The sequence below is a fragment of the Phyllobates terribilis genome, unplaced genomic scaffold (genome assembly GCF_046119375.1).
Source record: "Phyllobates terribilis strain yellow unplaced genomic scaffold, ASM4611937v1 Scaffold_5__5_contigs__length_657084704, whole genome shotgun sequence".
NCBI classification, from domain to species: Eukaryota; Metazoa; Chordata; class Amphibia; order Anura; family Dendrobatidae; genus Phyllobates; species Phyllobates terribilis.
In genome coordinates this window covers 152,310,436-152,454,614 of record NW_027362765.1, presented here as the reverse complement: position 1 = coordinate 152,454,614, position 144,179 = coordinate 152,310,436, and the positions used below count along the sequence as shown (strand labels likewise).

The window sequence follows — 144,179 nt, the reverse complement described above, 5'->3', positions numbered from 1 at the left end:
GGAGCTCTGTATGTAGTGTATAGTGTACAGGTAATACAGGGATCACCGGTGACATTATACACAAGAGCTCTGTATATAGTGTCAGTGTACAGGTAATACAGTGATCACCAGTGACACTATACACAGGTGCTCTGTATATATTGTATAATGTACATGTGGCACCCCTGAGGGTTCAGTCGCCACAGAGGTACTGCACCTCACCCAGAGGTGTGGTGCCTCCCTTCACTCAGGTAAGGAGGGAGTGCTGCACGGAACCCCAACACCTACATCCAACACAACACTACCCCAGGCCAGCAGGAGGGGCAAGACGCAATGTAGTTTTCTGTTGAGCCCTGTCCCTGGCTGGGGTGGGGGGAACCCAAAGTTAGGGGGAACCAGTAGTGGTTGTGGGTGGAGGAAGTAGTTTATGGGAGCACTCATACAGTAGATATATAAAAAGGTAGACATCTTAATAACACAGAGAGAGTTGGAGTAGGGACAGTTCAGAGGAACAGTCTGGGAGCAGAGTCTCTGTAGGAGCTCTGCTCCACTACAAGGGCCTAGGACAGAGGCCCAGGAGGGTAGCAGGGGAGTACGGCGAGTGCAGGCGGTACCCGTACACCCCGAACCTGCCAAGTGTCAGGAGGACCTAGGCCGCAAGAAGGGGACCGGCCCCTGGCCCAGTCGTGCAGCTTCAAGCCTCGACTGGAAAAACCGGAGGCTTCTGACTTCTATAGCCAGGAGCCGAACTTCCACTTCAATCCAAGTAAGGTCGAGCAGGTCTGTGCAACTCCGACGGACAGGGGGGACCTAGCAGCACCCGAACAGGATTCACAGTGGGAAGCGCAGGACAGGAGGGAGTAAAGACCCAGCGTGAAGTCGGTCTAGAGAGGTACATAAGAAAGTGGGGTTCTGCCAGGCACTCCCAAACTGCCTGAGGAAGGACTGAGCCCCTGCCCGGTGAACGCAGTGTGACGTGGGAGGCTTGCACCAGTACAGTGCACCTGTGGACTGTCTAAGAACTGTGAGTAAATCTTGGATGACTGCACTGAGTTGCCTCCATTCCTTTCTTTCGCCGGTGCCATTTCCCTCCCCGCACTACAACGCCCAGCGCACCTCCATTTATCTACGCTGCCCTGAGGCCTGCTCCACCTGTGGGGAGCCGTTCCATCTCAAGCTGCCCTAACACCTGCCTCAGAGGACTGTCGCAGCGCTGGTGATCCTCACCAGACACCACAGGTGGCGTCACGACAAATCCCCTATAAATATCCCCCTTTTTGCACTGACCGCCCTGGGTAACGGACCGGGCCAGCCACCGTGATGTTCTCCCCCTAAAGCAGCCATAAGGCCCGGCTGCCGAGTACCCCACGGCCCAAGGGGCGAGTCATACAGGTAATACAGGGATCACCAGTGACATTATACACAGGTGCTCTGTATATATCGTATAATGTACAGGTAATACAGGGATCACATTATACCCAGAAGCTCTGTATATAGTATATAGTGTATAGTTTAAATGTACAGGTAACACACTGATTCACTAATGACGTCTCTAGCTGAAGTCCTTCATCTTCACTTTTCTTCTTCATCCAGCGCAGACCGCCTCACTTTTTCCAGCTAGGACTCGTCTCTGCATAAAATAACACACAGTTATCTAGAGCACCGCTTCTAGAGCACATTCCCCACTCTTTCCCCAACTTCTACATTACGCAGCTAAATACAGTCATGCACCCATCATTAATATATAATTAGTTATTATGCAATCCACCATTCCAAATATAAATTGCAATTCCCCACTGTGCTTCCAATAGCTATAAATAGCCACTTTCCCCACCCATTAAATATATAAATTAATTAGCACTTGTACTCGTTCCCTCAATTCATTACCAGTCATACTCCTGCATACTCAACGCCCCCAACTCTGTACCTCCCGCTCCCCCGATTCATTATATTTACATGCCCTCCTCCACCCCAATTCATTATGACATGTCCTCTCTCCCACCCCCACGCTCTATTCATTATCAACTGCTCTCCTCCACCCTCAATACAGCATCATTTACTCTCTCCCACACTCAATTTATCATTATTTGCTGCCCTCCACCACCAGTTCATCATCATTTGTGCTGTCCCTCACCCTCCATTCATCATTTACTGTCCCCCATCTCCCAGTCTCAATATATCATTATTTACTCCCTCCACCCTCAATACATAATTATTTGCTCCCCCACCCTCAATTCATCATTAGTTACTCTTCTTCACCCACCCCACCATCAAGTCATTATTTGCTCTCCCCAACTTCAGTTCATCATTTGCTCTCCCCATCCCCCACCCTCAATTCATCATTTGCTGTCCCCCACCCCAATTCATCATTATTTGCACTCCCCCACCTCAATACATCATCATTCACTGTCCCCCGTCCCACACCCTCAATTCATCATTTGCTATCCCCCCAACCCATTTAATTTATTTTATTAATACAAAAAAATGTTTTTCATATCTACCTCTCATATGATCCCCTGTAGGCACAGCTCCACTCTGGTATCTGGCGAGTGGCGCGTACATGCCGGCGTGTACGCGCTGTCACCAGCACATTACAGAAGAGGCGGAGGGGCTCGCCTGGAGCTGCGCAGCTGTTCAGTTTTGAAGGCCGTGGAGCTCCAGGAAAGCTCTCTACACAGAGATGTGTGCTGCCGATGGCGGCACGCAGGAGCACACTACTTCTTTATACCCTGGGGCCTGGTGAACAGAAGTAAAGAGGGGGGACCCAGACCCAGTCTGGGCCCCGCTTCTTTTGCTTCTGCTCATCCGGCACCATACACCAGTAAGGGCAGTAATGCCCTCATGGCGGCCCTGCTTGTAGATAAGCCACCGGCAGAGATGTCTGTTGGCAGCTTTCTCATAGACAAGGCAGGAGTTCAGCAGAATGAGCGCTCCTATGTGTGGGAGGGATGGCTGAGATGTTTGTCGGTGGTTTTCTCATAGAAAACGCAGAAGTTCAGCCGAACAAGCACTCCTATGTATGGTAGGGAAGATGGCTGAGATGGCTGTCGGCTGAACGATAAGCTGAAAACATTGTTTAACTGACAACCATCTAATGTGTATAATGGCTTTTAAGATACACCATCAATATCTAATTTTTTAGGGTCTCACTTCCAACGCTCCTGGTGATCAGCTCAATGAATGGATTACAGAATTTAATTTTTTATTTTTCATGCACTGCACTGCATATTTAGTTGTGACTGTGCCTGGTACTGCAGCTCAAAGAAGCTCAGTTCCATTCAAGTGAATAGGACTGATCTGCAATACAAGGCACAAATGTACATCACTGCACATGGTGCTATTCCTTTAGCTGATCAGCAAAAGAGCTGAGATACCCAATTCTATTAATCAGAAATCTGTAGCATGTCATATCTATGATTTTTCTGCCTGCCGTATGAACAGATAGTTCATTTGGTTTTATTCCTGCCATGGTGGTAGTTCAAAACATGTATGTTTATGGCAAAGTTAATGGTTAGTCGAGTGAGCATTTAGCCGTAAGTTACATTAAATCCATTACAAACTTTATGCTGCGACTATACAATTTTAACATAAAGTTGCTCTTTTGATGGGACACGTCCTAAACAAATATGCAATCTGCAGAGTGCCCTGTATAGATGAGACTCAAGGAAACAACACTCATTCTGAGGTTAGCGGGGAAGAGTTTCGATGTGGTCTTTTGTACATGGATGTGACCTAACGCTCAAAGCCAAATGTTCTGCTTATGGATCTAGAAGACCAATTAAGCTGATATGATGCATCTAGAAGAATTTTGGGTTGCCTTGAAGCCAGTTTTGTCCGCAGTTTTCCTACAGTATGACATTGAATGCTATACATACATAATCACAGGAGATCTGCCACATCTAACTTGGCCTAGTTTGACAAAAGCTAAAACATAATTTCACACTAGGTAATTAAACCAACTCTTAACCAACCTCTGACCACATTGATTGACCATGTTACTTGGCCTGAGACCCGAACACCAGAATCTAGTACATTTTGGCCATCTATATTTCCATAGATGAACAATGATCCTGCCGCTCAGCTGTGTTTCCGACATTTTCTTCATTGAAAGTATAGCGTGACGGATGACTACTGTCACGACTATCACCTCTGGGTCATCTTTCTGGACACCATCTAAACCAGTAACTCTCCCAGACCTTGCTTCAGGTCTGTTTTTCTGCAGATTTAGAAATGACCTCTATTAACCTCACCAGTGACAGCAGACATATTTTCTTTGCACTAATTAAGTTTGCACAAAGAGATTTCAGAAGACTTCATAATAGTTATCCGTTGTCATGATGAACAGATGTCCACTTACGTGAAAGATTCGTCCTCTATTCAGCAACTTGTGAGTTTGCAATTGTCAAACTACTGCCTGTATAATATAATTTTGCAATCTCTTCAGCTCCTCACATACCCAGAACTGTTTTTATAGAAAATGGGTCTTTAGGGTTTCACATAGGGCCCTTTAATTTAGGTGTCTAAGAATATAAAACTCAATTGTTACATATCAGTAAATGGCAAATAAGAGTTTCCATTCACATAATAGATTTTTCCATTTCCGTGAGATTATCGACTGTGCTTACATTAGGTAGCATTTATGTAGTTTAGCATGCGTCATTGTATTACTGGAAGAATTATAATAATATATATTTTTGTCCTAATAATGTTTATGGATGAGCCCCCGGCCTGTGACAAGTTGCTAACTGTTTGTCCTCATGCAGTACTCATTTAAGGTCACGGAGTAATACTAACATTTCCTTAGAGGTGAACTGTTGAAAAAGCCAATGCCCATTGGTCTCAAAAGATTATTGTCCAACTTTACCTTAGCCATACAGAAGATTGTTTGGAAACTACACAGCTCAAAAATATAACTCCAAGTTAATAACTCTTCTGTGAAATCTACCTGTCCATTTATGAAGCAAAACTGATTATGAATCAATTTCTCCTGCTGTTGTGCAAATGGAACAGACAACTGGTAGAAATGATAGGCAATTAGCAAGATACCCCCTATAAAGGAGTGGTTCTGCAGGTGGTGACCATAGACCATTTCTCTGTTCTCATCCTTTTTGGCTGTTGTTTTGGTCACTTTTTCATTTTGCCATTGCTCTCACACCTAGAGGTACAGTAGCATGAGGCGGTGTCTACAGTACAACCCACAGAAGTTGCTCAGGTAGTGCAGTTCATCCAGGATGGCACATCAATGCGAGCTGTGGCAAGAAGGGTAGCTGTGTCTGTCAGCACAGTGTCCAGAGCATGGAGCAGATACCAGGAGATGTGGAGGGAGCCATAGGAGGGCAACAACCCAGCAGCAGGACCGTTACCTCCTCCTTTGTGCAAGGAGGAACAGGTGGAGCACTGCCAGAGCCCTGCAAAATGACCTCCAGCAGGCCACAAATGTGCATGTGTCTGCACAAACGGTTAGAAACCGACTCCATGAGGGTGGTATGAGGGCCCGACGTCCACAGATGGGGGTTGTGCTCACAGCCCAACACCGTGCAGGACACTTTGCATTTGCCACAGAACACCAGGATTGGCAAAGTCGCCACTGGTGGTACCCTGTGCTCTTCACAGATGAAAGCAGGTTCTCACTGAGCACATGTGACAGACGTGACAGAGTCTGGAGACACCATGGAGAGTGATCTGCTGCTTGCAACATCCTTCAGCATGACCGGTTTGGCAGTGGGTCAGTAATGGTGTGGGGTGGCATTTCTTTGGAGGGCCGCACAGCCCTCCATGTGCTCACCAGAAGTTGCCTGACTGCCGTTACATACCGAGATGATATCCTCAGACCCCTTGTGAGACCATATGCTGGTGCAATTGGCCCTGGGTTCCTCCTAATGCAGGACAATGCCAGACCTCATGTGGCTGGAGTGTGTCAGCAGTTCCTGCAAGATGAAGGCATTGAAGCTATGGACTGGCCCGCCCGTCCCCCAGACCTCAATCCGATTGAGCATCATGTCTCGCTCCATCCACCAACGTCACGTTGCACCACAGACTGTCCAGAAGTTGGCGGATGCTTTAGTCCAGGTCTGGGAGGAGATCCCACAGGAGACCATCCGCAACCTCATCAGGAGCATGCCGAGGCGTTGTAGGGAGGTCATGCAGGCACGTGGAGGCCACACACAGTACTGAGCCTCATTTTGACTTGTTTTAAGGACATTACATCAAAGTTGGATCAACCTGTAGTGTGTTTTTCCACTTTAACTTTGGGGGTGACTCCAAATCCAGGCCTCCGTTGATTAATAAATTTGATTTCCATGATGATTTTTGTGTGATTTTGTTGTCAGCACATTCAACTTTGTACAAAACAAAGTATTCAATGAGAATATTTCATTCATTCAGATCTAGGATGTGTTATTTGAGTGTTCCCTTTATTTTTTTTGAGCAGAAATCTTCACCACAGGTAAGTTTGAACAGTCTTTTTCAGGCACGCAGTACCCGGTGGTTGCGGGCACGAAATCCTGCCGACTACGCCAAAAGTTGACGCACCCCTGGGCCTTCGTCGCGCGGCATCGCGCGCATGGGAGCTTACCCGGAGCCGGATCTGTTGAGGGTTGTAGTCTCGTGGCGGTGACCCGGTCCGTGCCCAGGGAGTCAAACTGAGCGGCGATGTATCAGCGGTAGATGATGGACGACTACGCCACCCGTTGAATGCAGCTATGGAGCTGCCGCTGCAGGGCAGACCGCTGAGGCCGGTGGAAGGATGGTGCAGCGTGGATGGTATAACCCCCAACGGGAGGGGTATGGCCTCAGGGCAGCCGACGTGGATGATGGGGGTAGCAGGAACCACTCAGAGACGATGCGGTGTAGTTCAGGATCTTTACTGGTGACAAAGATAGACCCTCCCGGAGTACTGGCCAGCGGTTGGGGCCTGGTCAGTCCTTGAGCAGATGGGATCTCCCCTGGCCAGGCGGAGTTGTAGGCCTCCCAAACTAACGATACTCCTCTGGCTACCTTGCTAGAAGCGAGTATAAGTGTTATGTTCTGCTACCAAAGCTAAGGAAAGAGAGGAGATCTGTCCCTACTATAAGACTCAGCTGAATCCCTACGATGTAACAGGGAACCTGATCCTGCGATCAGACCTGCTAAAGTCCTAATCTAGTCTGTACGAAGACCTATAGATGTGGGGAGGGAATCCCTACAAGTACTAAGGACTGGGAGGAATATGGGACACCTCCTAACAGAAATAGTAGCAGACAGACGAACAAACAAAATAGATAGAACATAGAGGTCCGTAGACCAAGCAAACTAACAGAGTTAGATACAGGGCACAGGCTAGCTAGAAAGTAGATATACAATGAAGTCCAGCAAAGCCAGAAGGGCGGAGCAGGATTAAATAGGCCAACAAGGTCATGTGACCAGCAAAGGAAAAAAAACCTAACAGCAAGGTTCTAACAGTACCCCCCCTTCTAAGAGGATCCTCCGGATCCCCTAGGACCAGGCTTATCAGGAAATCTCCTGTGAAACGCTCTGATAAGTCTGGACGCGGAAACATCATCTGACCTCACCCAAGAGTTATCCTCGGGTCCGAAACCTTTCCAGGCCACAAGATACTGCAAACTACCTCTATACCGTCTAGAGTCAAGGATGCGAGAAATTTCATATTCCCCGTCCTCCACCACCGGAGGAACAGAGGCAGAGGCGTCACCATCCGACACAACAGCTTTTTTTAACAGAGAGACATGAAAGACCGGATTAATTCTCCAGGAGGTAGGAACCTCCAACCTAACAGCAGATTGGTTGACAACCTGAAGCACCTTAAAGGGCCCTACAAACTTGGGACCCAATTTCTTAGAAGGAATCCTCAACCGCAGATTCCTAGAGGACAACCAAACCATGTCACCAACAGCGAACAAAACCTCCTGTCGTTTCCTATCAAAGTAGTCTTTAGATTTTCTGTTGGCCTCCTGAAGATTACCACGCACATCCGTCCAAACTCTTTCCAAATCACCGGAAAAATTCTCCTCCTCAGGCACGGCAGATCCCAACTTGGAGAACGACCCAAACGACGGATGTCTCCCAGAACAACAAAAAAAAGGCGAACAACCAGCAGAAGAAGATGTATGATTGTTCAGAGCAAATTCGGCAAGTGGCAGAAACTCAGACCACCCCTCTTGATTGTCTGCCACAAAACAACGCAAGAACTGCTCAACATCCTGGTTTTTCCTTTCTGTCTGGCCATTAGATTCAGGATGATATCCGGACGAAAACGACAAATGAATTCCCAACCTGTCACAAAAGGCACGCCAAAAACGAGCCACGAACTGAGGACCCCTATCAGAAACAATGTCAGTAGGAACGCCATGAAGTCTGACAATTTCCTTGACAAAGGCCTTAGCGAGAGTTTTAGCGCAGGGCAGTTTGACGAAGGGAACCAAGTGACACATCTTGCTAAAACGGTCCACGACCACCCAGATGACAGTAAAACCCTCAGAGGGGGGAAGGTCAGTTATAAAGTCCATAGCCAAATGTGTCCAAGGAGCACTGGGGACCTCCAAAGGACAAAGCAACCCCGCAGCAGGAGTATGTGAGGACTTAGATCTAGCACATATAGTACATTGGCGCACCCACTTAATGACTTCCTTCTGCCATCCAGGCCACCAAAAACTGCGACCCACCAGTCTCTTGGTCTCAGAGATTCCGGGATGACCTGCCAACCGAGATTCGTGACACTCAACAAACAAATCTCTCCTAAAGGTCTCAGGCACAAACAACCTCCCATGAGGAGTGTTAGATGGGGCATTCTCCTGAGCTTTAAGAATCTCATCTTCCAAAACGGAGTCTAAAGCAGCTATCACAACACCTTCTTGTAAAATGTTTTCCTCTTTCTCAGCACCGACTATGGGAGAAAAACTGCGAGACAAGGCATCCGCCTTAACATTCTTAGTACCAGGGATGTAAGTAACGGAGAAATTAAACCGCGAGAAAAACAGTGCCCACCTAGCCTGACGGGCATTCAGGCGCTTGGCAGCATCAAGATATATCAGATTTTTATGATCCGTAAGAACCTGAACGGGAAATTCCGCACCTTCCAAGAAGTGGCGCCAGTGTTCAAATGCGAGTTTAATAGCCAATAATTCCCGATTACCAATATCGTAATTCAGTTCAGTCTCCGAAAATTTTTTTGAAAAAAAGGCACAGGGATGTAATCCATCCCCGTTATCCTGAGACAATACAGCGCCAACCCCCACAGAGGAAGCATCAACCTCAACCAAAAACGGCCTAGTAACATCAGGCTGCATAAGGATGGGAGCAGAGGTGAACCTCTCCTTGAGATACACAAAAGCTTCAATGGCCTCAGAAGACCACTGAACCGCATCAGCACCTTTCCTGGTGAGATCAGTCAGAGGTTTGACAATACTAGAAACATTTTTTATGAATTTTCTGTAGTAATTGGCGAAACCCAAAAACCTCTGTGTCGATTTCAAACCAATAGGCCTAGGCCATTCCTGCACAGCCTGAACCTTAACCGGATCCATCTCAAAACCTTTGCTGGAGATAATGTAGCCCAAAAAACTAATTCTCTGTACAGCGAACTCACATTTCTCCAGCTTAGCAAAAAGCGAATTGTCCATTAATAACTGTAATACCTCACGCACGCTCCGCCAATGAGACTCCAGATCTGGCGAATAAATCAAAATGTCATCCAAATACACAACCACATTTTTACCGATCAAAGGTCTAAGGATGTCATTAATCAGATTCTGAAAAAATGCAGGAGCATTAGTAAGACCAAAAGGCATAACCAGATTCTCAAAATGACCCACAGGAGTGTTAAAAGCAGTCTTCCATTCATCACCCTCCTTCATGCGCAACAGATTGTATGCCCCCTTAAGGTCAATTTTAGAGAACCACTTGGCCCCCAATAACTGGTTAAACAGATCAGGAATCAATGGCAGTGGGTAAGGATTGCGTACCGTAATTTTGTTGATCTCACGAAAATCCAGACAAGGACGTAAACCGCCGTCCTTTTTTTTTACAAAAAAAAATCCAACCGCCACAGGAGACTTAGAGGGCCTAATGTGACCGGCGGCCAAACTTGTCTGTATGTATTCCTCCAAAGCCTTCCTCTCAGGAATAGTAAGGTTAAATAAACGACTTTTAGGAAGAGTCGCTCCAGGGACAAATTCAATAGAACAATCATAGTCTCTATGGGGAGGCAAAACCTGCGATTCCTTCTCAGAAAAAACTCTCCAAAAATCCTGAATAGGAACAGGCAATTCTCCCCTATCCAAAGCTGCAATACGCCCGTTACAACACTTGTCATAACATTTATGGCTCCAGGATTTAATTTCACTGGTAGACCAATCCAGTACAGGATTGTGAAATTTTAACCAGGGCAAACCCAATATTACTGGAGAAGGCAAGTTATTCAACACTACCAAATCCAATTTCTCATGGTGAACACCATTAATAGTGAGAGGAAATTCACTGACCTTGAGAGTAATATTCTTCAAAGGGGAACCATCCACAGAAACCACAGCAATGGGGGATGACAAAGGTTCAGGTTTTAAATTGAGTTTTTCCACGAATCCCCCATCAATTACATTCAGTGTAGACCCGCAATCAACAAACACCCGAAATTCCATTAATTTTTCCTGAGCAATCGTGGAAGCAGCTAAAAATATACCCTTGGAATTTAAACAGGCAATACGGGCGTGACTGACCATTTTTTTTTCTTTCTTCATACGAAGCTCACAGCCTTTAATCAAATGACCAGATTTTCCGCAATAGAAACACAAGCCTTGCGAAAAACGACGGTCTTTTTCTTGAGAGCGAGGTGCCACCGATCCAATCTCCATCGGTTCACCACTGTTAGTACACACATTATCATAACCAGAAACTGACATAGCAGAGGATTTGCTCTCATTAACCCTAGCACGCAGTCTTCTATCCACCCGTATAGCTAATTGCATAGCCTGTTGCAAATCCTCAGGTGTAGGATAAGCAATTAGCAGGTCTTTAACCCTTTCACTGAGCCCAGCAAGAAATAGACTTTTCAGAGCAGAATCGTTCCACCCTGTTTGAGTGGACCAACGACGAAAATGAGTACAATATTTTTCGACATTACCTGATCCTTGTTTTAAACGTCTCAACTCAGTCTCAGCTGATGCGACACGGTCAGGATCATCATATAATAGTCCTAAAGCAGAAAAAAAACTATCCACTGATCTGAAGCATGTATCACTAGGTTGCAAAGAAAAGGCCCACTCCTGAGGCTCTTTGCGCAAAAGTGACATTATGAACCCTACGCGCTGGGATTCATCCCCAGAGGACTTGGGTCTCAAACGAAAATACAATAAGCAAGCATTTTTAAATGAAAAAAATTCTCGATGTTCACCAAAAAATAAATCCGGCAAACATACCTTAGGCTCCAAGAAATATGCTCCAGGACAGTTACTCACGTGCTGACGGAGCTCGGCCACTTCCAGAGAGAGTCCCTGCAGGTGTTTAGCCAAATCCTGAACCGACACCATGATGGAACAAAAAAAAAAAAAAAAAAAATCTTTCCTTAGAGAATTTGCAGGCTGGACTTACTGTTATGTTCTGCTACCAAAGCTAAGGAAAGAGAGGAGATCTGTCCCTACTATAAGACTCAGCTGAATCCCTACGATGTAACAGGGAACCTGATCCTGCGATCAGACCTGCTAAAGTCCTAATCTAGTCTGTACGAAGACCTATAGATGTGGGGAGGGAATCCCTACAAGTACTAAGGACTGGGAGGAATATGGGACACCTCCTAACAGAAATAGTAGCAGACAGACGAACAAACAAAATAGATAGAACATAGAGGTCCGTAGACCAAGCAAACTAACAGAGTTAGATACAGGGCACAGGCTAGCTAGAAAGTAGATATACAATGAAGTCCAGCAAAGCCAGAAGGGCGGAGCAGGATTAAATAGGCCAACAAGGTCATGTGACCAGCAAAGGAAAAAAAACCTAACAGCAAGGTTCTAACAATAAGTAGCCCACGTCCCCAAGTGCACCGTGTGGTGCTCACCCGCATGGCCGGCGACTCGGGGCCTTCTAGTAGCTTCCGCTCCACGACGGCGGCGCTGGTCCCATGCGTGTGACCGTGCCTTCGGGTTTCTTGGCCAGAGGACCTGAAATCCCCTGCCTGACGGATTCTGCTGCTGGGTAGGAGTTAGTCCCCACAGCCTCGGACTCCGGGTCCGGTAAGAAATCTTCTCAGTCAGGGCGAGCTCTGCAGCTGCCAGCCCCTGACTCTTTGTAACACTGCTCCCACAGAGCTCCTGTTGTTTCTTCCTATGCTGCTTCTCTTCTCTACTTCTGGCATGGCCCAGGAGCTGGGCCCAGCCGGAGCCACAGCTCCCTGTCAGCCCTCCTGGCTGAACTCTCCCTCTCAACTCTCTAACCCTGCCTCAGCCCCAGGTTTATATAGGGGAAGTTCTTCCCCTCCCAGGACTGGGCAGGAGGTGTGGCATGCATAGGATTCCTGACCAAGAGACCTCCCACCTGCTCTCAGACATAACATTGCTGTTACTGTGGAAACCAGACCCCTGGGGTGCCACAGAAGTGCAGGGCAGGAGGGCGTAAGACCCAGCGTGAAGTCGGTCTAGAGAGGCACATAAAAAAGTGGGGTTCTGCCAGGTACACCCGAGCTGCCTAAGGAAGGACTGAACCCCTGCCCGGTGAACGCAGTGCGACGCGGGAGGCTTGCACCAGTACAGTGCACCTGTGGACTGTCTAAGAACTGTGAGTAAATCTTGGATGACTGCACTGAGCTGCCTCCGCTCCTTTATTTCGCTGGTGCCATTTCCCTCCCTGCACTACAATGCCCAGCGCACCTCCTCCATTTATCTACACTGCCCTCAGGCCTGCTCCACCTGTGGGGAGCCGTTTCATCTCAAGCTGCCCTATCTCCGGCCTCAGAGGACTGTTGCAGCGCTGGTGATCCTCACCAGACACCACAGGTGGCGTCACGAATAATCCCAAAAACCCCATATAAAAGTTTCCCCCCATTTCACTGACCGCCCTAGGTCACGGACCGGGCCAGCCACCGTGATACCCCCCGGCAACCAGAGGCCTGGCTGCCGAGTACCCCACGGCCCTGGGGGCGTGTCACTATCATTTTACAGCATACATCTGACGTGCCCCTGGGCCTGTGTCGCGCTGCGTTGCGCACGCGGGAGCTTACCCGGAGCCGGATCTCTTGAGGGTTGTAGTCTCGTGGCGGTGACCCGGTCCGTGCCCAGGGAGTCAAACTGAGCGGCGATGTATCAGCGGTAGATGTTGTACGACTACGCCACCCGTTGAATGCAGCTATGGAGCTGCCGCTGCAGGATAGTCCGCTGAGGCCGGTGGATGGATGGTGCAGCGTAGATGGTATAACCCCCAACGGGAGGGGTATGGCCTCAGGGCAGCAGATGTGGATGATGGGGGTAGCAGGAACCACTCGGAGACGGTACGGTGTAGTTCAGGGTCTTTACTGGTGACAACGATAGACCCTCCCGGAGTACTGGCTAGTGATTGGGGCCTGGTCAGTCCTTGAGCAGATGGGATCTCCCCTGGCCAGGCGGAGTTGTAGGCCTCCCAAACTGACTGTACTCTTCTGGCTACCTTGCTAGAAGCGGGTATAAGTAGCCCACGTCCCTGAGTGTACCGTGTGGTGCTCACCCGTATGGCCGGTGACTCGGGGCCTTCTAATGGCTTCCGCTCCACGATGGCGGTGCTGGTCCCACGCGTGTGACCGTGCCTTCGGGCTTCTTGGCCAGAGGACCTGAAATCCCCTGCCTGACGGATTCTGCTGCTGGGTAGGAGTTAGTCCCCACAGCCTCGGACTCCGGGTCCGGTAAGAAATCTTCTCAGTCAGGGCGAGCTCTGCAGCTGCCAGCCCCTGACTCGTAGTAATATTGCTCCCACTGAGCTTCTGCTGTTTCTACTCTCCTTGACTGACTAACCCTGCTTCAGCCCCGGGTTTATATAGGGGAAGTTCTTCCCCTCCCAAGACTGGGCAGGAGGTGTGGCATGCACAGGATCCCTGACCAAAGGACCTCCCACCTGCTCTCAGACATAACATTACATTACTGTGGAAACCAGACCCCTGGGGTGCCACATTCCCCCCTAGTAAAATTTAGTACTCCGGGACTAAACACATTTTTATAAACATAACAGAGTACAACCAAACATTATAATAAAGAGACACATAACAATGGTCACGGCGTGTCCGCAACCGGGTGCAGTCTTTGAGGGGAAGCAAGGTGTCCATTTCACCAAAACAGGGAGACGTAACCAGGTAGGGGTCTGTCCTACCCCGAGTCCTTAACAGTCTCTAGTCCATCCTGGGTTACGCTCCAACTATGTACAAGGATTCCCGGTAAATCCACCAAGGATTCCTAAAAATAACGCCGGAGAGTTCCACCTGTTGCCGTCGCATCAGTGCCCGGATCTCTTTCTGGAGCACCCGCTGCTCGCCGGAGCTGGCGTTCTTGGCAACCTGCTGTAGAAGGAAAATCACCTCTTGCCATATGTCCGGGTTGATTGCAGCGGCGGCAGATGGGTCGTCCGTCCTCGCTGTATCGGTCACTGGGTCTTCCTCTGGCCGGTGGGGTCCTCCTTGGTCGACGCCACGGGATGTCCTCCGGTCCGGATGCCAGCTGGATCTTCCCTGGGATGGAAGCCTGTAAAGACTGCACAGTTCGGGTTAATGCAGCAACGCTCTTAGCTAGCTCTTGGACCTGATGGTGTAGGTCTGGAGCCGGGTCATTGTCCAAAGCCTGCGCATCAGCTCCCACAGGCCCTGCCGACAAGGGCGCCGCCTCCTGGTGGTAAGTGATAGCAGGGCGCCTGTGGGTCACAACGCCACCCGGTGCCGGTTCTCGGAGCACCCGGATGGCTCTGTCCTTGAACTGTGCAAAGCCCAGATGGGGATCCTGTAAGGCCATTGCCCGCAACTGGGTTCGGTGGGTATTACAATACAGTCCCTCTATAAACTGTTCGGTCAACAGCCTGTCCTCGTTTCCCACTCCATCAGGGTCGGTCTGCTTAATGGCCCTCAGGGCCTCTTGTAGGTTTAGTGCATAGTCCCTTATACTCTCATGCGCTCGCTGCTTGCACCCATAGAATCTAAGCTTAATCTCGGCTGAGGTGCGGGTATCAAAGGTGTCCTTCAGCCGGGTTAGTATCCCTGCGACAGTCTTCCTCCCAGGTGGCCAGGATTTTACTTCCCTTTTGGCTGCCCCGGTTAGTTGGGCCACCAGGATGCTCACTTTTTGCTCTTCTGTGAGGGGGTACACCTGGAAGAGGCTATCCAGCTTTTCTCTAAAGTCATGCAGGGTATGTGACTCCCCTGAGTACTGGGGTAGCCAAGCTGCTCCCGGGATATAGGGCATGGTGAAGGGCATAACTGCAGCAGCGGTAGCGCTGGCGGGGGTTGAGGCAGTGAAGCTCTCCTCCGTATCTGACATCTTCCTCCCCCCTAGTGGACCGTGGCCTACCTTGCGATGATCCTCTTCCGTAGGCCGCGGCTCCGCAGTGGATCGTCAGGGTTGAGGACCTTCCGTCGCGCTCCTGTGACGTCGGCGTCTGCTGGGCTCCTTCCAGGACCTTACGCAACGTCCGGACGTGAGGCGGGGCTTCAGTTCTCGCGCGCTTTCGGAGTCCACGCCCCTCTTCTTCCCGCGCGGCGTCCTCAAGATGGCGTCCAATGGCGGGAAAACTCCACGGATGGCGGGAAGAAGGCAGAAGATGGCGCCGGATGGCGGGAAACTTCACCGATGGCGGGAAGAAGGCTGAAGATGGCGCCGGATGGCGGGAATCTTCACCACAGGTAAGTTTGAAAAGTCTCTTTTTCAGGCACGCAGTACCCGGTGGTTGCGGGCACGAAATCCTGCCGACTACGCCAAAGTTGACGCGCCCCTGGGCCTGTGTCGCGCTGCGTTGCGCACGCGGGAGCTTACCCGGAGCCGGATCTCTTGAGGGTTGTAGTCTCGTGGCGGTGACCCGGTCCGTGCCCAGGGAGTCAAACTGAGCGGCGATGTATCAGCGGTAGATGTTGTACGACTACGCCACCCGTTGAATGCAGCTATGGAGCTGCCGCTGCAGGACAGTCCGCTGAGGCCGGTGGATGGATGGTGCAGCGTAGATGGTATAACCCCCAACGGGAGGGGTATGGCCTCAGGGCAGCAGATGTGGATGATGGGGGTAGCAGGAACCACTCGGAGACGGTACGGTGTAGTTCAGGGTCTTTACTGGTGACAACGATAGACCCTCCCGGAGTACTGGCTAGTGATTGGGGCCTGGTCAGTCCTTGAGCAGATGGGATCTCCCCTGGCCAGGCGGAGTTGTAGGCCTCCCAAACTGACTGTACTCTTCTGGCTACCTTGCTAGAAGCGGGTATAAGTAGCCCACGTCCCTGAGTGTACCGTGTGGTGCTCACCCGTATGGCCGGTGACTCGGGGCCTTCTAATGGCTTCCGCTCCACGATGGCGGTGCTGGTCCCACGCGTGTGACCGTGCCTTCGGGCTTCTTGGCCAGAGGACCTGAAATCCCCTGCCTGACGGATTCTGCTGCTGGGTAGGAGTTAGTCCCCACAGCCTCGGACTCCAGGTCCGGTAAGAAATCTTCTCAGTCAGGGCGAGCTCTGCAGCTGCCAGCCCCTGACTCTTTGTAACACTGCTCCCACAGAGCTCCTGCTGTTTCTACTCTCCTTGACTGACTAACCCTGCTTCAGCCCCGGGTTTATATAGGGGAAGTTCTTCCCCTCCCAAGACTGGGCAGGAGGTGTGGCATGCACAGGATCCCTGACCAAAGGACCTCCCACCTGCTCTCAGACATAACATTACATTACTGTGGAAACCAGACCCCTGGGGTGCCACACATCTATCTATATAATTGTCTTATCCCGTCTGTCTGTCTGTCTGTCTTTCTGTCTGTCTGTCTGTCTGTCCTGGAAATCCCGGGTCCCTGATTGGTCCGGCCGCGGCCAATCAGCAACGTGGCATTTCAGAAAAACATGGCGGCCATTAGCGGCTCATGTGTGGCACGGAGGTCAGCGGCGATGCAGCCGGGAGATGCAGCCGGCTGCTCGCAGCATAAGTCCCCCGACCGCAGGCGCCGCTGACCTACATGCGGCTATCGTCGGAAGATCAGCGGCTACGGCCGCTTATCTCCCGAGGACAAGTGTGACGCCCCTCCCCTCCTCTCCCCTCCGTTCCTTTCCCCTCCTCTCCCCTCCTCTCCCCTCCCCTCTCCTCCCATCCCTCCCCCCGCTCGATCAGGACCCTGGCACCCGGAGTCATACTTACCCCTCCCTGTGCCTGCGCAGCAGCTCCTGTGTCTTCCGCTGCAGCTCTGTGAAGTCTCAGGTCAGAGGGCTCGGTCTTTACACCGCGCTCTCTCCTGACCGGTCACAGTGCACAGCGTGAAGATGCCGGCTACGCTGGAGTCCAGAGAAGCAGTGAGGTGAGTATTGGATTTTTTTTTGTATGGGGCCATAGGGGACCTGCATGGGGCACTATGGGGAGAGGTGACATCCTGCATGGGGTATTATATAGGGGGGATGTGACATCTTGCATGGGGCACTATAGTGGGATATGACTTCCTGCATGGGGCATTATATAGGGGGGATGTGACATCCTGCATGGGGTATTATATACGGGGGATGTGACATCCTGCATGGGGTATTATATGCATGGGGTATTATATATGGGGGATGTGACTTCCTGCATGGGGCATTATAAAGGAGGGTCGGGAGACATATGCTAGAATACCCGATGCGTTAGAATCGGGCCACCATCTAGTACTGTATAAATACCTCTGCAAATGTTGGGTGCATCCAGCATCATGTCCACAGGTAATGACTGATTAAAATCAAAGTCCTTTATTATTCCATGTTAAAATTAGAGATTAAAAACATCTTTGAAAAATATTGCAAAAAATATTCAAGCCCAATGTTTTTCTAGTTTATTGCAGAATCTTGTACATGCTGTTTATTCCTTAGTTGTAATTTGGCTAATTTACTGCCATTCTTAAAGCTGTTTTCACTCTGTATCTTTTATTTCCTTTTATCATATATGCTGTGTTAAATGGATCCACAGATTCATATTCATAGGACAAAAGGAAATTCACCTTTAGTTCAGCTTTATACATCAGCGTTTACATCTATTTGGCTGTATGAAATGCAGTGGCATCCAGTAAAGAAATTAATGGCACAATATACTTTTTTTCACAATGGAATCGTATGAGTATCAGATGTCATTTTTTGGCCGCTGAGGAAGCAGGATCCCCATGCTTAAGATACGAACATGGCCAAGTGTTAAATAGGTGATATCCCACCCCTTAAAGGCTATGTCTGTCAACAAAGTGTTGTCAGATTCCAGTAGCAACTGATAGAATTAAACCTTTTTGCTGTTATATACAGTGGAGAAAATAAGTATTTGATATACTGCCGATTTTGCATGTTTTCCCACCTACAAACAATGGAGAGATCTGTAATTATTATCGTAGATACATTTCAACTGTGAGAGACACAATCTTAAAAAAAATCACATCGCATGATTTTTACATAATTAATTAGCATTTTATTGCATGAAATAAATATTTGATACAATAGAAAAATAGAACTTAATATTTGGTACAGGAACTTTTGTTTGCAATTATAGGGGTCAGACATTTCCTGTAGTTCTTGACCAAGTTTGCACACGCTGCAGCAGGGATTTTGGCCCACTCCTCCATACAGATCTTCTCCAGATCTTTCAGGTTTCAGGGCTGTCGCTGGGCAACATTGAGTTTCAGCTCCCTCCAAATATTTTCTATTGGGTTCAGGTCTGGAGATTGGGTAGGCCACTCCAGGACCTTGAAATGATTCTTATGGAGCCACTCCTTAGTTGCTCTGGCTGTGTGTTTCGGGTTATTGCCATGCTGGAAGACCCAGCCATGACTCATCTTCAATGCTCTTACTGAGGGAAGGAGATTGTTGGGCAAAATTTCGTGATACATAACCCCATCCATCCTCCCTTCAATACGGTGCAGTCATCCAGTCCCCTTTTCAGAAAAGCACCTCCAAAGTATTATGTTTCCCCCACAATGCTTCACGGTTGGGATGGTGTTCTTGGGATTGTACTCATCCTTCTCCTTCCTCCAAACACGGTGAGTGGAGTTGATACCAAAACGTTTTATTTTGGTCTTATCTGACCACATGACCTTCTCCCATGCCTCCTCTGGATTATCCAGATGGTCACTGGTTAACTTCAAATGTGTCTGGACATGTGCTGGCGTGAGTTGGGGGACCTCCCATGCCCTGAAGGATTTTAATCCATGACGGCGTAGTGTGTTACTAATGGTAATGTAATTCCTGACCTTTCTCAGAATCATCCTTACACCACAAGGCGAGATCATGCATGGAGCCCCAGAAGATTGACAATCATCTTGTGTTTCTTCCATTTTCTAATAATAGTGCCAACAGTTGTTGCCTTCTCACCAAGCTGCTTGCCTATTGTCCTATAGCCCATTCCAGCTTTGTGACCAGCTTTGTGCAGGTCTACAATTTTGTCCCTGGAGTCATCAGACAGCTCTTTGGTCTTGGCCATGGTGGAGAGGTTAGAGTGTAATTGATTGAGTGTGTGGATTGGTGTCTTTTATACAGGTAAGGAGTTCAAACAGGTGCAATTAATACAGGTAATGAGTTCAGAGTAGAAGGGCTTCTTAAAGAAAAACTAACAGGCCTGTTTTAGTCAGAATTCTTGCTGGTTGGTAGGTGATCAAATACTTATTTCATGCAATAAAATGCAATTTAATTATTTAAAAATCATACAATGTGATTGTCAGGACTCAATTTCAGCAGCTGTTGTGCACCAGGCGGCAGCTCTTCCTCTGAGCTATTCAGCTCGCTGGACAGTTCCTGGCGAACCCAGATTCTAGTACCTATGTTGTTCCTGAGTGGCTCCACCTTTTGCTGTTCCTGATTGTTCCATCAGGAAATCACAGGATGAAGCCAACCTATATAAACCTGGCCTGGTACCTAATTCCTTGCCAGATTATTGTGCTCCCAGCCTTTAGTCAAGCGCTCACTTCACCTGCTGCCTCATACAAGATTATACTTCTGTTCCTGTGTACTGTATTCTGCTGGCTTTTGCTGACTACACAACCTGCTAAATCCATCAAGACTACAGTGGATACGGAAAGTATTCAGATCCCTTTACATTTTTCACTCTTTGTTTCATTCATTGCAGCCATTTGGTAAATTCTAAAAAGTTAATTTTTTTTCTCATTAAAGTACACTCTGCACCCCATCTTGACTAAAAAAAACCCAGAAATGTAGAAATTTTTGCAAATTTATTAAAAATGAAAAACTGAAATATCACATGATCATAAGTATTCAGACCCTTCGCTCAGTATTGAGTAGAAGCACCCTTTTGAGCTAGTACAGCCATGGGTCTTCTTGGGAATGATGCAACAAGTTTTTCACAGATGGATTTGGGGATCCTCTGCCATTCTTCTTTGCAGATCGTTTCTAGTTCCGTCAGGTTGGATGGTGAACGTTGGTGGACAGCCATTTTCAGGTCTCTCCAGAGATGCTCAATTGGGTTTAGGTCAGGGCTCTGGCTGGGCCAGTCAAGAATGGTCACAGAGTTGTTCTGAAGCCACTACTTTGTTATTTTAACTGTGTGCTTAGGGTCATTGTCTTGTTGGAAGGTGAACCTTCGGCCAAGTCTGAGGTCCAGAGCACTCTGGAAGAGATTTTCATCCAGGATATCTCTGTACTTGGCCAGATTCATGTTTCTTTCAATTGCAACCAGTCGTCCTGTCCCTGCAGCTGAAAAACAACCCCATAGCATGATGCTGCCACCACCATGTTTCACTATTGGGATTGTATCGAGCAGGTGATGAGCAGTGCCTGGTTTTCTCCACACATACCACTTAGAATTATCACCAAAAAGTTCTATCTTTGTCTCATCAGACCAGAGAATCTTATTTCTCATAGTCTGGGAGTCCGTCATGTGTTTTTGAGCAAACTCTATGAGAGCTTTCATATGTCGTGCACTGAGCAGAGGCTTCTGTCGGGCCACTCTGCCACAAAGGCCCAACTGGTGGAGGGCTGCAGTGATAGTTGACTTTGTGGAACTTTCTCCCATCTCCCTACTGCATCTCTGGAGCTCAGCCACAGTGATATTGGGTTCTTCTTTACCTCTCTCACCGAGTCTCTTCTCCCACAATTGCTCAGTTTGGCTGGACGGCCAAGACTAGGAAGACTTCTGGTGGTCCCAAACTTCTTCGATTTAAGGATTATGAGGTCCACTGTGCTCTTAGGAACCTTGAGTAATGTTGAAATTCTTTTGTAACCTTGTCCAGATCTGTGCCTTGCCACAATTCTGTCTCTGAGCTCCTTGGGCAGTTTCTTTGAGCTCATGATTCTCATTTGGTCTGACATGCACTGTGAGCTGTGAGGTCTTATGTAGACAGGTGTGTGCCTTTCCAAATCAGGTCCTATCAATTTAATTAAACACGGCTGAACTCCAATGAAGGAGTAGAACCATCTCAAGAAGGATCACAAGGAAATGGACAGCATGTGATTTAAATATGAGTGTCTGAGCAAAGGGTCTGAATACTTATGACCATGTGATTTATCAGTTTTTCTTTTTTAATAAATTTTCAGAAATTTCTACATTTCTGTTTTTTTTCAGTCAAGATGGGGTGCAGAGGGTACTTTAATGAGAAAAAAATGAACTTTTTATAATTTAGCAAATGGCTGCAATGAAACAAAGAGTGAAAAATTTAAAGGGATCTGAATATTTTCCGTACCCACTGTATACTGCTGTTCCTGTGTACCGACTTTTGGCTTTTTCTAATGATGCTACCTGCCATTGCTGCCCCTAGTTGTTGCAATATCACTACTCCAATCCAGGTCAGTTCCTAACAGTGATTTTCTGGTTTTTAATTTTAGATTCTGTCTCTCCCAGTTGAACAGTAAAAAAAAATTACAGACCTCTCCATTCTTTGTAGGTGGTAAAACTTGAAAAATCGGCAGTGTATCAAATACTTATATTCCTCACTGTAGTTTGCAACCCATGACCTATGTAAGATAACTAATGCAATGTATTTGCAAAGTCGAAGTTTTCAGGTAAATTTTGTTTAGTGTTGTAGCAATTATCAAACATAATTGTCCATCAGTTTACCTTGAATCAACTTTACGTCACTTTGATTAACTAACACAGTGGCCTTTTCAATCTATATATCACGTACCCCTTTCTATTTAATTAGGATAAAATTGGGGGTGGGTGGTTAAGGAGATTCAACACCTGAAAAAAGTTTTTTTTCGTGTGTGTATCTTTAGAAAGGGCAACTTGTCCTTTAGGTTTTATCCTGCTCAGATGGGGATATCATACAGTTGATGTCACCGTGATACTTTCCAATACATATTTTAGCAGCATGATGAAAGCTACTGAATAGAGAGGCCTTCGTGCAGATTTCTTTAGGCCTGATTGTCATCTGCAAGCCTGATACTAAGCCATGGGAATAGGGAACGTAAAAGCCTTATGTCCTGATGACATATGATGTTAGAGTACAAAAAAGAAAAAAACTTTCTCTTGCTGCTCTGAGGCAGCTATGCTCTGTCTGGCCTGGGCATGGTGCCAAGCAGACAGGAAAAAGCACAGGCAAGTTAACTAAATTGGTTGAGGACTGTAGGTGTAAATGAGTGTTCTTTCTTGTTTTTGTGCATTTTAGTCATCATGGTTTCCTTTTACTTTAGAGGGATATTTTATGGGCTGTATATCATGAATTAAATATTTTAGTAATATATGCCATCTTAGTCAGGCAGAAAAAGTGGTCCTGTGTTTTCCTCCCTATGTAATGGATAGACAACTGTTCTGTATCTACCATAGATTATAATGGAGAGTGATGGTCACCCATACTTGCCAACTATCCTTGACTGTCTATGTTGCTCCTGAAAAATAGAGGAAACCTCCCAGACGAGTTGGTAAATCTGGAAGCTCCTGGAAGGTAGAGGTTGACCATCCTTTTTCATTGTCTTGACATTGAGCCCTGGCGTCCAGAGACACATTCAGAGAGCAGAAAAGGGTCGTAGGTAGATTGATATGGGCATTGTTCCCAATTCTGAGAAGTTGGCAAGTGTGCCATCATCTCTCCACTGCAACCCAGATAAACGTGACACTGCGTACATACTTATGAACATAACTTGACAGAATAGGTCTTACCCTGGAACCCCCCAGACTAAACATGGTAACACTACCAAACTGAGTGAGAACAGCAAGTTTGTGGCAGGGTTTATATAAACATTTTCACTTTTCAGCCTGGGACAGCCCCAAATTTGTTGGGAATGTATGCCGAAAAATTATGACAATCTTGGAAAATTTAGGACAGTTGGCAACTATGTTTGTGACATGTGTACTGTACAGACTTATTTCTGCTGGACATTTAAAGGGTTAATCCCATCTTCATAGATGGGTATTCTTGTATAACGCTTATAAATACAAGCTCTTTTGTAATTTACTGTTTATTAAAAATTGTAGCTGTTTTTGAGATATACACTATTGTATATATGTGGCACCCCAGGGGTCTGGTTGCCACAGTAATAGAAATATTACGTCTGAGAGCAGGTGGGAGGTTTCTCTGGTCAGGAGCCCTTAAGCATGCAACACTTCCTGCCCAGACCTGGGAAGGGAGGAATCTGCCCTTATAAACTGGGTCTGGGGCAGGATTAGTGAGTTGAGTCAGAGCCTGGAGACAGTTCCAGACACAGGAAGAGTTACAGCAGGAGCTCTGTAGGAGCAGTAGCTGAAGACCAGGGGCTGGAGCTGAGCAGAGCTCGCCCTGGCAGAAGAATCTGATAACCGGACACCGGAGTCCGAGGCTGTGGGGACTGATTTCCACCCAGCAGCAGAAACCAGCCGGCAGGGGATTCCAGGTCCTCTGGCCATAGAAGCCCGGAGGCTCAGTCACAAGGAAGGGACCAGCACCGCCATCCAGGAGCGGAGGCTAACAGAAGGCCCCAAGTCACCAGCCATACGGGTGAGAACCACACGGTATACTCAGGGACATGGGCTATTTCTACCCGCTTACAGCAATGTAGCCAGAAAGAGTGCAGATAGACGGGGAGGCCTACAACTCCACCTGGCCAGGGGAACTCCTGTTTGCTCGCAGACTGACCAGGCCCCTTATGCTAGCCAGTACTCCCGGGAGGGTCTGCCTTAATATCACCAGTAAAGACCCTGAACTGCACTGCAAAGACTCTGAGTCGTTCCTGCTCATCGCCGCACCAGCACTACTAGTGCTGGGACGCCCGCGCACCATCACTCCCATCATCCACATTCCCTGCCCTGAGGCCATACTCCTCCCGTGGGGAGTTATCCCATCTTTTGCTGCTCACACCACACCAGCCTCAGCGGACTGCCTCGCAGCGGCGGTACACCCTGACCGCAATCCACGGGTGGCGTAGTCGGACAATTAACCTAAAACCCCTAAAAGACTGCCATCGGCCTGACCACCCTGAGCCACGGGACCGGGTCGCCGCTGCGGAGACTACAACCCCCAGAGACCCGGCTCCGGGTAACCCACACACGTCCACACTAGGCCCAGGGGGCGCGTCAGCTTTGGCGTAGTCGGCAGGATTTCGTGCCCGCAACCACCGGGTACTGCGCGCCTTCAAAAGACTGTCATACCTGCCGTGGTGAAGGTTCCCGCCATCCGGAGTCGTTTCCCGCCATCTTCAAAAGTTTCCCGCCATCTTCAAAAGTTTCCCGCCATCCGCAGTCGTTTTCCTGCCATCGGACGCCATCTTCGGGACGCCGCGCGGGAAGAAGAGGGGTGTGGACGCCGAAAGCGCGCGAGACCCGAAGCTCCGTCCCATGCATCGACGCTGCGCAAGGTCCTGGAAGGGAGAGAGAGCGACGCTGACGTCACCAGAGCGCAACGCAAGGTCCTCCACCCTGACGATCGTCTGCGGAGCAGCGGCCTACGGAGAAGAAGCAACAGAAGGTAGGCCACACTTAACTAGGGGGGAGGAAGATGACGGATACGGAGGGACCCTCGACCACCAGCATGGCCGCTGCCGCAGTAATGCCATTTACAATGCCCTATATCCCCGGAGCAGCCTGGCTGCCCCAGTACTCAGGGGAGTCGCATACCCTAAGCGACTTTAAAGAGAGACTGTACAGCCTGTTTAAGGTATACCCCCTGACAGAAGGACAAAAAGTGAGCATATTGGTAGGCCAGCTAACCGGGGCAGCCCAACGTGAAGTAAAGTCCTGGTCAGTCCGGGACAAGGAGACTGTAAAAGAAATCTTAACCCGTCTGAGGGACACTTTTGATACCCGTACCTCAGCAGAGATCAAAATGAAATTCTATGGGTGCAAGCAGCGGGCCCAAGACAGTATAAGAGACTATGCTTTGAATTTGCAAGAGGCCCTGGGAGCCATTAAACAGGCAGACCCTGACAGTGTACGGAATGCAGATGAACTGTTAACTGAGCAATTCATTGAGGGTCTGCTGTCCAACGCCCACCGAACCCAGTTACGTGCAATGGCCTTGCAGAACCCTGGTTTAGACTTAGCAAAGTTCAAAGACAGGGCCATCCGGGTGCTCCGAGAATCGGCACCGGGTAGCGCTGTAACCCACCGGCGTCCTGCTATTACCTATCACTAGGAGGCGGCGCCCTTGTCTACAGAGTCTGTAGAAGCTGGTGCGCAGGCTTTGGATACCAACCCGGCTACAGACCTGCACCATCAGGTCCAAGAGTTAACCAAAAGCGTAGCCGCGCTAACCAGAACTGTGCAGTCTTTACAGGTTTCCCCTCCAGGGAAGATCCAACTGGCATCCGGACCGTGGCGCCGACAGAGGAGGATCCCAACGTCCAGTGGAAGACCTAGCGACAGATACAACGAGGATGGACAACCCATCTGCCGCCGCTGCAATCAACCCGGACACATGGCAAGGTACTGTCATTTAAACGGGCACAACCTGGAGTAGAGGACCAACCCCCAAGCATAAGATCATCAGGCCCATCGAACTGGCGTGATAAATACGTAGGGGGACGTCCGGTCTTGCCTGTGGTACTGGATGGCATTCCTATGAGTGCCCTACTGGACACTGGGTCACAAGTGACTACCATCCCGTACGTGCTCTTTAAGTGGTACTGGAATGACTCGGACATAACCCGCTACCCAGATGACGACCTGAGTATCATCGCCAGCAATGGTCAGCCCGTGCCGCAGGTGGGATTCAAGGAGGTGACCATTAAGGTCGGTAAAGTCGAACTGGCGGCACAAGGACTGATTATTGTGGACATAGACCGTCATGAGAGCCACCCTAGAATAACCTTGGGAACTAACGTGATTGAAAATTGTCTTGCAGAGGTGATTCTCATTTTACAGCAGGTTGCCAAGAACGCCAGTTCCAGCCAGCAGCGTGTGCTCCAAAAAGAGATCCGGGCACTGATGAAGCGGCAACAAGTGGAACTATCTGGTGGTGAGATAGGTAGCGTGAGAATGTGTGACCCGTTCCCTATTGCCATGCCCCCGAAAAGTGAGATGATGATCTGGTGCCGGGCAGCTATTGGTCTAAGAGTTAGAGACTACCAAGCAATGGTAGAACCCGTCTACTCAGACAGTAGGCCCACCATTTTGACAGCACGGGGGGTGGCCGATGTACACCATGGGAGGGTGCCCGTCGCATCATAAATATCGGGGAGAGAGAAGTATACCTGCCCCGGTATGCCACGCTAGCCAAATTGTTCACCATAAACCAAAATTCTGTAAAGGCCGTAGAACCCTTGCCTCCATCTCAACAAGAGGAAAGTAACGGCTCTAAGAAACAAATGGAGGACTGGTGTCAGCAACTGCATTTGGGTACTGACTCCACTCCCTCACACCAAAAACAGGGAGTCTACCGGGTGGTTCAGGAGTATGAAAGAGTCTTTAGTAAACACCCGCTAGACTTCGGGCGAGTAAAGGGGGTAGAGCATCACATCCCCACAGGAGACCATCCACCCATAAAGGAAAGATACCGACCTGTACCCCCTGCACACTATCAGCATGCAAAAGGGATGTTGTGGGACATGAAGGAGGCTGGGGTAATCAGGGACAGCTGTAGCCCCTGGGCAGCTCCACTAGTTCTAGTGAAAAAGAAGGACAACACAATGAGAATGTGTGTAGACTACAGAAAGGTCAACCGTATCACACACAAAGATGCGTACCCGTTACCTAGAATAGAAGAATCTTTAGCTGCATTAAAATCTGCTAACTTCTTCTCCACTTTGGATCTTACTAGCGGGTACTGGCAGGTTCCTGTAGCAGAGGCGGACAAGGAGAAGACTGCATTCACCACCCCGATAGGTCTCAGCGAATTCAATTGTATGCCGTTCGGGCTCTGCAACGCACCAGGAACCTTCCAGCGGTTGATGGAATGCTGTCTGGGACACCGGAACTTCGAGACAGTCCTGTTATACCTGGACGATATCATCGTTTATTCCAAAACCTACGAGGACCATCTGAAACACCTGGCAGAAGTGTTTGACGCCCTGGCAAGCTACGGCCTAAAGGTGAAACCCTCCAAGTGTCACCTCCTGAAACCAAAGGTGCAGTACCTGGGACACGTGGTGAGTGCTGACGGAGTGGCTCCCGACCCCGATAAGATCACCGTGATTAAGGACTGGCCAAGACCCTCCAGCATAAAGGAAGTGTGGCAGTTCCTCGGGTTGGTAGGCTACTACCGAAGATTCATTCCCGGTTTCACCAAAATGGCAGCCCCTATGCAGGACCTCCTGATTGGCCAATCCAGGAGGGCCAAAAACCAGAAGCCGCCCTTCAGATTGGAAAAGCTGGAAGAGGAGTCCTTCTGCCAGCTGAAGATGGCCCTCACGGGGGATGAAATCCTGGCGTACCCTGACTACAGCCAGCCCTTTATCTTCCACACGGACGCGAGCAACATCGGGCTAGGAGCCGTACTGTCCCAGATCCAGCAGGGGAAAGAACGGGTAATCGCTTACGCCAGCCGAAAGCTACGGCCCATAGAGAGAAACACTGAGAATTATAGCTCATTCAAGCTAGAGTTCCTGGCAGTGGTGTGGGCAGTGACCGAACGTTTCAAGCATTACCTTGCCTCTTCCAAGTTCACCGTGTACACGGATAACAACCCGTTGACACACCTGGACACTGCAAGACTTGGTGCCTTGGAGCAGAGATGGATGGCCCGCCTGTCCAACTACGAATTCACCATCAAATACTGGGCGGGACGCTCAAATGCCAACGCGGATGCCCTGTCCAGAATGCCAAACTTACCAGACGTAGGGGAAGATCCAGAAGAAGTGGAAGAAGTCGAACTCCCTGCGTTCCACTGTCATGGGATTACCCTGTATTCCCACCGTGTAAGGGACAGGCGCTCTGCCACGTTCAATCCCTTACCCCACTACAGCTGGGCGGAGACATAAGACAGTGATCCCGCAGTCCGTCTGGTGAAGGAAATGCTGACACAGGCTGATGCCCGTCTTGACCCAGACGCTCCGGAGGAGACCAAGCAACTGTGGAAGGAGAAAAGCAGGCTGTTTCTTTACAAGGAGAAGCTGTGCCGGAGAATGGTCAACTCTATAACACATGAGCTGACCTGGCAGGTAGTGGTCCCAAGACGAGACGTGGCTATGGTTCTGGAGGCGTACCACGACGGAGCAGGACACTTCGGATGGAAAGTGTTGCGTGAACGGCTCTACTGGGTAGACATGAGAGGAGCCATCGAGAGGTGGTGCAGAGACTGTGTACCCGTGCAACCTAAGAAGAAAGGACCGTGCCAGCCAGAAGAGTCCCCTGCAGCCCATCATCACCAGGCAGCCATTGGAACTGGTAGCCCTGGACCATGTGAAACTGGCTCCAAGCTAATCTGGGTACGTCTACGCCCTTACCATCGTAGATCACTACTCCCGGTTCCTGGTGGTGGTCCCTGTCAAGGACTTAACGGCCCAAACAGCAGCCAGAGCCTTCCAGCTGCACTTCTGCCATCCACACGGATATCCGGAGCCAGTGCTGATGGACCAAGGACCAGCCTTCGAAGCGGAGGTCTTCCAAGAGTTCTGCAATCTGTATGGCTGCAGGAAGATAAGAACAACGCCGTATCACCCTCAGACTAACGGACTATGTGAGAAAATGAACCAGGTGGTGATGGACTTGCTGAAAACGTTGCCCCTGGAGGAACGCAGTCTGTGGCCTGAAAAACTGCCTGATTTGGTGGACTTGTACAATCACATCCCCGTAGGCTCCACCAACTGTACCCCGGCTTACCTAATGAGAGCAAGACCTGGTAAGCTGCCTATTGACCTGGATATGGGAGTCCTGACACCTGAGGACACCTCGGCAGAAGCAGACTGGGATACAGAACGGCAGCAGCAGCATCGGAAAGTACAGGAGAGCGTCGAGCGGAGTCTGTCTCAAGCAAGAGAAAGGCAAGAGAAGGCTTATAACCAGTATGCTCCCGCTGTTCCCCTGGTACCTGGAGAGCAGGTCTTGAAGAGAAAGAGACGGCTCCACAAGTTGGATGACCAGTGGGAGAAGGACCCGTACACCGTACTGCCCTCAAGTCATGAGAACCCAAAAGTATGTGTCATCAGTAAGGATGGAGGAGAGACCACGGCCATTGTCTCCAGAGACCACCTGAAGAAGTGTTCCGAACAGCTGCAAAGCCCTAAAGAAGATCAAGAAAACACTCAACCCGCAGAGGAAAGGGAAGAAATGATCAGTACCGTACTCGGAGACTTTCCCCGGTCCTGGACTCAGATCAACAATGCAGTCGTGGTACCCGTCCTCACCTTTCTCCAGCCAGCCCCTCAAGGGCCTACAGAAGAACAGGTAGTGTCAGAAGAGCATCCGGCCCAGGAGGCAGAAGAATCCATACCAGCAGCCCAGGAGAATCAACCCTCTGCTAGTAGTGAGCCTGCCGTGCCCCTAGTAAGCCAAAGAGTACGCAGAAAGCTGCCATACCTACCCGCAACACCTCCTACACCCTGTAGTGCAGAACCAGATAGTGGGTTACGTAGGACCACCAGGAGCACTAGAGGACAAATGCCCGCTCGCTGGAGAATCTAAACTGTAATATATATTTACCTGTACATACGTAAATGTTGAAAATGGTTTATGTTTGTTGCCTGGTTACTAATTATGTTTCTCTAGTTACCCTTCAGGTTTATTTGGACTGACAGGTTATGGACGCTGAATAAACGGAACTACATGTAGATAGTTGCACCTTGGTGCCTCTTGCGAAGATGGCCGCAGAAGAGAAAAACTGTCTGGCGTGGCCCAAAGTATCTAGCCTCAGCCTTGCAGCCACGCCCAGGGCCAACGCTTGGGGTTTGCTTTGGACAGGTCCCCTACTCTGTGCCAAGACTTCACCTTGTTGGGTGATATGGACACCTGGTTACGGACACGCCGTGACCTCTAAAGACTAAAGCTTCTTGTATATATGTTATAGTATTATTGTTTATACCCTGTATTTGTGTTTTCTTAAAAATGTGTTTAGTCCCGGAGTACTAAAATTCACTAGGGGGGAATGTGGCACCCCAGGGGTCTGGTTGCCACAGTAATAGAAATATTACGTCTGAGAGCAGGTGGGAGGTTTCTCTGGTCAGGAGCCCTTAAGCATGCAACACTTCCTGCCCAGACCTGGGAGGGGAGGAATCTGCCCTTATAAACTGGGTCTGGGGCGGGATTAGTGAGTTGAGTCAGAGCCTGGAGACAGTTCCAGACACAGGGAGAGTTACAGCAGGAGCTCTGTAGGAGCAGTAGCTGAAGACCAGGGGCTGGAGCTGAGCAGAGCTCGCCCTGGCAGAAGAATCTGATAACCGGACACCGGAGTCCGAGGCTGTGGGGACTGATATCCACCCAGCAGCAGAAACCAGCCGGCAGGGGATTCCAGGTCCTCTGGCCATAGAAGCCCGGAGGCTCAGTCACAAGGAAGGGACCAGCACCGCCATCCAGGAGCGGAGGCTATCAGAAGGCCCCAAGTCACCAGCCATACGGGTGAGAACCACACGGTATACTCAGGGACATGGGCTATTTCTACCCGCTTACAGCAATGTAGCCAGAAAGAGTGCAGATAGACGGGGAGGCCTACAACTCCACCTGGCCAGGGGAACTCCTGTTTGCTCGCAGACTGACCAGGCCCCTTATGCTAGCCAGTACTCCCGGGAGGGTCTGCCTTAATATCACCAGTAAAGACCCTGAACTGCACTGCAAAGACTCTGAGTCGTTCCTGCTCATCGCCGCACCAGCACTACTAGTGCTGGGACGCCCGTGCACCATCACTCCCATCATCCACGTTCCCTGCCCTGAGGCCATACTCCTCTCGTGGGGAGTTATCCCATCTTTTGCTGCGCACACCACACCAGCCTCAGCGGACTGCCTCGCAGCGGCGGTACACCCTGACCGCAATCCACGGGTGGCGTAGTCGGACAATTAACCTAAAACCCCTAAAAGACTGCCATCGGCCTGACCACCCTGAGCCATGGGACCGGGTCGCCGCCGCGGAGACTACAACTCCCAGAGACCCGGCTCCGGGTAACCCACACACGTCCACACTAGGCCCAGGGGGCGCGTCATATAGCTGGCTCCCTAAGACACTGACCACTACTGCTGTTTAGTAGCAGTGGCCAAACATGCACCCTGCTTACAAGCTGTTTTCTTTTGAGCTTGTTAGCACAGCTTTGAAGCTGGCACAGATCGCTGGAGTACACTGTTATCTCCTAATCCCGGCCATCTTCAGTGCAGTGCTTACAAGCTGGACAGCAATGGTGGTCGGTCTCCTAGGTAATGTTCTGTAAGCAAAAGAAAAGAGAAATGTTAAAGAGGTTGTCCACTACTTTTACATTGATGACCGAGCTGCTCTGTCTGTCTGAGGCTTGGTACTGCTCATCCACCTCCTATTCCAAACAATAGCCGCCGCCAACACCGATAACAGTTAATTGGCGGGGGTGCCAGGTGTCGGACCTCGGCCGATCAGTCATTGATGACCTATCCTAAGGATAGGTTGTCAGTGTAAAAGTAGTAGACAACCTCTTTAATTTCTTAAGAATGATTATAACTTTTAAAAAAAGTTAAGTGCAAAAGTGCAAGCACTATCCAACAACACTCCTCTATGAAGATGGGAATAACCCTTTAGTGGAAGCATGGTGCTTTACTACAGTAACAATGGCCATAACTATGAGAGTTGTGCCTTGGATTTGTAACCTGTACACCCCTCATGGCTTTGGTAAAGTAGGTTATGATTCTGATGCTTAGTAATGTCTCTGACACATTCTTGTCATTGCTTTAGCTTTTCAGTGCAGTTTATTTGTGAATCCAGGCCTTCAGTCAGTTGTTTTACTTAGCTTTTATGGTTTTATCTACTTTTGTAGCTATAGTTGTATAGGTCTCCTTATGACATTTTCTGTGGACGCCTGAGCCTTTGTGGTGATTATTTTCCAGGCTGAATTTTTATTTTACCTCTCCAGTGGGGTCTTATTTTTTTGGTCCACCTCACATAGGTCAGACAACGTGTCCTGAATTTGGAAATAACTCTCTGGAAAACAGCTCCTGGTGTCTCTAGGTTACTATTACATTAAGGTTTTACTTTCTTTGCAGGTTCCCTTGCAAAACTCCAGCACCTCTTTATTAGATCAAAGGCCAAATTCTGGGAGAGTGAGTTGTCTGAAGCATCTGGATTTATGTTCTGTGTTTTCAAGACTTTGGGATTTGTCTATAGCTCAAGTTTAGGAGATCTTGGTAGCTCTTGATTTGTGCCTATGCTTGTTGAGAATTACTACAGAACTACCTGAAGGGAATCAATTATGAATGCAGAGTTGTCACACAGATCTATACGCGTGCAAGAGAACATACTGACCAATGATGTCGATGCCTACAGCAGTAGAGATTAGAACGGACACTAAATTCTTAGCAAATGCTCCACTTACCTACTATTAAAATTGCAAAAACTTTGCAGGGTGCCTTCACACACAGTATTTGTTGCCGTTTTCTTTTTTTTGTGTTTTACAATTTTTTTTGCGAAATGTTGCCCTGTAATAGGGAAATGTCAAAAGCACTGCAAACGGCATGTTTTTTCCTGTAGTATGTTAACTCGCATTTATTCTGTCAGTCACTTTTTTTTAAAGATAAAAAAACAGCATGTTGTATGTATGAGGTTTTTTTTTTCAAGCAGTTTGTGGCATTTTTTTTCCAATTGACTATTATTGTCTTTCTTTATCTTTAATGTGTGGCCCTTTAAATTATTTAAAGGGCCGTTTGAGACCACCAGAATATGTCAGGTTGACCACCACTGGTTTTATGATCACAATGAATCGACAATGCTGATTGGTCAGTCATGTAAAAACATCTATTATTCCTTGTAATCATCCATTTCATACCAATAAGATGAGGATGTTTTTCAGTAGGATGACTGACAGCATATTCAGAAATTTATCTTTCTCATGATCGCTATTTTATCTCACATCTCTCCAGACCTGAAAACCTTCCCAATCATTTACATACAAATGTGCGAATATTAACAGCTTGTCTTGTAAAGGTGCACTTTTATAAGCTGACAGATTTAGGTTTAGTGGTCCTTTAATTTATGAATATCCTGATCTGTCCTACATGTCAGACATACTGTATAAAGCTCCTGCGGCCTGGTAAAAATCCCTTAGGGGGTCCTATGAACCGCCACATATCGTTATGTACAATGGTTTCACAAGATATACATATATTATAGTTGAGAAGTTATTAAAGGGGTATCTAATATGGAAAAAGGGTTTTTTAACTTTCTAGAAACTGTGCCACTTCTGTCAATATTCTGTAACTAGCAATGCTGGTTTGCCCCATTCACTTGCTGCAACCCAGTTTTCTGATTGCAGGCAGCCCCCTTTAATGGTTTTCTGTACCCTAACCCTCATTTACAGTTGTCAAATATATATCCATCACAGTATGTGCATTAGAAAGTAACATCAACATTAAACTAATGTTTTAAAACTTGTCTAATTGCTTTCGATAAATGTTTGCTCTGATTTTTGCCCTGAAAAACAATGTGAACATTTGGAATTACCTGGATTTCCACATTGCTTACAAAATATGGCCTGACTGTTATCTAAGTAACAACTATCGACAAACACAATCTAACTAAGCTTATAACAAAAACAGTCGTACTTTTCATATCTATTATTGAGCACATATGAAAAACTAAGTGAACATCTATGGTAATGATGGCTTCTCCAAGCATCAATTGGTAACAGGTGTTTCAAGTAAGGATGTGATATTGGAAGTGGGCTCTGATGCTTTGCCTATTAAAGGTAATCTGTCAGCAGGTTTTTGTTATATAATCTGGGCACAGCATGAGGTAGGGGCTGAGCCACTGATTTCAAGGATGTGTCACTTATTAGGCTGTGTGCTGTTGTTTCAGCACAATGAATGTTTTACCAGCAGGAGATTATCACTGCTCAGACATGTGCCAACCACACCCCCACTGCTGATTATCAGCTTACTATCAATATACACTGTACACAGAATGAATAGAATGCTAATCAGGGGTGTAGGGGGGCTCAGCTTTTTGAGCTCTGCTACATCTTCTGCAAAGAAAATTCTTATTGCTGCACAACTTCTGCACCCAGTAAACTAAGGGACACATTGCTGTAATCAGGGTCTGTTTCCCTACATTATGCTGTTCTCAGATGACATAGCAAAAACCTGGTGACAGATTCCCTTTAAATAAAGCCCCCATGATAACAGGCAGAACAGCACAGGTGCAAAATACTGACAATCAACCACTCACACCCCTGCCGTCCATAAGGGGGTGGCTGTTTAGTGATATAAATGCATACAGTGAAGACTTGTATAAGATGCCAGGCATACGTCATACTGATCCGTATAGTGCATGCCTGCTTACAACGTAATATTATTGATGCCCATACTATTAGATCAGGCAGGTTGCCCAACACTATATAAGTACACCCCAATTACCCTCACCAACATTACAGGGCCTGGAATTGTCCTGCAAAGATGAAAAATACATGAGGTACTAGTTAATATTTTGGCCAAAATACGCAAGCTCGTAACTGGCATCTAGGGTCCTCATTGTCTTGCAAATCCATACAATAAAATTAAAAGCAATTCCCAGAAAAGACATAAAATCCAAAAAGTATCACAGAAAAAAAGCACATATACTTATCAATACCTGGTCACAATACTATTGTACTGCAGAATGCAGCTGGTCCCCATGATAAAAGACAGAGGCAGCACAGGTGCAAAATACTTAGGAACAACCCCCTCACATACCTATCCTTCAAGTCAAAGAATGTTGATTAGTATTATAAATTCATACTGATAAGACTTGTATAAGGTGCCAGTCACACAAATACATGTAGTGTACCATGCCGGCTTATGGCCTATTAGCTATGCCCAATTTTAGTGTGAACAATGCCTCTAGGAAAATAACCATCAAAAGGCCTCAGAAGATGTATTATAGAAAATGCATAAAGCTAAAAATGGTGTCAAAAGCATAGCTAAAGTCCTTGGTGTAGATCAATCCAGATCAATCCATGGTTAGAGAAATTGTTTACAGATAAGGAAAAATCAGGACTGTTGCTATTTTCTCTAGGAATGGGTGTCCGTTTTTAATAATACTTGAAGAGCACAATGTCTTATTCCCAACAGTATCTGCAACCTAAGGATAAAAGATGCAGATAGAATGGTGTCAGCTCCATGTTTCACCATTCAGTCTGTGAGTCTGAGTCTCAGCACAGCAGGCACTATGAGGTCACAAGATCGCGCCTGCTGCACAGGAACTCCCTCCAGTTACTGCACAGAGTGTAGCAGCACATCAGGGGGACAGGGAATGGTGAATTTTTTTTTGTAGATTTTGTCAGTCATGACTTGTGGAAGACACTATGAGGCATCATAAAGTGTGGGGGGCTGTGGGGGCCATTAAACTGTGTGGAGGGAGTGTGGGGGAATCATACTATGTGGGGAGCTATGTGGGCCATCATAGTGTATGGAAGGAGCTGTGGGGGATATCATGTTTTATGTGCGGTTATTGGGCCATCATATTGTGTGGTAGGTACTGGGAGTATTGTGTGTGGGGGATCATACTGTGTGGGAACCATCATACTATGTGGGGAGCTATGGGAGCCATCATAGCGTGCATAAGGAGCTGGGGGGGACAACATATTGTGCGTGTGGTTATAGGGCCATCTTACTGTGTGGGGGTCACTGGGGGCATCATATTGTGTGTGGGGGATAATACTGTGTGGCAGGGGGCCTTCATACTGTGTGGGAGAAATGTTGATCAAGGTACATCTATACTTATAAATACTTGAGGCTTAATATCAGGAACAGTATAATTTACTGATTTTTATAAAAAATGTATAAAAGCAGTTAATGTTATGGTTTTGATTAGCTGCTACAGGTAAGAATACACATTATGATGAGCCCAAAGAAAAAATGGTCCGCTCGTGCCAGGTCAGTGGCGAGGTTCCGACCCCCGGGGTCTCTATCTATAGTGACCTGGCTATTTTTACCTTTATAAATGTTATAATAAGCCCTATCATAACATGTATTAGCATTAACAGCCAGTCATCATACTTAGTTATGCTGAATATTAAGTGATAACAATTATTATAAAATAATAATGACAATAATTAAGCAAAATTAAGTTTGACATGTTGGTTTGGCTTTCCACAACAATCATCATGGTCACTCATATGAACCCTTGGAAAAATATATTGCCCACGACTGTTGTAGAGATGCTGTAGCATGACCTGAAGAGGGATCTGCCTACCAGGTATCCCAGAAGTATTAATCAACAACCAAATTACATTTATAAGAAGGATTGGTCCTGAATACTGCCTCAATGGTGTGAAAATGTGATATGTATCATGGTGGCGGTAGTTACTGCTAAAGAAGGATCTACAAGTTATTAAATTTGAAGGATCGCTTAGCTTTACTCACCGCACTTTGAATATTTACTCAATTGGCTCAATAAAAGGCGTGAATAGTACAACAGTTTTTTTTTTATTCGTTTAATTTGTGTTCCTCTATAATTGCGATTGGGAAAGTATCAGACTGCATTTTTTAGTAACCATTCAGAAATACAAGTCATTTCAAAGGGTTCTTTTACTTTTTCCTTGAAGTGGTGCATTATACTGTAAGCATACATACTGTACCTTACAGGGTGTTTGCACTATTCCCGAATATGCTACACCTGTGCCTCCCTCTGCACAGAGCTGCATACTCTCTTTCATCCTTTAGGGGGCACTGCTCTGCTTCATATATAACAGTCAGGATGCACAGACCAACCTCTCACAAGTTAGATTCCCTGCTGCCTTTCTGCCTTGCCTCAGCAGCTTTCACCCTTTCTCGTAATCTTCTTCTTTCCAGCTCTCTCTCTCTCCTGTCCCTGTCCGACACTGCAGCTGCTTCTCTCTCTTCTTCCCACTTTAATCCTCTTCTCTTTAAGTATTCACATTTACCTGCTCCCCCTCCTCTTCTCTGTCCTACCCCTCTTCTTATCTCTCTCATACAATTCCCTTTCCACTCTATTCTTAATCATTGCTTTCTCCACTGTTCTGTCACATAATATCCATTCACTTTTTTGTGTCACACATTTCTTCCATCTCTTGCAGTTTCTTCTCATTCCTGCCAGGGATCCATTCTCCTTTTTTACTTTATTTGCATATTATTTCCTGCAAGTTCTATCAAGTTCTCACCTTTCTTTATATTTGATCGCTTTCTTCTTACTTTTGTCTCTTTTTATCCCTCCTAGTTTTGCTCACCCTCTGCTTTTATTTTGTTCTTGCTCTTCTAGTCTGCAATTTTCTTTTACCACATTACTTGTGGTGACTTCTACAAGGCTATCTATACCCCTTCTTTTCTGGAGGGGCCATCTTGCCTCTCCACCACAACATTCGGCACCATAGCTCCCCCCAGCCGCGCAACCCCCCGTCCCTTGGCCCCATTTGGCCTTGGGAGGAAGACATTGGTGGCTGTGGCTATTGGCGTGGTGATGGTTCTGATATTGGTCATCCTAATTCCAGTGTTGGTCAACTCAGTGGGCTCCGATGGCCACTATGAAATGTTGGGCACCTGCCGGATGGTATGCGACCCCTATCTCAGCAAAGCAGGGGCAACCACCACTAGTACCAGCATCAGAGCCGGGACTGGAGCCGAACCATTGAGTGACAGAGGACAACAAGCTCCATCAACTTTAGTTCAAGGTCCTCAGGGAAAAGCTGGACGTCCTGGTAAACCAGGTCCACCTGGAGAGCCTGGGCTACCAGGTCCACCAGGTCCACAAGGACCACCAGGAGAACGAGGAGAACCAGGAAAACCTGGACCACCGGGCTTGACAGGAGGAGGTGTGAATGGAGCCATAAGTACAGCAACATACACTACCATTCCCCGTGTGGCCTTCTATGCTGGTCTGAAGAACCCCCATGAGGGTTATGAAGTCCTCAAATTTGATGACGTGGTCACCAACCTTGGGAACAACTACGATGCAGCAAGTGGGAGGTTCAGCTGCACAGTACCGGGCACTTACTTCTTTACCTACCATGTCCTAATGAGAGGTGGAGACGGCACCAGTATGTGGGCGGACCTCTGCAAAAATGGCCAGGTGAGTGTGCAGCAATGGATTGTTTTTAGTTTTATTTCAAAATTGTAATTGTATTAAGATAAATAGATAATATAAAAAATATAAACTTGATAGAATCAAATTAATGTCGCAAAGTTTTAAAAATCTCAGATTGCTATTTCTTTTCTGCAAAGCCATATATTGTATATATTTTTTTATTGAATTCACAAAGTCACTATTAATAAAAAAAACTTGTAAAAATGGGCAAAATAATACTGATACGGAAACTTAAAAAATTTCAGTTTTCATAAATAGTAAAAATATTTTCCATCCTTTAGAATTTATACCATAAGGCAATCATTTCTGAATAAGAAGCACAATATAAAATGAACACCGCACTGTGTATTTGTCACACTAGAGGCTTTTTCTCTTCACTTTCCTTCCACTGGGAACTTGTAAAAACTGAAAATATTCATATGAACTCTGCACTAAGCTGTGTATGTTCTGCAGGGTTATATGAGGTTTTCTGTATTAAACTTCCAAAGTAAATTAAATGATGGATATTGTAAAGAATTTTGTGAGAGAAAGAAAAGAAAACATCAAGGAGAGCAGAAAGATATTTAAAGATCCCTAATGGGTTATTTTCACTAGAATTTCCTTCTATTCTAGAAGTTCGGCACAATCTTCACTTGAGAAGCTTCCTGATTGGCACTATCAGAATTAATTAGCATGAAAAAAACAAGCTACCCTAGAGGGAAAATGAGTAATGTAGATTAACGAAGTCGGCCATGAACTACACGGGGCAGCTACATTGTGGCCGTCATACTGTATTAAAGGTTCTTGTTCTGCGGTCCCCGTAAGCTTACATGTTCTTATTATCCTATTCCTATTACTATCCAAACATTGACTGATGCAGATTTTTTTTAGGAGAAAGAACAATGGTCACAATGGTGACTTATTAAATAGAACGCCTTAGGGACAGCGCTTATCCCGTCTCCAAAGTTTAAACGTTAAATCACCCGCAGACAAGGGTGAGATAGCTCAATGGAGCAGGGAAAATGAGTTTACCCAGAGGAAGTGAAAAACTAGCTGAAAGGTAGACAGTTAGCACATGGTTGGAAATACATGGCAGGAAAGAAATCTCGCCTAGAGAAGAAGGGAGGTAAATTATCTAGAAAATATGTGGTCAAGAACTCTTGAGGAGTAGTCAAGAACATCTTAGATTTTCTGCAGATTAATCATGAGATATTTTGAGGGTGACAAGGAAGAAGATTAGACTGAGTATATAATGCTGTAGCCCTCAAAGAAGTTGGAGCAGAGGACAAGAAAAAGACAATACTCCAAATCTTGGTAGCTTGAGAAAAGTTTGTGAACATTTTGAAAATTGACAGTTAGTCATCAAATGTAGGACATTATGAAGATCAAACTATCTACAAACAGTAGTTTGAGAAGACACACGTAGATGTTTAGAAGTTCCAGTGGATGATTCTAGTTCTTGAAGACAGGGAACATGATTATCGAGGTTAGAAAGAGACCTGGTCCAGAGGACAATTCTCAGTTCCAGACAATTTTTCTTTTTTTAATTTTTTTTTTTACATTTTTCAAAAGTTTTCATGTAACCATCTATCACTGTAATATATAACATTCATTTGTGCTTCGGACAGTCATTTTTTCAACAATTACATTGGTAGTCACATCATGGAATGAAAAAATTATGACATCTGTCTAATCCAATCATGGTAAAAAAGAAAATCAAAAACATGAAAAATGTGTGGCCACTACCAAAATTTAAGGAGATTTTAGAATTTAAAAGACAGAAATATTAAAAAATAATCATTAAAATAACACTATATTTAGAGGAAATAAGTCTGTTATTGTACCATAAAATGTAGACACCAGAAGAACAAAATAAATGTAAAATTCACGAAAAAGAAAGTATAGAACAGTCAACTCTTATATCTTCCATCCCCCAATGCAATGTTCACAATGATATAAAAGCCACCTTCCCATAGGAGAAGGACTGATATTCTATTATGGTTTGGACATTGTTGTGTTTACAATGAGGTGAATAAATTCCCATTTGCACTTCTTCTCCCGATCAGTACTTTGTTACAAAGAAAACAAAAAAATGCAAATGATGCTAGTTCAAAGAACACTAAAATACAAGGACAGAACTTGTACATGAAAGGAACAGAGTGGTAAGTAGAGACATCTAACAGGGATACAAAGAGATCCATTCCTAAGACACGGACTAGTCAAAAGTAGGGCAAAATATTTAAAGCTGATGAGTTGAAGGAATTATTACTGAAGATATTATGCATCAAGAAAGAACAAGATCGTCTAAGAAAAGGAATGAATATAGAGGCAACACTGTCTATAGTGAAAAAGTAAAAGAAGCAAATGATTAATTAAAAGCAGATGCAAGAAATACTAAATTAGTGATGCAGTTAACCTCAAATGGAAGGGTAATGGAGGATTTGAGAAGCTTGGATTATAGTGAAGGTCAAGTTGGAAAGAAAAATAGTCCAATATGGAGCAGCAAATAGCCAGTGAAATTCTCAAACAACATGGAGTAATAATATATTAAATGACAGGACAGAATACCTTGGTGAATGACCATGAGATCCAACCATTGAAGAATAGAGTCTAGCGAGGGGCAAGAATGGCTGTATTACAAATGGAATTGGCACCTAAGCCTCTAAGAGAAACATAAAGCTAAAATAGGCAGATATTATCTACTGAAGGGATTGGAGAGACAACCCAGTAAGGAACCAGCCTGGTTGTTTAGTCTATGTTAAGACTAGAATGAGCCAATATGGGCCAAATGAAGAACTACTTATGTTGAATCCAAAGAGCTATAATGTTTGGGTTAGAAATACTTTGGAAGACATCTAGTCAAGTTAGGGCAATTCAAGACTGTACTATCCTAGTATGTACTAAGATAAGGAGAGATAGTGTGGGTAAATGAGAGGTAGTATGTGTAAAGAGGACAAGTCCAATAGCTATCCACTGAATAAAGCAAACATCGATGGTAAATTAGGAAGTTATCAAATGTAACAATGCTGGCCTTAATCAGATGACTGTTCTGATAATTCATGAATTAGATAATCCACATTTACATATAAATATATAATGTACAGTAAGTAACAACAATGTGGACTGGCCTCAATAGCTTTTTAGTGGTTCAGCTCATTATTGGGTCTGATGGAACTGACCATGTTGCCGATTTGTACATATTGATTCTCACCAAAGAAAATTTCCATGGGACTAGGATGGGGATAAGACTAAAGAGATTCTTAGAGGGTGCATCAATATAATGTGAGGTTCAACAAGGTCAATCAACGTGAAGCAGGGATATCTTAGAGGCGAGTTCACTGTTGGATAGCCTAGAACTGGTGAAACTCAGTTGAATGAGGTGACAAGGTGACAAGCAGAGGCACAATGATGGTAATTACAACATATATAAGCATTGACTAACCACAGAAAACCTTTGACCAGTAACATTCTTACCACAGATGGTACATCCAATAGACCAGGTAGCTACAAAAATATAACATTGTACATCATGTACACATTGATCCCCCACAGTACCTATTACTTAAGTGATATCTTATGTAGATCTCATTTATTTGAATGTCAGGAGGGTGTTCTGCTTTTAGAAACATAGGCTTAACAGGAATGAAGCGCCAGTGACAGCGCACTAGTAAAGCTGTGCTCATTCTATACTGTGGGAGAGCCATAGAAAATCACATTGTTGCTATTGGTAACCGAATACAAAAAAAGTGCAAAAGTTCAATATAAAAAATCTACAAGAGCAGATAATATTTAGAAAAATAGATAATAGCCCATATGTCACATAATATGTACAAAAATGCATGTGTCTATTTCTATAGTTTTAATTGCCATGCCATTTGTTATGTTTGTGCAAAGATACATATATAGATATCAGATAGATGTGAGATACATAAAGACAGATAGATAATAGACAGACAGATAGATAGCAGTACCAATCAAATAAAGTGCAGATGCAAGTCAGAGTCTACACTACTGCATATATACAGTAAAAAATGGCAGTGCTCCAATCTAAAAAAGTGAAAAATTGCATTTATTCCAAGCCTGTTTACATGGCTTGGAATAAATAAAATGTTTCACTTTTTTGAAATGGGAGTACTGACATTTTTATTTTACAAATTAGATAGATAAATAGATAAATTGATTAATATTAGAAAGGTAGTAATAATTTAGGTTAGGGATCCATATTGACATGGGTTCACCAATGAGACACTGTATGATCACAGCATAAAACCCAACTCACGAACGTCAATCACAAAATATCAGACACTGTCACAATTCACAATGGTGGCAATTAATGCCATTTTCCCATGTTGGTAGTCACTTTTTTTTTCTTACTGGTGAAGATTTAGGCAATTGAGTTACTTGTGATTTTACTCTGATTAAAAAGAAAAGATTCTATAAAAAATGATGAAAAGTAAGTATATGTAGACAAATATATACATTACTTCACCAAGTCCTACTCTTACGGTATCCTATTGTTACTATAATACCGGCATTATTAAGCTATACCTTAAATAAGAATCATGTATATGGAAGGTACTGGCCAGTTTTGGATGTAATCTATAATAGCCAAGTCATGGAAAGCTTGTATTGCCATGTTTGAGCCATGCAAGACAATAATGCCAACCCCTGAGCCACAGCGCCAGCTAGAATCTGTTTTAATGACAGAAGATATAAGATATACTGCTGTAAAGAAAGGTTGGAAGTAATAGGCTTCTGTCTGCTAATAGAATTGTGATCTCTAAACCCCTGTAAATTCGGCTTCCCACCAATAATTCTCAATTTATCCTGCTTGTTCCCTGGAGAATGGTAGCAAAAAATCCATAAGCAGCAGCATAACAATTATTCCAGCAAGAATGGAAAACAAAAAGAAAAGTCCTGGAACTAAAGAGAAGTGAGAGAATCCAGGAAATACTTCTTTAGGTTTCATTATTCACGATGCAAAATAATAAAATCCTAAAATCCAGCAACAAGAGTTCCTTAGAGAAAAGTGAAGTATGAGACTCCCCAAAGCTGCTCATGATTCAGTATCTATTTAAGTGGAACAACTTTTCTAAAGATGAAATTAAATTTTGGTGATGTGCAATTAATCAAAAATGACAATGTGTATAGTAGCATATATATATATATATATATATATATATATATATAAACTTGTGACTCACTGAAATTTCATAACAGTAGTCCAGAAAATACATATTTTAATTATTAGTGATTTTATTATTATTTTACATAAAAAAAACAAATGAAAATGATCTAGAAATGCTAATAGTTTGACACAGAACTGTATGATAAAAATAATGCGTGATTAAAAAAATAACTATCATTAAAATAGTTTATCACATGCTAGCGATATATGCTGGAGCTGTGTTTTTGGTGGTTCTCTACCCATACAAGTAAGTTTTATAAAATTCTATGAAAGGCTAAAAATCTAGACCATTTAATAATTTTGCCATTCATCAGGTTTCCAATGATTTTTTGGCTTACATCACAGGATACTGATCTACAGTACTATCTGTCTGTCTATCACCCATCTGATATCTATTTCTTATTCAATATTTATATTGAATGCTCTAAATCAACTATATCTAAGGGAAAATATAGCGATCTTCCTTTAATCTGGCATCTGATAATAGAACAATTCTGCTAAATTGCAATTTGTCTCAGTAAAAAAGTGAGTGATTGTCTTGCAGTCGAAACACAGATATAATGCAATTAGTGTACTCCTTTGGTTAAATAATAGTTAGTAACAGATTTTGTATTAACTTTTTTTTTCTTTCTTGATTAACTATTAAAAGATAGTTTTATCTACATTTCTATAAAAGTATAATTATCCAGAAAGTTTGATAATCTGGTATCAGGTCGGATGATATTTTTCAGCACAATTTATTCTGATTATCCATGTAAAAGTAACTTATGAATTATTGCAATTTTCATATTCACCATTAGATGTCAGTACAACCAGCAATCCATTTAGAACATCTCACTTTACAGCCTGCAGTGAAACTGAATATTTCAATTGAACTAACACTTATAGATTTAAGTTGGTGTTTATTGAGAAATAACAGTCTGTAGCTGTCTGTTAGTAGAAATGTAACTTCTCATATGAGTATTTAAATGAACATCATTTTATGTTTTACATTGTAAGACAAATGGTGATTAAATATTCTATTTCACAGCTCCCACAATCTCCTTCAACTGTCTTTTCTCACCATTCACAAAAAACTCAAACCACTGAAGTAGTGTTGATGGTTTGCAGCAGCTGTCAAGCATTCTCGAGCGTTATCTTCCGTGGTGATAAACACTTTCACTTATTTAAGATGGAAGGAATTACTGTCATTAAACAAACGAAGAAGGCAACAAGTAGAAAATGTATTTACATTTACAGTGAAGGAATAAGTATTTGATCCCTTGCTGTTTTGGTAAGTTTGCCCACTGACAAAGACATGAACAGTCTATAATTTTAAGGGTAGGTCAATTTTAACATTGAGCAATAGAATATCCAAAAAAAATCAAGAAAATCACATTGTATAAATTAGATAAATTTATTTGCATTTTGCAGTGCGAAATAAGTATTTGATCCCCTACAAACCATTATGAGTTTTGGCTCCTACAGACCAGTTAGACGCTCCTAATCAACTTGTTACCTGCATTAAAGACAGCTGTCTTACATAGTCACCTGTATAAAAGACTCCTGTCCACAGACTCAATCAATCAGTCGGACTCTAAACTCTACAACATGGGCAAGACCAAAGAGCTTTCTAAGGATGTCAGGGACAAGATCATAGACCTGCACAAAGCTGGAATGGGCTACAAAACCATAAGTAAAATGCTGGGTGAGAAGGAGACAACTGTTGGTGCAATAGTAAGAAAATGGAAGAAATCCAAAATGACTGTCAATCGACATCGATCTGGGGCACCATGCAAAATCTCACCTCGTGGGGTATCCTTGATCATGATGAAGGTGAGAGATCAGCCTAAAACTACATGGGGGGAACTTGTTAATGATCTCCAGGCAGCTGGGACCACAGTCACCAAGAAAACCATTGGTGACACATTACGCCTTAAAGGTTTAAAATCCTGCCGTGCCCGCAAGGTCCCCCTGCTCAAGGCACATGTGCAGGCCCCTCTGAAGTTTGCCAGTGAACACCTGGATGATTCTGTGAGTTATTGGGAGAAGGTGCTGTGGTCAGATGAGACAAAAATTGAGCTCTTTGGCATTAGCTCAACTCGCCGTGTTTGGAGGAAGAGAAATGCTGCCTATGACCCAAAGAACACTGTCCCCACTGTCCAGCATGGAGGTGGAAATATTATATTTTGGGGGTGTTTCTCTGCTAAGGGCACAGGACTACTTCACCGCATCAATGGGAGAATGGATGGAGCCATGTACAGTAAAACTCTGAGTGACAACCTTCTTCCCTCCGCCAGGACATTAAAAATGGGTCGTGGCTGGGTCTTCCAGCAAGACAATGACCCCAATCATACAGCCAAGGCAACAAAGGAGTGGCTCAAAAAAAGAAGCACATTAAGGTCATGGAGTGGCCTAGCCAGTCTCCAGACCTTAATCCCATAGAAAACTTATGGAGGAAGTTGAAGCTCCGAGTTGCCAAGCGACAGCCTCAAAATCTTAATGATTTAGAGATGATATGCAAAGACGAATGGACCAAAATTCCTCCTGATATGTGCGCAACCCTCATCATCAACTACGAAAAAGTCTGACTGCTGTGCTTGCCAACAAGGGTTTTGCCACCAAGTATTAAGTGTTGTTTGCCAGAGGAATCAAATACTTATTTCTTGCTGAAAAATGCAAATACATTTATCTAATTTATACAATGTGATTTTCTTGATTTTTTTGGGATATTCTATCTCTCAATGTTAAAATTAACCTACCCTTAAAATTATAGATTGTTCATGTCTTTGTCAGTGAGCAAACTTACAAAAACAACAAGGGATCAAATAATTATTTCCTTCACTGTACCACTTTAAAGGGGTTCTCCAGGAATAGAAAAAAACATAAAGAAAATGCCACTTTAAATAAATTACTAAATACCTTTAATTAGCTAATCAGGTTCTTTTTTTATTTAGGGTGGTAATTACTTTCGTACATTAAAATTATCACCATCTTGCTACACTGAAAGAAACCTGTCCTAGACTGTAGGAGAAGGGCTTGTGAGTTAGTACAGTAGGAAGCTCCTTCCCTTACTTCATTTGTAGGTAGATGTGTTCTCATTGAATATCCTGATCTAATACTGGAGATACCAAGAGTGCTGAAGTAAGAAGAGGCTGCTCAAACTGCTGTCCACCCTCTCTGTCTCATGTAATGCTGGGGGTGCCAGAGTGCTATCCAACCTGTTTTTCTGATCTAGTACTGGAGATATGAGGGATACTGATGTAAGAAGAGACTGTTCACACTGCTGTCCCCCATGTCTAGCTAATCTAATACTTGAGATGTCAGGATGCTGAGGTAAGAAGAGGCCACTCACACTGCTGTCCACCCTGTCTTTCTGATCTAATACTGAAGATACATGGTGTGCTGAGTTAAGAAGAGGCTGCTCGCACTGCTGTACACCCTGTCTAGCTAATCTAATATTTGAGATGTAAGGATGCTGAGGTTAGAAGAGGCCGCTCACACTGCTGTCCACCCTTTCTTTCTGATCTAATACGGGAGATACCAGGCTGCTGAGGTAATGCTGTTCACCCCATTTTTCTGATCTAATACTGGCAATCCCAGGGATGTTGAGGTAAGAAGAGGCTGCTCATACTACTGTGGACCCTGTCTATGATCTGATACTCAAGATATCAGGGGTGCTGAGGTAAGAAGAAGCTGCCCACACTGGTGTCCACCCTGCCTATATGATCTAATACTGAACATACTAGGGGTGCTGAGGTAAGAAGAGGTCAATCCCACTACTGTCCACCATGTCTTTCTGATCTTATACTGGAGATGCCAGGAGTGTTGAGGTAAGAAGAGGCTGCTCACTCTACTGTCGAACCTGTCTATATGATCTAAAAATGAAGATACCAGGGAGCAGAGGTAAGAAGAAGCTGCTCACATTGCCGTCTACCCTGTCTTTCTGAATGCTGAGCATCTGCATAAACCTGGAGATCACCTATACCATTTACAGTCAAGCTATCTTGAGGTCACAGCAGCGGAGCCTCCTACTGTAAATGCTTACAGGCACCTGTCCTGTAACAATCTAGGGCAGATATCTGTTCTAGACAACAGTCTTTAAATTTATTATAGTTATTACCTATACAAGTGTGATTCAATTCCTTCTTTCCTCACTGCTTACATTGTACAAATAACCCTACCATACAAAGCCTAAATGTAGCCAATATGATGCACAAATAACAATGCCATAACTGCACTGTGCAAAACTGATATACACTGTGTTCCAAATTATTATGCAAATAATATTTTCTCAGATTTTCCCAAATTACCTATATGAATTTCAGTCATTGTAATTTTCCAGTCAAATAATTATTAGAGTACAATTGAAAGGTTTTTGTACAAACTGCCTATGATAACAGTATATTTTTAAAAAAATAAAAAACTCAAACTGCACTCAAAATGCATGTTCCAAATTATTATGCACAGCAGAGTTTTCAACCTTTTCATTTTAATAAAGAACAAAAAAATGGTCATTTTTGAAATTATAAGCATTAGCAGGTTATTACAAACTGAAATCAAACAGTTTTCAACTCAAAACTTTATTCTAGGTGATGTTACATTTGCACATAGGACCCCTTGTTCGAAAGGAGCTTCTGAACTCTCTCGTCCATTGAATTTATCAGGTTTTGGATGGTTTCTGCTTCAATTGTTTTGCATGAGGACAGAACACATCTGCATCTCTGGCTGCTATGAGCATAAAAGGGGACAAACTTATGGTGTGGCCCCCATGCTCCCCTGACCTCAACCCCATTGAGAACCTCTGGAGCATCATCAAAAGGAGTGTCTATGATGGCGGGAGGCAGTTCACATCTAAGCAACAGCTCTGGGAGGGTATTCTGTCCTCATGCAAAACAATTGAAGCAGAAACCATCCAAAACCTGACAAATTCAATGGACGAGAGAGTTCAGAAGCTCCTTTCGAACAAGGGGTCCTATGTAGTGTTGAGCCACCCCCGTAGTGTTCGGGTTCGGTTCGTCGAACACCGGGATGTTCGAGGAATTGTTCGTCGAACTGTTCGTCGAACACCTTAGAACACCGTCGAACACCGTTAAAACCAATGGCAGGCAAACAAAAACACATAGAAACACATAGAAAACACCTTCAAAGGTGTCCAAAAGCTGACAAACTGCTCAGAAGACGCTTTCTTTAAAAAAGCCGGCCGGCAATTCAGCAGCGGCATACACCGGTACCCGACAATTTAGACAAGAAGGAATAGAGCCTCACACATAGATTAGATAGATAGAAACATGTCAGTCACATATATATGAAGTACAGTGACAGTGTTGCTTACTGTACTTGTCATTTAGTGTAAAGGATTTATTAAAAAATATAATAGTGTTTTCATGCACTGTCTCTTTAAAAAAGCCGGCCGGCAATTCAGCATCTGTACCCGACAATTTATAACAGACAGAATAGAGCTTCACACATAGATTAGATAGATAGAAACATGTCAGTCACATATATATGAAGTACAGTGATAGTGTTGGTTACTGTACTTGTCATTTAGTATTAAAATAAAGGATTTATTATTAAAAAAAATTGGCGTGGGGTTCCCCTTAATTTTAGTCTCTAGCGGAAGTTAAGCAGACAGCTGGGGCAGATGTTTGAAGCCTGGGAAGGGGGTAATACCCACGGAGCTTCCCAGGCTACTAATATGAGCCCCCAGCTGAATACATAGCCTTTACTAGCTATTAAAATGGGGGACCCCCCCAAAAAAATGACGTGGGGTCCCCCCTAATTTAATAGCTAGCAAAGGCTAGGCAGACAGCTGGGGGCTGATATTAATAGCCCAGGAAGGGAGCCATGAATATTGGCCCCCTCCCAGGCTAGAAACACCAGCCGTCAGCCGCCCCAGAAATGGCGCATTCATAGGATGCGCCAATTCTGGCACTTAGCCTCGCTCTTCCACGCTGCCCTGTAGCGGTGGCAGGGGGTAATAGGGCTGGGGTTGATGTCAGCTTATAATGCCAGCTGACATCAAGCCCAGGTTAGTAATGGAGAGGCGTCTATAAGACACCCCCATTACTAACCCCATAGTCAAAGTTAAAAGAAAACACAAACACCCAGAATAAAGTCCTTTAATTGAAATAAAGACACAATCCTTTATTGTTCTAAATTAAACCATACCTACCATCACGCCCATTCCAGCTGAAGCCAACGATCTCCTGTAATAAAAGAAAAATAATAAAGCAACATCATCCTTACGTTTCCATGGTTCCCACGACAGCTTCAGCTCTGCTACATCGAGATGACAGGCTGGACCGCAGCAGAACGCTGCCATCCAGCCTGTCATCCCGCAGACACTGAGAAGCGCAGGCATGCTTGCGCTCTGCAGTGTCTGGCTGTGACGGCATAAAGATGAGACGAGTTCATGTCCAATGAACTCGGCGCACCTCATGCACGTCACTGACAGCGTGGGAAAATTCTCAAGCTGAAGCGCTGAGTGCAGGAGAATTCTACCATGCTGTCAGTGACGTGCATAAGGTGAGCTCATGTCCAATGAACTCAGCTCACCTCCTGCACGTCACTGACAGCGTGGGAGAATTCTCCTGCACTCAGCGCTTCAGCGTGAGAATTCTCCCACGCTGAAGCGCTGAGTGCAGGAGAATTTTCCCACGCTGTCAGTGACGTGCATAAGGTGAGCTCATGTCCAATGAACTCAGCTCACCTCCTGCACGTCACTGACAGCGTGGGAGAATTCTCCTGCACTCAGCGCTTCAGTGTGAGAATTCTCCCACGCTGAAGCGCTGAGTGCAGGAGAATTTTCCCACGCTGTCAGTGACGTGCATGAGGTGAGCCGAGTTCATTGGACATTAACTCGGCTCATCTGGATGCCCTCACAGAGAGACACTGTGGAGCGCAAGCAAGCCTGCGCTTCTCAGTGTCTGCGGGATGACAGGCTGGATGGCAGCGTTCTGCTGCGGTCCAGCCTGTCATCTCGATGTAGCAGAGCTGAAGCTGTCATGGGAACCATGGAAAGGTAAGGATGATGTTGCTTTATTATTTTTCTTTTATTTCAGGAGATCGTTGGCTTCAGCTGGAATGGGCGTGACGGTAAGTATGGTTTAATTTAGAACAATAAAGAATTGTGTGTTTATTTCAATTAAAGGACTTTTTTCTGGGTGTTGTGTTTTTTTTAAATACTTTACTAGAAATTCATGGTGGTCATGTCTAATATTGGCGTGACCCCATGAATTTTGGGCTTAGGGCCAGCTGATAATGCCAAGCTGGCCCTAACCCCTTTATTACCCAGTGAGCCACCGCATCAGGGCCCTGGATGAGTTGGGTACAGCGCCAGAAGATGTCGCTTCTATGAACGCGCCATTTTCCGGGGTGGCTGCGGACTGCAATTTGCAGCGGGGGGGGCCCAGAAAGCTTGGGCCTCCCTGCGCTGCGGATTCCAGCCCCCAGCTGCATAGTTGTACCTGGCTGGACACAAAAACAGGGCGAAGCCCCACGTCAATTTTCTTTAAATTATTTCATGAAATAATTAAGAAAAAAAGGGCTTCCCTATATTGTTGTGTCCGGCCAGGTACAAATAGGCAGCTGGTGGTTGGGGGCAGCCCGTTCCTGCCTGCTGCACCTGACTGGACACAAATATAGTGCGAAGCCCCACGTCAATTTTTTTTTAATTATTTCATGAATTTCCTGAAATAATTAAAAAAAATTGAAGTGGGGCTTCGCACTATATTTGTGTCCAGCCAGGTACAGCAGGCAGGAACGGGCTGCCCCCAACCATCAGCTGACTATTTGTACCTGGCCGGACACAACAATATAGGGAAGGCCTTTTTTTCTTAATTATTTCATGAATTTCATGAAATAATTAAAAAAAAAATACGTGGGGCTTCGCCCTATTTTTGTGTCCAGCCAGGTACAACTAGGCAGCTGGGGGCTGGAATCTGCAGCGCAGGGAGGCCCAAGCCTTCTGGGCCCCCCCCGCTGCAAATTGCAGTCCACAGCCACCCCGGAAAATGGCGCGTTCATAGAAGCGCCATCTTCTGGCGCTGTACCCAACTCATCCAGGGCCCTGGTGCGGTGGCTCACTGGGTAATAAAGGGGTTAGGGCCAGCTTGGTATTATCAGCTGGCCCCAAGCCCAAAATTCATGGGGTCACGCCAGTATTAGACATGACCGCCATGAATTTCTAGTAAAGTATTTAAAAAAAACACAACACCCAGAATAAAGTCCTTTAATTGAAATAAACACACAATTCTTTATTGTTCTAAATTAAACTATACTTACCATCACGCCCATTCCAGCTGAAGCCAACGATCTCCTGCAATAAAAGAAAAATAATAAACCAACCTCATCCTTACCTTTCCATGGTTCCCACGACAGCTTCAGCTCTGCTACATCGAGATGACAGGCTGGACCGCAGCAGAACGCTGCCATCCAGCCTGTCATCCCACAGACACTGAGAAGCGCAAGCATGCTTGCGCTCCTCAGTGTCTCGCTGTGACGGCATCCGGATGAGCAGAGGTCATGTCCAATGAACTCGGCTCACCTCATGCACGTCACTGACAGCGTGGGAAAATTCTCACGCTGAAGTGCTGAGTGCAGGAGAATTCTCCCATGCTGTCAGTGACGTGCATGAGGTGAGCTCATGTCCAATGAACTCAGCTCACCTCATGCACCTCACTGACAGCGTGGGAAAATTCTCCTGCACTCAGCGCTTCAGCGTGAGAATTCTCCCACGCTGTAAGTGACGTGCATGAGGTGAGCCGAGTTCATTGGACATGACCTCGGCTCATCTTTATGCCGTCACAGAGAGACAATGTGGAGCGCAAGCATGCCTGCTCTTCTCAGTGTCTGCGGGATGACAGGCTGGATGGCGGCGTTCTGCTGCGGTCCAGCCTGTCATCTCGATGTAGCAGAGCTGAAGCTGTCGTGGGAACCATGGAAAGGTAAGGATGAGGCTGCTTTATTATTTTATTTTTATTACAGGAGATCGTTGGCTTCAGCTGGAATGGGCGTGACGGTAAGTATGGTTTAATTTAGAACAATAAAGAATTGTGTCTTTATTTCAATTAAAGGACTTTATTCTGGGTGTTTGTGTTTTTTTTAACTTTGACTATGGGGTTAGTAATGGGGGTGTCTTATAGACGCCTCTCCATTACTAACCTGGGCTTGATGTCAGCTGGCATTATAAGCTGACATCAACCCCAGCCCTATTACCCCCTGCCACCGCACCAGGGCAGCGTGGAAGAGCGAGGCTAAGTGCCAGAATTGGCGCATCCTATGAATGCGCCATTTCTGGGGCGGCTGACGGCTGGTGTTTCTAGCCTGGGAGGGGGCCAATATTCATGGCTCCCTTCCTGGGCTATTAATATCAGCCCCCAGCTGTCTGCCTAGCCTTTGCTAGCTATTAAATTAGGGGGGACCCCACGTCATTTTTTGGGGGGGGTCCCCCATTTTAATAGCTAGTAAAGGCTATGTATTCAGCTGGGGGCTGATATTAGTAGCCTGGGAAGCTCCATGGGTATTACCCCCTTCCCAGGCTTCAAACATCTGCCCCAGCTGTCTGCTTAACCTCCGCTAGAGCCTAAAATTAAGGGGAACCCCACGCCAATTTTTTTAATAATAAATCCTTTATTTTAATACTAAATGACAAGTACAGTAACCAACACTGTCACTGTACTTCATATATATGTGACTGACATGTTTCTATCTATCTAATCTATGTGTGAAGCTCTATTCTGTCTGTTATAAATTGTCGGGTACAGATGCTGAATTGCTGGCCGGCTTTCTTAAAGAGACGGTGCATGAAAACACTATTTTTTTTTTGATAAATCCTTTACACTAAATGACAAGTACAGTAATCAACACTGTCACTGTACTTAATATATATGTGACTGACATGTTTCTATCTATCTAATCTATGTGTGATTCTCTATTCCTTCTATTCTAAATTGTCGGGTACCGCTGCTGAATTGCCGGCCGGCTTTTTTAAAGAGACGGTGCATGAAAACACTATTATTTTTTTTGATAAATCCTTTACGCTAAATGACAAGTACAGTAAGCAGCACTTTCACTGTACTTCGTATATATGTGGCTGACATGTTTATATCTATCTAATCTATGTGTGAAGCTCTATTCTTTCGGTTCTAAATTGTCGGGTACCGGTGTATGCCGCTGCTGAATTGCCGGCTTTTCGTGTTTCACTGTGAGCACAGTTCCCATCGATTTGGGCATTCACTGTAATGCCACAACCACCATGGCTGTGGCATTACAGTGAGTGGCAGACAATCCCTGCATGATTGGTGCTCTAAATAGCGCCAGACATGCAGGACACGCTTTTGGTGCACGAACAGTTATCGAACATAACCTCGAACAGCCGAATTTTTTGCAAATTGTTCGGGTTCGTCGAACAACTTGAACACCGCCCAAAACAGCTCGAATTTGAGATTGGCGAACAGTTCTAGTCGAACACCGCTCATCTCTAGTCCTATGTGCAAATGTAACATCACCTAGAATAAAGTTTTGAGTTGAAAACTGTTTGATTTCAGTTTGTAATAACCTGCTAATGCTTATAATTTCAAAAATGACCATTTTTTTGTTCTTTATTAAAATGAAAAGGTTGAAAACTCTGCTGTGCATAATAATTTGGAACATGCATTTTGAGTGCAGTTTGAGTGTTTTATTTTTTTAAAAATATACTGTTATCATAGGCAGTTTGTACAAAAACCTTTCAATTGTACTCTAATAGTTATTTGATTGGAAAATTACAATGACTGCAATTCATATAGGTAATTTGGGAAAATCTGAGAAAATATTATTTGCATAATAATTTGGAACACAGTGTACATAAAATATTTAATATCAGTGCTATAAAATTCATTGAGGCGCAAACTTCTATTGCAAGGGTAACTGATGTGCCCTGTGTGATGCATAAGTCGCACACTCCTTTGGCTAGCTCTGGATATAATACACTAGCCTTATTTATCTTCATCTGTTTAGGGATGCCGCCTGTTCGCTGCTTAACAGTTTAAGATGATATCCTTGAATACTAATTAATTTACTAACCTTGCACAAATGTGTGATAACCTACAACAGCAATTACCTGCAATAAACCTGGCTGTTTATTTTAGGGGTCGTCAGCGTATTCGTAATTACCGGTTACATCCTCCTTATTTCAGTGTGAGGGTTGATCTGTGTCTCAGCCTGCTCTCAGACAATGTCACTCACACATGGTTCCTGGTACATCAAGTGTTAATTAATCAAAAGGATTTCTGTCAAAAGGCAATGATCCGACTATTTTATTAAAAAATACTAATAGAGAAATGATAGCTGGGGTGGAAATGGCATCACGAGTGCACACTGGAAGAGATTGTGTACCGCACACCACTTAGATGGTTGATTTATGATTCTATCACTGTGGTCTGGACATGGTGGTGTTTTGTGTGAAAATGATTTTTTCCATAATTATTTCTCTTATATAGTTAGGGTGAATTCACACGTAGCAGAATTTTACACCGCTGGTAAATCACTCATACGGATTTTAATGTGGATTCAGATGTGGATATGTTATGGACTTTCTGCTGATTATGTGGATAATGTTCCTCATCCTAGGCCCCTTCCTAGGGTAATGTGCACCCATCTTGGGCCCCTTTGTGGGGTAATGTGCCCCATCCTGGGCCCCTTCCTGGGGTAATGTGCCCCTTCCTGGGGTAGTGTGCCTCATCCTGGGCCACTTTCTGGGGTAGTGTGCCTCATCCTAGGCCTTTTCCTGGGGTAATGTGCCCATTTCTGTGGGGTAATGTGCCTCATCCTAGACCCCTTCTTGAGGTAGTGTGCCTCCACATTAAAAAAAACGATTCTACTCACCTTCCCCTGGTTCCCATGCCGCGCAGCATCCTCTTCTTTACCAGGCGCAGGAGCCGGCAGCTGACGTCGGCATGCACGCTATGGTGCATGACGTCACTGCCATGTGCCCCAGTCACGTGCATGTCAACGCCAGTTGCCGACTCCTGATTGGCCAGCGGCAGTTATTGCAGCGCAGGGAGCTGTCGAGTTCCCTGCGCCGCAATACATTTAATTTCAGCTGAATGTGCGTCTTTCAGTGTGCATAGGCTGCCATTATTCTGCTATTATTCTCGGCAGCACAGGTCCTAGTTACACAGGAATATATGCTGCCTAGAACGATGATTTCCCCCAACGATCGAGCGTTTTGCGCATTCATTAACTGATCAGCAGGCCATTTAGACTGCACAATTATCGTGAGTGTTCTTAGGAGTGCTTGTAGAGTAAATGGACCCTTACTCATCGCTCAGGAAAAACCACTGAGAACTCCAGCAATTGTGAGAACGAAGCTCTGGACCTTGAAAACAGGGCTCTGCTGCGCTGTACTTTTATAGGTGCCGATAGCTTTAGTCCTCCTTTAAATATTCACTAACCTAGAATATACTTAAAGTGATTGCCCAGGATTGCCCCAGACTGTCATTCACGTGAATGGAACTGAGCTTCAATACCAGACACAGTCAGTGGACAAGAGTGGCGCCGTTTTTGAAAAAAAAGAAAACAGTCTCTTTTTCTAATCATTGACAACTTCTTTAAAATATGTACTGATTACAAGCCACCAAAGGAAAGTAGCATAAAAACTACACTGTACGAATGCTACCTAAAATGTGTGAACCAAATCCTGGTATTGATACATTCATCCAGTTTTATACTCCAAGCACAATGAAAGCTGCATTCCTAGGATGTGACTGGAGAATGGGACTTGGCTGAAGACCTAGACTCGGTATACTATGCTGTTTTACCTTAGGACAGACATTTTTTGCACAATGCTTTGTACCAGAGTGGATCAGTATAAGCTCAACTATAAATTGCTGCTGTCCGTGGTCCTGATCTGATTCTATATAATACTAGAGAATAATTTATAGCTAAGTGTAACAATCATTATCCACTTTTAAGTTGATCATTTACTACAGGATAGATGTGTCGTGAAGAGAACACTGCAGGTTTTCAATGTAGTTTTTCTCAGACTCAATAGCTTGTCAATTATCACTGCGCTGCAAAGCGATAGGTAACTATATAACTGCTAATTAGCCCATACTACTCACTGTAGCTCCGACAGCTTATGGCAGACGCCTTGAGAAAATAGCAACAGCTATGAGAAGGTAAGACTTGACAGTGGAGCAAGGTTGCTGCATCACAGTCAGCTTATGTGCACCTGATTGTGGCTCCGCAGGTATGGTGCAGGCTATTTTATTGGGGTATTCTCTTGGGGGATGCAGAAATGTGCTAAATAAAATATGATACATTTTTGCAAATTTTTGCACACTTCAAAGAGCATTACAATCATTTTGATATTGGCCATTAATTACATACAGTACAGACCAAAAGTTTGGACACACCTTCTCATTTAAAGATTTTTCTGTATTTTCATGACTATGAAAATTGTACATTCACACTGAAGGCATCAAAACTATGAATTAACACATGTGGAATTATATACTTAACAAAAAAGTGTGAAGCAACTGAAAATTTGTCTTATATTCTAGGTTCTTCAAAGTAGCCACCTTTTGCTTTGATGACTGCTTTGCACACTCTTGGCATTCTCTTGATGAGCTTCAAGAGGTAGTCACCGGAAATGGTCTTCCAATAATCTTGAAGGAGTTCCCAGGGATGCTTAGCACTTGTTGGTCCTTTTGCCTTCACTCTGCAGTCCAGCTCACCCCAAACCATCTCGATTGGGTTCAGGTCTGGTGACTGTAGAGGCCAGGTCAACTGGCGTAGCACCCCATCACTCTCCTTCTTGGTCAAATAGCCCTTACACAGCCTGGAGGTGTGTTTTGGGTCATTGTCCTGTTGAAAAATAAATGATGGTCCAACTAAACGCAAACCGGATGGACTAGCATGCCGCTGCAAGATGCTGTGGTAGCCATGCTGGTTCAGTATGCCATCAATTTTGAATATATCCCCAACAGTATCACTTGCAAAGCACACCCACACCATCACACCTCCTCCTCCATGCTTCACGGTGGGAACCAGGCATATAGAGTCCATCCGTTCACCTTTTCTGCATCGCACAAAGACACGGTGGTTGGAACCAAAGAACTCAAATTTGTACTCATCAGACCAAAGCACAGCTTTCCACTGGTCTAATGTCCATTCCTTGTGTTCTTTAGCCCAAACAAGTCTCTTCTGCTTGTTGCCTGTCCTTAGCAGTGTTTCCTAGCAGCTATTTTACCATGAAGGCCTGCTGCACAAAGTCTCCTCTTAACAGTTGTTGAAGAGATGTGTCTGCTGCTAGAACTCTGTGTGGCATTGACCTGGTCTCTAATCTGAGCTGCTGTTAACCTGCGATTTCTGAGGCTGGTGACTCGGATAAACTTATCCTCAGAAGCAGAGGTGACTCTTGGTCTTCCTTTCCTGGGGCGGTCCTCATGTGAGCCAGTTTCTTTGTAGCGCTTGATGGTTTTTGCAACTGCACTTGGGAACACTTTCAAAGTTTTCCCAATTTTTCGGACTGACTGACCTTCATTTCTTAAAGTAATGATGGCCACTCGTTTTTCTTTACTTAGCTGCTTTTTACTTGCCATAATACAAATTCTAACTGTCTATTCAGTAGGACTATCAGCTGTGTATCCACCTGACTTCTGCACAACACAACTGATGGTCCCAACCCCATTTATAAGGCAAGAAATCCCACTTATTAAACCTGACAGGGCACACATGTGAAGTGAAAACCATTTCCAGTGACTACCTCTTGAAGCTCATCAAGAGAATGCCAAGAGTGTGCAAAGCAGTCATCAAAGCAAAAGGTGGCTACTTTGAAGAACCTAGAACATAAGACATATTTTCAGTTATTTCACACTTTTTTGTTAAGTATATAATTCCACATGTGTTAATTCATAGTTTTGATGCCTTCAGTGTGAATGTACAATTTTCATAGTCATGAAAAAACAGAAAAATCTTTAAATGAGAAGGTGTGTCCAAACTTTTGGTCTGTACTGTATATCAGTCATAGTACATTATAAATGAAACAGCAAGTAGGGTTGTAGCTACCAGTATAGATGTCATAACAAATTCTGTATGGAACCCAATAGCTGAGAAACTTAAATGGTTTGTCTAAACTTTTAGATTGAAACCAGTCAGCTGGTGAGTGCTGTTTTCTGGCAACCGAAACAAATCTGTGGCCGGCTAAATAATACCTCTGTAGGGATAATAGCATGTCCCCATGCTTGCCAAGTCTCCCAGAACATCCAAGAGGCTCCTGGAAAATGCTGCAGAAGACTCATAAGAGTTGGCAAATCTCCAAGGCGCCACAAAAGCCTCACACCAAGCAGCAGTTTCTGTGGTTGACACTTCGATGCTTCACAACCCATCACTTAGCCCTGATGTCCAGGTGTACAATAAGGAGGCAGAAGTAAGGTTCTGGAAAGGGGATTAGCCTGTCATATGGATCATGGTTAATAAAAATAAAAGACACTAACAATTGTACTTTCTAAAAGTATTACATGGTGACCCAGGGGCAGAGAAAGATAAAAGAGGGTCCATGTTCGATAACAAGTATAGGGGCCTTTTGCAGTCCAATAACTAATTAAAATACACAATTCCACCTGCTTTAGAGGTGGTAGTGGGCCCCCTTACCTTTAGGACCCCTGTGTGGCTGCACAGGTTGCACCAACGGTATGTCCGCCCCTGTGGTGGCCCCTAAGATCATCCATGTAATACATACAGTATAAGGATGGATAATGCCAGAGTGGGGGCCCCTCTTACTGAATGTTTCTATTTTGGCACAAAGAAGGGGTCCCAAACTTGAAGTCCATATGTACTTACAGGACACATGGACAACAGTTTTCTTCATGAGACACTACCTTTGATTGATCTGTTGATAGTTGATGGTGGTGGTGCAATTGAACTGGCAGAAGGCAAAGAAGGGAATGACTGCGAGACCGAAGTGTCCTCATAGTCTATAATTAATACAGCTACATCTCCTTTGCCTGTTATCAAGAATAAACATAATATGCTATGATCTTACTGTATGTCAGCCACGGCTATTTTATTCTGAAGCAAACATTTTGCAAAGATCAACAAACTGAGTTAGAATCTGCTGGGTCAGCAAAGCATAGAACGGCGCACATATAAACAGGACGACAATTAGGTTTACATGCAGTTTGTTTCCTCTTAAACTAAATGTTATTGGTAGATGTCTCGTGGGAAGAAAAATTGCTTCTATCTGAAGAAAAATGGACTTACAGCTCACAGTTTGGCCTCATTCAGGTGTCTGTTTTTCTCACGTACAAGAAAAACTGATTATTTTGATCAGAACGTCTTTTTTTTTCTCCAAACACGAGAAAAACAGATGAGTTTCTCCACCTTCTATATGACAGTCAGTGAAAACCGGACTAGATTTGGATGCCATCCGAGAGTGGTCTAATTTTATCATGAACCCATAGACTCGCATTGCTGAGTTTTATCTGACCCTGAGAATAAAATTGGGCATATTTCCACGATTTTCCAATCACGGACATGTTGATAGCCCCATAGATTATCACAGGTACGAGTACTATCCATGAAAACCACAGATAGAACTCGTACAAGAAAATTGGTCGTCTGAATGAGGCCTTCTGGTGGTCTTACGTAATGCAATGGATAGTGCTTGGAGAATGAAATACTCACAGAGGTTCATCCAAGTTGAATGTAAAAAAAGTAGATGTATCGTGTTGGGCCCATCTAACGTGTGGGAAATACATCCAACTATATCTTCATGATTGACCAATAAATTTGTAAAGGTCCAAATGAACTCTGTCCAAAAATAGTTTTTCTTTCTATTATGCTTGGTTATATAGCACCAACATATTCCAATGCAATTTATAGATATTATTATTACTCACTGTCTCCATTCTAAATTCACTATATCAGTAATTCTTTGGAGTTGTTTTTTTTATATACAGATATAAATTACTGACAAACGAAGACAGTTAAATGCAACCTATCACTCGAATCATGCTGCACAAGCCATGGGCAGCATGAATCAGTGCTGGCTGCATGATTGCAGCTGGGTATATTTCCTCTAAAAGGCTTTGGCATTTCAGAGAAAATATAGCTTTAAGAATCTTTTGAAGAGTCTTTTTCCAGCAAAGCTCCAGGTGATTGACAGATCTCTTGCTAAGTAGACACATGGAGAGACCTGTCAACTAGAGCGGTATGGGGAGAAGCCGACTGAGGAGGGCTCAGGACTTAGTATAGCCTATTTTTATAGTTCATTGCCAAATGTTCAAACTGCATTCTCTCTGAAACGCTGGAGCATTTTAGAGAAAAATATACCTGGCTACAATTAGGCAACCAGGCTTTGATTCATGCTATCCTTGGTTTGGGCAGCATGAATCTTCTAATAGGTTCCCGTAAAAGTATTTAAGAAAAAAATAATTCTTGACATGTCATCATCTGTCTTCAGCTAATCCCGTCTACTTGAGGAAAGTAACACTTGGCTGAATGCTTCTGCCCCTTCAGTTCAGAAATTAGTGGGGATCTGGGCGTTGAGATGCTATGACGTGTGAAGTATTTTTATGAAGGCACAGTTACTTTTTAAATGGTAGTATGAAAGAATTCTGGTGGTCAAATCCACCACTAGGGGGAGCATAGGAGCTTATTGCATACTGGTAATACATTCCACTCAATAATAAAAAGCATGCTCCTAAGCTCCCCGTACTAGTGGCAGCAGGTGACCAAATTTTAGCACTTAACTCAATGTCTATTCCAGGAATTTGGAGCACTTTATCAGAAATTAAATGTTCTGACCTCTGAAAAAAATAAGATGTTAATCTGGTGGTAAAATGTACTACAATATGCCTGTGAAATAATCATTCTGACCCTGACTTTCCCTCACCATATTTGGGTTTCTTGAGGCTATTATTTGGTCCTGTAGCTATAGCCATGAGGATAAACTATGTGCTGCACTAAGATCCTGGAGGAGTTAATGATTTTTATGTCCATTTCCTCCACTTTGCTTCACAGTCGGCTGTCTTCTTGTATAATTCTGCTTATCTCATCTCTTTCCCTCTGTCAGTTGTTATCGTTCTGTGTTTTCCTCTCTCTCTGTTTCTCTTTTTCTATCTGTCCGTTTCCGTCTGCCTGCTCACATCTGTCACTTTCCCCTTCTCCCTGCAGCCTCTTCTCTCTCTCGCCCACCCTCTCTTCTCCTATATTCTAGCCTCTCCCATCTCACCATCTATTGCACTTAATTTCTTATTCCTTTCCCTTGCCTGATTTGCATTATTAACCCATTCAATCTAAAATATCTAATGAGCTTATATATTTTTATCTATACAGATGCAAACACTAGTAAAATAAAGTAATAGGGATAGACACTCCAGTAACATCTCATGGGTCCATCAAGGGTTCCACTAACTAATGGTTCGCCAAGTATAATGTCTATATAATTAAGAATGGAGATTGAGTTTAAGCATTTGAGGATAGAGAAAAGTGGCACAATGAGAGCACGAAAGAAAGAGATTGGTATAAAGAATTTACAAGGAAGGAGATATTGTCACGAGATGGTTACAAGAGAATAAAGGATAGATATGCAATAAAAGAGGATAAAAAGGCACTTAAAGGGGTTGTGAATTATTTGCTAAAATAATCCCCTGAAAGTTATCAGATCACAGGGTGTACTTCTGTTGGCTACCCCATTTATAATTTGAAGTGGAATCTGATAACAAGTATTTCATTTTCCTGCAGTGCCTCCACAGGGGAAATGAGGAATTACATCATGTTCAATTATTTATTTATTTTACTCACTTATATAGCGCTATTAATTGCTTTACAGACATTATAATCACTGTCCCCATTGGGTCTCACAATCTAGATTCCCTATGAATATGTTTTGGAGTGTGGGAGGAAACTGGAGAACCTGGAAGAAACCCACCCAAACACGGGGAGAACATATAAACTCCTTGCAGATGTCCTTGGTGGGATTTGAATCCAGGACCACAGCGTTGCAAGGCTGCAGTGCTAACCACTGAGCCACCATGCTGCCCATTATGTATAAATATGCCAGCCAGATCCTACCTCTTAAACACAGATTCATTTGTCAAAACCAGACACCCCTTTCAGAGGGAAAACAAAAGCAAAGCAATGACAAGGACAGAAAAATGTATATAAAATAAGGGGGCCATGATAAATTTGACACAGACATGGGTTAAACCAATGAAAGAGGTTGTCTAGTTTTACAAAAACGGTCTTCTTTCCAGAAACAGCGCCACCCTTGTCAATAGAGTGTTCTAGTTTCTGCAGCTCACCTCCATCAGAATGAATTATCCTTAGCTGCAATACCAGCCACAGCCTCGGGACAAAGGTAGTGGTATTTCTGGAATAAAAGAAGACCTTTTTTTCTAATTCTGGACAACTCCTTTGACATTTTGGTTCCACCAAGATTGATCATTAATAAAAAGAAACATGGCCATATCCAAACACAGACTATGACAGGCACAACTGATATAATGTCAGGATCACAGGGAAGAAGACGTAACAAATATGGGCTTCCCAATGTGTAATTAGTGGTGGGAGAATAATTGGTAATCCTGTTTGGTGAGTTGCACCTATGGTTAGCCGGCTAAGAAGCAACATGTGCCAGGTAGCCAGGACGTCACTTTTGTATAAGTCCAGTTGTGTTTCTGCCCTTCATAAACCAATGTTAGATCTACATCAGTACTGGTCAGAGAAGTCTTGTGACTGAAGAGCCCTGCAGCCGCTGTATGAAAAAAAATATTATCAATTTTAGTTTTCTGTATGCAACGCCAGCGTTTTGGAAAATTAAGAGGCAAGAAAAGGATGGCCTGCAGGAGCTTGTGTCTGTTTGATAAAGACATGGAGCCCCTCTCGTGTTAGGCAGATGTGACAGGCAGAGCAGATACATGCTGATCTCTGCTGAAACTCACAAGGGGGATTTGCCTTATTTCATTGAGGTGAAGGAGGAAACTCGACACAGAGAAAGAGGGAAAAGGAACAGACGTTCACATAATAGTTTTTCCACATCTTCTGTGTATTATTTTGTCTTTTTTTTAACAAAAGTGAGTTTCTCTGGTATGGTAAAGCTGAGGCCGTCAGTTGTGGTAAAATCCAGTTTTCTAGACATTGGGGAAGATTTCCTAAGAAAGAGAATGGCTCATTGGATTCTATAACACCAATATAGAGCTGTCTGTTAGAGACTATAGGGCAGAATACCAAGTTCTACCAAATATTCACCACCACTTTTGAAAGCAGAAGATTGATCAACATGTTTGACAAATTTGATATTTTCCTTGCAATCAAAAAACCAGTCCCTATTTTTTATTATGAAAGGTGTTGGAAGGGAAAGCCTCTGGTTTCAGGGAGAAATGGAGAACACTATAAAATAATGTGAGATGTGATTGCATGTATTCATAGTACCACTGCCAGTCTCACATAGGGTTACATAGGTGCCATTTTAATCTGGAACAATCATAGCATCACATAGTGCCAAGTATAACAGCTAGTACTAGTTAATACTTTATTAGTGCAGTAAAGTCAAACTAACTGATAAAAATGGCTGATTGACATTTTTTCACCCTTTGGCAATTTTAACTTAAAGGTATTATTGAATACATCTTGCTTTCATTGATTTTAATTATCACTTAATATTGCAGTATAATCAAACTTAATCTTGTAGTATAATCAGGCTCGGACTGGCCTATAGGGAAATAGTAACATAATTTTTAAGGTTGAAGGAAGACTAAGTTCATCTAGTTCAACCCATAGCCTAACATGCTGATCCAGAGGAAGGCAAAAAAAACCATGTGGCAAACACTAAGCTCCACATTGGGGAAAAAAATTCCTTCCCGACTCCATACGACAATCAGACAAGTTCCCTGGATCAACACCCTATCAAGGAATCTAGTGTATATAACCTGTAATATTATACTTTTCAAGAAAGGCATCCATGCCCTTCTTAAATGTTATGAACCAAACCAAGAAAAAACGAAAAAGGAGCCCACAGTATTGCAAAAATAATGTATATCAAAATTTATTAATACATAAATGATCAGACAGATACAGGAATCAGTGCGGAAAACTGATGAGGCGTTAAAATCCGCAACAACCCTCTACACATGGCAAACTCCAATTCAGGACTCAAAAGGTACAAAATTGTATATATATTTAAAATATCCAAATAATCAAAAGATCATCGCCATACAAAAAATATATATAGTATTGTCTATCCTCTCTATAAAATTTACAGAGAGTGTAATATATAAATACATAGTTTCATAGTACAGCGTGTATACTGAACTGCCCACACTGTCTTATGCGTGTTGGGTACAAATTCCCTATCACGTGCTGGATATAACTGTGAGTGACTTGCTAGAGTCACTACTGTATACGTACCAGGGATATCAAACTTCAGCATGGAACAGTCAGGGGATAGTCAGAAGTTTAGAGGTCTGTCTGGGGTCGGCACATGCGGAGCAGGGATGCCCCGACGCGCGTTTTGATGGTTCCCTTCGTCAGGGGGCGAAGGGAACCCCCAGTCCTCTGATAACCTTGGTCGCTCTTCTCTGCACCCACTCTAGTTCAGCTATGTCTTTCTTATACACCGGAGACCAGAACTGTACACAGTATTCTAAGTGTGGTCGCACTAATGACTTGTATAGAGGTAAAATTATGTTCTCCTCATGAGCATCTATGCCTCTTTTAATGCATCCCATTATTTTATTTGCCTTTGCAGCAGCTGCCTGACACTGGCCACTAAACGTGAGCTTGTCATCCACCAATACACTCAGGTCTTTTTCAGTTACAGTTTTGCCCAGTGTTTTACAATTAAGCATATAATTATACATTTTATTTCCTCTGCCCAAGTGCATTACCTTACATTTATCCCCATTAAAGCTCATTTGCCATTTATCAGCCCAAGCTTCTAGTTTACATAGATCCCCCTGTAATATAAAATTGTCCTCCTCTGTATTGATTACCCTGCAGAGTTTAGTGTCATCTGCAAATATTGAAATATTACTCTGTATGCCCCCTACAAGGTCATTAATAAATATGTTAAAAAGAAGGGGGCCCAATACTGACCCCTGTGGTACCCCACTGTTAACTGAGACCCAGTCTGAGTGTTTTCCATTAATAACCACCCTTTGTTTCCTATCACTGAGCCAATTCTTAACCCACATACATGTATTTTCCCCTATCCCCATTGTTCTCATTTTATGTATCAACCTTTTGTGTGGAACCGTATCAAAAGCTTTTGAAAAGTCCATATACACAACTTCCACTGCATTTCCTTGGTCCAGTCCGGAACTTGCCTCCTCATAAAAACTGATCAGATTAGTTTGTCAGGGACGGTCGTAAACCCATGTTGATATTGGGTCATGAGGTTCTTCTTCTTCAGATACTCTAGTATAGCATCTCTTAGGAAACCCTCCAGGATTTTAACCACAGTAGAGGTTAAGTTTACTGGCCTATAATTTCCAAGTTCAGTTTTTGTCCCCTTTTTGAATTTTGGCACCACATTTGCTATGCGCTAGTCCTGTGGTACAGACCCTGTTATCATGGAATCTTTAAAGATTAAAAATAATGGTCTATCTATGACGTTACTTAATTCCTGCAGTACTCGCAGGTGTATCCCATCCGGGCCCGGGGATTTGTCAACTTTAGTGATTTTTAGACGCCGCCGTACTTCCTGCTGGGTTAAGCAAGTGACATTTAATGGAGAATTTTTGTTATCACTGATCACGTTTTCTGTCATGCGATTTTCTTGTGTAAATAAGGTTGAAAAAAAATCATTTAGCATATTGGCTTTTTCCTCATCCTCATCCACCATTTCACCCATACTATTTTTAAGGGGGCCAACACTATCATTTTTTAGTTTTTTACTATTTATGTAGCTAAAGAATATTTTGGGATTATTTTTACTTTCTCTGGCAATGAGTCTCTCTGCCTCAATATTTGCTGCCTTGATTTGGTTTTTACAGAATTTATTTAATTTTCTATATTTATTTAATGCCTCATCACTACCTACTTGCTTTAGTTCTCTAAATGCTTTCTTTTTGTCACTTATTGTGCCCCTTACAGCTCTATTTAGCCATAGTGGTTTCCTCCTATTTCTAGCATGTTTATTCCCATAGGGTATATATTGTGCACAGGTCCTATTCAGGATGCTAACAAATGTCTCCCATTTGCTTTGTGTAGTTTTATGTCTCAGGATATCGTCCCGGTTTATTGCACTAAGATCATCCTTCAACCGTTGGAAATTTGCCTTCCTGAAGTTTAGTGTCCTTGTAACCCCTCTACTACACATCTTATTAAAGGTTACATTAAAACTTATTATTTTGTGATCACTGTTACCCAAGTGACCCCCAACTCGTATATTTGATATGCGGTCTGGCCTATTGGTTAATATTAGGTCTAGCAGTGCCCCCCTTCTTGTTGGCTCCTGAACCAGTTGTGAAAGGTAATTGACTCTCATAGTTGTCAAAAACCTATTACCTTTGCTTGAACTACAGGTTTCTGTCCCCCAATGTATTTCAGTGTAGTTGAAGTCCCCCATAATAATGACTTCTCCTTGAGTCGCTGCTTCATCTATTTGCTTTATGATGATATTCTCTGCTGCTTCCATTATTTTTGGAGACTTATAACAAACCCCTATCAGTAATTTATTATTTTTTCCCCCTCCCCTTATCTCCACCCACAGGGACTCCACATTTCCATTAGATTCACATATATCCTCCCGCAAGATGGGTTTTAAGGATGATTTTACATATAAACACACACCCCGCCCTCGCTTGTTTGTACGGTCATTTCTGAACAGACTATAGTGTTATGTTCTGCTACCAAAGCTAAGGAAAGAGAGGAGATCTGTCCCTACTATAAGACTCAGCTGAATCCCTACGATGTAACAGGGAACCTGATCCTGCGATCAGACCTGCTAAAGTCCTAATCTAGTCTGTACGAAGACCTATAGATGTGGGGAGGGAATCCCTACAAGTACTAAGGACTGAGAGGAATATGGGACACCTCTTAACAGAAATAGTAGCAGACAGACGAACAAACAAAATAGATAGAACATAGAGGTCCGTAGACCAAGCAAACTAACAGAGTTAGATACAGAGCACAGGCTAGCTAGAAAGTAGATATACAATGAAGTCCAGCAAAGCCAGAAGGGCGGAGCAGGATTAAATAGGCCAACAAGGTCATGTGACCAGCAAAGGAAAAAAAACCTAACAGCAAGGTTCTAACAGTACCCCCCCTTCTAAGAGGATCCTCCGGATCCCCTAGGACCAGGCTTATCAGGAAATCTCCTGTGAAACGCTCTGATAAGTCTGGACGCGGAAACATCATCTGACCTCACCCAAGAGTTATCCTCGGGTCCGAAACCTTTCCAGGCCACAAGATACTGCAAACTACCTCTATACCGTCTAGAGTCAAGGATGCGAGAAATTTCATATTCCCCGTCCTCCACCACCGGAGGAACAGAGGCAGAGGCGTCACCATCCGACACAACAGCTTTTTTTAACAGAGAGACATGAAAGACCGGATTAATTCTCCAGGAGGTAGGAACCTCCAACCTAACAGCAGATTGGTTGACAACCTGAAGCACCTTAAAGGGCCCTACAAACTTGGGACCCAATTTCTTAGAAGGAATCCTCAACCGCAGATTCCTAGAGGACAACCAAACCATGTCACCAACAGCGAACAAAACCTCCTGTCGTTTCCTATCAAAGTAGTCTTTAGATTTTCTGTTGGCCTCCTGAAGATTACCACGCACATCCGTCCAAACTCTTTCCAAATCACCGGAAAAATTCTCCTCCTCAGGCACGGCAGATCCCAACTTGGAGAACGACCCAAACGACGGATGTCTCCCAGAACAACAAAAAAAAGGCGAACAACCAGCAGAAGAAGATGTATGATTGTTCAGAGCAAATTCGGCAAGTGGCAGAAACTCAGACCACCCCTCTTGATTGCCTGCCACAAAACAACGCAAGAACTGCTCAACATCCTGGTTTTTCCTTTCTGTCTGGCCATTAGATTCAGGATGATATACGGACGAAAACGACAAATGAATTCCCAACCTGTCACAAAAGGCACGCCAAAAACGAGCCACGAACTGAGGATCCCTATCAGAAACAATGTCAGTAGGAACGCCATGAAGTCTGACAATTTCCTTGACAAAGGCCTTAGCGAGAGTTTTAGCGCAGGGCAGTTTGACGAAGGGAACCAAGTGACACATCTTGCTAAAACGGTCCACGATCACCCAGATGACAGTAAAACCCTCAGAGGGGGGAAGGTCAGTTATAAAGTCCATAGCCAAATGTGTCCAAGGAGCACTGGGGACCTCCAAAGGACAAAGCAACCCCGCAGCAGGAGTATGTGAGGACTTAGATCTAGCACATATAGTACATTGGCGCACCCACTTAATGACTTCCTTCTGCCATCCAGGCCACAAAAAACTGCGACCCACCAGTCTCTTGGTCTCAGAGATTCCGGGATGACCTGCCAACCGAGATTCGTGACACTCAACAAACAAATCTCTCCTAAAGGTCTCAGGCACAAACAACCTCCCATGAGGAGTGTTAGATGGGGCATTCTCCTGAGCTTTAAGAATCTCATCTTCCAAAACGGAGTCTAAAGCAGCTATCACAACACCTTCTTGTAAAATGTTTTCCTCTTTCTCAGCACCGACTATGGGAGAAAAACTGCGAGACAAGGCATCCGCCTTAACATTCTTAGTACCAGGGATGTAAGTAACGGAGAAATTAAACCGCGAGAAAAACAGTGCCCACCTAGCCTGACGGGCATTCAGGCGCTTGGCAGCATCAAGATATATCAGATTTTTATGATCCGTAAGAACCTGAACGGGAAATTCCGCACCTTCCAAGAAGTGGCGCCAGTGTTCAAATGCGAGTTTAATAGCCAATAATTCCCGATTACCAATATCGTAATTCAGTTCAGTCTCCGAAAATTTTTTTGAAAAAAAGGCACAGGGATGTAATCCATCCCCGTTATCCTGAGACAATACTGCGCCAACCCCCACAGAGGAAGCATCAACCTCAACCAAAAACGGCCTAGTAACATCAGGCTGCATAAGGATGGGAGCAGAGGTGAACCTCTCCTTGAGATACACAAAAGCTTCAATGGCCTCAGAAGACCACTGAACCGCATCAGCACCTTTCCTGGTGAGATCAGTCAGAGGTTTGACAATACTAGAAAAATTTTTTATGAATTTTCTGTAGTAATTGGCGAAACCCAAAAACCTCTGTATCGATTTCAAACCAATAGGCCTAGGCCATTCCTGCACAGCCTGAACCTTAACCGGATCCATCTCAAAACCTTTGCTGGAGATAATGTAGCCCAAAAAACTAATTCTCTGTACAGCGAACTCACATTTCTCCAGCTTAGCAAAAAGCGAATTGTCCATTAATAACTGTAATACCTCACGCACGCTCCGCCAATGAGACTCCAAATCTGGCGAATAAATCAAAATGTCATCCAAATACACAACCACATTTTTACCGATCAAAGGTCTAAGGATGTCATTAATCAGATTCTGAAAAAATGCAGGAGCATTAGTAAGACCAAAAGGCATAACCAGATTCTCAAAATGACCCACAGGAGTGTTAAAAGCAGTCTTCCATTCATCACCCTCCTTCATGCGCAACAGATTGTATGCCCCCTTAAGGTCAATTTTAGAGAACCACTTGGCCCCCAATAACTGGTTAAACAGATCAGGAATCAATGGCAGTGGGTAAGGATTGCGTACCGTAATTTTGTTAATCTCACGAAAATCCAGACAAGGACGTAAACCGCCGTCCTTTTTTTTTACAAAAAAAAATCCAACCGCCACAGGAGACTTAGAGGGCCTAATGTGACCGGCGGCCAAACTTGTCTGTATGTATTCCTCCAAAGCCTTCCTCTCAGGAATAGTAAGGTTAAATAAACGACTTTTAGGAAGAGTCGCTCCAGGGACAAATTCAATAGAACAATCATAGTCTCTATGGGGAGGCAAAACCTGCGATTCCTTCTCAGAAAAAACTCTCCAAAAATCCTGAATAGGAACAGGCAATTCTCCCCTATCCAAAGCTGCAATACGCCCGTTACAACACTTGTCATAACATTTATGGCTCCAGGATTTAATTTCACTGGTAGACCAATCCAGTACAGGATTGTGAAATTTTAACCAGGGCAAACCCAATATTACTGGAGAAGGCAAGTTATTCAACACTACCAAATCCAATTTCTCATGGTGAACACCATTAATAGTGAGAGGAAATTCACTGACCTTGAGAGTAATATTCTTCAAAGGGGAGCCATCCACAGAAACCACAGCAATGGGGAATGATAAAGGTTCAGGTTTTAAATTGAGTTTTTCCACGAATCCCCCATCAATTACATTCAGTGTAGACCCGCAATCAACAAACACCCGAAATTCCATTAATTTTTCCCGAGCAATCGTGGAAGCAGCTAAAAATATACCCTTGGAATTTAAACAGGCAATACGGGCGTGACTGACCATTTTTTTTTCTTTCTTCATACGAAGCTCACAGCCTTTAATCAAATGACCAGATTTTCCGCAATAGAAACACAAGCCTTCCGAAAAACGACGGTCTTTTTCTTGAGAGCGAGGTGCCACCGATCCAATCTCCATCGGTTCACCACTGTTAGTACACACATTATCATAACCAGAAACTGACATAGCAGAGGATTTGCTCTCATTAACCCTAGCACGCAGTCTTCTATCCACCCGTATAGCTAATTGCATAGCCTGTTGCAAATCCTCAGGTGTAGGATAAGCAATTAGCAGGTCTTTAACCCTTTCACTGAGCCCAGCAAGAAATAGACTTTTCAGAGCAGAATCGTTCCACCCTGTTTGAGTGGACCAACGACGAAAATGAGTACAATATTTTTCGACATTACCTGATCCTTGTTTTAAACGTCTCAACTCAGTCTCAGCTGATGCCACACGGTCAGGATCATCATATAATAGTCCTAAAGCAGAAAAAAAACTATCCACTGATCTGAAGCATGTATCACTAGGTTGCAAAGAAAAGGCCCACTCCTGAGGCTCTTTGCGCAAAAGTGACATTATGAACCCTACGCGCTGGGATTCATCCCCAGAGGACTTGGGTCTCAAACGAAAATACAATAAGCAAGCATTTTTAAATGAAAAAAATTCTCGATGTTCACCAAAAAATAAATCCGGCAAACATACCTTAGGCTCCAAGAAATATGCTCCAGGACAGTTACTCACGTGCTGACGGAGCTCGGCCACTTCCAGAGAGAGTCCCTGCAGGTGTTTAGCCAAATCCTGAACCGACACCATGATGGAACAAAAAAAAAAAAAAAAAAAAATCTTTCCTTAGAGAATTTGCAGGCTGGACTTACTGTTATGTTCTGCTACCAAAGCTAAGGAAAGAGAGGAGATCTGTCCCTACTATAAGACTCAGCTGAATCCCTACGATGTAACAGGGAACCTGATCCTGCGATCAGACCTGCTAAAGTCCTAATCTAGTCTGTACGAAGACCTATAGATGTGGGGAGGGAATCCCTACAAGTACTAAGGACTGGGAGGAATATGGGACACCTCCTAACAGAAATAGTAGCAGACAGACGAACAAACAAAATAGATAGAACATAGAGGTCCGTAGACCAAGCAAACTAACAGAGTTAGATACAGAGCACAGGCTAGCTAGAAAGTAGATATACAATGAAGTCCAGCAAAGCCAGAAGGGCGGAGCAGGATTAAATAGGCCAACAAGGTCATGTGACCAGCAAAGGAAAAAAAACCTAACAGCAAGGTTCTAACATATAGCCCTGTAAATTAACTGCCCAGTCATGGCTCTTGTCCAGCCACGTCTCAGATATCCCCACCATGTCATAATTATTTTCCAACAAAATAAATTCTAATTCCTCCATTTTGTTGGTGAGGCTTCTGGCATTAGTGTACATGCATTTTATGTATCTCTCTATACCTCTATTCCTTCTTACTTTATTGACTGTTCTAACCCCACCCCCAATTTCTTTATTTGTGCCCAGGTCACTATCTGCACTATCTTCCCCACCTATAAAATGAATACCCTCCCCCCAATCCCTAGTTTAAACACTCCTCCAACCTTCTAGCCATTTTCTCCCCCAGCGCAGCTGCACCCTCCCCATTGAGGTGCAGCCGGTTCCTAGCGTAGAGTTTGTAGCCAACTGAGAAGTCGGCCCAGTTCTCCAGGAACCCAAATCCCTCCTTCCTACACCAGTTCTTGAGCCACTTATTTATCTCCCTAATCTCCCATTGCCTCTCTGGCGTGGCACGTGGTACAGGTAGTATTTCAGAGAATACCACCTTGGAGGTCCTTGCTTTAAGCTTGCAGCCTAATTCCCTGAAATCATCTTTAAGGACCTTCCACCTACCTCTAACTTTGTCATTTGTGTCAATGTGCACCATGACTGCTGGGTCCTAACCAGCCCCTCCCAGTAATCTGTCAACCCGATCAGCGATGTGCCGGACTCGAGCGCCAGGTAGGCAGCACACTGTTCGATGATCCCTGTCTTTGTGACAGATTGCCCTATCTGTTCCCCTAATAATTGAGTCCCCCACTACCAGCACCTGCCTGGCCTGCCCTTCTCTCCTATTTCCCCCCTTACTGGAGCTGACACTCCTCCTGCTTTCAGGGGACATGCCTTGCTGCAGCAGTGCTACCCCTGTACCGTGACTCCCCTCATCTGCCAACTTTGCTAACTTATTGGGGTGCGCCAGATCAGGACTAGCCTCCCTGGCACTCTTCCCTCTACCCCCCCCCCTTCTAACTGTCACCCAGCTAGCTACCTCACTGTCCTGCAGCTCCCGACTACCACCCTCCCCCACATCTACCCCAGTGAGCAGCTGCTCAGTGAGCAGCAGACTCCTTTCCATATTGTCAATGGATCTCAGTGAATAGGTGAATTCTCCAGTGGGCGGGCTGCTGTGCAAGAGTGTGCCTCCATATATGAGCAGTAGTTAGCACAAAACAACTTGATTCACTATATTATTAATTGAAAAAACAACCCCGCATATTTATATATAGAAGCATAGGTAAATTTGTGAATGAGGGTAGTGTAATATTTGCATGTGGCTGAGAAGTGGGATCCCAATGTCAATTTAATTTGTGGGCCATTGGCACCTCAGTTCGACATTGAGTATAATGGTTGTTAACCCCTTAATAACATTTGACGTACTAATACGCGTCTGTGCCCTGGGACTTAAGAGCCAGACCCGTATTAGTACGTCATGGCGATCGCGCGCGCACACAGGCTGTGCGGGCGTGATCGCCGCCGGGTGTCAGCTGATTGTCACAGCTGACACCCGGTACTATGTGCAGGGAGCGGTCCTGCACCGCTCCCAGCACATTAACCCCCGCTATGCTGCGATCAAAGTCGATCGAAATCGATCGCGGCATTGCGGGGGCAAGGGGAGGTGATCGGCGATACTCACCTCCTCTTCCGGCTTCCAGCGCAGACTGCAGCGGCTTCCCGGGTGTTGCCATGACGACCCGATGTCGTCATGACAACATCCGGGTCACCAGAGAGCAGGAAGATTGCTTGGACATGCGCAGTGCATCTCCAAGCAATCTTAACACTGTGCACTTCTGACAGCCTGCATGGCATATGGATGGTGCTCCATTCCTATGCCATGCAGGTGATCAGAAAAAAAAAAGTGAAAGTCCCAGAGTGGGACAAAGTAATAAGGTGTACAAACTGTCTGAAAGTGGAAAAAAAAAAAAAAAAATGTGCAAAAATATTATAAAAAAATAAAAAAAATAATACACCAAAAATAAAAATATAATGTACCCATCAATAAATATTATTATAAAAAAAATTAAAAAAAAACAATAAAAGTACACATATTTGATATCGCCGCGTCCGGAACAGCCTGACCTATAAAACTGTCCCACTAGTTAACCCCTTCAGTGAACACGGTAAAAAAAAAAAAAAAAAACGCAGCAAAAAACAATGCTTTATCACCATACCGCCAAACAAAAAGTGGAATAACACGCGATCAAAAAGACGCATATAAATAAAAATGATACCGCTGAAAACGTCATCTCGTCCCACAAAAAACAAGCTGCCATACAGCTCCATCAGCCGAAAAATAAAAAAGTTTCAGCTCTCAGAATAAAGCGATGCTAAAAAATATTTTTTTCTATAAAATAGCTTTTATTGTGTATAAGCGCCAAAACATAGAAAAATTATACAAATGTGGTACCGCTGTAAACGTACTGACCCGAAGAATAAAGCTACCTCATCAATTTTACCACACGCGGAACAGAATAAAAAAAAAAAAAAAAAACAATTCCTGAATTGTTGGTTTTTGTTTATTCTGCCTCCCAAAAATCGGAATAGAAAGCGATCAAAAAATGTCACGTGCCTGAAAATGGCACCAATAACAACGTCAAGTCATCCCGCAAAAAACGAGCCGTCACATGACTGTCTGCCAAAATCTGGAAAAATTATAGCTCTCAAAATATGGCGATGCAAAAACTAGATTTTACAAAAAATGCGTCTTTTAGTGTGTGACAGCTGTCAGTCATAAAAACCCCATATGATTCTGGCATTGCTGTAATCACACCGACCCGAAGAATAAAGTCGTCTAATCACTTATACCGCACAAGGAACGGCGTCAAAAATAAACTATTGGGTTAGGATTGGGCTAGGGTTAGGGCTGGGTTTGGGGCTAGGGTTGTGCTGGGGCTAGGGTTGTGCTGGGGCTAGGGTTGTGCTGGGGCTAGGGTTGTGCTAGGGCTAGGGTTGTGCTAGGGCTAGGGTTGTGCTAGGGCTAGGGCTGGGGTTGGGATTTTTTTCAAAAGTAAGAAAAAAAGATGACGATATGGTGACTAGTGTTGAGAGCAAGTGCTCGCTACTTGAGTTTGCATCGGGTGCTCTGGTATGCATTGAGTATCGTGGGTATTTGAGTGACATGCTCGAGTCTCTGCCCCATATGGTTCGCGGCCAAAAAACTTTACGGGGATTGCCTGCCATGCACGAGCGATCCACGCATGTTTTTTTTTGGGTGCCTAATAACCGTGAAACATGCGGAGCAGGGACTCAAGCATGTCACTCAAGCACACGCTGTACATGGTGCATACCTGAGTACCCGATGCAAACTCAAGTAGCGAGCACTTGCGCTCAAGAATAATGACAACTTATTCAATATGATGACCTAATGTAAACAAATTCTGTGCCGTACCTCTGGGTTCAAAATGTTCACTATACACCTTAATAAAATCCTTGAGGGGTATAGTTTCCAAAATGGGGACACTTGTGGGGGAGCTCCACTGTTTAGGCACATCACGGGCTCTCCAAACGCGACATGGTGTCCGCTAACAAATTGAATGGAAAATCGGCTCAAATTGTTAGCGGACGCCATGTTGCGTTTGGAGAGCCCCTGTGTGCCCAAACATTGGAGCTCCCCCACAAGTGACCCCATTTTGGAAACTAGACCCCCCAAGGCACCTATCTAGATGCATAGTAAGCACTTGGAACCCCCAGGTGCTTCACAAATTGATTCGTAAAAATGAAAAAGTGAAAAAAAAAACACTTTTTCATTTTTATAAATCAATTTGTGAAGCACCTGGGGTTCCAAGTGCTCACTATGCATCTAGAAAGGTGCCTTGGGGGGTCTAGTTTCCAAAATGGGGTCACTTGTGGGGGAGCTCCAATGTTTGGGCACACAGGGACTCTCTAAATGCAACATGGTATCCGCTAACAAATTGAATGGAAAATCGGCTCAAATTGTTAGCGGACACCACATTGCGTTTGGAGAGCCCCTCTGTGCCCAAACTTTGGAGCTCCCCCACAAGTGACCCCATTTTGGAAACTAGACCCCCCAAGGCACCTATCTAGATGCATAGTAAGCACTTGGAACCCCCAGGTGCTTCACAAATTGATTCGTAAAAATGAAAAAGTGAAAAAAAAAAACACTTTTTCATTTTTATGAATCAATTTGTGAAGCACCTGGGGTTCCAAGTGCTCACTATGCATCTAGAAAGGTGACTTGGGGGGTCTAGTTTCCAAAATGGGGTCACTTGTGGGGGAGCTCCAAAGTTTGGGCACACAGGGGCTCTCCAAACAGAACATGGTGTCCGTTAATTATTCAAGCAAATTTTACAATCAAAAAGTCAAATGGCGCTCCTTCCCTTCCGAGCCCTGCCGTGCGCCCAAACAGTGTTTCTTCCCCAAATATTGGGTATCTGCGTGCCCAGGGGAAATTGCACAACAAATTTTGGAGTCCATTTTTTCTTGTTACCCCTGTGAAAATAAAAAAAATTGGGTCTAAAGTAACATTTTTGTGAAAAAAGTTAAATGTTCATTTTTTTCTTCCACATTCAAAAAATTCCTGTGAAGCACCTGAAGGGTTAATAAAGTTCTTGAATGTGGTTTTGAGCACCTTGAGGGGTGCAGTTTTTAGAATGGTGTCACTTTTGGGTATTTTCTGTCATAAAGACCTCTCAAAGTGACTTCAAATGTGATGTGGTCCCTAAAAAAATGGTTTTATAAATTTTGTTGGAAAAATGAGAAATCGCTGGTCAACTTTTAACCCTTATAGCTCCCTAACAAAAAAAAATTTTGGTTCCAAAATTGTGCTGATGTAAAGTAGACATGTGGGAAATGTTATTTATTAACTCTTTTGTGTGACATATCGCTCTGATTTCAGGGCTTAAAAATTCAAATTTTGAAAATCGCAAAATTTTCAAAATTTTCGCCAAATTTCCGTTTTTTTCACAAATAAACGCAAGTGATATCGAAGAAATTTTTCCACAATCATGAAGTACAATATGTCACGAAAAAACAATCTCAGAATCAGGGGGATCCGTTGAAGCGTTCCAGAGTAATTACCTCATAAAGTGACAGTGGTCAGAATTGTAAAAATTGGCCCGGTCATTAACGTGCAAACCACCCGCGGGGCTTAAGGGGTTAAAGTGGTTGTCCACTAGTTTTACATTGATGACCCATCCTTAGGATAGGAGGCAGATGTGTAGTACCAAGCCTCGGCCACTACCAGAAGACAGTCATCAATGTAAAAGTAGTGGACAACCTCTTTAAAGGGGTTTTCCACGAACAAAAGTTGATTTTAATCAATAGATATTGAAATAATAACTTCCACAATTGGATGTGTTTAAATAAAATGTTTCTGTGCTGAGATAATCTTATTAATAATAATAATAATAAATGTTCCCCTGTATAATGGCTGTGTCTCACCATGCAGGAACATGGTCTCATCATACCACAGCTCTTGGGCAGGGAGGAAGCAAAAGAGTGTACTGACATTACAGCAGGGGATCACAGCTGATTCTTTTTGTGAGGTAAAACATTTCACTGCCCGTTTTTAAACAATGTTTTACTTCAAAGAAAGAATCAGCTGTGATCATCTGCTGAAATATCTGTACACTCTTTTTCTTTGTCCCCCGTCCAGGAGCTGTGGTATGATCAGACCATGCTCCTGTACGGTCAGACACAACCATTACACAGTACACAGCAGGGGCACATTTATAAGATTATCTCAGAACAGGAGCATTTTATTTAAACACATCCAATTGTGGAACTTATTATCATTCCAAGATCTATTGATTAAAATGAACTTTTATTCATGGGAAATCCCTTTAATGTTTAATCCGCTTAGGGTTGAAGATCTTTATGAATGGTAATAAAATAATATGATGCAATTGTGAGTGTTCAGTAAACCATTGTATAAATGGACCATGGCATGAGATGGCTTTCATACAAGCATATGATGGGCACATTTGTGTGCTCTTATTATTGATGGAAGTGCAAATACGGCTTCAGATCCAAAGACTGACTGAAGGAATGCTTAGGCATCTGTGAGGCTGTCAATTCAGGTTGTAGACCCTTGGTCGGGCTAGGACTTGCATGACTAATACCACAGTAAGAACAAAAATGCGACAGTAAAATGCTTGTCTGAAACGGGCCTTAGGGGCTGCAGAGAAATACATTTCTTGAACTCTATTGGAACGTGGGTAGCAAGGCCACAATTGAGGCCAATGCTGTGTCCCCTTTTTTATTTAGTTTCCGCAGTTCGGCAATGCAATATAAATTTTACTGAACTTTGATGTTTGCACTTTCTTGGTTGATGATGTTGTTTTCTTTTGTTTTCTATAAGGTTCTCATCTCATCCCATTCAGTATTGAACAACCGTGCTTATTGGAATAAGAGTAAATTGGATAAAAGCTAAACTGATACAGCACTTTACACATCTACACAGATATTTTATAGGCATCATTTATTTATTTAAACGTCAAATAGTCAAACTCACTTGGTTTTATCTTGAAAGGTGACTCCCGCCAAGTGCAGAGAATGGGATTTTAATTATTTGTCAAGTACACAATTGAGGATATTACTAACTTTCTATATTGATGGATTATGATAGCAAGGGTTAATGCTTGCAGCAAATGTCGGCCTTCTAATATCATGCTGCCTCTAGATTCAGCATTAATGTGAACATGACCCCCATGTCTTTATTCCGCTATAGATTAAAACCAGCCCCTTTTAGTGGATTCTTGCATAGTAGATTTCCCTAAAATTCGTTTAATAATTTGTTTAGGGATATGTTAATTATTAGGTGACTAGTTGTGGAGGTGCTGGGTTCCCCTGGACTAATTGTCCCACTAATCAGGTTATCACACCCCTCTGGACGTGAGTAACATGATATGCAAGGGCGGCCTCATTAACTTCTCTTTGCAAATCTCTTCCCCTCTGACAATGCACAGTAAGCCGGGCATATGCACCCCGGCTTCATTGGTGCACTGCACATAGCTAGGGAGGCAGTAATGAGTGACGTCAAACACAGCCAGCTGTGAGTTTTACAAAGCCAGTGATAATGGCTGACTGAGTCCTGCATCACTGCTGTCCCTCTGGGCACGCAAAGTGCACCAGTGAAGCCGTGGGGCGTACACCCGGCTTACTGTGACGCGCCCAGGGGATGGGGACGACTCGGCGCCCGGGCCTTGTTGATGGTGCTGAGGGATGCCGCGGTGGCCGGCTCCCGGGGCCGTACCCTGGGGTCACTCTTAAAAAGCAAGGAATTGGGGAAAAAGGTGTATGGGAAAGGGGAAATTGTTCGTGACGCCACCCGTGGTGTCTGGTGATGATCACCAGCGCTGCGACAGTCCTCTGAGGCCGGTGTTCAGGCAGCTTAGTGGGTGCGGCTCCCCACAGGTGGAGCGGGGCCTCAGGGCAGCGAAAGTGTAGGGATGCAGGACAGAGGGGACCCAGCCGGGTCAGAGGAAGAATAGGCACACTCACAACAGTTCACTTCAGTACCTTTACTGGTGGTGTTTCAGGCACGATCCAGGGCACTGTAGGGTGAAGGGTGCATATCGGGACTCTCCCCAGTGAGCGGGTGTGGGGCCTCCTGTTTCTTGCCTTTTCCTGATAAGTTTATGACCCTCCTGAAGCTAGGCCTAACTTGGTCTCTGTTTTGCACCGGCTGACCTGGTGGTAGGGCCTTCTGTTGGAGATCACACTCCCTGGTCCCTTGGGCCTCAGTGACTCCTGACCCTGGTATGACAGTCAGATTTGGGTGTTCCTGGGACATATAGTTCGCCAGGGGTTCCGGTTGTTTCTGCTGGGCCTTAGGGATCCCTGCAGACGCGGACCCGGTGTCCGGTAAATGCTTGTGGGGTGAGCTGGTTAAGCTCCTCTGCCCCCTATGTAGCTTGCTTACTCCACTTGCCTTCGGCCACGCTCGGGGCCCTCACTAGGCTTCACACTGGCAGTAGGCCTCGCTACTCTTCACCGCCCTTACGGCGTCGGCACGCCTTAGGCTCACTAACCTGAGCTCCCTGAGTCTGGGCTGGACTAACTTTCTCACTGGCTGCAGCAGACTGGCTACATACTCCAGGCTGTAGATTCCAGACTGACTCTCTCCCAGACTGAACTGCCTAGCTCCACCTTCCCTTTTTATATCCCTATCCGGGCTCCCTCTGGTGGTCTGAGGTGGAAGGTGGAGGTGTGTGTATGCTGTGAGGGCCTCTTGTGGAGGAATCCGTCCATGCACCCCTCTAGGATCTGTGGCACCAATGCGCAGCAGGGCGCCACAACTGCACATTTTTAGAAAGGCAGAGATTTGCAAAGAGCTGGCAGTGACGCTGCTCTTGCAAATCATTGTGGCAACATGATTAGTGGGACAATTATTCTGGGGAACACAATGCCCCCATGATGAGTCACCCACTAACTAGCATATCCTTGGCCAAATTCTAAAAATTATTTTATTGAAATCTACTAAGCAAGAAGCCCCCAAATGGAGCTTGTTTAAATCTATATAAAGAGTAGGATAAAGACATGGGGCAGTTTGGGGGACATGGGCAGGCTGTCAGGTCCCCTTTAACCCATCTGAGGTGCCACCAGTGCCTTACAAAGTGAATAAACAGCTTTCTAAACATGGCCCTTTATGTACAATTTGTACTTCCATAATATAATGGATTGGCTTCTTGGAGTCATGGAGGTGGAGCCACTCAGCAGAATAGTCACAAAGGACAGTCCCTAAAAACACCAATTCTGATTTGATCATCAGAAACTGCTTAAGATCCTGCACATGTGACATTGTCATCTACTTCTTGGGCATTTGCTGAGTGTACAAGCATCAGTTTTATCATTTTCAAAGTTAGACCACTGCAGGTAAAACCAGCCTCAAAGTGCGGTTTTCAGTAAAGTGTGACTATTCAGCCGAGCAGCTCAAGGTCCATGACTCCAAGAAGCCAAGTTGCATATAGTTTATGTGGCATTTACAGTTCAGCGTTTAGATAATGCAGTTATGGATTATACATATACGGACATTCTTAGAAAGCAATTTATCTACACTATAAGGCAATGGTGGTGTCTTAGTTGAGTAAATGCTATTAACAGGTTCCCTTTAAATCTAAGTCTGTGCTGGAGATTTGGAGCTCAGTCTCACAGGCATATGGTAAATAAGTTTGGGCCAGGAGACCTGTAGCTGATCAGGACATTATGGTCTTGGACAATGAAAGTTGAACGTGTATATGCGGCCTCAATGTTAAACAGATTCTATTTATATACAGTAGAGACCAAAAGTTTGGACACACCTTCTCATTTAAAGATTTTTCTGTATTTTCATGACTTTGAAAATTTTACATTCACACTGAAGGCATCAAAACTATGAATTAACACATGTGGAATTATATACTTAACAAAAAAGTGTGAAACAACTGAAAATATGTCTTATATTCTAGGTTCTTAAAAGTAGCCACCTTTTGCTTTGATGACTGCTTTGCATACTCTTGGCATTCTCTTGATGAGCTTCAAGAGGTAGTCACTGGAAATGGTCTTCCAACAATCTTGAAGGTGTTCCCAGAGATGCGTAGCACTTGTTGGCCCTTTTGCCTTCACTCTGCGGTCCAGCTCACCCCAAACCATCTCGATTGGGTTCAGGTCTGGTGACTGTGGAGGCCAGGTCATCTGGCGTAGCACCCCATCACTTTCCTTCTTGGTCAAATAGCCCTTACACAGCCTGGATGTGTGTTTGGGGTCATTGTCCTGTTGAAACATAAATGATGGTCCAACTAAACGCAAACCGGATGGAATAGCATGCCGCTGCAAGATGCTGTGGTAGCCATGCTGGTTCCGTATGCCTTCAATTTTGAATAAATCCCCAACAGTGTCACCAGCAAAGCACCCCCACACCATCACACCTCCTCCTCCATGCTTCACGGTGGGAACCAGGCATGTAAAGTCCATCCGTTCACCTTTTCTGCATCGCACAAAGACACAGTGGGTGGAACCAAAGATCTCAAATTTGGACTCATCAGACCAAAGCACAGATTTCCACTGGTCTAATGTCCATTCCTTGTGTTCTTTAGCCCAAACAAGTCTCTTCTGCTTGTTGCCTGTCCTTAGCAGTGGTTTCCTAGCAGCTATTTTACCATGAAGGCCTGCTGCACAAAGTCTCCTTTTAACAGTTGTTGTAGAGATGTGTCTGCTGCTAGAACTCTGTGTGGCATTGACCTGGTCTCTAATCTGAGCTGCTGTTAACCTGCGATTTCTGAGGCTGGTGACTCGGATAAAATTATCCTCAGAAGCAGAGGTGACTCTTGGTCTTCCTTTTCCTCCTCATGTGAGCCAGTTTCTTTGTAGCGCTTGATGGTTTTTGCAACTGCACTTGGGGACACTTTCAAAGTTTTCCCAATTTTTTGGACTGACTGACCTTCATTTCTTAAAGTAATGATGGCCACTCGTTTTTATTTACTTAGCTGCTTTTTTCTTGCCATAATACAAATTCTAACTGTCTATTCAGTAGGACTATCAGCGGTATATCTACCAGACTTCTGCACAACACAACTGATGGTCCCAACCCCATTTATAAGGCAAGAAATCCCACTTATTAAACCTGACAGGGCACACCTGTGAAGTGAAAACCATTTCCGGTGACTACCTCTTGAAGCTCATCAAGAGAATGCCAAGAGTGTGCAAAGCAGTCATCAAAGCAAAAGGTGGCTACTTTGAAGAACCTAGAATATAAGACATATTTTCAGTTGTTTCACACTTTTTTGTTAAATATATAATTCCACATGTGCTAATTCATAGTTTTGATGCCTTCAGTGTCAATGTACAATTTTCAAAGTCATGAAAATACAGAAAAATCTTTAAATGAGAAGGTGTGTCCAAACTTTTGGTCTGTACTGTACTGAAAATTCCTTCTACCCTACAGGGGTTGATAATCAAATGTTTGTGGTCACAGAGGGTGCTACCATGACCCAACTTGAGGACGCAAATTCAGCTGAAATGTATTGCGGCGCAGAGAGCCACCGGGTACCTGCACCGCATTACACGCCACCGGCCAATCAGAGGCCAGCAGATGACGTCAATGTGTCAGTCATAGGCGGCACATAGCAGTGACGCCACATGTCGTGGATAGCAGGCATGCTGACATCAGCTGCCGGCCTCTGCGCCTGCTATAGAAGAGGACACTATGCGTCATGGAAGTGGGGGAAGGTAAGAAGATTTTTTTTTTTTCTAAATATGTTAGAGATCAGCAGCATAATGAGGATTATTATTGCAGGATGGGCCCAGGAGCTGAGATATTATACCAGGAAGGGTCCCAGAATGGAGGACATATATTTCTAGAAGCGGCCCAGGATGGGAGACATATATTACTGGAAGGGGCCAGGATGGGGACATTACACCAGGATAGGTGACATTATTATTGGAAGGGGCCCAGGATGGGGGACATTATACCAGGAAAAGGCCCACGATGTGGGACAGGACATTATTACTGAAAGGGGCCTAGAATCGGGGACATTATTTCAGGAAGGGGCCAGGATAGAGACATTACACAGGAAGTTTGCAAAACAAGGAAAAAAAACCCTAGTCAAGACGGAGGTAAAAAAACTTTCAATTTGATATATATGACCAAGCAATTATATATAATTAAAAACTTAGAGCTTACCCTGAGGTAGGGATATAGTGTATTTCGTGCCACATACATAAGCCATAGTACAATTAAAAAGTATATAGTGCTCACATAAACCAGTGCTCATAAAATTGGTTCGATTCAACCCCATTTCTCAAATGACACACAACCATCCAAATAGGGAAACCCATAGGAGTCACAGGACAGGACACCAGACCTAGTCTACCCTGTAGTGAAGGTCAGTACCCAAGTGCCAACACCAATTGCCCCAATGATCCCTCCCTATGTGTTTCCTCCTCGGCATTCTTCAGGGATGTGTATTTGTGGGTAAGGGAGAGGGGTAAGAGAAGAAAGAAATCAGGTCTTGAAAGGACAGAGCATCCTGATAGAGGCTCTCAAAGTGTTGCACAGCTCCCATAAATGTATGGTCCTAAGAACACAGGATGGGGGACATTATTACCACAAGGGGCCCAGGATGGAGGACAATATATCAGGAAGGGGTCCAGGACGGGAGACATTATTACATTATGGGGGGGACACATATATCTTTATAGGATTTAGAACATTACAATGACTAATACATCTGACGAATATGTTGGTGGGGGCCCAGTTCCAAATTTTGCATCGGGCCCATCAGACTCTAGTCACGCCTCTGCTGATAATTGCTACAATTTATCTATCTACATAGTTACCAATTCTACCAAATATTTAACTTTTTTTTTCGTGACCACAATATACATCATTGAATAGTCGTAGTCATGGAGAGGGTAAGAGTACGAAACTAAACACACAGCTGTAGACAAATAAAATGCATTTTCCGTCTGTCTCAGCTCCATTGTCTGTTTCAATTCTAATTCAAGCAGCCATGCGCACAGTGACCAGCATAAGCCTAATGCACACAGTGGCCAGAGTAATCAATAGCACTCCACAGACTCAGACAGGGAAACATCCCCATCCATAATATTTAATCCCCTGCTTGTATTCATAGGTTTGCTTACCATCCATCGACTTCAATTGGAAGATAGTTGTGGGGTCTAAGCATCCTTATGATTTTTATGATAGAGATATCAGAAAATACCAAAAAGAGAAATTCTGTTTAAGTTTTTGTATGGTGCAATGATCATCTCAGGATTATTTAGTCTTAGTAATATAGTTTTTAAATCGTAAATTCAATTGTGCTGAAACTGGGAAAAGTCATCAATACCAAAGAGAAAAACTCGAAGTATAATGAATGCTCTTTTTGCTAATATTTAGTTTGATACATCAATGCCACATCGCCTTACAATTTAGAAGGGATTGCTTACTTAATACTTAAAATAAAAATTAATACATGAGTAAATAGGGTAAGTTCACTTGAAAGATTAAGAAAGTATCTCTGGTGATAAAAAAAAAGTACATCCTCTATAAAGTTAGACCTTCCAGATCTGAAAAATATGAGTCTAAGCCAAGCCTTGGAACTGCTGCTCTTCAACCCTAATCCTACAAGAAGGTGTTTTCTACTTGAGAATTTCCAGATCACAGCCCTTGCACATGTATTCAGTTAATGGCAATGGCCATGTACAGAACAGCAGAATGGAAAACATGGCTGAGAACATTGGTTGAGTCGTTACCAGGAATGGCGGCAGCCTGATGTAAGCAATTGACACAGTCAATAGGCAAAATCTAAAGTATCAAGAAACAGACTAAAATTAGGTCAATGGACATAACCAGAAGACACAGCTAAACACCTAACGGGTGCTTCCAGAATCACAACGTATCACTTATCCACAGAAAAAGGGGCATCCTGTGTCCTCTATCGGAATGTAGCAGTGGTCACACATGCGCATTCAAAGTCTATGAATGGAGGGATAGGTGGACATGTGAGGTGTCCCACCAAACTCTATGGGTCTGAAAGGGCTAGTCAAATTCAGCACTTGGTTATCTTTGTCAGTTCCATAGATTTTGAATGGAGCAGCTCTGCTCATGTGCAACCAGCGCTGTACACAATGGAAGAGACAGAATCTTCATTTTTGTGATTAGTGGGAGTTCCACCGATGTGAACCCTAATGATCAGACACTTATCAACTGTTCTGTGGATTCTAGGAGCACCAGGGGGGATCAGAAACAGAACTTGGGTTCAAAAGTTGGCCATCAAGTGACTTCATAACAGCATTTTGCAACAGAGTGCCAGTGGAGGAGCAAGTGCTGTTGAGTGACATGACACCCAAAGATGTCATCAGCGAGTACTAGTATTCATTAACCTGGATGTATTCAAGAGAAGCAGAAGATTGAGGAGAAAGGAGTCACACCAATGTAATTCATAGACTTTTTATATAGGTATTCTTTGTATATACCTATTACATAGCAGCGTATGAACCATTGTCATTTCACACAATATAATAATACTTGTGTTCCTGTTCTGAAACATTTTGAGATAGTAAGGCAATTGTATAAAAATCAATGGCAAAAACAGGATGAATATTAAAAAAGTTTAATAAAAGAATAGACTTTTGCCGTAAGGATTTATAACCATCCAAATATTGAAAACACCTCCCAGTAGTTAAGAACAAGTAATTAGCTAATTAAGCCAAAGACAGGCGTCTGTTTCCAGCAACGGGGGCGTGGGATTCAAAACATGCCATCCCTGGAGAATTTCTCCGGTTCTATGTCTAAAAAAATGCAGGAACATTTCCAAAGAACAGATGTCTTGGAAGAAACAGGATGGGAGATTAGAGATTTTGTTATATGGAGGTGGTGGAGCGAAGGAGAGGCTGGAAGTGACAGACTTGGATGACGGGGGATATCATTAATGGGCCATTAGGCCAGAAAATATAGGACCCTACTGAAGGTGACCCCGACATAGGATTATCTACTGTCATAGGAAAGGAATATGTTTATTTATAGAACTCCAGAGACAAGGCATGGAGGGTTCAAGGGGGTTAAATAAATACAGACAGTTCTGGGTAATTAAAAGGATATTAAGAAAAGGTTCATGGCCTTCGAGTGCCATGCAACCCAAGTGACTGATGGAAGAAATAACAAGGACAAATATAGAGAAAGTATACAGAAAGACATAGCTCCTGCAAAGCTTCGTCTAATTAATCAATATATGTATATTGAAGAGAAATCTAGATAAAAGGTAAATGTAATACATGTTGTTATTTTATCTGCAATAAGAAAAAAAAGTATAAAAATGTTTATACTGACAAAATAGGGAATGAACATTGGTATACCGGTATACCTACTGTATACCAATGATATGGGGTCTGACTGATACATTAAGGAACCTGAGTCTATAATGCCCACCTCAAATACTGATCCAAAAATTCAGTATTGGCACCCACCCTCTGTTAATCTAGTCATACGCTTGACTGTGTGGGAATTGTGAATAAGTAATTTACATCTTACTCCGGGATATTGCCCAGGTGGCATGGTAGGTTCAAGGTTGCATGGATAACAGGAAACATTCAAGGATGTCTGGTAAAATTATTCTAGACTGTTGTGTTGGCGACATCTAGATTTTTATCCTAGGGATGTCAGCGGCATTCCCACTAGGAATGATTGTACACCAATTAATCATTATAACTCGAGTGGCAGAACAGATGATAACATGATAATATGCCTCACTATTGCCATCTGCACCATGGACAGGAGCATGTTACATGAAATTAAAAGTGTGAAGTAGTAATGTTTGACAGCTCTGTTTTCCCACTCATGGGATAAAATGTTAAAGGGACTCTGTCAGTCACAGAATGACTGTTCAAACTAAGTCCCACCGCTCGGTGTATGATGGTGGGGCCAATCATTTAAGTACACTTTCCCATCTGCTTGTTTTCCCTCTGTCTGCTTTATAGAGCCAGAGAAGGGAGAAGATAAGTAGAAAACAAGAAGATTGGAAGGTGCATTTAACCTCATTCACCCCCCAAGCCAATTTTCACCTTCATGACCAGGCCAAATTTTACAGTTCTGACCAGTGTCACTTTATGTGGTGATAACTCTGGAACCCTTCAAAGGATCCTACTGATTCTCATGACATATTGTACTTCGTGATGGTGGTAAAATTTGTTCAATATGACTTGTGTTTGTAAAAATATCAGAAATTTGGTGAAAACGTCACAATTTTCAAACTTTTAATTCTTATGCCCTTAAACCAGAGAGATATGTCACACAAAATAGTTAATACATAACATTTACCACATGTCTACTTTGCATCTGCATCATTTTTTAAACATATTTTTTTTGTTAGGAAGTTAGAAGGGTTAAAAGTTGATCAGCAATTTCTCATTTTTCCAACAAAATTTCACAAAACCATTTTCTTTAGAGATCACATCACATTTGAAGTGACTTTGGGGGGCCTATATGTCATAAAATAACCAAAAGTGACACCATTCAAAAAATTGCACCCCTCAAAGTCCTCAAAACCACATTCAAGAAGTTTATAAACCCTTCAGGTGCTTGACATGAATAAATGCAATTTGGAAGGAATAGATGAACATTTAACTTTTTTTTCACAAAAATTTTACTTTAACCCCAATTTTTTTTATTTTTACAAGGGTGACAGGAGTAAATGGATCTCAAAATTTGTTGTGCAATTTCTCCTGAGTATACCGATACCCCATTTGTGGGGGAAACTACTGTTTGGGTGCATGGCATGGCTCAGAATGGAAGAAGCACCATTTGACTTTTTGAACGCAAAAATGGTTGGAATTGAGAGCGGATGCCATGTCGCATTTGGAGAGCCCCTGATCTGCCTAAACAGTGAAAACACCCCACAAGTGACTCCATTTTTAAAACTAAACCCCTCAAGGAATTTATCTAGACATGTGGTGAGCACCTTGAACCCCCAGGTGCTTTATAGAAGTCTCTAACGTTGAACTGTGAAAATTAAAAAAATAAATTTTTCCTGCAAAAAATGTTGGTTTTGCCCTAAATTTTTCATTTTCATGAGGGTAACAGGAGCAAAATGGACCATACAATTTGTTGTGCCATTTCTCCTGATTACACCGATACCCCATATGTGGTTGAAAAATACTTTTGAGGCACAGTGCAAAGCTCAGAAGGGAAGAAGCGCCATATTGGAGTTCAGATTTTTCTGCAATGGTTTGAGGGTGTCATGTCACATTGGCAGAGCCCCTGAGGTGCCATAAAAGCAGAAACCACTCATAAATGACATAATTTTACAAACTTCACCAATCAATGAATTCATCTAGGGGAGCAGTCAGCATGTTGACACCACATGTGCCTCACAGAAATTGTATAATTTGGCGGTGAAGAAAGAATAATTACATTTTTACTGCTAAAACGTTGTTTTAGCCCTAAATGTTTAATTTTTATAAGGGCTAATAGGAAAAAATGGACCTCTCAGTTTGTTGTGCAATTTCTTCTGAGTGAGCTAATACCCCACATGTAACCAGGAACTACTTTTGATGTACAGTGCGAAGGTCAGAAAGGAAGGAGCACCATATTATAGAGCAGATTTTACTGCTATGGTTTGCGGGTGCCATGACCCACTGGAAGAGCCAATGAGGTGCCAGAACAGCAGAACCTCCACCCCATAAGTGACCCCATTTTACAAACTACACCTCTTAGGGAATTTATTTAAGTGTGCAGTGATAATATTGACACCACAGGTGTGTCACAGAATTTGATACCATTGGGCAGTGAAGAAAAAATAATTAAATTTTTACCACAAAAATTTAGTTTTAGCCCCAAATTTTACATTTTCACACAGAAAGATGGGTAAAAATGGCAGCAAAATTTGGCACACAATTTCTGCTGAACGTGGAAATACCCCATATTTGGCTGTACAGTACTGCTTAGCCACACTGCGAGACTCTGGAGGGACGGAGCGCTATATGCCTCCTGGAGCGCAGCTGTTCCTACAATAGTTTGCAGACTTCTCATATGGCGCCCCTAAGTGCTAGAAGAGCAGAACACTCCCCTCAAGTGACCCCCATTTTGGAAATTATACCGGTTTGGAATTTATCTACAGGCGTAGTCATGATTTGACTCCATGGGTGTTTTCCAGAAATAAGCAGCAGTGGATGCTGCTGAGGGAAAATTGCAAATCTGCTAATGTAGTGCCTGTACATTGCAGTTCCTAGTACATTGTAGTGCCTAGTACATTATGCTCAGTTTGTGCTTCTGGAGACATGGACCCATAAATTAGGTGGGCTCTCATCGCTACAGAAATGCCAAACATGTGGTCGCTAAATGTGGTTTAGGCACACTGTGGGACTCAGAGGGGAGATGCTGGATTTTTTGGGGGGGGCTGAGATGCCATAGTGCTTTTCCAGAGCCTTTGTACTACCAGTAACGTGGAAAGTCCCTATATTTCGATTGACAGATGACGGACCTGAGTGAGGACTTGCATTTTTTTGTGGATTGAGTTGAAGCTTTTATTGGGAACATTTTACATAACATTTGACATCACATTTATCCTGCACTCTCCGCTGAGCACTTACATCGGTGTTTAAATCTAAATCTTTGAATGACGTGATTTAGATGAAACCCCCGAGGGATCCATTCACTATAATGAGGCAGCAGAGTTACTCTGGACTCCATCTGGCCTCTGTTCAGAGGTGTCCGTCTTTACAGAGTTGCACAAAACTGTGGTGTACAGCACTTTTATACATGCCTAAGAAGTCCAACACTGCCAGATCACAGGCCAGACTGGGTCAACAGTGTCCCCATCAACCTCATTATAGGGAATATTCCGCCGGGAGTTCCATCTGAATCAGATATTTCAGAAATTTACATGGAAAACCCGGTGTAAGCGCTCAGCGTAGAGCACAAGATAAATGTGAGCCGAGTGTTACTGCGATCTTTGGGATGCAGAATGAACAAATCAACAGTAGGTCAAGAATTGTTTTTATTTATTTTTTACACCGTTCCTTGTGCAGTATAAGTGACTAGACTACTTTATTCTTTGGGTCGGGGTGATTACAGCGATATCAGATTTATATTGTTTTTTCATCTTTGGCTGCTGTCACACACTAAAAGATGCTTTTTTTTTTTGCAAAAACTAGTTTTTGCATCGCCATATTTTGAGAGCTATAATTTTTCCATATTTATGCCAACAGAGTCATGTGAGGGCTTGATTTTTGCTGGATGAGTTGACATTTTTACATTTTTATTGGTACCATTTTCGGGCACATGACATTTTTTTATCGCTTTCTATTCTGATCTTTGGGAGGCAGAATGAACAAAAACCAGCAATTTAGGAATTGTTTTTTGGTGTTATTTTTTTTTATGCTGTTTTGCGTGTGGTAAAATTGATAAGGCAGCTTTATTCTTCGGGTCAGTACAATTACAGTGATACCGCATTTACGGTATATAATTTTTTTATGTTTTGGCACTTTTACACAATAAAAACTATTTTAGAAAAAAACTTTTTTTATTTTTCTGCTGATGGAGCTGTTTGGCAGATTGTTTTTTTGCGGGAGAAGATGACGTTTTCAGTGATGCCATTTTTATTTGCATTCCTCTTTTTGATCACTTTTTATTACACCTTTTGTTTTGGCAGTATGATTAAAAAGCATCGTTTTTTGACTCGTTTTTTATTTATTTTTTTACGGCGTTTACTGAAGGGGTTAACTAGGGTGACAGTTTTATAGGCCGGGTTGTTCCGCACGCGGCGATTACAAATATGTGTACTTTTTTTGTTTGTTTGTTATGCTTTATAAACTGTCAGTTCTACTCTCATACAACTAAGAGCATGGTCTAACAAAATTGCTAGCCTGGTGACCTGGCCATGAAGACCTCGGATCACCATGGCAACAATCGGGCCCTTGTGATGACTTCGCAGGGGAGCCGATCGAAGGGGAGAGGGAGCCTCCTCCATCTCTCTACCTTCTAAATTCTGCGATCGATATCGATTGCAGCATTTAGAGGGTTAAACTAAAATCACCAGAACGTGTCCACATGTCCTAGGTCGGGAAGTCCTTCCCAACCAGGACGTATGGATACGTCTAAGGTCGGGAAGGGGTTGAATGATTGGCCCCGCTCTGAAACACCTGTACTTTGTTTGAACAGTCATTCTGCGCTGACAGAGTCCCTTTAAGTGAACTTGTTCTAAAAACATTGACAATGGGCAACATACAGTAGCTAGAGGGTCGTGGCAGAGCTAGATAATATAGAATATCCTGTCACAGTATCAGTACCATATGCAATAGGCAGCACATGAGGGGCAAGTTGTACGTTAATACATTTTCTAAATACTGCCTGCAAAAAGCTCTACAGAGAATGGAGTACTCTGTCAACATCCCATAGTCAATCGGCATCTAGGTTGTAAGACTCATCTGTGCCTGATGTAGATGGTTCTAGGACTTGTAGAGGATCCTTAGAGAACTGGTGTTCAGAAATCAGAATGTCCCAAATTGTAAAGTAAATTACAGCCATAATCTTCCTGTAAACAGGGGGAAAACACATAAAAGTGAGGAATTTCATTTTCATTTTCTGGATTGGTCTTGTAAATAAGTATCTCCAGATGTTGTGGTCCCACCATGACTTTCCATCTTCTGCTTTTGGGATATGTAGCTTCACTATATGTCAAAGATTTTTCTCTGTGTCACAATATATGTATACACAAATGCATATTTCCCTCTAAATATATAATGACCACAAGTCATCTTCTTCTTAGCCTCGCTTTACATTCTTTGCATTGCTTTGCTCCAGCTGTTTCAAGGCCCTCTCCATCTTTCATTCACACCTTCATCCCAGTAGTGACTTTCTGTCCTTTAGTGTAAAAGCTTTGATTATTCCAGAATTAATTCTTTCCTCCAACAAGCTGCTTTTCAGCTGACCCCCCACATACACGTGATGATGAAGGGTGGGGGTCCTTGGCTCTGCCAGGCAGGTTCTTTCTAGCCCCCCTCCCCTCCTTCTCTGTTGCATAAAATGAATACATCTGCTGCACATAAACATGTTGGCAGCTGCTGGGACAAATCCACCTCTTCAAATGTCGCTTCTGATTAGCTTGTCTTGGCAAAGCTTCGTCATTCTCTTGTGTGACAGAATATTGCTCCTTGTCTGCGGCTCCCCCCTCCTCCTTCTTTTTCTTGTTCCCCATCTCCATCCCTCCTTTCAGCAATTCCTCTCTCCTCTGGATGTTTGCATTCTTCAGCAAACACCTTCACTTTTTTTCACTCCTCTGCTCATTTCTTCTTTCTCAAACTTTGATTTGTGATTATCTATATGTTTACTGGGTGTATATAGACATCCGAAGACCATTATGGACCATGTTTTATTATTCCATCTCACCAGCCGCCCAGGAATGCTGAGACCGGTTTGCACTACACATAATACTACTAAAATTTTTAAACTGTTGCGTCCATAAATCTGTAAGGATCTAGACTGAAGATATTTATAGTGTACTAGTCCACCACAGGATCCAGGCTATAGTTTTTTTGCTGTATATGCACACACTAATCAACATTGAAATTGCGACACCAAGAAGGAAAAGTCGCGAGATTATGACAATCACAGAATCAAAAGACTTGCTAGTGATAGGCAAATATTGAAAAAATGGAAGCAAAATTTTCAAAACATCTCGCTTTATTCAGTATTGAGTATGAGTACTACACTCAGAAATTACCACGCACAGAAATACATGCACTTACACACCTTGGCTGTTATCGGTGATGTTATTAATAGTTGTTTGAGGAACGTTCTGCCACACTGAATGCACTTGGGCACAAAAAGAATCAAGATTAGTGATGAGCGAGCACTAAAATGCTCGGGTGCTTGATGCTCGGGTCGAGCACATTGGAATACTCGAGTGCTCGACCCGAGCAACGAGCCCAATGTAAGTCTATGGGAAACTCGAGCATTTTTCAGGCGGCTCCCCCTGGCGGTCTGTAGAGGGCCTAAAAATTGCCCAAATCGATGGGAACAGTGCACAAATGACATGGGGACAGCATGGGGAAGACCCCTGGAAGCATTTCTGACTCCCAGGTCACTTCTGTCAACAACGTTGTCAGAGGTATTACGCCACTTTTAAGGACTCACAATAAAACACATTTCCTGGGAAATATGTTAAGAAACATCCTTTCCAGGGTAATGACTTGTATATAAAGCAAAATAAATAACCAAAAGCAAAAATGCTCCTCCACACCTTGGGCTATGTTCACACGTAGCGTTTTTGATGCGTTTTTTCACTTTTGCATTGCTTTCAACCGTGACAAATGCATTCACCAGGAAATGTCATTTTAACATTTTACAACCTTATCTGGCCATGTGGTGTGTGAGATATCATCAGACACATCGTGTTTCATTTACGAAGGAGGGACTCTGAGATTCACAAAGCCTATTTTTATAGGGCCATCAGGCGGCCTTTACTATTCTTAAAGGGCCAGCAGTCGGCCCTCACTATTCTTAGAGAGCCATCAGCCGGCTATGTTTTATTGTTCCCATCACTAAAGAGTGGGTCTCCTATACTGTTATTGCGTATGCAGTGAGTGCCAGGGCTGCCCAAAATTTGGACGCACCCCAATACCACTTTGAAAATTTGGATGCACCCCAATACCCCTTTGAAGAGACTTAGAGGAGGGCCTCCTGAAAACAATAATATTCCCATTATTAGGAAGTAGGTCTCCCATTGTGTTTGCCTATGCAGTAAATGCAATGGTTGCCAAAAATTTGGAGGCACTCCAATGCCCCTTGGAAGAGACATGGAGGTCAGAGGGCCTCCTGAAAGCAATGTTCCCATTATTAGGAAGTAGGTCTCCCATTGTGTTTGCCTATGCAGTGAATGCAAGGGTTGCCAAAAATTTGGAGGCACTCCAATGCCCCTTGGAAGAGACGTGGAGGTCAGAGGGCCTCCTGAAAACAATGTTCCCATTATTAGTAAGTGGGTCTCCCATTGTGTTTGCTTATGCAGTGAATGCAAGGGTTGCCAAAAATTTGGAGGCACTCCAATGCCCCTTGGAAGAGACGTAGAGGGCCTCATAAAAAAATATTCCCATTATTAGGAAGTGGGTCTCCTATAGTGTTGGCCTATGCAATGAATGCAAGGGCTGCCAAAAATTGGGAGGCACTCCAATGCCCCTTGGAAGAGACGTGGAGGAGGGCCTCATAAAAAAATGTTCCCATTAGAAAGGAGCAGGCCTCCTATACTTGTAATGCCCATGCACTAAGTGTATGGGCTGACAAACATTTACCCCTGGGGGGTATACATGAACATACTGTATAAATTTTTTTTTTTTTACGGGCATCATAAACACCCTTTAAAAAATTATGTGGGTGTTGCATCACGGACCACTGTCACCCTGGTGATATGGAGGTGGAGGATGAGGAGAAGGAGGAGGACAAGAGCAAATAGCCAAAATCAGGAAGGGTATACTCATGTCTGAGTATGAAAAGAAGCATGGGAATACACCTCCCAAGAAAAGATACTGGATCTGAGTTTATGTTACGCTGCTATCATTCGGTGGTGTTGAGAAGTCTGGCCCAATCCAGCCCTTGTTCATTTTTATAAGAGTCAGCCTATCAGCATTTTCAGTTGACAGGGGGATGCGCTTATCAGTTATAATTCCACCAGCGGCACTAAAAACCCGCTCTGATAAAACGCTGGCGGCAGGGCAGGCCAGGACGTCCAAGGCATAGAGAGCAAGTTCATTCCACGTATCCAGCTTGGATACCCAATAATTATAAGGCACAGAGGAATCACGGAGGATGATGGTACGGTCGGCAAGGTACTCCCTCAGCATCTTCCCAAACTTTGCACTCCTTGTGATAGTACCACGCGCCTCAGGGCCTGTGCGAAGGGAGGAGCTGAGAAAACTCTCCCAGAACTTTGACAGTGTTCTCTTGCCTCTGCTGGCTTGAAGTTGTGTCTCTCTCACCTGTACTCCTTGGTTGTCCAACGAAGTGTGCCCTCTGCCGCCAGCGTTTTCAGATGGGAATTTTTTTAATATTTCCGCAACAAGGGCCTTCTGGTAGAGCCCCATTTTTGTAGACCTGTCCGCCTCAGGAATAAGAGATATAAAGTTCTCCTTGTAGCGTTGGTCTAGAAGTGTCACCAACCAGTAATGACTGTCACCCAAAATTTTGAGAACGCAAGGTTCATGGGAAAGGCAGCGTTACATAAACTCAGCCATGCGTGCCAGACTACTAACAGGCAAGACTTCCGTGTCCAAGAGGATGACTGACCATGCTCTCCCCCTCCTCCTCTCTGTCCTCTGGCCATCCACGCTGAACTGACGGTATGACAGCTGTGCAGGTAGTACCGTCTATAGATCATGAAGCTAGCTGCTGTCCTTCCTCTTCCTCCTCCTCTTCCTCATTGTCACCCAATCCACGTTGGGATGAGATGAGGCTGGGCTGTGTGTAATCACCCTGTATGGTTTCTTGCTCCATCTCATCGTGCTCCGCCTGCAATGCATCCTCTTTGATTGTGCGCAGAGAGCGTTTCAGAAGACAGAGAAGCGGGATGGTGACGCTAATTATGGCATCATCGCCACTCACAATCTTGGTGGAGTCCTCAAAGTTTTGGAGGATGGTACATATGTCTGACATCCATGTCCACTCCTGAGGTCTTATGTGTGGAGTCTGAACTGAATACCGACGGCCGTGTTGATGCTGGTACTCAACAACTGCCCTCTTCTGCTCACAAATCCTTCCCAACATCTGCAGTGTAGAGTTCCAACGTGTGGGGACATCACACACCAGTCTGTGAGCCGGAAGCTGCAAATGCTGCTGAAACACGGCAAGGGCGGCGGAAGCTGTATGTGACTTTCTAGAATGGGCACACAGGTGGCGTACTTTAACAAGCAGATCCGGCAGCTCCGGGTAGGATTTGAGAAACCGCTGAACCACGAGGTTAAGCACATGGGCCAGGCATGGTACATGTGTGAGGTCGCCTCGCCACAGAGCCACCACCAGGTTCCGGCCATTGTCACACACGACCATGTGTTCAGCCTGATGGCGGCTGGGGACCGAGTACCGATGGACGGCCGCCGCCATCAGGTTGCGGAATGCTTCCGTCTCCACGAGCCTAAAAGGTAACATTTCGAGCGCAAGCAGTCGTGAAATGTGAGAATTTAGTAGTGTGGCCTGTGGGGCCTTGGCTGTGTATTTGCGCTTGCATTCCAAGGACTGGGGTATGGGCAACTGAACGCTGCACTGGGATAAGGACGTGGATGTGCTTCCTGATGCTGCTACTTGTGAGTGTGCAACGACAGGTGCAGGGCAGGAGGCATCTTCGCATGCACCATGGACAGGGGATTGGCTTGCAAGCACGACAGCGGAAGAAGCAATGGTGCCACGCGCAGACAATGTTCCTGGACCATGGGGTTCGGCCCACAAAGTCGGGTGCTTTGCTGCCATGTGCCTGATCATGCTGGTGCTGGTCAGGTTGGTCGTTTTGCCACCCCTGCTGATGCTGGCCTGGTGGTGCAAATGGCCTTTTTGGGGTTATCGGCAGAGTCTTTAAAAAACAACCAGACTCGGGAAGACCTAGTAGTTGTACTGGCAACTTCCTTCGTGTTGGTGCTATGGGGAATGGTTGCCTTCCTTCTGTCTGCGGCCACCACACTGCTTCCTCCTGCCTGTTGGGGTGCTCTGCCTCCCTCCCCCCTGTGTGCTGCTGTCCTCACCCTGCATGTCCTCCTGCCAGGTTGAGTCAGTCAGTATATCATCCACCACCTCGTCTTCCACTTCCCACCCTGGTCCTCCTCCTGACTTTCTGGCAATTGTGTCTCATCATCGTCCACCTCTTGTGACACTTCCCACCGTCACCTTTGTGTGACCGTGGCTGCTCAAATATTTGGCCATTGCTACATGCGATCTCCTCTTGCCCTGCTTCAAGTGGACCGGGTGAGAGGCCCGAATCTATAAATGGAAAAGTGAACAGGACTTCAGAGTGTCCAAGTGTGGGATCAGTTGTCTCCGGGGACTCGGCATGGTGGGAGGAAGGAGGATCAGGGTGAGGAATATGCGGTCCAGACTCATGGCTACTGAGACTTGACCGTGTGGAAGACAGGGTGTTGGTGGTGGCTAAGTGACTGAAATCATTATCTGCTATCCAACCAACAACCTTTTGACACTGCTCTGGGTTCAATAGTGGTGTGCTGCGGTCCCCTAGGAATTGGGACAGGAAGGTCGGGCAAAAAGATGTGGGGGTTTGTTGTGGCATGATTTCAGCTTGCCCACGGCCTTGTCCTCAGCCTCTGCATGCACCATCACCATCACGTCCAGTTCCCCGTCCCTTGCCACGTGCCTTGCCCATTTTAAATGGAAGACAGTATCTTCCACGCTCACTAAAAATGACTGAGTTTGTAGCGAACTTATATGTGATCCGTGTGACGGAGAAAACAGAGTTTTAAATACCTGGCCTGTGGGTAGCTAGTTTGAAAAGCAAACTGGTGTGAATTGCTTCACTGACACACTGAAGGAAATTTTTAATGGAGGCCAGAAATGGCAGTATTTTCTGACAACGTATATGTGATCCGTGTGACGGAGAAAACACAGTTTTAAATACCTGGCCTGTAGGTAACTAGTTTGAACAGCAAACTGGAGTGAATTGCTTCACTGACACACTGAAAGAAATTTTTAAGGGGAGGCCAGAAATGGCAGTATTTTCTGACAACGTATATGTGATCCGTGCGACGGAGAAAACACAGTTTTAAATAGCTGGATTTCTAGCGCTGTAATATGGAAAGGACCTGGCTGTATTCTGCAGTGCCAACAAGCAAATGGCGCAGAAAAACGGTGTTCTCTGGATTGCTTTTTAAGCAAATAATGAGCATTAAGAGCCAAAAAAAGTATTCCTGGCCCCTGAGGCCTGGGCCTTTGTATAGAAATATCTAACAGCAGCAGAAGGCAGAATTGGAATGGAGTCTCTTGTACTATATGCACTGCAGTCTGCAATGTACACTGCCTCCCTATATACCCTACCTGCCTGATATCTCTGCAGATGGATTAGTCCTCAGAAGGACTGTTTGTTAAGATGGATATGTGTAATGTACTTTTTTTCTCCCTACACTACCTAATACACAAGCAAATCTCTCCCTGATGCACCAGCAGCTCTCCCTACTCTGCCTGATTCCGGAGTGACTGTGACAAGCACAGCGGCGCCAGGTCTAATATAGACCTGATGACGCTGTGCGGCCAGCCAATCACTGTAATGCCACAACCACCATGGCTGCGGCATTACAATGAGTGGCAGGCAATCCCTGCATGTTGATTGGCGCTCTAAAGAGTGCCAAACATGCAGGGAGGGGACCCAAGCATCCGCCCGAGCATCTCACAAGTACTCGGCGAGCTCCGAGCATCTCGAATACTGAGATGCTCGGGCGAGTACCGAGTACTTGCGAGAATGCTCGCTCATCACTAATCAAGATACATTGCTGGCATGTTTCTTTGCAATTGCCAATCAATGACGTCCCAGATGTGCATAATGGGAGACAAGTCCAGAGATGCTGCAGGCCATGGTAGCCCATTTAGGCCACACAGGCTGCTTACAGTAGTACAAGCAAAATGTGGCTGGCATTATCGTGTTGAAAAACAGTTCCTAGGACATTTAGTTGAAATTACCATACCAATCGATCCACTATCAAATCAATGTAAATCTGAGTTGTTAGTGTACCTGGAATAAAGACTTGAGGGGTGCAGCAACCATAAATTATGCCTACCCTCACCATAATCCTAATAATGGGAGTAGGACTGGTGTGAAGTTCCCTAATGAAGGCCTCTTCATTGACGTCACACCATCGCTCTCAAAGGTTATCACGGTGCAGAGCAAGACGGCAATGAAGGATGGGATGGATGTCTATCCTCTGCAGAGATGAGTCCTACTTTTGTCTTGGACGCAATGATAGCCAGAGATTTTGTCTGGAGACCACCTGGGCAAAGCAATGAAGAGGCCATCACAAAGGAACATCACACTAGTCCTACTAGATTATGGTGTGGGGTGGCATAATGTTACGCACACGCCTGGACTGACTGGCATGAGCGTGGTTAGTGATCCCACTAGACCATGAACCGAGGAGTGCCTGGAGGGGCGTGACTAAGTATCAACTCGGTCCGACCAAGGTTGCACGGCGGCTCAATCGACTCCGTGAACCAGGGAGGAACCGAGCAGAGGGACTAGGTGCTACTCCAGGTCAGACCCCGGTCTCAGCTGTTGACCCACACCGGGGAATGCAGGAACAGGCAGTTTAGGCTGGCATACTGACAGGTGGGTACTGGCAGGCACGGCTGGTATGCAGGCATGTGGGTACTGGCAGGCATGACAGGTATGCAGACAGGTGGATACTAGCAGGCACGGCTGATATACAGACAGGTGAGTACTGGCAGATAGGAACGCAGGCAGGATAGGGACCAGTACAGACTGGGATACAGGAACAGAGCCGCAAGTGCGGCAGACAAGCAGAACAGAGCAAAACCCGCAGGTGTGGTAGACGAGCAGAGCAAAACCCGCAAGTGCGGTAGACAAGCAGAGCAGAGCAAAACCCGCAGGTGCGGTAGACAAGCAGAGCAGAGCAAAACCCGCAGGTGCGGTAGACAAGCAGAGCAGAGCAAAACCCGCAGGTGCGGTAGACAAGCAGAGCAAAACCCGCAAGTGCGGTAGACAAGCAGAGCAGAGCAAAACCCACAGGTGCGGTAGACAAGCAGAGCAGAGCAAAACCCGCAGGTGCGGTAGACAAGCAGCGCAGAGCAAAACCCGCAGGTGCGGTAGACAAGCAGAGCAGAGCAAAACCCGCAGGTTCGGTAGACAAGCAGAGCAGAGCAAAACCCGTAGGTGCGGTAGACAAACATAGCAGATACACGCAAGGTACTTACAATGAAGTAGCAAGTGGACACTAAACTCACAAACAGAAGTACAGAGACAACGAGTTGGAGTTAGGTGCAGGTTCAGACACTGCAGGAAAAGGAAAGATCCGAACATAGAGACAAACAAGTAACGGGCTAGGACACTGTTCAGACAGGAACTGAACCAGGAGCAAGATACAGGAACGAGCCTGGGAACTCAGCCCCCAGGGTGGCGGAAACAGACTAGAAGTCACAGATACAGGCAACGAGCCTGGGTATACAGCCCCCAGGGTGGCGGAACAGACTATAAGTCACAGATACAGGTAACAGGCCTGGGTACTCAGCCGCCAAGGGTGGCGGAAACAGACAAGATACAGAACAGGACCTGGCAACTCAGTTGCACAGAACACACTGAAAGAAAGTGTTGCTCAGGCACCTCCTACTGGGTGGAGGGGGTTTAAGTATCCAGTGACTCACAACAATAGGCTGGAGACGCATTAGGAGTGCGCACACAGTAACTATAAGAATCAGGCAGTAACCGCGCCGCCGCCCTAAGCAATCAGACAAGGACATGCACACAGCAGGTACTGGAGGAAAGTGTGCAGCCTGGACTGATAGGTAAGATGGCGGTCTTGCATGGTGGGAGGTGGTAAACCATGCCAGCACGCCGCCAGGGATGTTACACATAATATATGGTAGCTGAACACTTCTAGTCTTCATTCCAAGTACACTAATATCTCAGTGTTACATTAATTTGGTTGTTGAACCAAGTGGTCCGGTCATGTATGCAAAGTATCCCAGGAGCCATTTTTCAGAAGGACAACGCTAGGCCATATATTGATTGAGCTACTATGAGTATGGTCGAAACATGATCATGACTTGCATCGTCTCCGAGCTTGTCTCCCATCAAGCACATCTGGGACGTCATTGATCAGCAATTGCAAGGGGAGCTTCCAGCAGTGGATCTTGATGATTTATGTGTCCAAGTGCATTCAGCTTAGCAGAACATTCTTCAGACAACCAGTAATAATCTCATTAATAGCATGCCAAGAAGTGTGCATTTTTACTCACACTTGATACTGAATAAAATGAGTGCTTTGAAAATTTTGTTTATATTTTTCATCATTTGCATATCATTAACATCTCTATCGATCCGGTAATTTCCAAAATCACATGACTTTTCCTCTTGGTGTTGCAGTTTCAATATGTGATATTATGCTATTGAACTTTAGTTTCTGGAGAGTGTGATATGTCATCTGGGCAGATGCTGTATATTTGCTTCACAAGCAGAGATATGCTGGAAATCAGCATCACTAACTGACATCGGACCATAAACTAGAAAGTCTAGTTATGTTTCATTCCTGATAGCTGCATATATGCCAATTAAAAAAGGCTCATCATAGAGCCGAAATATTGCTCACTATCTGGTGTTAAAATAAGCCAGTTCAATCTTATTATCTGAGACCCTGGTGCTGTTGACTCTTTGAACGTATGTGTATTATTAAAGGGGCAATCACATCCCCATGGTGACATGCAAGGGACATCTACATTACAGACGTCTGGACAATGCAGTATCTGATATTTGATGTGATTTTAAGCAAAATGAAACATATAATATGAACTAATATGAACTAGCTTGGTCTCTTTTATGGATAGATTCACACGTGATTTAAATTTACATTGTGGAACTAGCGTACGAATCCCTACTAAAATCCATAAAAAGCATGTATAGCTTTCGCTGATAAATTTGCTATGACTAAGGGTCATAAAGCCCTCAAACTAGCCAATGGTGGCGTTATGTCAGATTGTAACTGGATTACTTTTAAAGAAGACAGAAAGAAATAATTGGCTGATCTCAATGAGGAAGATGGACTGCTATCTCTACTTGCTGAGGTAGTTCAAGCCATCTGTGATTTTTCATCAAAAATGGACACATAAAGAAGGCTACCAGTAGCATCACCTTCAGCTTTTCAACACTGCCGCAATCTTTTGTCTGTTGGGATCCACTCAATCTACCAATCCCTGCCTAGTTCAGTGGGAATACTAAGACTTTCCGGAGATCTGTTAATCAATAAACAATAAATTTTGATCTTTGTAGCAGTTTCAGTCTTACCGAGATTTGGCAACAGAGTCGACAGATACATTAGAATGTTTTGGAATTACTTCAGCGTTGAAAACAAGATGGACCAAACTGGATGATCTGGCCAGTCGATTAATCAATTACCAGTTATTTTCACAGCAGGAGCACATTTATATGATTATCTCAGCACAGGAACATTTTATTTAAACACATCCAAATATGGAAGTTATTATTATTCCAAGAGCTGTTGATTAAAATGAACTTTTGTTAGTGGGAAAACCCCTTTAAATCTGCTTCCCTAATATGTACAATAGCGGTGTGCTAATACTACACTGTGTAAACCCAGCTTTGTACAGAAAGATAATGATACTCCTTTAAGAGACATATGGCTATATAAGAATCTAATTATCAGATGATCTCTAAATATTTCATTGAAGGCAGAAGAATTTTGTCATTGTTTTCTTTTTCCATTTTATTTGAATTAAGATCAAATACCAAAAAGCAATTTCATGCTCCATGCTCCACCTGCTTAGGAGCTTTACGTGGTCACTACACTTTTATTTGATGGGAATCAAGCACAGACATATTTTAAATGTGAAACTCATCTCCAAGATATGGCTATGATAGCACAATACGAAGTATAATACATTGATAATGAGAATAGTACTCACTCGGGCAGCCACATGTGCCGCAATACATACAGCATCAAATAGTTGCTTGGTAGTTAGCCAAATTATAATATTAATGTTTTTATGAGTGGTTGGTACCTGATATTCCTGCACTTCTAAATGACAAATCTGTTTTTACGATATTTTTAATATGGAGGCTATCACAATGTCTGCACTGTAAACTTTCCTTTGTCTGTAGTGGTAATAAATGTATATGAAACTTTAGGCTTTGTTCACACTTAACAAATATGCTGTATTTTTATGTCTGGATATGCAGGTGGAAACAAAATCCACGGCGTAATACTGCATCATCAAAGCGGATGAGAATTTATTGCAATGTTGCTGCGACCAAAAAACGTAATTCTGGCGTTTAGAATTTTTTTCTCATTACGCCATTAACCAATCCGATTAATTCTTTTTTTATATTGATAGATCGGTCGATTCTGAAAGCGGCGATACCAAATATGTTTATGTGGGTTTTTTTTAATTATTTTATTTTAAATGGGGCGAAAGGGGGGTGATTTAAACTTTTAAACACTGTGTTCCAAATTATTATGCAAATAATATTTTCTAAGATTTCCCAAATTACCTATATGAATTGCAGTCATTGTAATTTTCCAGTCAAATAACTATTAGAGTACAATTGAAAGGTTTTTGTACAAACTGCCTATGATAACAGTATATTTGTTAAAAAATAAAACACTCAAACTGCACTCAAAATGCATGTTCCAAATTATTATGCACAGCAGAGTTTTCAACCTTTTACTCAAGTAGGTGAGCGGGTGCTCTTAACCATTCACTTTTTGTGACAATACCGCCCCTAGGCCTACCTCCGAGGCATCTGTCTGTACAATGAAGGTTTCCTTGAAGTTGGGGCTGATGAGGACTGGCTGTCCACACAGGGCCAACTTCATGGACTGAAAGCCTTCTTCTGCCTGAGGGTTCCACCGAACCATTACCGATTTTTTTCCTTTCAAGAGATCGGTCAGGGCCGCCATTCTCCCAGCAAAATTAGGTATAAACCGGTGGTAATACCCAAGGATGCCAAGGAACGCCCTCACCTGCTTTGTACTTGACGGTTTAGGCCAATTTTTTATGGCCTCAACTTTATTGATTTGGGGCTTGATAACTCCTCGGCCAATCACATACCCCAAATATCGGGCTTCCTCTAGCCCTATCGCACATTTTATTGGGTTTGCCATTAACCCCGCGGCTCTGAGAGAATCCAGCACTGCTTGTATCTGGGATAGATGTGTATGCCAGTCGGTGCTAAAGATGATAATATCATCTAGATACGGGGATGCGTACTCCTGATGAGGCTTGAGCACTATGTCCATCAACCTCTGGAATGTAGCCGGGGCCCCATGTAATCGAAAAGGTAAGACCACATAGTGATATAGACCCTCCGGAGTTATGAAGGCGGTCTTTTCCTTTGCCGATTTCGTGAGAGGTACCTGCCAGTAACCCTTGGTGAGATCGAACGTGGTAAAGTACTGTGCCTGCTCCAGACTCTCAATCAGCTCATCCACCCCGGGCATTGAGTAAAGGTCAAACTTCGACACTTTATTTAGTTTTCAGAAATCATTACAGAAGCGTAACGATTAGTGTTGAGTGAGTATGTTCTGTTAACCCTTTCGCCGAGTACGCTCGGGCCGAGCACCGAGTATTTATAGCTGCTCGGTGATATGCTTGAATCACTCCCGTGTGCATGATTTGCGACTGTTTGACAGTTTTATTACATGGGAGGAATGTCTATTTCTTACACATTCCTCACATGTAATAAAGCTGCCAAACAGTTGCAAATCATGCACACGGGAGGGATTCAAGCATATCACTGAGCAGCTATAAATATTCGGAGCTCGGCCCGAGCGTACTCGGACAGAACATACTCGCTCAACACTAGTAACGATCCGTCTGGTTTCGGAATCAGTATGATGGGGCTAGCCCATTCACTCCGTGATTCCTCGATGACGCCTAACTGGAGCATCTGTTTTACCTCAGCCATGATGGCTTGCCTCCGGGCTTCGGGTACCCAGTACGGTCTCATTCGCACCCTTACCCCAGGTTCGGTGACAATGTCCTGTTGGAGAACTGTAGTCCTACCCTGTAGCTCTGAGAACACATCGGTATTCTGCTGCACCAGTGAGCGAGCCTCCCGTCGCTGCTGTTTAGTGAGAGCATCACTTATCCTGACCTCTCCCCTGGACGCATCCCTGGCTGAAGGTAGAGAACTCTCTGGTGATATGCCCGGAGTGACATCTGTAACTAAACACTTCGATCTTTCCAAAGTTTTAGCAGGTTTACATGATAAAGCTGCTCAGGTTTCCTCCTTCCGGGCTGATACACCCGGTAATTTACCTCCCCCACCTTTTCTCGAACCTCATATGGCCCTTGCCACTTGGCCATGAGCTTACTCTCGGCTGTGGGTGTAAGGGGGAAGACCGGGGTGTAAGTGCTTTCAGAGCAAGGGATCCGGAACTGCCGGGGCCGTACCTCCTGTTGCAGAGGGAAGATAGACTGCTAGCACAGGAGTCATGTGACTGGGAAGTTGGGGGTGTGTTGAGAGACAGAGCTGGGAAGTCAGGTGACCGAGGGACTCCTGGTGTGACTGGAGAGAGGAAGAGACGAGGACATTTTGCGCGGGAAAGCGGAGCTGAGTCCTGCGCAGGAGAACAGTGTGAGAAGGTCCAGGCTCCTGGCTCGAGTACTGGGAGCAGGAGTCGGGTGCAGTGGACCGGAGGAGTCAAGCCCAACTATAGAGACAAGGGACGTAGGGTCCGTGGAGCCGAGGCACGTGAGGTGCCGTGTTATGGACTAGGGGCTCAGTGGGTAAAACCGGAGATCGCCCGTTGCCGCCAGAAGACGGAGCATTGTTTGGGCAGGGAAGCCTGAAGAAATCATCACCTGCATCCGCTGGCGACTGCCTTGTGAGGAGCCAGAGTCAGCTAAGTGTACAAACTAACGTTTACAACCGGTTCGGCTGTGCTACATCTTGTCAGACTGTGAACTGTTAGTTATAGACTTTCACCTGCTATTTTCCTTGTTTCCCCCCCATATTTTCCTTGTTGCTCCCTGCGTGGAGATTGACCTTGTTCTTATAACCCCCCCCCTGCTTATTAACCCCGTATTGGTTGCTCTGTGTTTCTGTGTCACTGCATCTAAAGTACCCGTGTTACATGGGTACCAGTACTAACACTCGATCGCCCTTGTTAAAAGACCTGACTCTGGCTCTTTTATTATATGTGTGCCTCTGGGCTGCCTGGGCATCTAACAGATGTTCTTTCACGATGGGCATGACCGCCGCGATCCGGTCCTGCATACTAGCCACGTGTTCAATTATACTCCTATGTGGAGTCGGCTCTTGTTCCCACGTCTCTTTGGCTACGTCCAACAGACCCCTAGGGTGTCTGCTGTACAATAACTCAAAGGGAGAGAACCCTGTGGAAGCCTGGGGTACCTCACGGACGGCGAACATCAAATAGGGTAGCAACATGTCCCAATCCCTTCCATCCTTAGAAACGACCTTTTTTAACATGGACTTGAGGGTTTTATTGGACCTTTCTACTAGCCCGTCGGTTTGAGGGTGGTACACCGAGGTGCGCAATTGTTTAATTTTTAGCAGTTTGCACAGTTCTCTTGTCACTTTGGACATAAAAGGGGTCCCCTGATCCATCAGGATCTACTTAGGTAGTCCAAGGCGACAGAACATGGCAAACAGCTCCCGTGCAATCAGTTTTGCCGAGGTGTGGCATAGCAGTATAGCCTCCGGGTACCGGTTGGCATAGTCGACCACCACCAGTATATGTTGGTGGCCACAAGTGGATTTTACAATGGGCCTTACCAAGTCCATTGCAATCCGTTCAAAAGGTACCTCTATCACTGGAAGAGGTACCAATGGGCTACGGAAACTTGCGATGGGTGTGGTCAACTGACATTCGAGGCAGGATTCGCAGTACTTTAGGACCTCCGCGTAAATCCCTGGCCAAAAGAACCGCTGCAAGATATGCTCTTGCGTCTTTTTAACCCCAAAGTGTCCACCCAGCAGGTGTGTGTGTGCCAACTCCAGAACCGCCCGACGGTACGACTGAGGTACCACTAACTGTTCCACGACCTCGTCCCTGATTTTGTCTACCCTATAGAGCAACTCATCGTTGACTACCATGTGTGGAAATACAGTATCTGCACCGGGCTGTTGGGCTACGCCATTTACCTCTAACACCCTTTCCCACACCCGAGTCAGAGTGGGATCCTGTAGCTGAGCTGTCCCAAACGTGCCCCGGGACACTTCCAGCTCAGGGATCGATGGGGTCTCCTCGACCTCTCCTGCCAGCACCTCTAGGGTAAACCTATTGGGGTCACACTCTGTCCCTAGGTTGGACACCCCTACGGCAGGTACCCCTGACTTGGGTTTGTCGTGTACAGCGCCTGTAATACATTTTACCGGGGAAGAGTGGATTTTGTTTTTCCACAAAGTCCAGAACAGGGGCAAGTCTCTTCCCAACACAGTCCCATAGGGAAGAGTTTTTACCACCCTCACCACGTGTTTTATGTCTCCACATGGCATGGACAAAACTACCTCCGCAGTTGGGTACTCTCGGAGGTCCCCATGGATACACACAACCCCGACTGTCCGTCCACTGGGGTTGTCTCCTGGCACCAGCAACCCATGTACCAAAGTCACTAGGCTCCCTGAATCTAGGAGGGCCTCCGTGGGGTACCCATTAACCAGTACCTGGCACAGTTGGGGTTCACTGTCCGGGGAGTCGGCGCTCGCAGTGCAGTCTGGGCGTACATTGAGACCCGGCGGATAAACCCGCAGTCCATGGGTTCTGTAGTCAGGGGACAGTTAGCAACCACATGTCCCGGCCCCTGACACCGCCAGCACCTAATGGTGGAGGTACTGTTAGGTCTTATGACTGTTTGGGAGAGAACCGGTCTCCAGCCACTCTCATTCCGGGGTACCCCTTCAGCACGAGTACGGTGCTGACTGTCCTCAGCAGAGGGACGCGACCACCAGGTTCTGGGCATTGTCACACATGACCATGCCTGGCTGTAGGTTCAGCAGTGACAGATACAGATCTGCCTGCTCTGTTACAGCTGTCAACAACTCTGCAGCGGTGTGCGGTTTGTCACCTAAGCATATTAGCTGCAGCACAGCCTGTTGCCGCTTGGCCAAGGCAGTGCTTTCAGCTTCGACTGATGTGGTCATTTCGGAGATGGAGGCTGAAGAGAGGGAGGAGAAGGTGCAGGAGCTGTAGAATGTGGGGGCAACCCTGATTGACTCAGGGCACGAAATCCTCGGCATCAGGAGGACGTGTTCCGTCCCAGGGTCCGACTGGGTCCCGGCTTCCACTATATTATCCCCAGTGTGCTGTCAGTGAGATGTACCGTCCCTGGCCACAAGCACTTGTCCACGTGTCTGTGGTTAGGTGGACCTTCCCAGTAACTGTGTTGGTGATGTCCTGGGACACATGCTTGTGTAAGGCGGGGACAGCACACTGGGAGAAATAGTGGCGGCTGGGGACCAAGTACTGAGGGACGGCCGCCGCCATGAGGTTGTGGAAAGATTCCGTCTCCACAAGCCTAAAATGCAACATTTGTGGCCTGTAGGGCGTTGGCTGTGTATTTGCGCTTGCGTTCAAAGGACTGGCGTGGGGACAACTGAACGCTGCGCTGGGACAAGGACATGTGGTTGCTGATGGTGGTGGTTGCAAGTGTGCTACGACAGTTGAAGGGCGGGAGGCATCTTCGCCTATGTCATGGACAGGGAATTGGAGTGCACCCACAACGGCGGAACAGGCAGTGGTGTCACCCGCAGACACTGTTTCTGGACCCTGGCGTTCGGCCCAACTAGTCAGGTGCTTTGCTGTCATGTGCCTGATCATGCTGGTGGTGGTCAGACTGGTAGTTTTGCTGCCCCTGCTGATGCTTGCATGGGAGATGTTGCAAATGGCTTTTTGGGGTTAACTTGACAGTCTTTAAAAAAGAGCCAGACTCTGGAAGACCTAACAGTTGGACTGGCAACTTCCCTTGTATTGGTGTCCTGGGGAACAGTTGCCCGCCTTGTGTCTGTGGCCACCCCACTGCTTGTTCTGCCTGTTGTGGTGCTACACCTTCCTCCCCCTCTGCTCTGCTGTCCTCGCTTTGCATGTCACCTTGCCAGGTTGGGTCAGTAACTTTCATTGTTCACCACCTCGTCTTCCACGTACGCACCCTGGGCCTCCTCCTGACTTGCTGGAAATTGTGTCTCATCATCATCATCCACCTTTTGTGACAGTAATCTCGCTTTCCCACCGTCCCCTTTGTGTGACCGTGGCTGCTCAAATATTTGGGCATCGCTACATGCGATCTCCTCTTGCCCCGCTTGAAGCGAGCCGGGCGAGAGGCCCAAATCTATAAATGGAGAAGTGAACAGCTCTTCAGAGTGTCCAAGTGTGGAATCACTTGTCTCCGGGCACTCGGCAGGGAGGAAGGAGGATCAGGGTGAGGAATATGTGGTCAAGACTCACAGCTACTGAGACTGGACCGTGTGGAAGATGGGGTGGTGGTAGTGGCAAAGTGCCTGGAAGCATTTTCTGCTGTACACCCAACAACCTTTTGACACTGCTCTGGGTTCAATAGTGGTGTTCCGCGGCCCCCTACCTAGTGGGACAGGAAAGTAAGGCGACATGATGAAGGTGCTTGTTGTGCTCCCTCAGCAGGGACAATTGTAGCTTGCCCAAGGCCTCAGCTTCTGCGTGTACCATCACCATCACATCCACTTCCCCATCCCCTGCCACGCACCTTGCCCATTTTAAACGGAGTATAATATTTGTCACCTTCCTAAAAGTGTCAGGATTATTACCGCAGTAATATCGGATCACGTCTGATGACCACGGTTTTAGGGACGGTATATAATGGGCGGCCATTTGCTGGTGGGCAACCATTTTGGGTAACCACCAGCAGGAAATGGATTCTCCCACCCACCGTCCCTATTTTTATTATTAAAGTGAATGATTGAGATGTAGGAACGGGATTTTGTGTTCACTAAAGGGGTGTCCTTATGTTATTTGTCATAGCACTTAGGCGTGGGGGGAGGTCCTCGAAGTTGGTGGAGCTGGACAATGGCGGATTGGTGGGGGGGGTCTCACGAGGTTCTGGACCCCACCCTAGGTGGAATTGAGTGATGATGGGTGTTTAAATAATCTCGATGAAGGGATTTGAGTTAAGGGTTACTTTCATTGGCCAGGTTAATTAATAGGTGCCTCTGAGGTGGTGCATAGCGGCTAGAGGTAAGTTATGACCTGGGGTCAAGGTGGGCTTATGTGACCTGTTAGTCATAAGTTTGGGGCTTCGAGGACCACCCCTCTAGATGGTTATTATTTTGTTAATGTTTGTTATTAATTATTAATAAAAGGCTGCTGTGGCCAATTTAATCCAACTGTGTGTTTATTCACGGAGGCAAAAAGAAAAATATTGGAGGAAGCGGGAGGAGGTTTGGGAGAAAAGGTTTTTTTTGGACAAGCTCACATGACTCGCATTTACTCCTTTGTCATGCTTTTCAAGCAAATAATCAGGATTAAGAGCAAAAAGAATATTAGCCCTGATATCTAGGGCTATGGATATCAGTAACAGCAGCAGACAGAATGTGCAATAGACCCTATTCTGTTCTATAAACTCTCCTCAAACTATGCCTGCCTAACTCCTGCTATCATCAGGACTGATATGCATCAGAATTAGTCCTCAAAAGGACTGTTAGTTTAGATGTATATTGCTGTGGAATACCTGACTAAATCAACCGCCAATTCTCTTCCTAGCTCAGCAGCACCTCTCCCTACTCTGCCTGTCTGAAGGGTAGACTGTGACGAGCATAGGGTCACCGGGTCTTATATAGACCCGATGCCGCTGTGCGTCCAGCCAATCACTGTAATGCCACAAGCAACATGGCTGTGGCATTACAGTGACTGGCAGGCAATCTCTGCATGTTTATTCGCTGTCTAAACAGCGCAAAACTTGCGGGACGGGGACTCGAGCTCCCGTTTGAACATCCAGGAAGTACTCGCCAAGAATCTTGAACCATCACTAATAGGGATGTTATATCTTGCATCAAATGTGTCACAAAACTACTGATTGGCTGTTTAATCAGACACTTGCCAATTTAGAACTATATAAATCTTTATATATGCAACTTTATTTACCAATAAAAACTGTAACTAATCTAAGTGTTATTTTTTTAACAAACCTAAACTGTCATAACGGCATTAGCAGTGGGTTACGGATTCCTAATAATTTATCATACATCATAGGCTTAGATGCATCAGATCATCAGCAAAAGTATTCCTGGAAATTATTGCAAACTGTTGGCAGCTACGATATGACACCTGCTTGGATGGAAACATAACGGCAAATACTTCATGCACTAATTCCGTGCAGTCATTAGCAGAGACAGTAACTGGAGGAATTGACAGATCCAGATTCAGTGATCCACATAAACAGCAGATTGACATCTGTCTCTTTGAAAATATTTTAGTTCATTGAAGCAAACATATCCTCAATATTTTGGTCATCAGCCCCAAGAAATATGGGTCATAAATGTCATTAGTCTGAAGGAGGATGGCGACCCCATGCAATATCCATAATGTGCTTACTGTAACGGTAGGGGAAAAGCGGACATCCACACTCAGAGTTCAAAACAATCAACCTGGGTAAATACCCCCCAAAAAATTATCATTCATGACATCCATTTATTAAAGCAGCCCTCCCATTATTATTTTTTATTATTATATATGTGTATATGTGCATGTAATGTAGTGAGTGTATTACTATTCTCACCTACTGTCGCTGTCTACGGTGTCCAGCTTCAGCTCCTCTTCTCAGTGACGTCACTGCAATTGCGGCTAGCCAGATCACTCTATGCTCTATGTGTGAGCCAGAAGTCTCTTTTACAATGTAAGTCTGTAGAGACTCATTCTGATGCTCCATAGACTTGTATTGCAAAAGTTACAGAGCGCAGCGTGACTCGGAGAGTCTGCAGAGCGCTGAAGTCACTGAGAAGAGGAGCAGAACGGCGCTGGACACTGGAGAGAGAGGCGGTAGGTGAGTATATTAATACACTCACACTACATTACATGCACATATACACACATTTAATGCAAAAATATACAGTATAGATGGGAGGCTTCTTTAAAGCCAATCCACATAAGGGAACCTCTAGAAACAAGATGCACTGAGTTTGTTACTTGGCTGTGGCTGATGTGGGATGGGTGGGGGGAAATTGTGGCTAGTTTATTAAAGTGGGCTTACTTAATAAAGTGATAAAATATAATAATAATAATATAAAATATGTAAAGACCATCACAACTAGTTTTCCAATAACTTAACTCTTTACTGAGCCTTATTAGACTGTATTGCATCTCTACCATGTTCATTTTTCTGTCTACACCATGCTGCTTCGTGGGCAGGTTAATAGTTTAACTATTTGACATTTACAGTCATAATAATAACAGATATTTACTAAATATAAAGTAGTCAGATGAGTTATACAGTAAATTTGCTTTTCATGATAAATTGATATCTCAATCATCATGTAAGAATTACAACCCCTGGCAAAAATTATGGAATCACCGGGTTCGGAGGATGTTCATTCAGTTGTTTAATGTTGTTGAAAAAAAGCAGATCACAGACATGGCACAAAACTAAAGTAATTTCAAATGGCAACTTTAGGGCTTTAAGAAACACTAAAAGAAATCAAGATTAAAAATGTGGTACTCAGTAAGGGTAATTTTTTTCAGACCAAGCAGAGGGAAAAAATTATGGAATCACTCAATTCTGAGGAAAAAATTATGTAATCATGAAAAACAAACACACAAAAGAACACTCCAATACATCACTATTATTTTGTTGCACAACCTCTGGCTTTAATAACAGCTTGCAGTCTCTGAGGCATGGACTTAATGAGTGACAAACAGTACTCTTCATCAATCTGGCTCCAACTTTCTCTGATTGCTGTTGCCAGATCAGCTTTGCAGGTTGGAGCCTTGTCATGGACCATTTTCTTCAACTTCCCCAAAGATTTTCAATTGGATTGAGATCCGGACTATTTGCAAGCCGTGACATTGATCTTATGTGTCTTCTTTCAAGGAATGTTTTCACAGTTTTTGCTCTATGGAAGGATGCATTATCATCTTGAAAAATGATGTCATCATCCCCAAACATCCTTTCAATTGATGGGATAAGAAAACTGTCCAAAATATCAATGTAAACTTGGGCATTTATTGAAGATGTAATGACAGCCATCTCCCCAGTGCCTTTACCTGACATGTAGCCCCATATCATCAATGAATGTGGAAATTTGCATGTTCTCTTCATGCAGTCATCTTTATAAATCTCATTGAAACGGCACCAAGCAAAAGTTCCAGCATTTTCACTTTGCCCAATGCAGATTTGCAATTCATCACTGAATATGACTTTCATCCACTCATCCACAGTCCACGATTGCTTTTCCTTAGCCCATTGTAACCTTGTTTTTATCCGTTTAGGTGTTAATGATGGCTTATGTTTAGCTCTTCTGTATGTAAATCCCAATTCCTTTAGGCAGTTTCTTACAGTTCGGTCACAGACATTGACTCCAGTTTCCTCCCATTCGTTCATTTGTTTTGTTGTGCATTTCCTGTTTTGGAGACATATTGCTTTAAGTTTCCGGTCTTGATGCTTTGATGTCTTCCTTGGTCTACCAGTATATTTGCCTTTAACAACCTTCCCATGTTATTTGTATTTGGTCCAGATTTTAGACACAGCTGACTGTGAACAACCAACATCTTTTGCAACATTGCGTGATGATTTACCTTCTTTTAAGAGTTTGATAATCCTCTCCTTTGTTTCAATTGACATCTCTCGTGTTGGAGCCATGATTCATGTCCGAACACTTGGTGCAACAGCTCTCCAAGGTGTGATCACTCTTTTTTAAATGCAGACTAACGAGCAGATCTAATTTGATGCAGGTTTTAGTTTTTGAAATGAAAATTTACAGGGTGATTCTATAATTTTTTCCTCAGAATTGAGTGATTCCATAATTTTTTCCCTCTGCTTGGTCTGAAAAAAATGACCCTTACTTAGTACCACATTTTTAATCTTGATTTCTTTTAGTGTTTCTTAAAGCCCTAAAGTTGCCATTTGAAATTACTTTAGTTTTGTGCCATGTCTGTGATCTGCTTTTTTTCAACAACATTAAACAACTGAATGAACATCCTCTGAGCCCGGTGATTCCATAATTTTTGCCAGGGGTTGTAGAGAAAAAGTCCAGGCAGACAGAGACTAATCTGTGTCAGTAATAACTATATTATTGTAGTGCATTAACCCCTTTACCCCCCAGGGTGGTTTGCACGTTAATGACCAGGCCAATTTTTACAATTCTGACCACTGTCACTGTATGAGGTAATTACTCTGAAACGCTTCAATGGATCCCACTGATTCTGAGATTGGGTTTTTTTTGTGACATATTGTACTTCATGATAGTGGTAAAATTTCTTCGATATCATTTGCGTTTATTTGCGAAAAAATTGGAAATTTGGCGAAAATTTAGAAAATTTCACAATTTTCAAAATTTGAATTTTTATTCCGTTAAATCAGAAAGATATGTTACACAAAATAGTTAATAAATAACATTTCCCACATGTCTACTTTACATCAGCTCAATTTTGGAATGAAATTTTTTTTTATTAGTGCGCTATAAGGGTTAAAAGTTGATCAGCAATTACTCATTTTTCCAACAAAATTTACAAAACCATTTTTTTAGGGACCACATCACATTTGAAGTGACTTTGAGTGGCCTTTATGACAAAAGATACCCAAAAGTGACACCATTCTAAAAACTGCACCCCTGAAGGTGCTCAAAACCACATTCAATAAGTCTATTAACCCTTCACGTGCTTCACAGGAATTTTTGGAATGGGGAAGAAAAAAATGAACATTTAACTTTTTTCACAAAAATGTTACTTTAGACCCCAATTTTTTTATTTTTGCAGGGGTAACAGGAAAAAAATGGACTGCAAAATTTGTTGTGCAATTTCCCCTGAGCACGCAGATACCCCATACGTGGGAAAAAACCCAGGTTTGGGCGCACAGCAGGGCTCAGAAGGGAAGGAGCGCCATTTGACTTTTTGAATGTAAAATTTGCTTGAATAATTAGCGGACGCCATGTTGTGTTTGGAGAGCCCCTGATGTGCCTAAACAGTGGAAATCTTCCACAAGTGACACCATTTTGGAAACTAGACCCCACAGGGAACTTATCTAGATGTGTGGTAAGCATCTTGAACCCCCAGGTGCTTCACAGAAGTTTATAACATGGAGCCGTGAAAATAAAATTTTCATATTTTTCCCACAAAAATGTTTTTCAGCCCCCAGTTTTGCATTTTCATAAGGGTAATAGGAGAAATTGAACCATGCAACTTGTTGTGCAATCTTTCCTGAGTAAGCCGATACTCCATATGTGGGGGAATACCACTGTTTGGGCGCACCGCAGGGTTCGGAAGGGAAGGAGCGCCATTTGACTTTTTGAATGTAAAATTTGCTTGAATAATTTGCGGACGCCATGTTGCGTTTGGAGAGCCCCTGATGTGCCTAAACAGTGGAAACCCCCCACAAGTGACACCATTTTGGAAACTAGACCCCTCAGGGAACTTTTCTAGATGTATGGTGAGCACTTTGAATCCTCAAGTGCTTAGCAGAAGTTTATAACATGGAGCTGTGAAAATAAAATTTTCACATTTTTCCCACAAAAATGTCTTTCAGCCCCCAGTTTTGCATTTTCATAAGGGTAACAGCAGAAATTGCACCATGCAACTTGTTGTGCAATCTCTCCTGAGTAGGCCGATACCCCATATGTGGGGGAAAACCACTGTTTGGGCGTACGGCAGGGTTCGGAAAGGAAGGAGCGCCATTTGACTTTTTGAATGTAAAATTTGCTTGAATAATTAGCGGATGTGCCCCTGATGTGCCTAAACAGTGGAAAACCCCACAAGTGACACCATTTTAGAAACTAGACCCCTGAGGGAACTTATCTAGATGTGTGGTGAGCACCCTTAACCCCCAGGTGCTTCACAGAAGTTTAGAACATGAAGCCGTGAAAATAAAAAAATCTAACTTTTTCCACAAAAATGATCTTTTTGCCCCAAATTTTTTAGTTTCACAAGGGTAAGAGGAGAAAATGGAACCTAAAAACTGTTGCGCAATTTCTACTGAGTACGCCAATACCCCATATGTGGGTAAAATACACTGTTTGGGCACACATCAGGGTTCGGAAGGGAAGGAGCACTGTGTGACTTTTTGAACGCAAAATTGCCTGGAATCAAGAGCGGACACCATGTCGCATTTCGGGAGCCCCTGATGTGCCAAAATAGTGGAAACCCCCCACAATTGACTCTATTTTGGATACTAGACCCCTCAAGGATTTTATCAAGGGGTATAGTGTACATTTTGAACCCAAAGGTACGACAGAATTTGATAACATTAGGTCATCATATTGAATAAGTTGTCATTAGTCCTGAGTGCAAGTGCTCGCTATTTGAGTTTGCATCGGGTACTCGGGTATGCACCAAGTGTCGCGGTTGCTCGAGTGACATGCTCGAGTCCCTGCCCCACATGTTTCACGGTTGTTAGACACCGAAAGAAAAACATGCGGGGATCGCTCATGCATGGCAGGCGATCCCAGCAACGTTTTTTTGGCCACGAAGCATGTGGGGCGGAGACTCGAGCATGTCACTCAAACACCCGCGATACTCAGTGCAACCCTAACCCCAACCCTAACCCCAACCCTAACCCTAGCACAACCCTAACCCTAGAGTTTATTTTTTTACACCGTTCCTCGTGTGGTATAAATGATTAGATGACTTTATTCTTCGGGTCGGTGCGATTACAGCGATACCAGATTCATATCGGGTTTTTATGATTGACAGCTGTCACACACTAAAAGACGCTTTTTTTGCAAAGACTAGTTTTTGCATCACCATATTTTGAGAGCTATAATTTTTCCATATTTTGGCCGACAGTCATGTGACGGCTTGTTTTTTGCGGGACAAGTTGACGTTTTTATTGGTACCATTTTTGGGCATGTCACATTTTTTGATTGCTTTCTATTCTGAATTTTGGGAGGCAGAATAAACAAAAACCAACAATTCAGAAATTGTTTTTTTGCGTTTTTTTATGCCATTCCTCGTGTGATAAAACTGATAATGCAGCATTATTCTTCGGGTCAGTACGTTTATAGCGGTACAGCATTTATATAGCTTTTTTTATGTTTTGGCTCTTTTACACAATAAAAACGATTTTCTAGAAAAAATAATTTTTTTGTATCGCTTTATTCTGAGAGCTATAACTTTTTAATTTTTCGGATGATAGAGCTGTGTGGTGGCTTGTTTTTTGCGGGACAAGATGACGTTTTCAGCGGTACCATTTTTATTTACATTCGTCTTTTTTATCGCGTGTTATTCCATTTTTGTTTGGTGGTATGATGATAAAGCATTGTTTTTTCTTTTGTTTTTTATTTATTTTTTTACCGTGTTCACTAAAAGGGTTAACTAGTAGGACAGTTTTATATGTCAGGTTGTTACGGATGCAGCGATACCAAATATGTGTACTTTTATTGGTTTCATTTTTTTTTTCATAATAAATAAATATTATGGGTTCAATATATTTTTATTTTTTGGGGATTATTTTTTTCATTTTTTTAAAAATATTTTTACAATTTTTTATTTTTTTTTTGTACTTTTTTTTTTGCTTTTACACATTGTCCCACTATGGGACTTTCACTTTTTGCAGCCTTATCGGCTGCATGGCATAGAGAGCAGCAGCTCCCTATGCCATGCAGCCTGTCAGCGCTGCACACAGGGGAGACATTACTTTGATCGCGCACTGCGCATGACCAAAGTAACGTCCTGCCTCCTGGTGACCCGGATGTTGTCATGACAACATTGGGTCATCATGGCAACATCCGGAAGCCTCCGCAGACATCGCTGGACGCCGGCAGGAGAGGTGAGTATAACGATCACCTCCCCCCTTGCCACTGCAATGCTGCGATCGACTTTGATCGCAGCATTGCGGGGGTTAATGTGCCGGGAGCGGTGCAGGACCGCTCCCGACACATAGCACCGGGTGTCAGCTGGCACCCGGCGGAGATCGCCCCGCACCGCTCGTGTGCGGGTGCGATCGCAGCGCGCGTAATAATACGTAGCTGGTCCATAAGTCCCAGGGCACAGCTATGTACTATTACTGACAAAGTCGGAAAGGGGTTAAAGGGAATCTGTCACCAGAGTTTTGCTGCGGGAAGCATAATGTAGGGGAAGATACCCTGATTTCAGCAATGTATCACTTACTGAGCTGCTTGCTTTCATTTTGATAAAATCCCTGTAGATATAGCAGTTCCCTGAATACTGAGCTCTGTATAACCTCTCCCACACCACTGAATGGCAACTTTCTGCCCATGTACAGTGTACACAGAAAGCTGCCAATCAGTGGTGGGGGCATGATTATACAGAGCTCATGAATATCGAGGACTACATGGCAGCAGGCTTACTAGTCCTCTAGTCATAATCTCCTGCAGATAAAACAGTGCTTTTAACAAAACTACAGCAAGCAGCCCAGTAAGTAACACATCACTGTATTCAGGTTCCTTCTCTCTACATTATGATACTCTCAGATTAGGTGGAAAAACCTGGTGATAGATTCCCATTAAAGACAACACCTTCAATTCTTTATGGGCAATTTCAAGATGCCAAGGTTGAAAGTGGATGTTTCTTGTGGCAAGTGGAATAACAAGGTCATTGACAAAAATATAAATACATAATAAACGGTAAAGCACACAAAACCAGTATTATTTCATTTTCACAAACTGGTAGATTTTAGTTTTTGGAACCAGCTGTGTATGACCTTGATTTCTCCAGACACTACTCCGCTATCGTCTTGAAGATTTGTACAACTAAACAGGTGCAAAAGTACAAAAGACAAATTATGAATACAGAACAAAAGACTGAAATTCTGAAAGAGGATTGTGTAGTAGGGTTCGTATGTTACTAATAACACCAGCATAAAAAAATGAATCTTAACGTCAGGCAACAATCTTAAGTCTGGTCCACACATTGGGAAGACTGGGGAATAATGGTAAAGAATAAAGGATAGGTTGGCACCAAAGAGATCTTACATCAATAAAATTGACTAAAGTGCTCTGGTATACTCATTTTTCCCAAAAGAATAATCAATTTTCAAAAAAAAAAAATACAATAATAATCACTCACATGTAAGGTCAAACAATTAAAATGTAAACAAGAATAAAGAAGTAGAAAGAGAGAAAAAAAAAAGAAAAATCCTATCGTTCCATCAACCTGATTTGGAGGAAATATATTTCACAGGGCCCTTGTGGGATATGAATTAGAAATATTATTTAAAGGGGATGGCCACTTTCTCTTGCTAGTGCAGTTTTTCTTACAAATCGACCAAGACTTCTGTCTATAAAACAGAGACACATGTGACAAGACCATCCATCAGCCTCCTCCCTTCTACCTATTTTAGCGCAAATTTTATGACATTTTAGCAAACATGAGACTTTTCCCACCAAAAAAATGCAAAACAGGTTCAAGACACAAATAAAGAGCAGTTTTAGTTTTGTGCAAAATTTGTGAACCGCATGTGCCATCTTGAAGAATTTGGCAGGAAAAACAGCAACAAATACCTCAAGACCAAAAAAAATAAAAATGAGTTAAAAAAAATCACAAATGATGAATCCGGCCCATTGTTCTTAAATCCTCAATTTTAGCTTGCATGAAAGACATCAACTCATACTTGAATCATGTTACATATTGTATTATAATTATTGGAATTTTTCAGGATGTAGAGTTCTTATTGTCCAAAATTTTTTTTTTTTTTTTATAAAATTTAACTTATTTTCTTGCATACAAGGTTTTCAAGATGAAAATATTTATAAGGGCCCTTTAACACAGCGTTTTTGTCCATGTTCGTTGGTCCCATCGGGGCTTTTGTCCAAACCCCCACACAAAAGGGGATTTGGGCATATGCGCCGATGGGGCCATAGACTATAATGGTATGGACAGAGTCAATGTGTGCTCTGACGTGCATCATTTCCTGGCGTATACGTGGACACTCAGACACAGTCTACTACGTCTGGGAGTGGACCTGGAAATTTCCTGAGCCACAGTGGACTGGTAATGTTGAGTATCACTTTTTTCCCCTTTTGGCCAATAAAGATAAAACTATCTGAAGTTGACTATACTGGACCTTTGAATCCTAGCAGTGTGATAAATAAAATAAAAAAAAAAAGAATACTTACCTCTCAGACGAACACCTCTCCTCCGCCTAAGGGAACTTTAAAGGCTGCAGACTGTCAGCAGCCAGTAACAGGCTGCAGCGCTCTTGTGACATGAATGAGGGAAACTGCGCTTGGAGTGGCAAGTGGCGCCAGTCCGGGAGGTAAGTATGCTTTTTTCCTATTTTATTTAGCACAATGGGTTCATTTAATTACATAACAAAAACCTGGTGACAGATTCCCTTTAAGTATATAACAAGTTTTTTGGGGTTTTCATCGTATTCCGAAAGCAACACCTTTTTTTATTTTTCCATCAGTTTACCCATAAGAGATTTTTTTTTCTCTGCAAAACAAGTTACATTTTTTAAATGGCTCCATGTTGAGATATGAATTAATTTTGAATCGACTTTTTTTCTGCGGGAAAAAAAAATCAGCGATTCAACAAATGTTTTTCGGTCATTATTTTTATGCCGTTCATTGTGCAGTATAAACAATAAAATTAACTTTATTTTGTGGGTCAGCACAATTACAGCGTTACACATGACAACTCCAATAATTGGCTTTACACAAAGGCTTAGTTAATATTAAAAAGTACATTTTATTGATCACAAAAAAAAAAAAAAATATATATATATATATATATATATACATATACATACATATATATATATATATATATATATATATATATATATATAAGTGAAACAAAACCAAATACACAGGAAATTGGTGGGTACACCTAGATTAAATTACAATCAACATGGTATCCCTGGTAATCAATAAATATACGTAACACAGCCTTATAATGAATGACAGCATAAAATAAATCAGATACAAATGTAACCTGTAATTGTCCATCAATATATTTTAATATGAATGCTTAGTAGCATAATAACAGTTTAAATAGTGATAACATTCACATAAGGCTGAAACATATACCCTAAAGTATGAAAATTAGTAACAGCTACATGCATAAATAAAGTATACCATGCTTTACCTTAGTGCTATCTTCCAGGGACCCACCACACAATTACAATGTTACCAAATTTATACACTTTTTATTACATTTTACATTTTTTGCTAACAAAGCCATACGAGGGTTTGTTTTTCCCCAGGACTAGTTGTATTCTTTATTGTCACTATTTTGTGGTACATATAATGTATTGTATAACTTTTGTTTATTTATTTTTTAGTACAAAAAAACAGTAATTCCTTAATTACCTTTTGGCTTCTGGTGTTACAGAGTTCTTTAATAGGTATTAACGTAAACCTTATTCTTTCGGTCGTTTTACTACTTTTCCACAAAAACACTTTGAAATACCATTTTGGAGTACACACAACTTTTTGATCGCTTTTTATTCTGATTTTTGAGAAGCATCATGAAGGAAAAAAACAGCAACTCTGACATTGTTTTAAGGCTTTCACCATGCGGAATAAATAACATCATAAATTGCAAAGTATGGGTAGCTATGTGTGCGGCGATAACATGTTTTCGTTGGTTATTTTTTCCATAATAAAGCATTTTTTCTATTTTGAATGGGTGCTTTTATATTGTATTTTAAATTCTTATAAGTATTAACACTTTTTAAATATTTTTTTATGTTTAACCTATTTCTATTTAACCCCTTAATGACTGGGCCATTTTCCGTTTCACAGTTTTCATTTTTTGCTCCCCTTCTTCCCAGAGCCATAAGTTTTTTATTTTTCGGTCAATATGACCATGTTAGGGCTTATTTTTTGCGAGACAAGTTCTACCTTTGAATGACACTATATTGTGTACTGTAAAATGGGAAAAAAGTTCCAAGTGCAATGAAATTGCAAAAAAAGTGCAATTCCACGGTTATTTTTTATTTTATTTTTTTACCATGTTCACTAAATGCTACAACTGACCTGCCATTATGATTCTTCATGTCATTACATGTTTGTAGATGTCAAACATGTATAGGTTCTTTTTTATTTAAGTGTTAAAAAAAAACCAAAGTTTGTTAAAAAAAAAATGGCGCCATTTTCAGAGACCTATAGCGTTTCCATTTTTCAGGATCTGGGGCTGGGTGGCGGCTTATTTTTTGAGTGTCGAGCTGAAGTTTTTATAGCATTTTATTGTAATGTAGCAGTGACCAAAAAAACGTAATTCTGGCGTTTTTAATTTTTTTCGTTATGCCATTTACTGATCAGTTTAATTCTTTTTTATATTGATAGATCGGGCGATTCTGAATGAGGCAATATCAAATATGTGTATGTGTGTTGTTTTTTTTTTATTATTTGAATGGGGCGAAAGGGGGGTGATTTAAACGTTTATATTTTTTAAATATTTTTTTAAATTTTTTTTTACTTTTTACATGCTTCAATAGTCTCCATGGGAGACTAGAAGCTGCACTTGTCTAATTGCCTGTGCAATCAGATCGCCTGTGTGTAGCAGAATTGCTCACTTGCTATGAGCTCCACTGGGCGGCGCTCATAGCAATCTGGCAATGACAACCGCAGGGGTCTCCTGCAGACTCCGGGTTGTCATGACAACCCATCGGCGACCCGCGATCATGTGACGGGGTCGCCGATGGGAATGACAGCGGCAACTGTCAGAGATTGACAGCGGCATTTAACTAGTTGACAGCCGCGGGTGAATCGCGATTCCACCCGCAGCTGTTAGGGGCATATGTCAGTTGTATAGATCAGCTGTCATGTTCCCGGAAAAGTGTGGGCTCAGTGCCGGAGCCCGCACCAAACAGGGGGATCCGACGTGTGTCGTACTATTACAGCACACGGCGGAAAGGGGTTAAATAGGTTGTCCAGTCTAAAATGAAAAGTCTGCAGTCATTTTGTGTGAAAAGTCTGCAGTCACTCAATACAAGTGTATGGAGCGAGGCCATGCCCACTAGACAGGTTCTGCCCGGAAGTATGTCCAGGAGGATGCATATCGCATACCTCACCGCCGTTCCCGAGGTTCAAAGGTCAGCAGTCACACAGAGTGACTACAGACTTTTCATTTTAGACCGAACAATCCCTTTAAAGTGTACATATATTATAATGGACGTTAATGACATACAAAATATGTGGTAAGTATTTGCATATAGTGCATTCATTTTGTTTAGTATATGTCTTACTTTGGGCACCAATATGATGTGAACAGAGCCTTGCAATTCCAAGATTTCTAATTCTACAACATGTCAATGACGCACCCCCTGGGCCATATTCTTTAGGGGGAATACCCGGAGCCGGATCAGATGGGAGTTGTAGTCGCCGAGTGGCTGTGACCCGGTCCGTGCCCAGGGTGTCAAGCTCAGTTGTATGTGGCAGTCCTACAGATGTTATTAAGTTCTTTATTGTCGACTACGCCACCCGTTGTATTGCGGTCACTATGGCCGCCGCTGCAGCAGGGTCCGCTGAGGCTGATGGTGTTGGTGCAGCTTTTGGTAGTATAACCCCCAACGGGTGGGGTATAGCCTCAGGGGGTCAGGTGCAGAGGATGGGGGTTGTGGTGGTGCAGCGTAGATGTTAAGTGAAGACAGAGTCGGGTTGTGCAGTTTAGGGTATTTACTCACTGCTGATGTTCCGGTCACTCCAGCTTCAAGTGACCACCCGAGCCGTGCTGCGTCCACCAGGTCCTGGATTCAGCAAACCCCCAAGCAAGTCCGGAGCGTGACCCTGAGCTCTCCTTCTGTCCTTTCCTCTGGCCGTCCCCACTAGTGATCCACCTAGGTCCAGCTCCCTCGGGCCTTCTGTTGGGAGACCCTTGGCCTTGGGTTCCCTGACCCTCCACGTGGTTTGCCTTCGGGGTGGATGTGGTGGGTGGCCGTGGCAGACGCTGCCCACGGCCTCCGGTCTCTGGCTAGGGTGTGCTTTTGCCCCCACCAGTTTGGGATCCGGTACCCTATTGCCGACTCTTCACCCGGGGATTGAATTTGGGTTCTCAGAGTCCTTTCTTTTTCCCCTCTGGGTCTTTCCTTCTCTGCTCCACTCTCTCTCTGCAGGCTCATCTGGACCTCTGCTTCTTACTGACTCTGACAGACTGACCCTGATCTTAGATGGTGCCCACCTTATATACTCCCTCTATGTGTGAGCTCAGGTGACCAGCACCCAATGAGCTCCTAACTTTACCCAGGCTGCTCCCCCTATCTGCCCCTACACTACTTGGGATGTTCCACCCCCCTCCCACTCCAGCCAGGAACAGACTCGGTCGTACCTGCACATTTCTAAGTGGGAGTACCGTCGGCCTGCCCCTCGGAAATGGGATGTGTGTAGTGCATGCAGCCTACCGAGCTCAGTTCCACACTCCATCCTTACCCGGGAGTGGAATATCACACCTCTGGGTTGAGGTGCAATACCCCTGTAGCAGCCGAATCCTCAGGGTGCTACATTCCCCCCTGGTAAATCACAGCACGTCCTCGGGCTGTAAGAACAAAACACCACAAAACATACAAATTTTTTTCATATAAACAACATAGTAAAAACATATAAAATATCATATTTATATCAGAAAACTTTTCATATAAATAACATTCTCGTCGCCTCTGCTCCTCCTCCGGTCACTGTGCAACGTGTGACCGGGTAAAGTGCGACAGTCTTTTCTTGAAAAACTCGTGGCTTTCCTGTAAAACCAGTAGGGGCGCTTTAGGACGCGCAACTATTTACAATGGAATATGGCCGCTCTCAGTCCTCGGCCAGGTATTAGGGAGGAATGACCGCTCTCAGTCCTCGGTCAGTGGGATTTAAGGGATAAACGGGTAAACAGTTCACACATGCTGGTCCCAACGGGGACTATATTATCAGCAACAGTTTCTTTGGTACCCCGACGGGTAACTATGTACAGCCTCTACTCTGCCGTACTCAACGACGACGTCCTCCTGCTCTTTCTTTGTGGTTACCTTTAGCTTCAGACCCGTCCGGGTCCTCTTGTTCTTCCTCCTCACACCGCAGCTCTTCCTCCGTCAGGCGATGCACATGGAGGGCGTAGGGTCCTTTGGCACACTTGTGCCGGGTAAAGGTGACCTCGTCCCCGATGTAAAGGTCACGACCTCTGTGTCCCTCCGGTAGGTGGGATTCAACGTCTCTCCTGGTCACGAAGACGTCGCCTGGGGTGCGGTGGTCTCGGATGAAGCCCCACCCATGCTGCATGTTAAACTTGATCACAGTCCCGGTGGTGCGGGGACTATGCGCTGCACGGGGGTCTCTCCTGGCCCGGCTCTTCTGCTCCGCGCTCCTTATTTGAGCTTGCTGTTCCCGGACCCGCCTCTCTCTCCGCTCCCTCTCAAAGACCTCGAGTTGTTGGCGGCAGCACTCAGCACGCTCCGCTGCAGCTGCCCGAGTCTCCTGAGTGAACCCCATGAGATCTTCTCCGGTGGGGTCCCACTCAAATTGGGCCTCTTCTAGCGGGGGCGAGATCCTCTTTACGGGCTTTGGAGCCGGGATCAGGGGTGCACACATGGCCCCAGCCTTCCTCTGCCGTTCCAGTTCATGATATTCCTGGGGCCAGATGAAAGGCTGCCCATCCGGGCACGTGTGTTGGGTAAACAGGTCCTCTCCCAGATGCGGCACTCTTGGTCTTATGGGCGCGGTTGAAGTGGCGCCCGGGTTGCCCAGGCCTTGCGGCCAGGCCTGGGGTATCTGGAAGGTGAAGGGCACCGTAAGGATAGCGGCGCCCTGGGCTACTTGGCCCTGCGACCAGGCCGGTGGCTCCGCGGAGGTAGGGGGCGCTGTTGGTATTGCGGCGCCCGGGGGTACTAGGCCTTGCGACCAGGCTGGTGGTACTTCCTGCTTGGTCAAGCTCGGGGTCGAGGCGTGTGACGTCACAGGGGTCGCGGCTGCGGCTTCCGGTTGAGGCCTAGTCTGTGGCGGTGACGTTGCGGCGACGGGCACGGCAGGGGATACTTCGGGCTCTGCGACGGGGAGCTGGGGCAGGCACGCGGTTTCCCGGCTTGGGGTATAGACGTCCCCTTTACCTGCCTCCACTCGTTCGGCTCCCTTCTCGGCGCCGTCTCCGGCCTTCAGTCCTCCCGCGCCATCCTCAGAGGCGGTCTGTCTCCTCGTCTTGGGTAGCGTGCTCCGCTGACAGGTCTCGGTCTGCTGGGCCATCTCACGGCTCCACTCCGCCAACGTCTCTCGCTGCACCCGGGCCATCCTCCTTGCGAGGCCCTCCAGAGCGGTCTGTGCACACTCCCGGTCTCGGGGGAGCTGTGCTAGGACCTCCACTAGGCCTAGTGGGGTCGTTGCTTCCAGCAGGCTCCTGACCAACGGGTCGGTGCTGCTCTGCTCTCCTTCCACTGTTTCCAGCAGGCTCCTGGCCAGCGGGCCGGTGCTGCTCTGCTCTCCCTCCTCTGTTTCTAGCAGGCTCCTGGCCAACGGGCCGGTGCTGCTCTGCTTTCTCGCCATCTCCGGGTAAGCTCCTCCGATACTCTTCTCCAGGCTTCTTGCCTCCGGGTGCGCTCTCTCCAGACTGCTCCAGGCGGCACCCATCTTTGCTCTCTTGTCCTCAGTCCTCCCACTTCGAGGGCGGTCCCGGGGCCACTTGGTGATTGTCAGCTCCAGGGGCAGTTCTTTCACGCTGACAGACACCTCTAGCATCACAGTCTCTGTTGGTGGGGGCGGTTTCCACTTTTGGCGCCATTTTCGGTCCTGGCCCACGATGGGAGGTGGCCTCTTGCCATCCTCTGGCACGCCCATAATGGCGTCCGCTCTTCCAAGGCGGGAAACCTTTGGAAATGGCGGGAACCGCTTCCCAGTGGCGGGAAACTCTGCAGATGGCGGGAAAAAGCTGTTAATGGCGGACAGCCGGCGGGAATCGACCTGTGATGGAGTCCGATGGCGGGGACCCTCCGGAACCGGCAGGAGACTTCTTTTTGAGGTAAACTCGTTCTTTTCTTCAGGCACGCAGTACCCGGTTGTTGCGGGCACGTAATCCTGCCGACTACGCCAAAGCTGACGCACCCCCTGGGCCATATTCTTTAGGGGGAATACCCGGAGCCGGATCAGATGGGAGTTGTAGTCGCCGAGTGGCTGTGACCCGGTCCGTGCCCAGGGTGTCAAGCTCAGTTGTATGTGGCAGTCCTACAGATGTTATTAAGTTCTTTATTGTCGACTACGCCACCCGTTGTATTGCGGTCACTATGGCCGCCGCTGCAGCAGGGTCCGCTGAGGCTGATGGTGTTGGTGCAGCTTTTGGTAGTATAACCCCCAACGGGTGGGGTATAGCCTCAGGGGGTCAGGTGCAGAGGATGGGGGTTGTGGTGGTGCAGCGTAGATGTTAAGTGAAGACAGAGTCGGGTTGTGCAGTTTAGGGTATTTACTCACTGCTGATGTTCCGGTCACTCCAGCTTCAAGTGACCACCCGAGCCGTGCTGCGTCCACCAGGTCCTGGATTCAGCAAACCCCCAAGCAAGTCCGGAGCGTGACCCTGAGCTCTCCTTCTGTCCTTTCCTCTGGCCGTCCCCACTAGTGATCCACCTAGGTCCAGCTCCCTCGGGCCTTCTGTTGGGAGACCCTTGGCCTTGGGTTCCCTGACCCTCCACGTGGTTTGCCTTCGGGGTGGATGTGGTGGGTGGCCGTGGCAGACGCTGCCCACGGCCTCCGGTCTCTGGCTAGGGTGTGCTTTTGCCCCCACCAGTTTGGGATCCGGTACCCTATTGCCGACTCTTCACCCGGGGATTGAATTTGGGTTCTCAGAGTCCTTTCTTTTTCCCCTCTGGGTCTTTCCTTCTCTGCTCCACTCTCTCTCTGCAGGCTCATCTGGACCTCTGCTTCTTACTGATTCTGACAGACTGACCCTGATCTTAGATGGTGCCCACCTTATATACTCCCTCTATGTGTGAGCTCAGGTGACCAGCACCCAATGAGCTCCTAACTTTACCCAGGCTGCTCCCCCTATCTGCCCCTACACTACTTGGGATGTTCCACCCCCCTCCCACTCCAGCCAGGAACAGACTCAGTCGTACCTGCACATTTCTAAGTGGGAGTACCGTCGGCCTGCCCCTCGGAAATGGGATGTGTGTAGTGCATGCAGCCTACCGAGCTCAGTTCCACACTCCATCCTTACCCGGGAGTGGAATATCACACCTCTGGGTTGAGGTGCAATACCCCTGTAGCAGCCGAATCCTCAGGGTGCTACATCAACATTCCACATAAATAATTATCTGTTGTGGCATTCTCAAGTGAAAAGATCTGCACATCTGCAGAGAACACAACATTTCTTCTTGTACCATGTGATGTTTCACTTGGAATATTTATCCATATGTTCCTAATCGTTCAAGTAGGGTGTGTGACGTATGCAGGAATAAAACAGATACTGCTGAAAAAGCACACACATCACAAGTATTTAAAGCAACCTGTCACCAGGAACAGCCCCCCAAATAGTAGACAGTACAATACACTCCATACATACAGATTAATCATTGGATATTCCAGGCACAAAAACTCAGCACCTCTGCAAACTAGAAATAGGGAAGAAGCTGTCTTCATATTAAGCACTTAGTCCTCTGCTGCTTCAGTGATTGACGTCCTCACTGTACTGGAGTCATCAGCAAAAATCTTTCTCAGGAACAGTCTTCTAAAATTTTGTTCATGAATAGGTATGCAAAATTAGATTTCCTCTATGAGAAAGAAAACTGGCTCTCTAGTACCACCTATTGGAAGTAACTACTCCATAAGTCAAAGTCTGACCCTTAACAAGCCTTGCAACATGAATCAGAAAACAAGTTCCCTGCTCTGCACTCATGAGGGGCAAGCAGCCTGAAACAGATGTCTGTGATGGGTATCTTTTCATTTTGGGAAAGATTTTGGTGTACCTGAATGTCCTTAGTCAATTTACAAGGCTCGTTAAAGGGGTTCTTATCTTCTTAACTGGATAAAATTAGGGGTTGACACAGACAGAAGATGGCCCTGTACAAGAACAGTATATGGGCCCATATAGTTCAATAGCTCATTTCAATAACCATTCAATGGCTCATCACAATGCACAATCCCACCTGGTTTGTAGGTGGAAGTGGGCCCCCTGACCTCTTAGACCCATGTGCAGCTGCACAAGTTGCACCAATAGTGTGTCCGCCCCTGGGAAAAATTGTATAGTATTGTATAGTACTTGTAAAAACATGCAATTTTGCATTTTACCTCTCACTAAAAATTTGTTAGGTTTGGCAAAGAAGCTCTTTGCCGAAGCTGTCCAGCTTGCTGGATCCAGGCAGTCTTAGTGACCTTCACTCTTCCTAAGCTGCAGAAACAAGGCTGCTCCTGCTTTCAGCTTTGGACAATGCGCAGTTCAGGCCAGCAGTGCAACCATGCTGTCCAAATTGTCAAGTCATCACACAAGAGCAGCAAGCAGGGATGTGACAGGCAAGTAAGATGTCTGTGTGGGGGCATTATATTGTGTGGGAAGGAATTTGGAGGTTATTGTACTGTATGTGGGTGGAACTTTGGGTGCATCCTACTGTTTATGGAGAAATGTGGGTGCATCATAATGTGCATGGGGCACTGTGTGGGCATCATAATTGTATGTGGGGGACTGTGGGGCATCATATTGTGTGGGGGGGAGAGTAGCGTGATCAGACTGTTTGGCTATGGGGGAATCATACTGTTTTTGGGGGATTGTGGTTAGGGGACCTTTGAGGTATTGGACTGTGAGGTGGAGACTGTGGTGGCATCCTTCTGTGGGAGCATCATGCTGATTGTGGGAGGACTGTGGTAGGCAGCATACAGTGTTGGGAAGGGACTGTGAGAGGCTTCATACTGTTCAAAGGAGGGACTGTGGGGGCATTATACTGTGTGGAGGAGCTGTTGGGGAGCATCAAACTGTATGTGAGTAGCTGTGGGGCCATCATATTAAATGTGAGGGCATCATATTGTTTCTGGGAGGTCTGTGGTGGCATACTGTGTTTGGGGGGGCTGTGAAGGCATAATGCTGTGTGGTGGGGACTTTGGGGCAATCATACTGTGTGCGGGTGGCTGTGGTGGCATCATACTGCGTGGGGACTGTGGCAGAATCATACTGTTGGGGTATGACTGGACTGGGACATCTGTAAGAATAATGAGTCCTGTGACATTCTAACAGTAAATCCTAAGACTATTCATGTATGGGGTTGATTTTTATCAAAGGGAGTGGGCTCACTCACAATTTTTCCTAAGAAAACACCATGAATAAAGAATTGAATCTAGACATCCTCCAAGAGTAACTGCTCTCAACCATCCAGGAGCAATTTGTTGATGATGACCAATTATTTTTCCAGCATGATGGAGCACCATGTCACAAGGCAAAAGTGATACCTAAGTGGCTCAGTGAACATAGCATTGACATTTTGGGTTAATGGCCAGGAAACTCCCCACATCTCAATACCTGTGATTAATCCTCAAAAAGAGGGTGTCCAAACAAAGACATAGAAATTGCCATTTGAGTCTTTGCATAAACTTAATTTTTTATTGTCAAATACATCAAAAACGTATGAAATGCTTATAATTGTACTACAGTATAGAGACATCTGATTAGAACCTCGGTGGAGGGATTACCGTATTTTTCACCTTATTAGACGCACTCCCCCCCCCACAGATTTGGGGGGAAAATAGGGGTGCATCTTCCAAAGCGAAATCACCTTACCGGCTGCGGTGGAGCGGGGTCCCGGACATGCTGCGGAGGCAGGAGATTCTGCGGGTTCCCGGAGATGCTGCGGAGGCAGGAAGGGATGTCCGGAGGTGGCTGCGGGCCCCATGCTGTCTGCCAAGTTCTGCTTGGGGTGCTCGGTGGTGCGGGGGCTCCGCCGACATTTTGTGGCAGCCGGAGCCCTGCACCTTCCATATTGTCCTATGCGGTGGACTTCGGGGAAATGGTGCCGAGATCTCAATCTGAGCATGCGCCGCCTCCGGCGGCCATTTTTCCAAAGTCCACCCCATAGGCTTGTGAGAATGTACTGTGGGCTGTGATGCTGGCTAGTCACTTCTCATGGACAAGCCGTGAGACAGGTGAGTCAGGGAGTCTGGGGTCAAATACCATGAGTGTACGTCAAAGGCAAAGGGGCAAGACAAACGAATAGTCAAATGGCAAAGTCCAAGTTCAGGCAACAAAGATCAGAGTACTTCAAAGGCAAAGGAACAACACAAACGAATAGTCAAGAGGCATAGTCTAAGGTCAGGCAACAAAGTTCAGAACAGCAGAACAAAGAGCAGAACAAGGAACACACACTACCGATCAAAGCTATGACTGGCAATGGTGTGACCATTGTCAGTTAGCTAAATAGCCAGCCATTCACCCAGAAAGGGTGATACCTGGAGGAAACTCAGCAGTCCTGGATTTGCATGGGGACAGCCTGGCACAACCCTACCCTTAATTGGGCGGCCGGGCTCTCCCATTCACAAAACTGACAGTCCCTAAAATTCATAGGGTGGTTGAGCTGTCAATCACTGCGTCCTTAGGACATAATGAGTGGCGGACTGGGGTCATCATACTGTGTGTGGGAGTATCATATTGAGTTTGCATCACACTGTGTGTTGGGGAATTTAATGTGTGGCGGGCATAATACTGTCTTTAAGGAAAATGTGTGTGTTTAAACGGCTGAAGGAGGTGGTGCATACTGTGTGTATGGGGCACTGCGAGGAGCCATAAAATCAGTACTGTACTGTGGAGGAAAACTATTGGGCCTCACTAGGAGCAATATTTCTGTGCATAAAAGGACTGGGTGAGATTAGGCTAGTGGCTTAGTGTATCCTAGAAATTGCTGCAGCACTCTGCATGGCACAGTATATGTCCATCTTTTATGTTTTAAAGTTGGAAATGATGATATACAGTAACAGGACCCCTATTATATTGCTGTTTTTTGCCACTTAGAAGAGAAGTGCCTCCGCTTTACTGTCTTTAGTACACACTTTTCACAACCTTTGGGCCATTCCTCATCTCGTTGCTTGCTAGTAATGAAGTTTCTCTCAAGAGGGGAGTCCAACTTCTCACCACCAAATAGCAAAGGGAACACGACAAGCCAGAGCACAAAGAAGCGAACAGCCTTTAAGAAGAAATCCTGCTTATATTGTATTCATGTTCATGCAGAATCTTATGGCTCATGCTGATTGATTATACTAATACAGAGAAGGATGTCAATCAATCTTGAGTGGCAAAATACTTAATGCTTATTGTGTTACCTGAGATTATAGGAGAGCTCTGCAGTGTTCTGAAGGACTATGCCACTCTTATCCATGAACTGCATCTGGTATTGCAATCAAGAAAGTAGATAATGTTAGGGGGCTAAGATATGAATATTGATCTCAATTATGGGCTCACAATTCCTATGTGATCCAGAGACTACACATATATGACCAGTGAACTTTATACTTCTGGCTTAACCCACTTTTTTATCAATATAACATTAACTTTTGGTAACTTCTTTTTATGGAGAATGGAAGCTAAAAGCTTTTGTTCTTTTGCTTTTTTTTTCATTTTAAATTAAGTTCATCAAAAATAAATATGTCTAACTTTAATATTTTACTATTTTTGCACAATAATCACACCTTAAAAAAAAAGCATCCCATTACCTTTTTTTCCCCCTAAACTCTTTTATATGCGTATATACTGTAGTTTCAGTGTGTTATTATACTCAGTTAACACCATTTTCTCCAGTATCCAGCGCTGATCCGCTCCTCTTCTGACTGATGTCACTGCTCTTCAGAATCTCATTGGACTCTATAAAAGTCACTTACGAGAAGCAGAATGTAAGCCTATGGAGCGTCGGAATGAGGTTCGATAGGCTTACATTATAAAAGAGACTTCCAACTCACATCTTGCGCACAATGTGATCCGGAAAATCTGAAGAGCCATCATGGGACTAAGAAAAGAAGCGACAGGGTGCAGGATACTGGAGAAAAACGCAATAGATGAGTTAATAACACACTGATCACTACAGTACATACACATATACACAGGTTAAGGGGAAAAAAGTTAAAGTGAGTGCTTCTTATAGGCCGGGGCATACGAGCGTTGATTCTTTCATCCAAGAGAATCAGGCCGATTATGCTAATTACACTTGGCTCAAACTCTGTTAGAGTTTGATCAGAGTGTCAGCTTAGCGTAATCCAAGTGGCTGCTGCTTCATAGTGCCCTGGCACTTTACAGGAAAACCGTGTTCCACTGTGCTGTCAGGTGTGCGATGCATCACACTCACTTATAGGTCGCAGGCTCCCCTGTCTCCAGGCCTCCATCTTCAGGAGCCGCAGCACACAACTCATGGGACGCCAAGTTCAACAAACAGAAGTTTACTGGACAGTTCAAGTTCATAAAACTGTAACATGTAGGATAGGGCACAACACTTTGTTTTTCTTATTTCCTTAGCACAACACATCTTCAGCCCTACCATTCGTTCCGTGTTGGTACAGTGTTTTAAAATAATGCGCTTTTTTTTTGTTTGTTTGCATATAATTTTTTTGCTATTTTTTTTGTTTTTTATTAATAAAATAGTTACATTTTTGTTAAACTTTTTAATTATTTTACTACACCACGTAGTGACTTCACAACGCAAACATTTATTCGCTTGTGTTATGTTACACAGTGACAGGCAGTCTATTAGAGTAACCTTTGCACAGCCTTATAGAAATGCAGCCATGGCAGTCTCAGGACCCTCAGCTGCCACAGCAACCCATCTGTATCCCGCGATCCCATCAGGTGCCACAAAGTATGGAAGTTATTAAGGAGAACTTGTCACAATGATTATGCAGTGCAACCAGCAATTAGCATGTTATAGAGCTGGAAGAGGTGAGCAAATTAATATATAGGTTGTTGGGGGAAATATTTAGTATATTTTGAAGTTTATTCATTTTAATTCCTGTTTACTTTGGGTTTAGGAGTCCAATGGATGGTCTTATTAGTGACTGACAGCAGTGATTGCTGTCAATAATTGAGAAGAACCACCCACTTGACCTGAACCACTAGACCAGAATAAGCCAGGAAATACAAGTTATACTGGACCTTTCCCCACAAAACTATAGATCTATTTGCTCAGATTCTTGTGCTATATAACATGTTGCCCACCAACAGTACTGCACCATCAATGTGACAGGTTCTCTTTAACTCCGCCTAACATAAGACGTAATAGTACAACCAATGTCGAGTTCCCGTATATGGAGCGTACGTCTGTGTACCAGGCGGATGCCGGCTGCAATACACAGCCGGCATGTGCTTGTAAATACAGTGGCCAGAGTGTGCTCAAATAGCTGTAGTTTAAAAACTTAAATGCGGCTGTCAATCTCTGACAGTTGCATATAAGTGTCAGTGGTGGTGCGTGTGGTCTCCGGCTTCCCCAGTTTCCCACAACGTGATCATGTGGAACTGATTGATTGTCGTTCCAGTTAGGGGCCAATGAAGGCTACCATCTTTGTCGTTCTATTAGGCTCAGCTTGTTGGTAGACTTTTAATACTGTAATACTATGGCATTGAAGTATACAGTGTAAGCGTTTGAACGACCGCAGGATCAAGTCACGTAAGAAAAAAAAGTATAAAAATGTAAAAAGATATAGAAATTTGAATTATCCACTTTTCCCCTATTAAAAATAAAGAAATAAAAAAACTGACCTGTAAACACCTTCAAAAAAATAATTACAGATTTGCAATTTTTCACTTGTTGCAACACTTAAAAAAAAATATAATTAGAATCAATCAAATCGTTATATCTACCCCAAAATGGTATCAGTAAAAACATCATCTCAAGGTCCAAGAATCAACCTCACATACATCAGTCAACTTCAAAATTAAATTGATATGGATTTTGGAAAATGGCGCAAAAAATGTGGAATTGTGTTTGGGGGTTATTTTGTGCAATTTCACCACACTTGGAATTTTTGAGAAATGATAAAATGAACACACATAACATTGTGGGTTATAGTTAATTTAGTGACAATGTATTGGTGGAGAAAGGTTGACCTTCATGGACCTAGGTCTTTTTTCAACTCATGGAACTATGTATGTAACTAAATTGTGCCATTCAAAAAAACCTGTAAAAAAAACATCACAAGGCTATATCAAGGGAAAAATAAATAAGTTATAACTCTTGAAAGAAGGCAAGGAAAAATGGAAGGCGCAAGGAAGGCGCAAAAACGGAAAACTGCCCAGTCAAGAAGGGGTTACACTAATTATTATAGTGCAGGTCATTATGATTGTAAATTATCATTTTATAGCTCACAGTAAATGCTGGTAATCAGTAGTCAAAGCTATAAAAATAAATTGCTTAGGCCGAATTTACAAATCAGTCTTTTTTTTCTCGTACACAGAAAACTTAATAACTTTCATCAGAGTGCTGGATCCGATTTTCATTTATTTTTGCTCATTGTGTCTATTTTTACTATACGTGTCATCTTTTTTTCTCATATGCAAAAAGAAACTGAAGTAGGCTTCCTAAGCTTTTCGTAGTAACCAGTCAGTGAAGAATAGACAGCATTAGGATGCTCCTTGGATTGCATCCATTTTTCCTTCTGCAGACCATTGGTCTGTGACATGTGAAGAGCTCTGTAGAGTATATATGACGCTTGTAAATGTCACTTCTCTCGGCCAAGCCGTGAGGCAAGGGAGTCAAGGGGTCCGGGGTAAAATAACAAGAGAGTTCATCATAAACAGAGTGGCAAGACAAAGGAGTAAACAGGTCACAGTCCGAGGTCAGAATTCCGGGGAGGTAGTGGATCAAGACAAAGGGGCTAGGCAAACGAATCGTCAAAGGCAAGGCCCAAGGTTGGGCAGCAAAAGATCAGAATAACAGAGTACTAGAGAACAAAGCAAACACACCACCAAGCTAAAGCTCCAACTGGCAATGGTCTAACCATTGTCTGCCAGCTAAATATCCAGGCAATCACCTTGAAAGGGTAACACCAGGGGGAAACCCAGCAGGCCCGGCCTGATTGAGCTGCTGGGCAATCCTATTAACAATACTGACAGCCCAGCATGCCCCTACATACCATAGGGCGGCTGAGGTGTCACTCACAATACTGACAGCTCGGCACGCCCCTGCTATCCACAGGGCGGCTGGCTGCCACCCACAATACTGACAGCCCAGCACGCCCCTGCTATCCATAGGGCAGCTGAGCATCCCTAGGACACAGTGAGTGGTGGGATCGTGACAGTATAATATGTTGTTGTGCTCTCAGTGAAACACAGTGGTCGCACACATACAACAAAACAGGTTTATGAATGAGGCCTCATACCGAATATTTAATTTTTGCAGGAAAAAAAAGAAAACTGACAATGGTGATATATAAAAAAATTTTGGATTACTTCTTTTCAAAGGGCCTCTAAAATATGAGAACTGAATTCTCATCGTTTGCTATAGGCATCTTCTCCACTTCAGCCTGCAACTATGATCCAATCAGACTGATCAACTCATAGCCAGATAAGTGTGTTGTCCTTGGTAGTGACCATTTGTATAGAGATTTCACGTGACAGTTGTCCGAAACTGTCTCAATCGACTGTTATGGCAGACTTAAGTTGTCTAGTGAAAAAAACAAGAATTATTTTCCAGCAGGGGGGACTGCCACTTTTAATGAGTCACATACTCCTCTTCCTTCTCGCTGCCTCTCTCTCTCTCTCTCTCTCTCTCTCTCGTTCTTTAGTTCTTGGCAGGCGAGCCTGTGACTGGAGACATTAATTACTAGCACAGTGAGCTGTTTATTCTCCTTATTAACACACCTGTGCTGCTGCTTGTGTGTTAGGAGTTGGTGTCTCGCCTCACGTGTGCCTCCGTCCTGTCACAAAGGCGCTGCGCTTCCACTGGAAATAGAGAGAGTCGTGATTAACCCCTTGAGGGCAATAAACTCAATGCACGGTCATTGATTTCCAATATGTATAACTGTGGGATTCAGAGACAGAAGAGTCAAGGGTCCATCTGCCTACGAGACGGTGCTCAAAAAAATATTGACTTTCTGATGTACAAAGTGGAATCAGATTTCTCTGTCTTACTGCAATTTTAAGGTTATTTTGATGGATTTTTGTAAGATTAAAGGACGTGGTAATTGCATCTTGTGATTTCATCTAATTAGTTTATTATTTTCAGATTCATTTTTTTTTTTTAAACAAACCTTGGATTTCCTTTTACTCTTGTTGCGCAAATAAACAAGACCCATTAATTGTATTTCTTGTCTACTTCATTTCTTAGAACGTATTTGCCAGTGCAGCCACAGAAAATGAGATACCCATGAAATCTACAGGAATTATGGGTATATTGCAATTAGTTTAGATCCAAACATCCGGTCTGCACCTAAATGTCTGAAGGTGGTATCTGAACTAATTTAAAATAATTTCCGGGAACCATATTCTTAAAGGGGCTTTCCATTTAGATGTCCATATTTCAACTACATGTTCTCTTTATGTTTTTCACATATCACTTACTTACTTATAGTCTATGAAGCTGTCTACATGCCCATTTTTGTGGACCAATAGTCTGCAAAATAAAACAGACATATCTGTTTTTGATCCGATTTGTGACTTAACTATTAAAAAAAAAAGAGTTTTTTTAATAAAACAGATAGCACTCAGATGACATGCATTTACCTTCTGAGTGGTGCCTGTTTTTTACTGTTTAATTGGTAGATTATTTTTTTTTGCATATCTAAAGAGTTTGTGAAAAGTTTTGAAGTTACTGCCTATCCAAAACAGTATATAACTTCCCTATTGCTGAGGATCCCACCACTTGGACACTCACTGATCCTGAGAACGGGACTCTGAAGAGGCTTTTTCTGCAATCCCATAGAGAATGAAAAGAGCGGAGGAGCACATTTATGTCTGCTCCATTCATACCTAACTCTTCAGAGCCCTGGTTTGGGATATGTGTGGGTACTCTTGGTTGGACTCCCAGCAATCGGGGAGCTATCTCTTATACTATTGATTGAGAATAACTTCAAAGTTTTGCAATTTTCAAATTTGAAATTTCTTTAATACCACAGCTTTCTTCTGGATTTTCATTGGGGAATTTCCGTTTTGCAATGCAAGATCTAAAGCCAACATGACCAATTTTACTGTGAAAAGGCCTTGCCGTTCCTTAGCACTGGGGCCTAGGTGCAATGTACAATGATCATGACACAGATTAGAGCTTTCAGACCTTGCAATTAAATTATGTATTTTGGAAATAGCTATATTTCATACTCTCTCCTCATTTTCCTTCAGGTTCGAGCCAGTGCCATTGCTCAAGATGCAGACCAGAATTACGACTATGCCAGTAACAGTGTGATTCTTCATCTGGATGCTGGAGATGAAGTCTACATCAAGTTGGATGGTGGAAAAGCTCATGGAGGCAATAACAACAAATACAGTACCTTCTCTGGCTTCATCATTTATTCAGACTGAGAAAAATTGTTCTCTAAACTGCCCCTACCTACACCGCCAGGGAGCAAAGACCCCGAGAGAGAAGCATGGGACGGCTGCATGGAACACTTAAATCCCCTCCATTGCACATGGTGTGCTTGGGATTGTGTAGCTGCGCCCATTGCTTATCCAACACCTCTCTTGTGTCCTTGACACCTCATGTGCCATCTCCCATGCTTCACTGTGTAGCTGTTCAATAAAGCCTCACTACTGTACTCCTGGCCTAACTTCACTCTTGCCTCCAGTCCTCATTTGAGGCCACATTCCCATTCAAAGTCTAATCCTATACTTCTCATGAACTATACATTTTTGATACCCTCTATACCAGTCATGTTCCTTTTAGATTTGGATCATATCACTAAACTGCCTTGTCTTGCTGGCAGATTTAATTTCCTATTCCAGACATGACTTCTGTGCCAAATTATCATTACTTATTAAGAATTATTTAATAATTTCACTGTGTGGAAAATGCAGGGCAATACTCGTCATATAATCGTCTACGTAGACTCATAACTTGATCCACCTCCCTTTGTCTTTACAATGGATATATACCTCCATCTAATCAGACTCAAATATATCTCCAGCAAACTTCATGCCTTTAACACTTCCATTCCAATAACCTTTAAGTATAATTCTCCTTCTTTAAGTCCCATGCCTTTTCTTGTAGCTCTTCATTATTCCCCTCCATATATTCCTTTGAAGAGCATTTTATATCATCGATATACTGCATCTTTCCACTGCTGCCTCTTCAAGAACCATACTTTTTCCTCCAAATCTAAAGTCCATTGCCATCTTCTCCACCAAACCTAATCCATATATCATTCCACCAAATGTTGTCTGTGTAGAAAGGTTCCAAGAGCTCTGTATCCATCACTCTACCAAGACTCATTTTCTGTCTTTGAAATAATAATGGTAAATCCATTTTCCTATACCCCTTATCCTGTAGCCATGCATAATCCTACAACTCATATTCCTATTAAGCCTAACTACATGCCTCCTCTAAGCTTCACTCTCGCCTTATCAGTCATAAGCCAGAATCTCTGGTTAGAGTCATGCTTGCATATCTTTTCTATTCTCCTTTTCGACATTTGTCTTCACGTTGAATCCACCTCTGACATTGGCTCACACCTGGCAACTTTTTTAGGTTTCCATCCCCATATTTAGACAGGATCTGTCACCAGATTTCGCAAAACATACTGCATACATGATCAAATAGATCTCTTAGCCCTGATGAGGCTGTTGTACTTACTTTTAAAAATACATGTCAGAATGGCTGAAAATTTTCCTAAAATGAACTTGAACTCCTACGTGTTATAATATGCTTATTTTCAATAACAGATGGGGAAACTTTCAAAGAGGATTAGCCATCCATTTTGATATGGTATACAACATAAGCACACCATTCTCATTAGGTCTAAAAAGATGTATTTATTAATGTGTGTACTTTGTATCGTGAATTCTAGTGACAGATCCTCTTTAAATATATTATCCATAGTTAAATGAATTTCCTAGGCCTTTATTACGCTAGTATTAGACTTCATACTGTTACCCAACCCATAATAATTATATCCTAGTTGTAAAAGTCAACTACTTGATTTCCAATCTTTGCTCCAGTGTGGCAGCTTTCATCAGCCCTACATTTGTTTCTTGTGCCTAAATTAAATCCTAATAGCCCCCAGCATTATTTCTCCCTTCTACCTCAATCTGTGTATTTCTAGAACTCCCAAATAAATCTTGTAATTATATATAGAGAGAGAGTGTTAAAGAAAGATAAGTGAATGAGTCACAAAATATCTTCACCCACAGACTGGAAAACACACATATATATATATATATATATATATATATATATATATATATATATATATATATATATATATATATATATCTTGTGTACAGGACGATCTATCCATGAGCTCTGTGTTCTCTGCCTTAGGCCTGTCGTATTGTGACTTTTTACATTTGAAGACAGGATCAATCAGATTTAGCAGCTGCATCCTAAAATCGTACCCTGAGACTTGCTAATTAAAAAACTAACACTTTAATGCTAAAATAATGCTTTTTTTCCACACTTTATGTCCACATTTTGCAGACCCCAATTAATTTAAATCTGTGAAGTTTGATGTCTCTGTACTTCAAGATGCCACCCTGCCGGGCATCAGATTGACCTGCACAAAATGATTTATTAGCAGATACTGCCCTCAAATAATCTGTATTACGGAGCTCGCAGTGGCTCTAGATCACCCTAGCGGGCTTACCAACCTCATCTGGTTATTTAGGAAGTTTCACATGTTTGTTGGTCATGTCAATGAAGGATGGATTGCATGTTTTAGATTATATCTACAGTAGACGAGGAATGGAAGAATACCTTAATCTTACATTAAGATAAGACTTATGTGCCCTTTTTTTTGACATCCTACAAGTTATCCTTGCTTGGTATTTCATAGGGGTTACCTATATCAAAAGCTCTGTCCTTTTTCGTCCTGTAATGTTTCTGTGGGATATCTAAAAAAATTATTGTAAATATAAAATCCTTCTAGAAATTGTAAAAAAAAAATGTGTTTTTTTTGTGCCATTTCAGTGAAAAAGTCTTATGGGAAGGTTATATTCATGCAAGTACTAAAATAAATGTATGAAAACTGGTGCAAGGGAAATTTGAGGCAATTGTTTATAGGGACCAATTAGATTTCGGCTCGATTTGATTGGTCTTTATGAACAACTTCAGCAGTTCTGATAAGGACATGGAAGAGATTTATTAAAACTGTCTTAAGACAACACTGATATTCAGAAACCAATCACAACTTTCATTTTGCCAAAGCAGTTTAATAAATCATAAATGAGCCATGATTTGTTGCCATAGACAAAAAAAGACAGATTCGATGGTAACAACCAGGGCTGTGGAGTCGGTAAGCCAAACCTCCAACTCCGACTCCACGACTCCGACTCCACAGCACTGCCTCACTACTGAGCATGTACAGTACAGACCAAAAGTTTGGACACACCTTCTCATTTTAAAGATTTTGCTGAATTTTCATAACTATGAAAAATGTGCATTCACACTGAAGGCATCAAAACTATGAATTAACACATGTGGAATTATATACTTAACAAAAAAGTGTGAAACAACTGAAAATATGTCTTATATTCTAGGTTCTTCACAGTAGCCACCTTTTGCTTTGATGACGGCTTTGCACACTCTTGGCATTCTCTTGATGAGCTTCAAGAGGTAGTCACTGGAAATGGTTTTCACTTCACAGGTGTGCCCTGTCAGGTTTAATAAGAGGGATTTCTTGCCTTATAAATGGGGTTGGGACCATCAGTTGTGTTGTGCAGAAGTCTGGTGGATACACAGCTGATAGTCCTACTGAATAGACTGTTAGAATTTGTATTATGGCAAGAAAAAAGCAGCTAAGTAAAGAAAAACGAGTGGCCATCATTACTTTAAGAAATGAAGGTCAGTCAGTGTGAAAAATTGGGCAAACTTTGAAAGTGTCCTCAAGTGCAGTTGCAAAAACCATCAAGCACTACAAAGAAACTGTCTCACATGAGGACCGCCCCAGGAAAGGAAGACCAAGAGTCACCTCTGCTTCTGAGGATAAGTTTATCCGAGTCACCAGCCTCAGAAATCGCAGGTTAACAGCAGCTCAGATTAGAGACCAGGTCAATGCCACACAGAGTTCTAGTAGCAGACACATCTCTTCAACAACTGTTAAGAAGAGACTTTGTGTAGCAGGCCTTCATGGTAAAATAACTGCTAGGAAACCACTGCTAAGGACAGGCAACAAGCAGAAGAGACTTGTTTGGGCTAAAGAACACAAGGAATGGACATTAGACCAGTGGAAATCTGTGCTTTGGTCTGATGAGTCCAAATTTGAGATCTTTGGTTCCAACCACCGTGTGTTTGTGCGATGCAGAAAAGGTGAACGGATGGACTCTACATGCCTGGTTCCCACCGTGAAGCATGGAGGAGGAGGTGTGATGGTGTGGGGGTGCTTTGCTGGTGACACTGTTGGGAATTTATTCAAAATTGAAGGCATACTGAACCAGCATGACTACCACAGCATCTTGCAGCGGCATGCTATTCCATCCGGTTTGCGTTTAGTTGGACCATCATTTATTTTTCAACAGGACAATGACCCCAAACACACCTCCAGGCTGTGTAAGGGCTATTTGACCAAGAAGGAGAGTGATGGGGGGCTACGCCAGATGACCTGGCCTCCACAGTCACCAGACCTGAACCCAATCGAGATGGTTTGGGGTGAGCTGGACCGCAGAGTGAAGGCAAAAGGGCCAACAAGTGCTAAGCATCTCTGGGAACTCCTTCAAGATTGTTGGAAGACCATTTCCGTTGACTACCTCTTGAAGCTCATCAAGAGAATGCCAAGAGTGTGCAAAGCAGTCATCAAAGCAAAAGGTGGCTACTTTGAAGAACCTAGAATATAAGACATAATTTCAGTTGTTTCACACTTTTTTGTTAAGTATATAATTCCACATGTGGTAATTCATAGTTTTGATGCCTTCAGTGTGAATGTACAAGTTTCATAGTCATGAAAATTCAGAAAAATCTTTAAATGAGAAGGTGTGTCCAAACTTTTGGTCTGTACTGTACATAAAGTGCAGCACAGATTCATCTCAACTAAAAGCCGAGATCCTTAGATCAGAAACAGAACAGACAGTTATAGGGCATTTCATAACTTTCCCAAAATGAAAAAAATTACAGCACATCCTGCATTGAACTACTATACCCAATTTATTATATATTTTAGGAGTCAGAGTCAGTTCATTTTATACCGACTCCACCAAAATGGAGACCGACTCGAACTCCACAACTCCAACTCCACAGTCCTGGTAACAACATTCCAAAAAACAAGGGCAGACCATATATGCCATATAGCGTTTCTTTATTGCTCCACTTATATACCTGAACACG

General features: G+C 44.1%; 1 protein-coding gene across 1 annotated transcript; it reads left to right on the top strand.

Moving 5' to 3' along the window:
• The first annotated feature begins 37,301 nt into the window (after positions 1-37,301).
• C1QL1 (complement C1q like 1) lies at positions 37,302-141,935 on the top strand. The gene is made up of 2 exons (XM_073683218.1): positions 37,302-38,610; positions 139,052-141,935. Exons 1-2 carry the CDS (start codon positions 38,002-38,004, stop codon positions 139,229-139,231), a joined length of 789 nt encoding a protein of 262 aa, XP_073539319.1. The 5' UTR covers positions 37,302-38,001; the 3' UTR covers positions 139,232-141,935.
• The last annotated feature ends 2,244 nt before the right edge of the window (positions 141,936-144,179 follow it).

Bases quoted from the DNA above. Each gene is read 5' to 3' on its own strand.
- C1QL1 (XM_073683218.1), top strand. From the start codon at position 38,002: ATGGTTCTGATATTGGTCATCCTAATTCCAGTGTTGGTCAACTCAGTG. The intron at 38,611-139,051 runs GTGAGTGTGCAG...ATTTTCCTTCAG, and splicing joins ACCTCTGCAAAAATGGCCAG to GTTCGAGCCAGTGCCATTGC.